Source organism: Pempheris klunzingeri, chromosome 4 (assembly GCF_042242105.1).
Source record: "Pempheris klunzingeri isolate RE-2024b chromosome 4, fPemKlu1.hap1, whole genome shotgun sequence".
Classification (NCBI taxonomy): Eukaryota; Metazoa; Chordata; class Actinopteri; order Acropomatiformes; family Pempheridae; genus Pempheris; species Pempheris klunzingeri.
The window spans coordinates 27,636,647-27,780,825 of record NC_092015.1 but is presented as its reverse complement, the minus strand read 5'-3'; the positions used below and the strand labels follow the sequence as shown (position 1 = coordinate 27,780,825).

The 144,179-nt window shown below is 44.2% G+C and overlaps 7 protein-coding genes across 8 annotated transcripts in view; 1 reads left to right on the top strand and 6 right to left on the bottom strand.

Annotated features, from left to right (window-relative positions):
* The window catches only part of ubash3bb (ubiquitin associated and SH3 domain containing Bb), a 40,265-nt gene extending 35,820 nt beyond the window's left edge, over positions 1-4,445 (bottom strand). The window contains exon 1 of the mRNA XM_070829384.1: positions 4,317-4,445. Within this exon, the coding sequence (XP_070685485.1) occupies positions 4,317-4,444 (128 nt within the window). The 5' untranslated portion in view covers position 4,445. The remainder of the gene's footprint in view (positions 1-4,316) is intronic.
* A 518-nt stretch (positions 4,446-4,963) lies between these two features.
* On the bottom strand, positions 4,964-14,258 carry gkup (glucuronokinase with putative uridyl pyrophosphorylase). The gene is made up of 22 exons (XM_070829509.1): positions 14,170-14,258; positions 14,013-14,057; positions 13,748-13,901; positions 13,567-13,638; positions 13,161-13,249; positions 12,914-13,070; positions 12,531-12,608; positions 10,506-10,597; positions 10,251-10,356; positions 10,050-10,129; positions 9,645-9,713; positions 9,012-9,072; positions 8,885-8,901; positions 8,735-8,792; positions 8,358-8,450; positions 8,178-8,238; positions 7,255-7,368; positions 6,729-6,786; positions 6,360-6,428; positions 6,217-6,280; positions 6,032-6,103; positions 4,964-5,537 (listed from the first exon to the last, which is right to left on the bottom strand). Coding segments are annotated over exons 1-22 (1,707 nt in total). The 5' UTR covers positions 14,172-14,258; the 3' UTR covers positions 4,964-5,441.
* Positions 14,259-15,538: 1,280 nt separating this feature from the next.
* On the bottom strand, positions 15,539-23,397 carry usf1 (upstream transcription factor 1). 2 transcript variants are annotated; one of them, XM_070828934.1, is made up of 12 exons: positions 23,198-23,263; positions 22,842-22,939; positions 22,662-22,724; positions 22,453-22,502; positions 21,191-21,303; positions 20,216-20,329; positions 18,729-18,882; positions 18,345-18,432; positions 18,165-18,223; positions 17,965-18,059; positions 17,666-17,794; positions 15,539-16,353 (listed from the first exon to the last, which is right to left on the bottom strand). In XM_070828934.1, exons 3-12 carry the CDS (start codon positions 22,667-22,669, stop codon positions 16,264-16,266), a joined length of 900 nt encoding a protein of 299 aa, XP_070685035.1. In that variant the 5' UTR covers positions 22,670-22,724; positions 22,842-22,939; positions 23,198-23,263; the 3' UTR covers positions 15,539-16,263. The 2 variants fall into 2 exon arrangements, with proteins under 2 accessions (XP_070685035.1, XP_070685036.1); XM_070828935.1 differs by lacking the exons at positions 22,842-22,939; positions 23,198-23,263 and adding an exon at positions 23,378-23,397.
* A 14,249-nt stretch (positions 23,398-37,646) lies between these two features.
* Positions 37,647-40,147, bottom strand: LOC139200450 (endonuclease domain-containing 1 protein). The gene is made up of 5 exons (XM_070829750.1): positions 40,041-40,147; positions 39,840-39,940; positions 39,516-39,630; positions 39,157-39,313; positions 37,647-38,048 (listed from the first exon to the last, which is right to left on the bottom strand). The coding sequence occupies exons 1-5, from the start codon at positions 40,116-40,118 to the stop codon at positions 37,657-37,659; spliced, it is 843 nt and encodes a 280-aa protein (XP_070685851.1). The 5' UTR covers positions 40,119-40,147; the 3' UTR covers positions 37,647-37,656.
* Positions 40,148-52,189: 12,042 nt separating this feature from the next.
* On the bottom strand, positions 52,190-89,253 carry dpf1 (double PHD fingers 1). The gene is given in 13 exon segments (XM_070829234.1): positions 52,190-52,260; positions 53,365-53,446; positions 54,080-54,192; positions 56,688-56,807; positions 71,946-72,077; positions 72,188-72,266; positions 73,425-73,514; positions 74,869-74,996; positions 75,737-75,844; positions 77,146-77,306; positions 77,959-77,988; positions 89,047-89,237; positions 89,239-89,253. Coding segments are annotated over 13 exon segments (1,320 nt in total).
* A 1,546-nt stretch (positions 89,254-90,799) lies between these two features.
* On the top strand, positions 90,800-99,712 carry LOC139200222 (zinc finger FYVE domain-containing protein 1). Its single transcript, XM_070829470.1, has 12 exons — positions 90,800-90,976; positions 91,687-91,968; positions 92,544-92,766; positions 93,529-93,746; positions 93,905-94,011; positions 94,720-94,828; positions 95,028-95,125; positions 95,229-95,346; positions 95,722-95,892; positions 96,141-96,333; positions 96,903-97,001; positions 97,636-99,712. The coding sequence occupies exons 1-12, from the start codon at positions 90,860-90,862 to the stop codon at positions 97,866-97,868; spliced, it is 1,968 nt and encodes a 655-aa protein (XP_070685571.1). The 5' UTR covers positions 90,800-90,859; the 3' UTR covers positions 97,869-99,712.
* Positions 99,713-108,155: 8,443 nt separating this feature from the next.
* On the bottom strand, positions 108,156-122,289 carry numbl (NUMB like endocytic adaptor protein). Its single transcript, XM_070829447.1, has 9 exons — positions 122,183-122,289; positions 120,984-121,134; positions 118,761-118,835; positions 117,095-117,169; positions 114,354-114,494; positions 112,913-113,120; positions 112,509-112,778; positions 109,478-109,657; positions 108,156-109,348 (listed from the first exon to the last, which is right to left on the bottom strand). Exons 1-9 carry the CDS (start codon positions 122,266-122,268, stop codon positions 108,192-108,194), a joined length of 2,343 nt encoding a protein of 780 aa, XP_070685548.1. The 5' UTR covers positions 122,269-122,289; the 3' UTR covers positions 108,156-108,191.
* Between the last annotated feature and the right edge of the window lie 21,890 nt (positions 122,290-144,179).

The following is a 144,179-nucleotide window of genomic DNA, read 5'->3' as shown; positions in this document are numbered from 1 at the left end:
GACCAGACCACATCAGACCAGACCAGACCAGACCAGACCAGATCAGGCCAGGCCAGACTAGACCAGACCACATCAGACCAGACCACATCAGACCAGACCAGACCAGACCAGACCAGACCAGATCAGATCAGGCCAGGCCAGGCCAGGCCAGGCCAGACTAGACCAGACCAGACCAGATCAGATCAGACCAGACCAGATCAGATCAGATCAGATCAGATCAGATCAGATCAGACCAGATCAGATCAGATCAGATCAGATCAGACCAGATCAGATCAGATCAGATCAGATCAGATCAGACCAGATCAGATCAGATCAGATCAGATCAGACCAGACCAGATCAGATCAGATCAGATCAGACCAGATCAGATCAGATCAGACCAGACCAGATCAGACCAGATCAGATCAGATCAGATCAGACCAGATCAGATCAGATCAGATCAGATCAGATCAGTAATGCCACTAGGTAAAAGGCGGCTGAGCCACTCGTGGGTGGAACATAATGAAAGCCAGTGAGTGAGAGTGTAGCAACACCAGAATCAGGACAACTAAACAACCATTTAACCTTAACCTTGTAAAGTTTAATGTCAAACTGAAAAACTGATGCTGAATGTTAAAAGGAACCAAGCAGATTAGCAGCCAAACCAGCTAATCTTTGTTTTTAGCCTCGGGGGCTAGCAGGGCTAGCACTAGCATCTGTCTACCTACACAACGTCCAAAGAGGATTTTACTGCATGAAACCACACTCAGAGCTCCGTCTCTCTAATTGTCTGCTTGTTTGTTAGTTTTTGAGTTTCATCTGGTAAAATCCTCCATTGTTACCGGACTGGACACCAGACACTGTGTACACACAAGCATCAGATCAGTGCTCAGGACACTTTGGGCTGCGTTTCTAGCCCAAACCAACATAATGCTGAGTTAATCACGTTGTCATATAGTTTATTACTGATGCAATACAAGCTGGATTGAGCTTCGTTAGCACGGGTTGCTAACTTTGCCACAACGTCTCATAATGACACATGCCGGCTGAGTCGGTCCACATGAACTCGAACTGGGATAAGCCGGTACACTGGACCAGGCTGGCAAAATCAGAAACCAATCCTATTTGAAAATGTTTGATATCGGTGCAAATATGTATCACACAGCAGTGTTTCCTCTAGGAGGTGTGTGTGTGTGTGAGTGCTGGTGGTGTGGTACACAGTGAATATCACTAAGTTCATTTAAAAAACATGTTAGAAAATGACACTTGACTGCAATACAAACTGTAGAGAGTGTTTACTGAAATCTATTAGTTCATACTTGATCGCAGGCATTTCTTCCCCTTAAAAACTAACAGCTAACAACCGTAGGCTACATTGGTTGTGTTGGAGTTAGTTCAAACCAATCACATGTTTGTTCAAACTTATTTAAATTGGACTTTTTTTGAGAAGGTGATATAGGTATGTCAGGCTCCCTGCTTGGTTGTCTGAACAACGTGTATTTGACAAACAAGCCCGATGAAGCAGTGGTGAAGAGTAATGTTGATATCAAGTTGTTGCATTGGTGTTAAATGAAGAACTTAACCTGGATGAAATACAACTCGACAAGTTCCCTCATTTGATCTGATTGAAAGCAAGTTAAAAAAGGCCAAGCTCCTGACAGCTGGTGGTTCTTGACGCTAGTTAGAAAGTATTCAGGTTACAAACTAGCTCAATCAATGTTTTTCCAACAGCCCGAGCTCTAAATTTGTCACTGCTTTCCATATTTCTGCCACCGTTGTATTAATAACCATATCCTCCAGTACTGATATGACTAAACTCTATTGTGTGAACACTGGTAGCAACACGGGGATGCCTCCAAACCACAACAATGGTGTGACCAGAATAGCAGATACATTTAATCTTTCCACACCGAAATAATCCTTTTACAGCAGAACCAGGACACCTGAAGTTGGTCAGGAAATTTAGTGGGTCAACCTCTTTAGAAAGAAAAAAGAGGGAGAGAGACAGACAGATAGAGAAAAGGAGATAATAAGTGGCCGTGTCGAGGCCAAGCAGTCATGGGCTGATATAAAAGAGGTTGTGGCTTCCCTGAGGGAGTGTGTTCTAGGCCAACGCTGGCCCGCCTGGGGGCCTATCATCATCTGCTGCGTCCATTCAGCAAACCACAGCACACTTCCTCCGACACACACACACACACACACACACACTCGTAAACACTAACGCATGCACACAAACACTCTTGATGTGTGACATCTGTCTGGGTGAAAGGGGCGGAAAATCTCCCAAGGTTAAGTGTATGAGCTGCAAAAAAAAGAGAAGTGCTGTGAGATTTCTCCCAGACTTCACATCATTTGTAAAAACAGAGTTGTATCACTGATGAATAAGACACCGATACTGGTTCTACCATAGACGGATTCTGAAAGCTTTTCCATCTGCTGCTCTGTCCGGCTTGTGTCACAGAGGCCGCTCCTTGGAAAATCCTCTGGTGCACACAGGAAGTGATGCTTTTTAACATTTGTTTAGAGTCAGAAGTAGAGGTTTCGATGACCGCCGCCGTACATGGAACACTATGTCACAGTGATAGCCATCCGTGGACAGGATATTTACAAGAGCCACACCTCAACGAAAGAATCCTGTGGATATTAGCTTCTCGCAGACGCATCAATATCATTACATATGTGCTGAGATTCGGTTTTTCTATTTCTGCTGCTAAAACAACTCAACTCAGCTTTAAAACAGCCGCTGTGCAGGCTTGGTTAACAAATGATCTGCCAGCAGACATCCTCTAAACACAAAACGCTGTATGTCTTTATGTAACAAACACTGGGTCCTACTCGACTGGCTCGGCGGCCATTCGAACAGAAGCCCATAATCAATACCAGGAATCCATTTCACTGTGCGTCCTGACTCACTGGGGACACGTCTGACACCATGTCGACCTATTTCTCCCTCCTCCCACCACTTGATAAGCAGTCAAGACGTTGCTGCAGTAAAAGTACGGACGTGTTGTCAGCAGATTGTACTAAATGGCTTCTTTCCCAAAGTTATGTTGTTAAAGAACATTCTATTATTCTGCTTTTATTATTACTCTTACAAATAAGAGGATTTTAATGTTGTCATTTCCATCACATACTGCGAACAACTGGATAGATTAGTAGTATTACTGCATCATATCATGGAAGCATAGGATGTGGGGTTTTTTTATGTAAGAGGAAAGTAGAAAGTACCATATTTCCCTCTGGGCTGCAGCGGATAAGAAGCATAAAGCAGCATAAAATGCATACTATGAGAGCAGTACTTGAGCAGAAGCTGCCGGCTGGTGATATACAGCCATGCAGCGGTGTTGTGTTTACAGTGAGAGCCTGTAGCCGACAGCACGGATGTGAACTCACTGATCTGGCCAAGTCAAAGACAGTCCCTCCATTCAGCAACAGCAGAGGACACAGGGTGAAGCGTATGACACACACACACACACACACACACACACACACACACACACACACACACACACACACACACACACACACAGAGGGCCATGACTTCATGACTCCTGACTCCAGTTTTCTGAATAGTTTATGTGGGACAGCTCCTCAACAACAGGACTGAAACACAAACTTTCCTACTGGTGGTGAGTGTGACTCAGTGGTGGAGGAAGTACTCAGATCTTTCCTTATGTCAGATTACTAACTCCACACTTACAAGCAGGAAAATGGTAAAGGAAAAGTACCTGGTGCAGGAAAATCCTCACATCTGAGAGGCCGGGAACAAACCAAACAAGCCAGTTAATGTTCTGTCAGCCAGCTGATTGATTCATCGGCTGTACTTGAACACATTGTTGGGTCCTTTCACCTGTGACAAGCCATAATAACCTGCAGCTGTCAGATCAAGGGATGGTGGTGATGTTTCCCTCTGAGGTGAGAGGAGATGAGCAGCAGCAGAAAGTGGCTTTGGAAGAAAAAACCCCAGAACATGCAGCTTAAATATTAAGTTCATTAAACTAATCCTAGTACTGATGAATAAAGAGTGGAGATGGATGGTTGTATCTGATGCTAGCTCTCCTCCTCTCCTCCTAACTTTCCCTCCTCTCCTCTGAGCTCAGCTGTCTCTTTCTCCATCACTGTACTTGATCCCTGTGGTTATTGGTGCCTGAAACACACCAGCTAGCTGGACCCGTCCGCTAACCCCCGCTAACTAACCCGGGAACCAGCTCCCAGACCCCCGCCAGGTCCCAGGACGACCTCTGCCATGCATGTGGTGCTCCAGCCCCCCCTACACACACACACACACACACACACACACACACACACACACACACGGTGTTTGGGTCCCACTACTCACGCCCTTGGTCTGGGGAAGCCCATGGAAAGCAGCACGTCCAGGTTGGAGCCACATTTCATCGAGCCCGGTCGGTTCTGCCGGAGCCTCCGCGGGAGGATTTTACTGTAGAGGTCCTCCTTGGCAGCCATGGTCCGCTGGGTCTCCCAGTCCGCTTCAAGCCCGGTACGGTCCACCAGCTCACCTCCGGCTAGTCCGTGAGCTGCGGCTGGGTCCGCATGAGTGGAGAGGCAACGGCGACTACGCGGAGCGGAGCCGAGAGCAGCGCTGTGCGGCCAGGCAGAGCCCCGGTACTCCGCCCACCGGAGGAAGCAGCGAATTAGATGAGCTCAGTGGACACTCAGCACAGGGGCAGGGGCACAGCTCCAGGTCCAGGTCCAGCTCCAAGTCCAGGTCCAGGTCCAGGCATGTGAATAATAATAATAATAATAATAATAATAATAGTACATTTTATTTCTAATGCACTTTATATTTGACGGTACAGATCTCAAAGTGCTTCAGACAGCTGAGCAGACCGCACTGTGCTTCACATGGTTTATTATGGTCTATTATGATGTGTGTGTGTGTGTGTGTGTGTGTGATATATGAGCCTATCAAGCTTTACAAACTGTATACATGACAAAACACAGAGATACAAAAATGTAGTTTAATTTGTGTACAAAAATTACATCCATTATACAAAGATAATAAGATTAAGTCTATGGAGTCACATACAGAAAAATAATTACATCATTTTTACATTGTTCTGGGTGATGAAAACAGGGGCCGTAGGTCATAAGACCTTGGGGAACCACAAATGTCCTGAATCTCATATTATTTCAGAACATTTGGAAACGTGCACATTCACTAGTTTTCTAAGGATTAAGGTAAAACAAAAGCTGATGTTTGATTCAGTATCTGGTAAATGATTCACCAAAGAGTAAATATCCTAATGCCAACCCTGATTCTTTTTTTATTTATGGCTTAACACATAATTTCATGTAACTGATCATGATCTTTGCTTTCCATTGCTGTAAAAAAAAAGTCCTATGAAATGACATTGGGACTCCACGCCACGCTGTGTCACACCCCACCGATGGCCACGAGATGGCCTGCAGTAGCCTGGCTGGGTCGTGGGGAGATGTGAGGTTAGTGTTGGCCACCCACAGTGCTGGCAGATGGGTTGTATGGTGTGATGACACAGAAGACACAGCCTGCCTCCTGGAAGGCTTGTCTCATCTCCACCTAGTGGGTCAAACACAGACTGCATCAGACAGCAGGGCACTGATGGCAGATGATGGAAAATGAAACTTTACAGCTGTTTTGTTTCCTCGTGGTTTAGTTGAAAAGAGAACTCACTTGTAAAAGGTGTGGATTTAGGAATGAGGCCAAAAAGGTAAGGTACGTAAAGATTTGCAATAACCAAAGTATCTGGTAGAGAATCTTTGAAACAAACAATACATACATGTTTTGGATAACCAGCACAATGTTTCACAGAATAATCAATGTGACAGAGTTGATCTGAGAAAGTGAAGATGACCTCTTACGATCACATTAGAAACTAGACAGACTAAACTAGATGTTGGTGTAGAATTGTGCTTCTTACGTCTGCTTGATTACTACACAAATACAAATTACATACCACTTGTACGTTTCTAAATGTTACTTGAAGTCAGTTTTGCGACAGGCACAGGTGCGGACTATCAGCTAAGGACAACTTCCATGCAGTGCAGTCTCACCAGCCTCACGTTATCCAGACACAGGCCCACCACGGCCCCCCCACTGCCCGGTAACTTCACCGCCGAGCCAAACTGCAAGACGGAGTGAAAACTTTTTGAAGGCATAAACAGAAAAACACTCCTGCTGGAGAAAATACTTTTCAATAAAACATGTTGTGCTCTTTGCGGGCAGTGGCAGCACTCACCTGCCTCGCCAGCTGAACCATCTTTAGGTTCCCAGGACCCAGACAGTCATCAGTGTAGACAGTCCTGTGGGATACGTTGCTGCTTTAGCCGTGACTGTGACTCTGATATGAATGACGCCTCAGCGGCAAAGTGTTCTGTTTACCTCCGCAGCTCAAAGTTCTGGTCCATCAGCTGTGCCAGACGGCTCCAGTCTCCGGCCTGTAGAGCCGTCCTGAGGGGAGAACTTTTTCAATCAGTGCTGAGGTTTAAAACTTCAACTCTAATGTTCGGAACTTCTCAAATACCACAACAAAGACAACACAGTCAGCAAAGTTGCAGCATTACTTTCCCTGTGGCATTCGTGTCGCACATTTCTGAGAGCCCAAAGCCACTCTGACTCTGCCAGACATAATTAATCCGATGGTTATGTATGTCAAGACTTTGCCCCGATTTAGTTGACAAAACCTCCACTGCCATTTACTGCACACATTTTATATCAACAATCCACTTGGAAAAAAGTACTCAACCCAACCTGGCCTGATCAGTGAGCTCAGCAAAAGTCTTCATGGCCTCGACAACCAGAGGCTCCCCTGTGGAGAGACAGAGCGTCATGAAAGTAGTTCAACAAACAAACCAGTGTGTTTCCATTTCTCCTCCTCAAAAAGATGTGAATGTGCACATGGGATAGTATGACTGAAAAATGTTTGTCTCTGTTTATAGAAAGTTTATACCAGCTTCTTTTCTGCCCGGTGAGGAGGAAGTTGTTGCCATGAAAATGACATTCAATACAGAACACGACTGAGAGTCGTACTAACGGCTCTGTGGGGCTCTGAGCACCACTGAGGGATTATCCTGGTGAAGTAAAGTCAAGTATTTCATCATCACAGTCAGTAAGATTTATCCTCGGGGGAACCGTGAACATCTCTGCCAAATGTTGTACTGATCCAGCTGGTAAATATTGAGATATCTCACTGGGTAAGTGGCAGTTTTGATGGGGCATCGCCAAAGTCTCTGCGGTTCATCCTCTGGGGATGTAATGTTTGATATCAAAGACGCACCACTGAGCCAGCGCTGTCGGATGTTGCTGTGGATGCGTCCAGAGTCACTGGGGTCGCTCAGGTAAGCCAGCCAGAACGGTGGGAGCCCACTCATGTCCATGGAAACATAGTTCCCTGAGAAAGAGAAACACACATCAGGAAAAACATGCATTTGTATCATTCCCCTAAAGGGCAGTTCATGTATTTTAAACCTGGGCCCTACTTTTATACATTTTAGTGAATAAATGACTGGTAGGTGCTATAAGTGTTGGAATTGATCCAGTAGATCACCTCAGCCAGTAGCCATTAAACAGGCTCGGATGACTGTATGTGATCCTTTGGGCAACTGTGCCCAACCAAAGTTTGTCCACTAAAAGAGCTTGTTTGATCCACAGACAGGCTCAGAGTGTTATTCTAAGTGTGTGACAGCATAATGGAAAGGATCCCTACAGAGAGAGACCTGGAAGATCCTTTTGGTTTAACCACAAACAGCCGTTAGATCGCTCTCACCAAAGTCACCAAACTCCATTGACAAAACAGTGATTTTACCTCACAGAACACAGGAGTTTCTGGTCTATCTGGTCTATCGCTACCATGATGGGTTTGTTGTGTTATTGTGTGACTTTGAGGTAAAATGACTGTTTTTGTCAATGGAGTCTGGTGCCTTTGAAGACAGTGAAATAACAGCTGCTTAAACAGAAAGGATGTTACTCTTTAAAACAAACATCTACCCCTAAACAAACATTCATAAAGGATGTACTCTGATGGGCCCAGTTGCACTCAAAGATTACTGGTACATTATAGCCATTGCCGGCTGAGGTGCTCTAATGGATCAGTTCCAGAACCGTTCGGACCTCCCAGTCATTTAGACACCAAAACATGTAAAAATAGGGCTCAGGTTTAAAATACCAGATTTACTCAGTGACATCTAGAGACTTAAATACCATAGTCCTGCTCTTCCATGAGCTCCTTGCTGAAATCCATGTAGACTAAGCCTTCATAGACCTGTATGGACAAAGGGGGCAAACAATGGATGCTGCTGTAGGTAATTTAACATAAATTGGCATGTTGTGCAGCAGTGACTGAGCCCAGTACATCTGTGTACTGCTGATTCTGTTACTGACCTGCACAACCCTGTCCTGCAGGCCGGCGGTAATGAACAGTTCATCAGTCTCCACGTTGAGGATGAAGTTGGCTCGGACCGGCTTCGGGAGATCCTGGAGCGTGAAATGGATGAATAGGTAAAGAAGTTAGTCTTAGTTTAATCTGTTTTTACCATGTTAGACACGTGATTTTAAAAAAAAACAGAGTAAAAGAGTAAAGTGGAGAATCAGTTTCCAGGCTCTGCTCTGCTGTGCTGCTTTCACTGTGTGTGACTTCACCGTGTCAGGAGGGAGGTCTTCAGAGGTTTAGATAATAACAAACAGTGGAAGGGGTGACTGGTTGATCAAAAGATACTCTGGTAAGAGCATGAGATGGGACACACGTCTACCATCCTTACACTGCCTGTGATGTTGTAGAACTTCATTAGACACTTCAGGGTGGCGGAGACGATGGCACTGTGAAAAGTAACGAGGAAGTTATTACAGTGTGCAAAATGACACTTAAACTGGGCAAAACAGATTAGAAATCACCAAACAGGACCACTTACCTGCTTCCAGCAAGGCCCTTCAACAAAACAAAGACAAAGACTTGTGTCAGTATATAATACCTTCACACCGTGCACACACACGATTGGGGTTTATTTCGCGGACGCATCTGTTTAAACGGATCCTCACCACTTGCCGAGGAATGTTGGTGTCATACTTCAGTGTGAAATTCTGCTTTGTCAAAGCAATACTGCAGTAAAAAGAAGAGCACGCAACAGACACTGAATGAGCATTAGCAGTGAAAGTGAGTCCTTCACAGTCAGTGTCCTACAGAGATAGACCCCACAGAACATGGGAGTCACTGGTTTACCACCACTGCCTCATCTGATCCGAACTAACCCTTTAAATACCAAAGTCTCACAATAACACTAACTAACTGACTGACTGAGAAAGCAATAGACCTGCAACTCCCCTGTGAAAGAACCGTGTGATATAGCATCTATTTCTGGTTAAATAAAAAGGTCTGTCTCTGTAGGGATCCTGTCAATAACACTGTCTGGCATTTAGAATAACAATCTGAGCCTGTCTGTGGCTAAAACAAGCACTTTTAGTGGACCTGCTTTGATCAGATGCAGTTGCCTGAAAGGACTACAGCCATTTGTTAGTCCATTTGGTGGCTGTTGGCTGAGGAGCAATTCAAACACCTTTGGCACCTTCCGGTCATTTTGAACTCAAACTACGTAAAAATAGGGCCCTGGTATAAAAACACCAGAGTTGCCCTTTAATATCTTGGTGGTGTGTTATGTCAGATACTACTCTCACCCTTGTTTGGAGCAGAACTGGTAAAACTTCTTACAGGTAGCCTGCAGCAGCCGCAGACCACCCAGGTACCTGCAGTGGATGATGAACAGAACATGTAGAAAAAGCCTGAACAGAACCAACTCTGTCTCTGTCTGATTGAACTCATTAACCCTAGAGCACTAACGTCAGGTGACTTTCACCCACATGACTGTGGTTCCCAGCTCCATTATTTGTTATATCATTCACACAGTTGTCAGTGATGCAGGGAGACTGTGTCTTCACCGGACAAGGCTCACGTGTCCCGAAGAACAACAGTTCTGACAACTGACAACTGAGTGAATGATAAAACATAACGGAGCTGGGAACCACAGTCGTGTGGGTGAAAATCACCCGATGTTAGTGTTCTAGGGTTAAACTCATACACACCCTTCCTTCCTGCTGATGCAGAACAGATCTTGCAAGCTTCCAAACTCTGTGGGGTCATTGAGTGGATGCGGGACTAAAACCTACAAAGTCACAGAAACCCACATTACTTTGCACAATATGTCCCTAAGGAAGGTGCTCCAGCTTATGAGTGTGCACAGAGGTGTGTGTGTGTGTGTGTGTGTGTGTGTGTGTGTTACTCACCAAAGTCTGGCTCTCCACTAGAGTGACCTCGGCCCAGAAGTTAGAGATAGACATGGCGATGGTTTTCCCGTTGAAGCCGTCTGAGGGATTCCCCATTAATCCCACCCTGTGAGTCACCACATGTTTGGAAATCAGTGTTACAGTGGGGGTCAGGTTGTGCTCTGACGTTGTGAGTCAGGAAGGAGAGCAGGGATTTTATGTGCAGGCTGGAATGACCATGTGAAGTGAGAATACTTAGCGCTGCCGTTTTCTTACCTGGCGTATGATCTGCATGTGATCGGTTTAGCGGGACTGTCTTGTTGCTTGGTGGAGTAGTGGGTGAGCCACTTGGTGTAGTCCGACAGGCCCTGAGGTGTCAGGAGGAAGCATTTTATTAGAGGGAATGTAAAAGACCTGCTTATTAAATGCAACAGAAAAACAAAATATCGCACCAAACCACTTTTCAAACAAACATTTTTCATAGTTCTTTAGTTCAGGTTATCACACGCATTGTGAAATGCAGTGTACTGGGGATTTCTGAGGTGGATTTTGTAAAGAAAGTATCACAAAAACAGACAGACAGGAGCTGTCAGATGTCTAATGAGAGGTTGAGGATTTACATTTTACATTTCTAATCTCAATGAATGTCTGTATAGATATTTTACTGTTTACTGTTGTTTTACATTATTGTTACATATGTTAACAATTATTTGACTTTATTCATGTTTGGGTCACTGTGTGAGTGTTTCAGTGACAAATGACATCAAGCACTCATGTTATTTTGTTTAGGTTCTGTGTTTTGAGAACTGAATCAGTGTTTCAGAAATCCTCTTTAAGCAGTGGAGAAAACTTCAATGGGAAACGTACTCTCTGTGTCAATGCTTCTAATCTAATTCCCCAAAAACAAGAGGTCAGATTCACGTGATGTAGACTTTACTGTGAACTGACAGCAGATACATGAAGGACAGAGCGCCCAGTTTGCAGCTGATGTCACATTACATGATTTCTGGGTAATGGCAGCTTTGAAATGTTAAAATATTTAAGCATCCTCTCTTCCTGCCGTTTGCAAAGTTGCTTAGTGCAGCTGTAACACGCTGCATTACATTTAGCTTTGCCACTCATCAGTGTGTGCACAGGGGAGCACGGCTGTGTGTGTGAAGAGCGATGTGTAAATCCCTCTGTAGCTTCAGACGGAGCCGTGTGAAGCTTCTCTTCTCTCTGCTTGAGGCTCCAGGCTACATTAGCCACAACCAGAATAACAGACTTGAATCCAGCGACTGAAGGAGAATGAGTGGAATAAAAAAGATAATATCTCTGGTTCTGCTGCATTGATTTGTGTCCTTTTAAGTGTGTAAGCACAGCAAACTAAATGCAGAATTATGGTCTTCAGACCTGCATCCCCGGCTTTGTCCCCTTTTACATGGCCTTTTCTAGGTGGGAATAGTGTGCTGTCATTCCACCTCGCTGTCTCTGTAAAACATACGTGGACGAAACGGGAGACGGAGCGGCAGCCATTTTCATTTTGTTCCGCCTCTGAGGCGGCAGTGGGGGTAGTAACTGTGTAAAAAGGCTGAGCCAGCAGGATGGGACACCACTAGTCACTGATGCGCCTCGTGAAAGCCGGTATGATCACACACTGGGGAACAATTTTGACGTCATTGTTTGGTTCAGTGTAAAAAAAAAAAATCAAAACCAGCTCAAAGGCTGTTATGTATGTGTGTGTGTGTGTGTGTGTGTGTGTGTGTGTGTGCTGGTGTCTTGGTTCTCTCTCTCTCTCTCTCTCCCCACAGGATCCTCCTCTGCAGGAGAGGTGCTACAGGTGTCCCTAATCAGTGATTAGCAGGAGTGTATATGAAGCAGGGGAGTGCTGCATCCACTCTCTCCCCCTCCTTCAGCCAGCCAGCCAACACTGGTGTGAACGGACGTGTGCTCAGTGTCTGATCAGTGTGGTCTTAGTGACGCAGTAGCTCCCCAGTGGCAGTGGAGCCTGCAGTTCGTGTTAAGTTTTCCACAGTTGATTAGTGGCATTCAGCTTTTGAGCTCACGTTAAGTTGTGTAATTCTTTGGTTTACTTTTTGAAGAAATACTTGCTTCCTACCCATCAATTTGTTTTTCCCGCCGTTATTCCTTCCTCATACCTCCCCTCATCCCCTAAACGTCTTTTGGGTCGTAACAAAGGTGAACTGTCTTTACATGATCTCTGAAAAAGGCTGATGAATTTGCAGAAGACAGTGCTACATGGGGAAACACTAAACATAGTGGTGGTGATGATGAGGATGATGATGGATGATGGATACGAACCACTTGTCCAATGAGCTGGAAGCCAGTAGGAAGCTTCATCCCAAACACATCCAGATGCTTCTCATTAATGAGCCACTCCTGAGAAGACAGGAGCCACACAACTAGGTGTTTATTACTTTATCGATTCACGATAGGGCCCTGCTATCGTTTGTGTTTGGTAAAGTAGGATTAAATAGAGCCAAAGTCAGTCACATTTTGATTTTACCATCATGACAAAAAGCAAAGCCAAAGCACACTCTGCCACAAACCGATCTGGCAATCATGTAGATTAAAATCAAATCACATCACAGCAGAAACTTTATGGTTTAGTGACTTTGAGGATAAAAGTCATAATCTAAATCATTTCTGCTGAAGTAGCACTTCTCGATTCAGCACTTACGAACCCAGAATTGTCCGAATGTCCTGTCTGTGGCTCGAGGCTGCAGGCTGAGGAAGTCAGACAGGTAGGACAGCGTGTCTCTCCGGATGCAGTAAAACACCACGCTGGCCAGCCGCGACTCTGTCAGCCCTTCCTGAGGTTTCTCCAAGAAGCGAGTCATCCTGATTCAGAAAAGATTAACAAGGCAACATAGTGATATGTTCAAAATGTATGTCAGCGATGCACAAAAGTAAAAAAAAACCTCTCCCCACCTATGAGTGTCAGGGCACACCTCCACTATGCCCCTGGAGCTGCTCTTCTCACTCTCCTCCAGCTCGTAGTATATGATCAGCTCTCCAGGCTGCAGCACAGACACAGAGAGGATGGACTACTGCAAGCTGACCATGACCTCTCCTCCACAGAACAACGGCCCACAGACATATTTGCCCTTTTGTGTGCAACAAGTACTTTTCATTTTGAATACTTGGCCAGGACTGCTCTTCATTACACATCTGTTCAGGGGATTTTCACATGTTTGACAGAAGAAGACAGCCTGTAGCTCATTTATTCACAGAGAAGCACAGGTCTACACTGTTCTGATAAACATCCTCTGCACGCATTATATTAAACGATTTTATGTCCACTAAAATAAATAAATTGCATCGTGGTAAATCTCACCTCTGACCTGAAGAAGCGGATAACCTGAGCAATGTCAAAGTTGTGGTCTGCACACAGCATGTCTCCTGCGATCTGCTCACACACAAAGAAAACCCTCGCTGTATGACACACAGTAAAGTGTAACTGAGCAGGCGTGTGGATGGACATCCTCCAGCATCGACAACACACGGATTCGTCGTACCACCATGATGTCGTCCTGCAGCTTGCGGCTGCGGATGGCCAACTGCAGGTCGGCCACGGCCCCCAGGCGGTCCTCCAGCGTAGTGCTGCCATCGTTTATCACGTTTTCCACTGGGAAGTCATTAGCTGTGGCCCAGCGCTCGTAGTGCTTATACCTGGTCAGTTTAGCAGAGAGAGGACAGAGCAGGAGCAGAACGGAGGGAAAAAACACTGTAAGAAGACTGTTGAATGAACACCAACCAGGCCATGCAACTCTTACAACTCACTTGTCTGCATTTGTGACCAGATAGACTTCTGTGAACAACTGTCGCCTGCAAATCAGAGGTGTAATTAGAAAAAGGTCATGAGTGAGAGGCTTAGACAGAGTGCATAATGAAGAATCAGGCCTGTTCCTGTTGGGGGCCACCTGCCACTCTTACGCACATGTTGACCGTTTCCCACCAAAAGTCAAGGATCTTCTTTCCTCCAATGCCAGGAAGTAAAGCCTTCGGTACCCCAGTCAGGTGGCTGTATAAGCCTGTGTCATCATTCTGGGGAGGAGAGGAGGAACATAAACAGCTGGAGTCTAAGACACACTAACACACCACACCTGTCAGAATACATGGAACATCAGTTTGGCCTGTTGGTGCTGTGATGAAAATAATGGGAGTCACTTACTTGGCTGTTACCATTAAATACCATATATACCATATGTATGTATGTTCCTCTGTGGTCCTCTAATGTTTAATGCCTCTGTCCATTAATACTGTATTACATATTCATGTGAGGTCTACATGTAGAATACTCACAGGCTTAAATGTTACACACATTATACACACATTCAGCCCAGACTCAGGATCCTACGTGGACTCTTCCTGGTCTTCCTGGACACAACACGCCTCCTTGTGCCTTAGGAGCGACAACCCCAAGCCAAACTTAATGAAAAAACCTTACTCCGATATGTTTTGGTTCTTATTTAGTAAAACACTCGCTTGTTAAAGATGTTCACGGCTCTCATGTCAACCATTAGATTCACTTCATTTATTCGGCAGATATGATTAAACCAGTTGAGGGCTCTGCACTTCGCAAAACCATACAATTTCAAGAAATATCCCCCCTGGAATTCCTACGATTTAACACCACCACGGTGCTCGGTAGAGGGCGGAAGACCAATATGAGCCGCTGATAAAAATAGTTTTGTAGAAAATAACGTTTTGTTTGTCAGGTCAGATGTAAGCCGAATGCACCACTGCATCCTAACGATTCCGGAAATGTTGGAGCTGGTGGTCTGACAGCTCTACACGCTGGCTGACAGGTTACCCAAACGTTAAGTGCCAGATTCTTCAACGCAGTTCGGTGTGAAGTGTAACGTAACCATTCCACAACTAATGCGAACTTTGCACCGCGTCAACTGATCTCTTTTCTGCTGCAACATTCAAGCTACTCACCTTAATTTGTGTCTCTAGGAGGGTGCCGTGGCCTGCTACCAGCAGTATGCAGATCATTGGTGAAAAGTCAGTCAGGCCGGTGGGCTTTTAAATCAGTAAAAACAGTGCAGGGGTTTGGGAAATATCTTCGGTATCTGCCAGAGCTTAATTCTCCCAGCGTCAGTGAAGTCACGTACTTCCGCAAAGAACCTTCAAAATAAGATACCCTCACGACCACGTAATTGAGTTCACCCTTATGCTACAGACATGCAGATAAAGACAGTGTATGTATAATCTATATTTACTGTGAATGCTGATTCATCATAACTAAGATGCATTAAAATTTTAACCAACTTATCAACTTTAATAAACATGACTGAAAGTGGTTCATGACATACAGTATATTATTTGATTTTTTTTATTATAAAGACATACACAGCCTACCTACAATGCAATGCTTACCACCCCTGTTTATTTAGTTAGTTACATTGTTGCAATGTAATTACTGTCCCCAGTGAGGCTTCATGAAACATACAAAAATACAAAGCAAAGGAGCTGAACTATGAGCTGGATGATAAACTGGTCAAGGTGATGCTGGCAGCAGATGAAAACAAGTCAAAGCATGAGTACAATGTTTTTCTGACACATTAACATGAGAGCGTTTGATACAGAGAAGCACAGTGCTGCACAGGTTAGGAGAAAGAAGCTGACATGAGTAGATGGTCGTGTTCTCGAGCTTACTGCACTGGAGGTTAATGAACAATCATAATGTTTGTGGAGGAAGGCATTTAATGAGGGCTTTGATGAACTGGTTTGACTTCTGAAACTCAAGCTGATGTTGAGGTTTTTCCACCCTTTTCAGATGCATCATGTTTTTATGTTGTTGTGACTTATTCACCTGGAAAAGAGTTTCAATTTTGTAAAAAGCTCCAGAGATAATACTCAAGGGTGTCAATTAGCAAAGAAGCTGGATTTGAATATTAGTGACAATATTCAATTGTTTCCCCCTATTTCATGCATACTTGATCACAAATAAAGTATCTCAAAGCATTTCAAGTACTCTTTTGGCCCACACATGGTTTTCTTCAAATATCAGTTGGCCACAGGCTGCTCACTGGGAGTCTGTGCTGGATGATCCCACAATGCCGTGCTGTCGCAGCAGGTTCCTCAGGATCTGATTCTTGGACTTCCAGTCTTCCACCTGAGCAACAGCGGCACAGACAGCACATACAACACAGTATTACTGTAGTGACAAAGTCCGATGCAGCGACCACGACTAGGTTCATCGTGTTAACCTGAAAACTGGAGGTTTCGACGGGGCTTGTGGTCTTTAATTAGAAAGTAGCTCAGCAGCAAGTCATATCCTGGTTTTCAATGGACAAATCTGCACCGGCATCTTGCTGCACAATAAGACTAATGTATGTAAAGAACTTCACGCTTTATCTGGTTTTGCGGAGAAATGTGTGCAGACTTTGTTTGTTATACACACCCAGAAATATCCATACGCATCAAATGCCACTGAAATAGGTTTATGATCTAAGAACTACAGCTTGTTAAACACTTCACCTGCACCTCATTGGCAGCTGGAGAGAAACAGAGAGCAAAATCCACAAGGCTCTGCTCCATGAAATCAATTACAGAGGCAGCGATTAGTCAATTATTCGACTGGTCAGTCCAAAAAAAAATTGTTGGCAACTATTTTGATAATCGCTTCAGATCATTTTCAAGCAAAAATGTCCAACAGTGGAGTGAGTGAGTCCAGCTACTAAAAACTGTCTGCCTTGTGTTACATGATAGTAAACTAAATATCTTTGGACTTTAGACTGCTCATTAGACAGAGCAACATATTTGATCCAATGATTGACTCTCAGAGAATGTGACCAAACAATTAGACCAGCATAAGAGGTTAATCAGTGGATTGACTTATTTGCAGCCCTAAAATCATTTGAAGTGATCTCACTTAAGTCCTCATGCTGTGGCAGACCTGTTGATAGCTGGACTGGGTCTCTGGGTCTCTGCACATGTTTCCTGGCTGACTTTGAACTTCAACAATATCATGTGTTTGATTATAACGCAAAACGTGGATTTAATGTTTGCTGATTTATAATGATAAGAAAACACACCTATTCCCCCTATAACACCTGGCTCATAATCATAAAGTAATAAAGGGACCAGTCACGTCCACATTCACACAGACAATGTGTCTGTCATCGGGGTCGATTACCAACTGTGACAAACCCAAACATCCTCGTTTCCACTGTCAGGGAACCCATGCACTGGTCAACTCGAGGACGTTTTACATACTACCATTACTGTATCTTCCTTTAAAAATGTATTATCGGTTAAGCTTGAGTCTGCCGGTAGTGTTACATGCTGTCAGACTTTTGCCACACCAACAAGAACAAAATTGAGGGGAAAACACAATATCGATGCTATTTCTTTCTACTCGGATGAGAATGATCTAAATCGAGAGCTTCAACCCCAGAATACTGGCAAGACGCCTGCTAACCAACCTCCTGTCTGAGCAGCTGGTTGTCAATCCTGAGACGATCAAGCGTGCTGATGTCTTCCCCCAGCTTCAGGTTGCTCTGTCGGAGTTCCTTGATGTACTCACAGGCTTTGGACAAGATTCCCCCTTTACTCTGAAACAAAGCACGAGAGGACGTTCAGAAATCCTTCTCAGTCCTGTCTGATGTAACTATGTGAAGCTTGTCCCTGTGGGAGTACAGACTGCTTGAGAACAGGACACCTGCAAACACACCGGATGTATCATCAGAGTGAAAGCCAGAGAGGAGTGTGAGTCTGAACCCACCTGTCCTGTCTTGGTATAGTCGATGTTGCAGTCGGGGATGGCCTTTGACAGCTGCACAATCCAGTTGTTGATCTTGTCCCTGCGCCGGCGCTCAACTGTCGGAACAACGCCTGAACTTTACACTTTCCTCCATCATTTAAACCTGCTCAGATAATTGGAGTAAGATGCAGGTATAACCGTCACTGGATGTGAGCACTGACCTTCGTTGTGCTGCGCTCGCCGTTTCTCGTCCCTGGAACCTCGAGGACTCTCTTGCTTTCTGGAAAACAGATTTGAACAAAGACATTAAGTTTGTTTGACTCTTCTACATTTACATGAAATTGGTGGTTTTAAATTACATGCAACAGCACTTTAAGTCTGTTCAGTTACGATGTAATTACGCTATGTACGGCTGAGTGCGAGGTGCGATTGTCCTTTGATTGGAGCCCGTCAAAACTTCCTGGGGTGACATCATCACATAAAGCTGCCCTGTAAAACAACAGCCTCCCATCAGCTGCTGAGAATAAGTGTAGTTACACATACAGCATCTTATAAGGAACACCTTAAAGGATTCACACACTGTAAAGCCTTTAAATTACAGGCAATTTAAAAGGAAGCTGGTTGAAAAATAGTTTTAAAAGTGGTATTTCATTCTTTTAAGTGTATTAATTGTGTATCTGATGAAGTTTGTGATCACTATTGTTAGTTGGATGTTCCAAAGCCAGTGTCAAATGAAAAGGCACCGTGGTGTAACATAGGCACCTTTATATGAGGGCAGTAAGTACCTGTGGGTGTGGTCTGGCCCAGCAGTGTGTCAGACGCCTGCACTGTGGTCACCATGGTGCCGGTGGTGGCGTCTGCGATGGTGGCGGGGTAATAGGTGTACTGCGTCTCTGTGCTGCCGTCTCCCTCCAAACCCTCAGACTGGGAGAACACCGCCTGACACCAAAGAGACAGCAAATCCACCGTTAGTCTTGTGTTGCACTGTGCAGCTGATACAAAACAGATGAGACCAAATCTATCAGGGATTTTGAAATCCACAAGCTTCTGCTAGGGACGTTACAGCTGTGGGTGGATAGAAACTCTATCATTAAACACATCATTAAACACAACAATGAAACTAGTTAAACTACTTGCTTATTTTGAACTGCAAGGTGTTTTACTGGAAACATGTTCTTTCATCTTGGGTGGATTTAATAGCCTCTAAAACAGCATTTACACTGCAGGTACACTAAATAATGAATGAACCACCAACATAAAGGAAAGTCACACTCTCCAATTCTCCTAAACTCACATGTATCATCTATGAGTAAACGTTTGACAGTGATAGAGGGGTGTAGCTGAACCTGCTCAGTCTGTCCCTTTGACTGCATCTATAGCAAGGAGGTTCTTTTTTCCAAGTTGGGTTTATATTGTCATAAGAGAAGTTACAGTTAGTGTTACATTACATAGGTTAGATTACCCATCAAGAAACAAAGTGGTCAGGGTGTCCCAATCAAATTGTTTATTGGCCCTGATCGAGATCGGAAACCTTTCGTATTGAGTACCTGATCGGATACGTTTGTTTTCCTAACTGCTGATTAAATATGTATCTGACACTGTCTGCATACTGCATGGAGAGCATGTACTTTGTGACAGCAGCTGCAGTATGTGCAGTAAAAAGAACAAGTGTGCAATTTGGAACAGAGCTGGAGTTTGGCGCTTTGGCCGTCGCCATCTTGGTTTCACAACCAGAAGTGACGTTCATTCTGCAAACACAGCTGTGTCTGCTTGGTTGTGTTTACACATGACCCAAATCTTGGTTCTTGGTTAGTCACAAGATATCCTGCTTGACGGTCTGTTTTCATCTAAATGGGACCATAGTTTACTAAGTGAACACCGTGCTGTTTTGAAAACGACTTGAAACTAGTGGCCATGAACTCTTTTGCACTGGCTTCACTTTGCAGACTAAGACAAAACATCCACTTCTCCGTGCGCTCCTGAAATGGACGTGGCGCCATCAGCTACAGAGTCGACGTGTCACTCTGTTGGTGAGTCCTACCAAAACCCTCGGTCCACTTGTGGTTGTACAGTGGTGTTACAGAGTGGAGTTTCTTCTCTCATCTTTGGCAGAGAACAGACACCCGCTGCAGAGAGCACTTTCACTAGACAGGTTCAATTTTTGGTCAGAATTCATTAGAAACAGTGAATACAATTGCCCAAATTTCCTACAGTGATGCACCACTTCAATGTATGAAACACTTCCGGTTTGACAGACTGTTGTTGCTCTCACCTGTGTGACGGTCTGAGTGGTTGCAGGAAAACCAGTGACCAGGCTGACAGCTGCAGCTCCATCTGTCTGACCCTCCAACTGGCCATCTGACACCTGGATTACTCTGTACGTAACCTGGGACACATGACGCATTTGCGCTAAGTGGTCAATATTTCATTATCACTGAGGTGACATGTAGACAACTGTAGAGTGTACTGATACAGAATCTAAACCTAAGTTCTGCTTGTGGAGGTGAAGTGGGTCATGAGCACTGAGACCAGGAGGTAATGTGACTGTCACACTGGCACAATTATCAAGAAACGTCACAGACAAGATGTGAAAGTGATAAAATCAGGTCAAACATGTATGCAATCATGGTAAGAACTAGCACTAATGTTACATTACTATCCATCTAATAATCTCACAAATGACTAATTGTGCTGCTGTGACTGTAGCCTGGGGGGGGACTTGTGATGTCTGTCTGAACAGTCAAAAGAGCTTCTTTAGTCCCTTGTGTTGGAGCCAGGAGGGGGTCTCCTTTGGCTACACCCCTCAATAACAGGTCATGTTATTGTGATAAACATGACCCCAGGGTACTGTGAACACCCTGTGGATTCAGGAGTGGGTGTCTATAGTGACATTTGCTTCAGTCCAACTCGTGGAACAAACTAAATCATGCTTCATTAATGTTAACAAGTTTGGAAAATTCACTTCAATGTGCTTTGTCCTCATTTTTCGCTTCTGTAGCTACAATATTAATCCAAATCTATTTCCACTTTGTTGTCATGAAGTCTGTGTGAGTGTAGTATCTCCAGTAAGATCCCCCCTGCAGACTTTCATAAGTGCATTTGAGGTTATGTGTAATACATCACAGGGAAAATGTCAGCTCAAGTGGCTGATGGTGGAAATAACCGTACGAATGCCTCGCCAGATTAGAAATAACACCTCACAGGCCGACTGAAACAAGCACACATTTTTCGCAATGCTCCTTCCTACCTGGCCGCCAGCTCCCTCTGTCTTGAAGAGATATTTGATGGGTTGGTCAGAGAAGGTGGCAGCAGACTGGATGGTGGCAATAGCTGCCGGGTCCTCTGCTGTGGCTACAGACCCTGAAGGAGCACAAAGCCACATAAGATGTTGTTGTCAAAATGTGTCACGGAAGGAGCAGCTTTAAGACAATCTAAAAGGACAGTAGGGGAGAGCAAGGTTGGTTGTCAGAGTGGTTATCACAGCCTGACTAGAGGGCGCTGTTTCATCATGTCGATATCAAACATTTGGCTCGACATCATGCTCATTTCTATTTGGTCATTTTGTGGAAGACTCACAAAACACTGAGGTGAGGGGAGATTTTGTGTTTTTTATGGCTTTATGGCTTTTCATTTTGCTGTTGTTTTTGTCAGAAAAGTTTGCAGGCCTTTAGACATTACACAATCAAACGTTTCTTAAAAAAGCAGAAGGTTACAGCTTTAACTTTGGTCTGTTTTTTCAGTAGCCAGCTATAGACATGTGGTAGCAGTATAAACCCTTTGTGAGATGGTCGGCCAGGACCGCTCGTCTCACCTGTGACATCAATTAGACGTCATCATTTCATATGTCACCATGGCTCTGATAAAACACTGTAAATCCCTTCATTTTTCTTATCACACAGATAATAAATGAAACAAATAATCATGATTCACATCCATGATTTAAACACTTGGACAAATATTACAGGGATGGTGAATCTGTTCATTCTAAAACTGATTTGTTGTCTCTAGCTTAAAAAATAGAGAGTTTCAGGTTTCTTTTTATCTTGTTCGTAACTGTGGAGACTACCAATCCCATTTCCTACACTGTGTGACCCTGTACGTTGTCACAACGTGTCCGTTTTGGTTAATAACTTGATGATAAAATAGAATTATTAGAATTATTATACCTTGATTATTCTAATAATCAAAGGTAACCAAAGACCTTTGGCCTCCCTCTGGGGTAGGAGAGACTGCTGTAAGAGGTGTTAATGATGGGCAGTTTAGAAATGAGAACTAGCCCCCATCAGTGGTCCAGGTAGGGTCCCAGACCCCTGGGTGCTCCTACAGAGCTGGATCAGCTCAGTGAGCACCTCCACACCGAGCTGTCAGTTTAAATGGAGGCACTCAGAGGAGCTTCACAGTTTGTACTGGAGTGAAACTGCTGTGTGTGGCTCAGGAAAGCACGTCCACACATCAGGGCATCCCCGTGGCACGTTTTTAAACAAGTACCCGTCCAGGTTTTTATTTTACCTTCCTCGTTGACGGTAACGCTCCCATCTGGTTCAGGGCTTTTCTGTTGGCTGCACACAGGAGGGCACAAGAGAGGAGTCAAGCTGAGGTTAAAATAGGCAGCTTGTTAATTGACTAACCAGCAGCCAGTCAGAGGAGTCGGAGCCAAATCTACCGACGTATTTTTGTTGATATTAGTTGACAATGGCGCTTGTTACCGTCCCACTCACCTCTTCATTTCTGCCGAGAGTCTTGGACGAGGAGACCGCCTTCACTCGCTCCCCACTGCCAGACTGTGAAACAAGTTCATAAGTTTCACAAAAACACCGACGAAACTTTGCTCTGAACAACAGAGTTGTGACTATCGACGTGCCTCGAAAGGACAATGCCCACAGTGCAGAAGATTAAACCTGTAAAGGTGTTGGAGGAGGATTGTTGGTGGATAGCTGTGTGAGCTGAGTCAGAGCGAACGTTACCATGGGTGATACCGGAAACCGGCCGTCTTTACCTTCAAAATTAAAGCATAAGAAAAGCGTGTCTCACAAAAAAAATGCGCAGCCGTTCATGTGCGCAATGAAAAAATGTAGCATGGGAGCGCGTTGCCTTTATCTCTTACACGGGGCCTGCATTTCAGCTTTTTTACGCTCTCTCGCTCAGATAATTTAGTAGATACGTAAACACGTATTTTGCTTTGGAGGTTCACACCGGAAGTCAAGTGTTTGATTGCGGCTAACTCGACACGGATCCAACCTTTCTGCTACATTACCTCTCGCCCCAGCGGTTTTTACAGATGTGAAGCAAAACACGTTCCTTTCGGCTGGCTTTGTGGGGACGGTGTCCGCAGTTGCGCATAAATACAGTTCAAACTGCTATTAAAACGGTGTGATAATGCAAACGGTGGTAAATTATGTTGAATATAATCCAGTCTGAACAAAGATCTACTTACGCCGCAGTGGTCCCTCCCCCGATATTTGTCAACAGACCAGCGTCGGCGTCTGCTGTACGCATGCGCGACAGGAAATTAATTCACCGCTTCCAGATCAGTTAATAACTCCTAAATATGAATGTCACTCTTCAAAGAAACACGCCTAACTGACCCGGGGTCTGTGGTTGATACTGCCACATTTTCGGTGGAGATGGGGGAGCATTGGGGAATTATGTGAATGTTTCTGAAATACTGAGTAACAGCAGAGGGTCGACAGGATAAATTCATCCATGGCGAAATCAATAAAAATTGTACAATAGAATATTGTTAGCAGGGCTGTTGGCTAACGTTAGCTAAAATGCTATGCCACATATTCCGTTGTGGGGTATGTTATGTAAACAGCACAGACTTTATTTTACAATATTTTAAAACGCAATTTAAACTTTCATAGATATATTGCTCACTTCGTGTATATTTAATACAACATAAAAATGTGGAAATACGTTATTTTGATAGAAGAGTTACGACCGGAAGTCGTAAATCTTGCTGATTTGACGCAGTAAAAGTAAGACATGCTACATTTTGACCAGGAGGGAACACTGTTGAGGCGACTGTCAGCTCGGTGTGTGGACGTCTTATTGTCGTAAATTCCTCAAAACAGTCACTGTAACACTTGATGATGATGATGATGAAGATGACTTTAATACACCGTGAGAGATAATGCGGTGCAGGCAGCAGCGTGAGGAGCCGCTGATGATGGACCGGAGACACAACGCGCTCCTCCGGCCGGTGGAAACTAACTCTCCTGCTGTTCGAGCAGGAGCGGCTGTACTGACTTCTCTTTAGGTCACTGAGGTGGTTAAAGGAGGGTTCAGCCGTGTCAGAGGCGGCAGGTCAGGGCACAGGGGAGGGAAAACACTGGACAGCGCCCGTGGTTTGATCCCGGGGAGGGATGGAGCGAAGCGAATTCTTCAGAGAGAGAATTGATTTGCGAAGTAACCACTGAGCTAGACCAGTGCGGTGGGTTTGGTGAGAAAATGGGCTTATAAAGAGGCAAATCTACATTTATTTATAGCTGCATGTCTATATTTCTACTTTTAACACTGATGTACAGTGGTGGACACAGGACTCTTTCACTGAAGTAAACTCAGCAGTGCTGCAATGTAGAAACAAGCAAATCTCATTCACAAAGTTGTTTAGTGAAAGAACAGAAAGGTGTTATCTTCAAAATGTACTTTAAATATCAAAAGTGAAAGTGCTCATCTCACTCAGCAGAGTGGGCCAGGAGTGGATATTTATTGTGGGATCATAATGATTGATCTGTGTGGTTAAAAGACACTGGACAGCGCCCGTGGTTTGATCCCGGGGAGGGATGGAGCGAAGCGAATTCTGCAGAGAGAGAATTGATTTGCGAAGTAACCACTGAGCTAGACCAGTGCGGTGGGTTTGGTGAGAAAATGGGCTTATAAAGAGGAGCCTGTGAGTGCTGCACTGTGGAGAGGCAGTGGGTCACAAGCTGTGTGATTCAACTGATGTGAAATATTTCATTAACAAATGAAACATCTAACAGCCTCTACCTGCACAGAACCTGGCTCCTGTAAGACAGTAGCATAGTCTAGGATGTCCAATGTAAATGCACAGTGTCCTAAACTTTAAACTAAAACTAAACATGATCCTGGGTGAGTTTTTCTGTGACTTCCAGAGGATACTATCTTTTATCACCTAACTGTCACGCTGCATCCACTACTTTTTCCAGGTGAGGGGAGGACTGACGCAGCCGCCACCTTCGGGGCCCACATCCAGCCTTTGCTGTTGCTTATTGTCCCGGGCAGAAGAGGTTCACTGTGTTGTAATAGCGATCCAGAATACCCTCTTCACCAGTGCTGGCAGAGAGGGGAGCAGTGAGTGACACACTAGGAGAGGATGTTGGATGACGGCCACAGAAGTGTTTTTGCAGAACACTATGACGTAGCAGTGACGTCGACCTTTGACCTTTTGGGTATGAAATGTCATCAACATGTATTTATTTATTTAACATGCATTTGTTTGACTACTTATTTTATTGATCTAGCATTTATTTAGTGGTGATCAAGATAATCTTTGTCCTTAATAATTGGAACCTTTGCTGAATTAGAGAACTGTGATGTGTGGTCAGTCCACACACCCCAATATCACCTCTCTCTCTTAGAGCCCCCAGTGTGATCCTCCCCCTGGTGTTTATCTCCCTCTGCTGGTCATCTGACCAGCACTCACTTGATACTCCTGCCCTGTCATATGATAGTCTGTAACAGAGTGAGAGAAAACACTGGACAGCTCCCGTGGTAGGACCCCTGGGGGGATTGAACCAAGGACTCCAGAAGACTAGAGGGGTGAAGTAACCACTGAGCTACACCAGTGCAGCTGTAGCAGCTGTAGCAGCAGGAAACAGCCCTTATGAAGGCTGCTGCTGTCGGCTCTGTGAGCAAAGATATTTGATTTATTTGTCAAATCTACATTTATTTGTAGCTGCATGTCTATATTTCTACTTTTAGCACTGATGTACAGTGGCGGACACAGGACTCTTTCACTGAAGTAAACTCAGCAGTGCTGCAATGTAGAAACAAGCAAATCTCATTCACAAAGTTGTTTAGTGAAAGAACAAAAAGGTGTTTTCTTCAAAATGTACTTTAAATATCAAAAGTAAAAGTAGTCATCTCACTCAGCAGAGTGGGCCAAGAGTGGATATTTATAGTTGGATCATAATATTGATGCGTGTGGTTAAAAGACACTGGACAGCACCCGTGGTTTGATCCCGGGGAGGGATGGAGCGAAGCGAATTCTTCAGAGAGAGAATTGATTTGCGAAGTAACCACTGAGCTAGACCAGTGCGACAGGGCTGGTGAGAAAATGGGCTTATAAAGAGGAGCCTGTGAGTGCTGCACTGTGGAGAGGCAGTGGGTCACAAGCTGTGTGATTCAACTGATGTGAAATATTGGTGGGGGGTGGGGGGGTGGCACATCCAGCCTTTGCTGTTGCTTAATGTCCCGGGCAGAAGAGGTTCACTGTGTCGTAATAGCGATCCAGAATACCCTCTTCACCAGTGCTGGCGGAGAGGGGAGCAGTGAGTGACACACGAGGAGAGGCCTGCATGTCAGCCACACCTGGCTCTGTTTGACAGGGAGCAGGAACAAATGTGTGCTTTTCCAGTGTGCCACTACATGACAAGAAACCCCCCCTGCTTTGAAACACATTACAAGCTCTGTTCATATACTCAGACCTGAACAGAAAAAAGGCATGCTCATAAGGGTGTGCCTTCGGGACAGAAACGTTTCACTGCAGAAAGGGACCTGTGCTCATGATATTGCCACCAAGACTTATTTTTCCCAAAGTACAGTATTCAGTGTTATACAGTCTTTTTTTTTTTAAAGGAATATTCTGGTTCATCCAGGTCAAAAGATCTCTGCACGTCCCAGACATGGGGCGGGATGGAGAGCATCAATAACAGCAGGGAACAGGCCTTATCAGGGCTGGGGAGTCTGCTCTGTAGCTCCTAAAGGGACACTTCTGAGGAGAGACAACTTCACACCCTGCAACAATGATTTTAGCCTCTTAAAGAAGAGTAAAAGTGAGCTACTGTGGCACAGCTTGGAATCAGAGGGAGAGAAAACACTTGTATTATCTTTGCTATAACTGAAGATGTGCACTCAACAAACCAGGGCTGTAAGGCTGACTGTCCTTTACTGTGTGCACGATTGACCAAACGCAGTTAGGACTGTCCAGCATCCAATAGGTTACCATCTCTTGGTTGCTGTTATGTGAATAGCACACTTGGTACAGTCCAGGAGAGGGATCAGATTAAATTAAAATCAATTTTATTAATACAACACTTTACATACAACACAGTTCATCCAACATGCTTTACAGCACACACAGAGGAAAACAAAAGAAGGAAACATACACATGAGAAGATCAGAATGATGATGAATATCTATAATAATAATAGTGACAGTAAAGGCACATGGTCACACAGAGCCCATAGACACAGACCTGGTTAAGGACAGGAGGGAGGAAGAGAACTAAATAATGGGGCAGTGATAGAGAGGGTCTGATCCCCATAAGACTTAGATAAGGCATGTCAGGACAGACAGAAGTCAGACAGAAGTCTGAAGCATCTTAATGTGCAAAGTGACCACTAAGCTACACCGGTGCACTGGATGGGCCCATGGACACTCATAAGAGTTTTTATTTTCCTCCCTGGATGTGTTGCTTGCAGCGTTGTCAAGAATCACTCATCCAGTTGGCTTCACACCGCACACTGCTCTCCCTTGGTTCTTCAGCAACAATCCCACCAGGTGTGAAGTTGATCCGATGAACAGTTGTTGAGAAAAATCGAAATGCAGACAGACAGAGAGACAGACAGACAGACAGACAGACAGACTTCTTCCCTTTCAGTCAGATGACTCTTTTGCTCCTGCCTGTGATTAGAGAAGGGAACATCTTTACGAGGCTATTCTGAATGGTTCACAAGAACAATACTGCAGGGTGGATAGTGGATATGAAAAACTACAAATTGATGGATGGATTGATGCATATAAAAAACATATTAGTCACATAAGTCACATATTTGAATGGATAAAAGAGCACATAAACAAAAAGTAAATCTGATAAAACTTGTGTGCCTTCACCAGTCAGTCAAGTTTCAGTTTACATCAGTGTCTGTCCAGAGTAATGTATGTAGAGAAGACCACGAAGGACTTTGATTAAAGGTAGTAAGTGTATTTTTTGGCAAAATGGAAGTTATCATGTATATATTGACATGAATAATTCCATGCTGTCTAAACGAGGTTGTTTTTTTGCAGAGGACAGATAGATAATCAGATAATCAGCTGAAGGTCAACATCAGCAAAGCCAGCAAGCTTGTGGCGAACGACCAGAGGAACCCCGTCCTGGTCCTTCAGCCGAGTCGAGGGTCTAAGGACAGAGGATGCCGTTTGCTGTACAGATTGTGACACCCATATTTATATGGGAATCTATGATTAAAGTTTTGTTCATCTTGCTTTTGAGTCAAATTCCTCATAACTGTTTACGTTTGACCAATAAAGCTGATTCAGATTGATTCAGATTAAGTAAAAGTAGTCATCTCACTCAGCAGAGTGGGCCAAGAGTGGATATTATATTGTGGGGTCATAATGATTGATGTGTGTGGTTAAAAGACACTGGACAGCGCCCGTGGTTTGATCCCGGGGAGGGATGGAGAGCAGCGAATTCTTCAGAGAGAGAATTGTTGTTCGAAGTAACCACTGAGCTAGACCAGTGTGTCAGCATCATCAGCAAAGAGACCTTCTAAAGGCTGCTGTTCTCTACTCTGTAGCTCCTGCTGTGGGGAAACAAGTTCACACCCTCCAACGGTGCGTTGATCCTCTTAAAGAAGACATTACTGTTAAATTAGCTATTGTGGTGCAGTTTGGAATCAGGGACAGAAAACACAAGGCAGCACCCGTGGTTTAATCCCCTGGATTCAGTGGGAAAGGGCCTTTATAAACGTGAGTCTATTTGCTCCTCTCTGTGATAATGGGAATGAGGGGGAACACAATATACTGCATCCTGAATTAAATGAATGAATCAATGAATAAACAAACAAAGAAACAAATACATAGATAGATAAATAAATGAATAAATATGTATGGGTTCCTCAAATCTATGGTTACGTATATATACATTTGTTTCTACATCTATTCAGTTCAGTACTCTGTTCTGTAAGTCAAAGTAGGAATGCTACAGTCGTGTGGTTGTTAAATGCTGTATCTTTGTCCTTTCCTCTATTTTCTAATCTCCACTTATTTTCACTCTGCCTGTCTGCCTGCCTGCTTTCCTGTAGCTGCCTGTTTTATACTGTATATATATACTGGTCTGCCTGCTTTGTCTGCATCTGGGTGCTTCCCCTGCTCTCTGAATCTACTGGAAAAACCCCTCTAGTTGTGAGCACAGGGAGGCAGCCTTGACACTGGCAAACCGGGCAGTGTCATCTTGGTTGAAAAACTTCCACCTGGGTGGGCAAAGAGCTTCATAAACACCACTGATTCTCAGCCTGCACTCCAGTCGATTAGCCTCTGGTTTGTAAACCTGTGGCCTGCCTGTCCTAATCCTGGACCCCCTTGTAGTATATGAGTGCTCTACGGTAGTGTAGCAACGCACCATGTAATCCTTAAGTGCTGTACCCACTACCTGAACCCTAGCTGGGGGCCCAGGTGGAGCCGCTGCAGATCTGGGTGGATGCCTTCATCCTGAGACGTGTTAGACCGCCTGTCTAAAGGAGGGGGCGATTGCGTATGGCGTCCTGTGTGACTCCTTATAAGCAACTGTAGCATTTGTTTGTAGCTTAAATTAGGCCAATATGCAATAAGTCATTTAACTCATTGAACAAGTTATGGGTGGTAATCAGATGGTTTTAGGGTCTGTCACACTCCAAACTTTCAAAAAATGTATAGTTCATAAACTCCTGAAGAGTTTTAACGAGCATTGCAACAGGGCACTGTGAATCTGATTATATGTTATGGACGCTTGCAGCATTCACACCAAGAAAGAGCTTCGCGTGCATAGCAACCGTAACCAAGGCGACAGGGCTGAAAAACAGGATTCAAATGATGCCCTCTAAATGTTTGTGTGTTGACAGGCAACGCAGCCATGTGACAGGAACATGGAATGCATGATGTCATCAGCAGCACAAACAAAAACATCGAGGTGAACCCAGCTAGCTCACATTAGATTAACGTCAACCAACGGCTGTGTTCTCGCTCACAAACCAAGATGTCACAGGAGAACACCAGCCTGCATGACTTGTTAAACGTATCTATCGGGTTACGTCAGGGGCCAATTGTTAATGTCACAGCTCTGCACACCCTGCTCCATGCCATACTGGGGCAGCTGGATAACCTGGAGAGCAAGACCCAGTGGAGAGAGGCACCTCCCCCTGACAGGCATCCTGTGCTCACCACTCCCCAACAGGACCAACACACAAAGGAGGAAGACCAGATTCACAGTGATGTCTACACGGTGGAGCAGGAGGTTCAGCCCTGCTCTGAGTTGCAGGAGCAGACAGCCCCCGCTTCATCTCAGACCTCTTCCTCCCGCCCTGCAACAGACAGCCAGTGGAGGCTCCAGTCCCGCATCCAGATCTGCGAGGATGGTGTGTCCAAAGCCATGAAGCTCATACAGGAGCTCCGTCACCAACAGGAGATGGTCGGTGCTCAAGCAGAGGTGGTCACTGCTGTGGAGGAGTGCTGCCACCGTGTGGACGGAGTGGAGGAAACTGTGAGATCTCTGAGGGACACATTTCACAAATATCCAGACCCAGAGGAGCTGAGTCAGTGTGTGACCCGGGACAACATGCAGTCAGCTCTGCTCACTGAGACAGAAAGCCTTCAGAAGAAACTAATACATTCAGGAGTAGCTGATCCAGCCACAGTGGTCCAACCCACAAACACACCTTTCAACTGCAACTTTACAGCTGTTAACAGTGCACCTTGTGATGCCAGCACCACCTCCTCCCCCCACCCTGTGGAAGATACTGGTGGGCCAGTAGGACAGATTTCCACTCTCCAGGAAGCAACAACGGACTCCCAGCTAGCCACGGAGACTCCTTCATTTCTGTCTTCTCAAACTGGTCAGATAGCTGCTGGTATGCCCCTGTCTCGAAAGGCTGTTGGCCACCCTGACAGAGAGGAGGCCCAGAATAATCTGGACAAACTGGAGGAGAGGTTCAACAAGCTGGAGGCTCATGTTGCTGCACTGGATGAAGCAAAGCTGGACAAGTCACAGCTGGCACATCTCAGAGAGCTCATTGCTAACGAGGGCTCAGAGGATTCATCAAATAACTTGATGGATCAATTGAACCAACAGGAAGCTTTGATAGACGGCCCAATGAGTGACCAGGAAAAGCTGGACAGTTTGGAGGGCCAACACAGAGAAACCACCTCAGAGGCAGCTTCATGGAGTGTGGATTTGGACAGCAAAGCATCTCATGTGCTCAGACAGCAAATATCTAAACTCAGCAGCTCTGTGCAGAAGCTGGAGGAGGACATGAAGCAGCTAAAAGCTAAACAGGCTTTATCTGAGGAGAGAACAATAAACCGACACCTACAAGATCAGCTGGACGCGCTGCGGGGCAGTCTGGAGGACATGATGCTGTCCTTGACCTCTCAGCTGTCCTTCAGCTTTCAGGATGAGGCTGGGCAGGATGAGAGTGATAGACAAGGCCTCCCTCAGAGTGAAGACAGATCAGCTTTCACCAGCATTGGCAGGATGCTCAGCTCTCTGTTCCAACACTATGAGCAGCTGCAGGACAAAGTGAACAGCCTTCTCCAACAGCAGACTGGAGGCACAGCAGGGGCACTGAAGGACACAGAGAACGTGGACCTGGTGAACGATGTGCAGAAGGCAATACTGCAGCTTCAAGCAGAATGTGAAAAACTGCATGGAACCACCAGGTGTTTGTACGAGGACAACAAACAGAAACAGAGCCAAATAGAAAAACTGTACAAGACAATGGAGGTTTTGCAGGAGATGAAGGCTGACAAGCAGATTACTGAGAGTGACATCAAATCCGCCCTGGACAGCAAAGTGAGCCATCTGCAGTTTGACTCTGTGACAGAGCAGCTCAACACCATGTTCCTCGAGCTGCTGAACAAGGTGACTAGCCACGAACAGGACTGGCACAAAGTCATCGACAAACTCTCAACCGAAATGGAGAGCAAATTGAACAGGATTGAGCTCGACTCTGTGAAGAAGCAGCTAGAAGAGCTCTGGAGGAATATCCACGACAAGCTGCAGGCTCAGGGAGCTCCAGAGCACGGTGATGCTGCTGGATTAAAAAAACACCTGGTGGATAGATTTCACTGCCTCTCCTGTGACCGACCCGTGTCCATCACAGGAGTGGTGAAGCCAGCCTCCAATCCTGGGTTCCCCTCACGCAAGTCCATCAGGCCCTTCACTGTGTACGCCATTGAGCAGGTCCGACAGCACTACAGGAGCCTGAAACCAGGGACTAACCGCTACAACTTTGAAGTAGCCAACGCTGGCAGGAGGAGGGAGCAGCGTCAGAACAGTCCCACTGTGGCAGGCAGGCAGAGGGCTCTCAGAGGCAACTGAGACAGTGGGACAGGGCCGGCGGCGGTGAGCGACATGAGTGACAACCTTGTCCAAATGCATGAACGAATCCCCGAGATGACAGACAACAGTCACTTGGCCATGTCGCAAAGTAAAAACTAAAAAAAACAGGGTTTGGTTTTTGGTTTGCCCACACTCTAAAAACATCTGAGTTAGGTCAACTGGTTACTGACTTACTTTTAATAGTGTATAATATATATATAGGCTATGTGGTGAGATTTTTCTCATTAGATTTATGCCCTCATAGGTACAATTTATGATTAAGTAAATTTCAATTCATAACATCAATGTCACAGTGTAGCTATTAGTTTACATCATTATTTATTAACAGTTATTTATTTATTTAACAGTCATTCTGTTCCATCTTGTATTTATCAAATCTTCTCCTTACATTGATTCAGTCCTGCAGCCTTAAGTCAGCTGTCAGCAGTCCTCAGCTGGACCGCAGCACATTTTCTGTTACAGCAGCACATCTGGTTTATAATCTAATAATAAACAAAGGTCGACAAACACAGTGACCGTCAACTCTACTGGTCAACTGTTATGGTTAGCAGCCCTTTTAATTTGTTAACTTTATTGGCTCATATGGAAGTATCACAACAAAGAAACATGAGCTGGGGTGCCTGGGTCACCTTAAAATGTTTACTACACGATTAAGGTTTTCTCCTTATCTTGGTCTTATACTTAAGGAGTCTTTTAAACATCTGCACAAAAGACTACAGCAACCAAAGTAAGGAAAACTGCAACACATCCAAGTCTCTGGTAATAAATGAAATAAACACGCGGTTGCGGTTCCTCTGCAACCTGGAAAACCTGACGGATACACAAGTCGATGATTTAACATCTGACTGGCAGTCAGTTCATGATGTGTATGACTGCCACTCTACTTTGTGCAGCTGTGCAAGCTAGTGTAGCAAGCTGTAAGCTAGTTTACACTATATGAATGGTGTCTCATCAAAACGTGTGTGTGTGTGTGTGTGTGTGTTCATTAAGTGAAACGTTTGATGAGCAGGGGCAGTCCAGTTTGGATCCTCTTATTCTTGCTCTCACTTTTATTTCTCTTGCTTGTTTGTGATCTAATGTAAAGTGTTTTCTCTCCCTCTCTGACCTGCTGCCTTTCACTCTGTTAAACACTGAGTACATCGGCCTCAGCTGGCTCTTCAATGTGCTACACCCACCTCTCACCTACTGCAGAACCAGACAGGCCTACAGAGCACCTCATCGGCTCAAACACCGTGGTATCACTGTGACAGGGCAGGAAGATCTTCAACTGAAGGTTATAAGATGACCAGCAGAGGGAGACAATCACCAGGAGGAGAATTAAACCGGGGGGGCCTGAAGAGAAAGAGGTGATGGCTCTTCTGTCAGTCACACATTTTGGTTCTCTTATTCAGAAAAGCTTGCAATTATGGAGTACAAAAAGAACAATCATCACTTAATAAATACAGAAGTGAATGCAAGAATAAATAGTGAAATAGATATTAGACCAAAAATAAAACCTACCAAACTAGCATGCTTATTGGATCCACTGCCACAGTTCATGGTTGATTAACAGGTAGTTAGCTGTTCTCAGGCCTCCTTTTCTTCTCCGTCTTCTTCTTCTTTGTGTTTATTTGCAGATTGCGAACTATCTCTGAGGATCGAAGTGTGTAGATTCATACTGATTAATCTATAAAAAAACGACACCCTGTTTCCTAATCCTGCCTGTATTAAGGGGGAATAGGGTCTGTGTCTGTGGGTTTAGCCACCACAACACTTTTGAAGCTGTCCATTCTACTGTCCCTGTGCAGGGAGGCCTGTGGAATAAGTGGTGAGCACATTGTTGCTGTTTAGTGTTTTTTATGTCATGATTCTTGTGTCTGAACAATTACAGACATAAAGTCGCAGCATGAGGCTATACTGAACTATACAGCAACACTTTTGTATAATAAAATCTGATATTTGACCAAAAGGCCTGGGGGAAGTAGAGCTAGTAGCTCGACTCCCCAATACTATAATTGAAGTACTATTTTAATGTATTTCTACACTGAAGCAGCATCGAGCTGGTTAGCTTAGCATAGCACAATGTCTGGATAACCATTTGAAATAGCTAGCTAAAATGATTTTACAGCATGTTGCCCAGATACAAGGGAGAAATTTTGGGCAAAACTGATGAGATACTGTTACTGTGTATTCAGTTAATTCTTGGCTGAAATGTGGCTGTGCAATGGCCTGCTTGTAGACCAGATCTGCCACCATCCCATGCAGGGCAGGGGCCATGTGAGCATGAAGAATGTGGACCAGTCCAGGGTATTTGGGCACATGAGGATGGGGAATGTGGGCCAGTTCTGGTTTATTTGGTTTGTTCTTGGCTGAAATATGGCCATGCTGTGACCTGCTTGTGTCTCAGATCTGGCAAACAGAAGCAGACCACCGAAGTGTGTGGGCCAGATTTAGGGGGAGGGTGGGGGGGAACAAATGTGCCATAGTTGGTGCAGGAGGTAAATATAGTTGGGCTTTCCTCTACTAATAACTCTACTAATAACTACCGGACCAGGGCTGGACTCTCTTTTCTGACGGAAGGCCACTGTGTTGCTGTTTTGCTCAGAGAATAAGAGGGCTGCCTCGATGTGACTAAACGTTGCTGACAGGCTGGCTCTGACTGTGGTCCGTGCTTATACAGTACACTGAGCAGCAGTTTGGGGTAGAGTAGCAGCCTTCTTTGAGTCTCTTGGTAGGGTCCTGGAGCAGGCAATGCCAAGGCATTATATATATTTTATTAAAAGACCTCACCACTCACATGGGCACCAGTGGAGAAAGCTGAGTGGTGTTTTGCTATTGCCTGGACTGGCCCAGGACACCGCTGAAGCAGCAGACAGGTTCGGGGAGCCCAAACGGACCACAGCTTATGTGATGACAGAAGCAAAAACTTGGGTTCAGGAAGGCAGCAGAGAAGGACTGTCAGGTAACCCCAAAGAGGTTCTAGCAGATCAAAAGGTAACTTAGAAAGGGCAGGCAGGGCATAGTTGAGCTGAGGCATCTGGACGTGGTGGGGTAGCCCTGGTCGACATGCCTCTTCAGTGTCACATTGTGTTAAGGGACAGAGGCAGATCTGAGGCTCCCAAAGGTGACTACTTGTTGGACATTTAGGCAAAATTCTTTCAAGGAAAAAACTGGGGTGAGTTAACTTGTAATTTTCATCATTAAAACCAATTTAGATGTGCTAAGTTTTTGTAAAATGGTAAAATGAGTTTGTTTTGTCTGCTGTCCTCCGCCTGGGCTCTGGACCTGCCCCCCAGGCTCCTGGTGTCCTCCGGACAGCCTGGCTCTCTCTCACAGCCCCCCAGGCAGCCTCTTGTAGCATCAGGCTACTCTGACACATTCTGTAAGTGCAAATCATAGTTTGAACAGAAGGCACTGCAAGATCCCACCTGAACTATATGTTTGCTGCACATTTCTACTCAATAAGTCCAGTCAGCAGCAGTAAACACCATTTCTCTCCTAGAAGATGATATATTGTAGATGCTTTACAGGTGAAAAACACACTGTGATAATACAGATATAGTCCAGATAGGAGGGTAATTGGAATAGTAGGCAGCATTTTGGGCAATATTTGACCATATAAGCCATTAATTGTATTATATTAATTTCACTGTATAAATATTGGGTGAGAAAGAATATATTTTTTCATACTTTCCACAGTTGCGCGTTGTTGCCATGTGGCAGCAATTTACCATCTACCCCCCTCCTAAATGTTCTCTTCAAAGTTTTAAATATTTATGTTATTTAGGCAATTTCGAGTAAAACAAACCATTGCAAACAAAAAACTTTTTTTTTTATCATGCTAATATAATAATTCATGCAGTAGATGGTCAATTAACGGACTTTCTTTTTTGTTATTGTGTTTGACATGTTAGGTCATGATCAGTAATACACTTGTATAACTGGGCTGCGTATTGTCGTGATTTAAATTTTTTTTTTTTTAATTATAATGTGAAAGCTAATCAAGATAATGTATTTATTTCATACAATTCAAATATTTCATGTTGAGCATAACATTTGATGAAGAAAAAGCTCTGTGCTGGAGGGGAGCTGGAGGAAACCACCAAATCACCTAAGCAGACACAAATGACCAGAGAAAACAGGAAGTCATGTGTTAAGAGAAACAGCTGATTTAGTTCATGGGCAAGTTGGCTGGAAAATATTAAAAAAAGGCTCGAGGAAGCGTAAATCATTCATTTTACAACCTGAAGAAGAAGAAGTAAAAGATTATAAGTATAATAACTTTCAGCATTATCCATAAATTCTAGTCACGTACATCCTCACATCTTTCACTCTGGTGGCTCTTAAGTTATTTTTGCCGTTTGCTTTTTAATACAGCCAATTAGTTTTCTTTATTACAAACTAAAAGGATTTAGATTACAACCCTCTCCTCAGGCGTGTAAAAAGTACTATCGGTCCGGTCTAATCATGAAGTTGCCCTTCTCCTTCAAATAAATTTGCAGTTTGAAGCAGGATAGCACTGCTGTTTGGGCTTTAAAGGGCAGTCAAATCAAAACTCTGAGCTGACACAAACACTCTGTACAGCTGAGGGAGAGCTGTGGAGTCATTCTCTCCAGGCTCATTGCTGCAAGCAACCACTTTCACACTTCAATTGTGATTATAGCTGCTTTACGTAACGTTGCCGCTCACTTCAGTGGGCTTACAGTGTTACTTATCTCGGGCCACTAAAGGTGCAGGTGAGCAGCGGGGTCACCCTGAAGGGCAAAATAGGGTCGTTGTTCACAATGCTGGTTGAGTCAACAAGAGAAAGTGGGAAGATTTTTGCAGGTTAATGCAGCATATTTGCCAAATCACACAAACTAATCACATACAGTCCCATAATTTGTAATTGCTCTTGTTAAATTGTTTTTATTTGTTTAAGCGCCAGTATACAAGCCAGTTATAAGTGAAAAGTGTAAACCAATTAAAACATATATCGAGGGTATTTCTTCAGGGTCATGTTAACTCTAAAACTCATATACATTTGGATTACATATACATATGTATATTTGTGGATCAGTAAGCTTTGCATTTTTACGTATTGATCATTTGCTCCTCAGAACTTACTCCATACACTCCTACATTTAGGCATTTAGGATCCTAAAATTCTTTGTCTGTTGTTCCTGTGTTATCATCTATGCCCTGCAGTTGTTGTAAAACAGCTCCCCTACTGGTTGGTTGGAGAACTGCTGCAGGAATTCTCCCAGTTCATCCAGGGAGAGCCTCTCCACCCAGTTGTCCTCTGTGTTCCTCGCTGTAGCAGCACCACTCTGAACGGGTCTACCGTTGTTATCCACACAGCAGTAGGCGTTCCACAGGTAGTCAGGGATGTTGACACGCTTCACATTGTTTTTGACAATCCAGTTGTCTGCAGAGGGAACTGCACCAACCAGCACAAAGGCCTTGGAGCACTTGTCCCTGAAAAGGTCGGTGAGCTGGGACTCGTGGATCCTCCAGGCGTCCTGGTTCAGTTTGGGGTTCTGAGGAACCACATTGGTCAGAGTGAAAGTGGCATTGCGGCTAGGAACTGTAAGAGAGAGGAATAGAGTTAAGTTATTCGAGAAATAAGGTTACTGATTGAAGGCCTTGAGAAGTTAAATTGTTAAGTGGACTTTATAGGATGCAGAGGGTGGTAGAGAAGGGAGACATCCAGTTGTAGCTGGTTCACTCTCGTTCTACTCTCATTTTACCAAAAGTGATTCCTTAAAATTGCCGAGTTGTTAGCTGGAAGCACAGTTACTGGAGAAGTCAAAGGGCAGCATCCAAGGCTACAAGCAGCTGATAATGGTGGCTACATAGGTGCCTAGCCTTAACACGAACCAGAGATCTGCTGACCCACATTCGTCATATCTGAACCAACGTTTGCAAAGGTCTATAACTGTGGAAGGCCAGAGAGGCGTGCATAAAAGTTCTTTATTTTTATGATACTGATAATGACTTATTATATCCTGTGATAACAAGCTAGAGATCATACAACATTTAGTGGATGCAGATTAAGGAATGATTTTAGGGCAAAAGTATTCATTTCATTATCACGAGTAAATAAAACATGGATAACAGTTATATGAAATTCCCCTTTTGTCTATGTAAAACATAGAAAATTAAATGTAAAACAGGCTTGGCAATCTTGTAATAAAGCATCTGCACATGTCCTCTGCATGCTTATGATTTAAGACTGTGATAAGACTGGATATTTTTCTGGCTGTAGCCTCCCATAGCTGCCCTAAGGTTACTATGACAACAGACGCCCAAATGATAAAGCCAAAGGAAATCAGCCAGTTTCTGGGTAGCGATGCAAAGTTTAACTGAGAGTATTAAGTTAAGATGAAGAGTAAAACAAGATTAGAGGGGCACCAGATGCACAGGGGGCCATGCTGCCACGAGGGTCCTCAGTGAGAAAACCTTTTACAGTTTATTGTTGACTGGGCTGGAATATAGTTGTGTGGTTATCATTCATTTGCTCTGTATGTGAATGTGTTTAAATTATGCATAAGCAGTGATTTAAAGCAATAATCCACTTTTTATCAGAGGTCTCCAACACTGTCCATCACCCCTGTTGAATTCAAATGACACCTTTAGCTGGTGGCCACCTGGTGACCTCACTCAGACAACCGCCCATGTCCAACCTCCTCTACCTGCATGGTGTCCGTTGGGGTTGAGGTGGCCGCGGTCAAAGCCAGAGTGTGTGTAGTCTTCATTCAGAGCCTGTCTCTCTCCCAGGTACACCCCAGGGTGGTCTTTCCCCAGCCAGTAGCCATCCTTCATCTCTGCTTGCCAGGACATGTTTACCAGCTATAAGGCACATCAGAAGCTTTAAGGTTTAAACAGAGTAGGGGTCACCGCACCACATGCTAAAATATATCAGTTCATCGTGCACATGGTAGATTCTTTACAACTAGAACAATACAAAAAGACCAGAAACAGAACAATCACTGCATTAATGCCCTTCATATTTGATATTTTGAGGTTCAGTATGCACAACTGTGGCACCGACCTGAGGCTCTACAAACCACCTTTTCTCCCTGCCGCCTCCATTGCTGGGCTGAAATTGATAGGCTGAGTAGACAGCAATGCGATGGCTGGTGTCGTACAGTGTGGCAAAGTGGTACCTGGCGGCACAAAGATGAAGTATAGTGATTTAGAAATTAGAGGTGTTGCAATGGAAAATTGAGGCCTGAGCAACATTTAGAAACATGTTAAGATTATAGTTATAGTCAGGTGAAAACGAATGGGAAGATGCATTAAGCATAGAACCAAGCTGCGTCTGGATGGGAACTGTTGTATGTACATACTGTACTGTTCCTGTACCGAGGCCTACCTGTTGACAAAGCGATGACAGAGACGGGCTGCGTCGAGTGTGGAGGCCCCCCACTCTGGCACCTTGGCTTTATAGAAGTACTTCATGCATTCTGGGTGATCCTGGGATTAAACATAACCAGACAACACAGCCTCCCAGGTGAACCACTAACGCAGCACACAGATTTAATGTTCCTTTTGGTTTTTTCAACAGGACACAAACCTCAAAACGTTCCACGACATCGGCGTGAGCACAAAAGAGGAGCGAGAGAAGAGCGCACAACGTGACTAAAGTCTGCATCCTGGACGAAACCTCAGGCCTCAGGGATTCTTGACTGCCTTTAGAGTCACATAGAATAGAGCAGAAAATAAATACATGTATATGCTATAAAAACTACTAGTAAGTTTCTGATGTGTGTTCGTACTATCTGTGTTTCCACTCCACACATCCAGACTCAGAAACCCCTTCTTTCCCTCCGCCATCAGGCTCCCTAACAGCCGACAGGAGTCAACAACACCCAACTACCTCTAATCTGCACATTCACTTTGCTTTATGTTAATAAAATTGCACATTTTGTAAATATATTTATGTAGCAATAGTAGTTTATATTTTATCCTCTCCTTTTTTACTCTTTTAAACTCTTTGGCATTCAGTGTGGATGGCAAAGTAAGACTTTCATTGTACAGGGACACCCGTTTCTGCACTGTACACATGATAATAAACACTTTGAATCTTTGAATCTCACCTGCTCGTGCACCTGTCTGCTGCCACGGTCCGCCCTGAGCAGAAACTGGCTTTATATATCACTTTGCACTTTTCACTTTGTTTGTCCTCTCTTTTTATCTGAAGCCCTGTTAAACACGTGATGTTTGTGTGGAATGAGCCAGTGTGACTAGGACATAAGGTGTGGATGTGGATGAGCAACTGCGAGCGTGTAAAAATGGAACAATGATATAAAACATGTAAAAATAGCACCACCAATAAGTGTGACTCCCAGTGGAATTTGTGAAAGATTTGATAACATCCTGTATATGAAGACTGCATTTTTATGTATGATTGCTTTCATGTCATCAAAGTCCTGCACATAACTACTACTAGTATTATTCTATTTAATTCCCAGCCGTATATATAAAGTAATTAAATTTAGCTCCAGCTGCAACACTGAAGTGACGAACACGTTCACGCATCAATGATTAGAATCGAATAACATACATGATGCTGAAATGGGCCGATCTGAATAATGAGAACTTCTACTTTTGGTTCTTCTAATATATTTTAATACTAATGTGTTTGTTCTTTTACCAAGTGATGCTATGATTTAGTATTGCCACTTTCACAGGTCTGAGTACTTCTTCCACCACTGGTTTTAAAGCACACTAGCACGGACTACTTTTAGCTAGTGTACAGTGATTGTAACTCAAAGAGAGGCTCACAGGATTGTTGTGATGAGACATTTTAGCTGAACTCCACATGTTCATTGCTATGATTTGATATCAAGATCGCCTCCTGGAATGTTTACAACATGAGAATTTGGCAGATTGACTTCAGTCAGCTTTTGATTAGGTAACACCCACATATCTCGTTCATGTGTTGCTTTTCCCACGACCCTTACACTCCTCCCAGCTCTCTCACTCACACCCATTTAACACAAAACTGCTCTAACTGACACAACTCCTGAAAGAATTTTTGTCTTAGCTCTAAGTGCATGTCTCCACAGAGGTCAGCAGGTGGGTTTCAGTGTGGAGCTCATGGAGGCTTCAGGTCACACCGTGCTTTTTCAATGTTTCACCATCACTATCAGGAGGCTGTTCATTATTTCCTTACACACAGGCCATGGTATTATCTGTCTTTGACAGAGACACCATCTCACTGTCTATATATTTAAGGGAAGACTGGAAAACTGGATGATTAATTTTGTGCTGCAACTGCATAGATGTCATTTTTACACAGAACAATACTTGTTCTATGTTCTGCTGTTCGATGTTTGAGTTCAGTGTTGAAAACAAACTACATCTATCTACAGTTCAATGCTGTGTTCAACTTTTCCCTCTTGTTTCAGAATAATTTTGAGTGCAACTGTATGTAGTGTGAATACTTTATACTTGTACTCCATACATACACTACGCCATTGCATACAAATCATATTGAAGTTTAGCTTTCAGAATGGACCTGATGAATATTTTCAATCTTTATTCATCCGCTGATTATTTTCTCAGTGAGCCCATTGATAGTTTCCATCCAATCCCAGCTGACTTTGGGCGAGAGGTGCACCCTGGACGGGTCATTCAGGGCTGACACACAGAGACAGACAATCACTCACACTCACACCTGCAGGCAATTTAGCGTCACCAGTTAACCTGCATGTCTTCGGACTGTGGGAGAACCTGGAGGAAAACCACACGAGCACGTGGAGAACATACAAACTCCACACAGAAATGTTCATCAAAATAGATTAAAAATATTAAAAGAAAAAGTAAATGGTCACATTTTAGAACCCTGAAATGTTTTTATATGAAAAATGATCATAAAAGTAGTTGCCAGTTAATTTCTGGCCACCTGACTAATTGTTTCAGCTTTAACTATCTGTACTGTTGGAGAGTAATTTACAACAAAATTACATTTGATAATTTAATAATTTGACAATTAACTTATAATGGAGTATTACATTTACAGTGTGGTAATAGTACTTTACTTAAGTAAAGGATCTTAATAGTGCTTCACTTTTTAACCTTTTGTGTTTCATGAAAACATTCTTGGACAGCTGGATGTTGTGTTGGTACTCTGAGTCCCACATTTAGAATTACACATTTATGCAATGAGATGCTGACTGCTTTTGAATGGTTCTGTTTTGGTGGGACATGTTCAAAGTCTACCATCTTGTTCCTGACAGCAGTCTTCCTTTCTCTTTGCACAGGTTTATTTGAATCTTTCTGTAAAATATATTTGCTTCTTTCAACAATACACACAGACTGGTCACGAGGAGTAAACATCCGACTGTGTGCAGCACACGACACACTCAAACAGACGTCATAGATATGTTGTGCAAGTATAAATGATGTGTGAAATGTAAAGGAATCCGACCACAAATGACAGTGATTCAACAAATAAACATCTCTAAAAAAGGCAAAGATAAAAATAACTGAAAATGATTAATGTTGTTGTCATACAACTAAATTATCCAGGGCTTAAATCCTTCTATCTAAATTCTCCTTGGAGCATCTAAAGCAGCCACTTTTAGAGCGATGAATGCTGCTCTGCCCCTAAACAGTTAAAATGGTTGAAAATCTGAAAACGGGTTTCTCTCCGAGCATCAATGAATTGAAACATAATTTAGAAAGTTATTGCCACTCAATCCTTAAAATCCTTTTGGATAAAAAGTGGCCTACCGAAGGTTGGATAATATTGAACTGGAGTAAAGCCACGGAGGCTGGTGGATGCCAGAGAAACATAGAGAACATTAGGGATAAGATAAAGAGAGAGGGAGGCTTTATTTAATCAGCCTTGTGTTTTCCCATTACTCTCCTGACGTTCATTTCTCACATTAACCAATCAGTGTACATCTCACAGAATATGAAAGCAAGCCGCTACATGACAGCACGCGACGTCGTAACTGTGTTTGCTCGGGGTAATTGCTGCATTATTAAGGGAAATAAACTAGCATGGTAAATAATGATCCATACTATTTAGCTGTCTGTCTAATTCCAGATGTAAATAGTGTAACCATCAGGGGAGGGAAGGAAAGGCAGTCAACCCACAGACTCAGATAATAATCCAATAAACTGGGATGGAGCCCAAAGCATTTTTTGACTCATAAGACTTTATTAGCTGTTGTTTAAAGTATGCAAATTCAAACCGCAGCAATCAAATAAATGTAACGTATTTTTATACATTTATTCATTCTTTTTTCTGTCTCTTGTCAGTTAGATTTGATAATGAAACAGTGAATCGCTGCTCTCTCTCTCTGCATGTGTTTGATTGACTGCACAGGTAAAGCAGGTGTCACTGTCTGTGTTTGCAGTGTAAAATACACATGCTGTTGCTGAAGTCTGCCTCTAGGTTGCAGTGTTGAATTATGATTTCAAGTTCACCTTTAAAGTCTGTTTCTTCTTTTGAACACTATTGCATTGCAGATTATTCAAGTGTTCACCCAGCTGGAAAATGCTCATTCTGCAAGCTGATGATCCAATCATTGATAGGCTGTGTTATCAACACTCAAAACAAGTAAATTACAGTTTTGTCTCAATAAGATGGCTTCAAAGCCAAAAAACCACCTTCAAAGTGAGGATTGTGGCAGATAATCATTAAAGGTGACACTCTGAATGACAAGAGAACGTATTGAACCGCCACTATGATGGATTTCAGTCACATCTTTTATGTTTTTGATTTCGCCCTGAAGTTAATTTGAGTGGACTGCATCTTTAATTGACTTGAACAGTGCTTTGTCACTTAAAAAGATCACAGGGAGCTGGGTTCCCCAGACACAGATTTAGTCTAATCCTGGACTCGAAAGCATCCTCCGCTGCTGCCTGTCTGTCAATGAGACGAAACTGGTTCAACGGTGAAGCTGCACGTGTGAGAGACGAAGGACCAGGGAGCAAAAAACACCGTCCTAACCCTTTAAAACGCACTTTCAATGGCAATTTTCTTAACTTACTTTTCAAGACAAGCCTTTCAACCAGGAAGCCACATGCTTTGATTCATATTGATCCTGGTCACCGATTGATTAGCTAGTTAGAGTGCTTATCGACCGGTTTGATTGTTAATTGTCTCTGAGCTCTCTGGTTATAGATCCAACGTGGATAATGAAGATTATTGTTATTGGGTGATTATGTAGAGTGGTCAGCATTTTAATCTGGCACTGATTGTGGACAAAAGCATTCAAGATTCATTTGTTATTGACATGAAACTGAATGTTTTGTTTGGGGTCCCAGAGCTTCTTTAAAAGCTCAGAAACATGCTTAAGATTGTTTTATTAGCTGGGTGTTTCATGACGTTTCCTAATTCCCTGAGAATTGCTGATTCACATGATGAGGCACATGTTTCAGAGGTCTGCTGTGGAAGATTATATGTTACTCCTGTTTGGGGTTTCAGAGACTCCAGCTGTAAAACCTGGATAACAATGGATTGCATTTTTGTTTTGGGAGCACAGAACAGTTGTTGTTGGACCTCCATAACTTAAATGTCAGGTAACATCAAACTGTGCATTTGGTTGACTCTGAACAATTTCTTTTGCAGAACAAAAGAATATAATATAACATATACAAAACGAGTTAAACAATAAACAATACTAAATGATCATTTCTGGATTTTGTCACCTAAATCAAATGTGCATGCCTGGTTTGTTTCAAAAAGTCATCACTTCATTTTCTACAGGTGAAAAAAAAAAGTTATTATTATTATCATTGTTATTATTATTATTATTATTATTATTATTATTATTATTATTATTATTATTATTATTATTATTATTATTATTATTATTATTATTATCATTACATATAGTGCAGTGGAACAGGAGCAAAGGCATCTGTAATCATCAAGATTTTTACTAACACACAAAATGCCTCAGGCGGCCTTTTTCCAAAACAATTTTAAGATGCCACGTGACTTATTGAAGTGCATTATCTTATCGTATTATCTTGGTGTTGTAGTTTCAGTTGGAGTGTGTTTTAGAGGTGGGTGGAAACACTGAAGAGGTTCTTGTGCGTACAGTCTGACTGCAGTGCTGCTGAGGAGGCAAAAAGGTGAGACTGCATCTTTCCACACACTTACCTCTCTGTCTGCTCCAAGGACAGATGGCCAGACACACATCTCAGCCCAGACAGAGGAGGGAAAGAGAGGAATTCAATCACACACTCACTACAGAGCCCCCCTCCATCCATCCAACCCCATTTCCCAATATCTTCTCCCCCTCAACTCCTCCCCCACTCTCCCTTTATCATTTTCTCTCATTCTTTTTTTTTTCATCTTTTTAAGTCGCTTCATTTCAGATGCATTCATACATTTCCAATATCTTTATGTATGAGTCTGTCTCCCCTCCTCCTCCTCCTCACCTCCCCTTGTCCCTCCCTCCCCTCCCTCCTCCCCCTATTTTCTCTCTCTCTCCCTCTTTCTTTCTCTTCCTCCCATCCTCACCTCTTCCTGTGCCCCCCTCTGTCTTTCTTCCTTCCTCCTTCCCTATCTTCCTCCCTCCTTCCCTCCCTCCATCCCATTACTGTAATCCATCACTCTTCCATCAGCCACCATGCAAACAGGCCTCCTGGTTACCATAGCAACCACCTCCGGCCCGGCAGTGCGCAGCCCCACTCTGATTGGCTGGCAGGGCCTAGGCAGTCTCAGTCTGTCTGGGAGATGTGGTAATTGGCTGGGAAGTCATACACACACATGCACACGCGCACAGACACACACACACACACACACACACACACACACACACACACACACACACACACACACACACACACACACACACACACATGCATTTACACACACACATACACACACACACACAGACACGTACACTACATACACACCAAATACACAAAGTACAGTATTCACACATTGATATACAGTATACACACACACACACACACACACACACACACACACACACATAAACACACTTATTACTTACTCTGGGCCTAAATAAATATACATACTTGTATTCTATTAGGTATTTAATGGAGATCATACACACACACACACACACACACACACACACACACACACACACACACACTACATAAACATCCTCTGAGATATGAAAAGGAGACTGGGGTCAGAGTAATGAAGCTCATAGGAAGACGGGGGCTTCAGGCTGTGTGTGTGTGTGTGTGTGTGCATACTATACAATAAGAGTGTGAAAGTGCATGTTTGTGTGCACGCATGTCTGGGTGTGTGGCACACAGTGTTTGTGTGTGGGTTTTTGTCTATGCACAGGATGGCGGGGGTTGGGGGTGCTGTGCAGGATTTTGGATAAGGTTGGAGCTCTGCCAAAGGATGGATGGAGGAGTTTTTTTTTTTCAGAGCATATTGTTAAAAATACCTATATTCCCCCAAGGAACCAAGTGTGCACTGGATTTTGGTTTTCTGGCTTCTGGAAGGAAGCAGGTAAAGGAAAAAATGGAATTGTTGATCAGCTTGACTTCACCCTGCTGCTGTTGCTCAGCCAGGTCTGGCCAACACAACAGCTATGATGAATGTCTCATCTCCAGGAATACATCACAAATAGCAAAACTGTACCTGCCCTGAATAGCAAAGTGTATTCTCTTCTGCAGTGTTGTTGGAGAACAATAGTGAACAGTGGGGCTCTTTCGTCCCTTATTCCCAGTTTTTAGGCCAGCTATAGCAAAAATAAATAAATAAAAAACGTCCTTTAATCTTTTGTCAGTTCATAGCCAATTTCTTCCTTTCTCAAACACATGAAACGTTAGAGGATTTCAGTGCTCTAGTGAATGTGTTTTAGCTGCAACATGTATTTAAATTGGAGATGATAATTAGTTATTCCACTTTGAACTCACTGCTCTGATAGATTGTTATCTGCCCAGTGAGAAGAGGAAGAAAGAGGCCTCAGCGCCCAGCCACTGTAACTGCACGTGAAGGAAGAGTTGTGTTGGCTACAAGGTCTTCCCCACCTGAGAAGGAAGATTGTTAAACTGACTGGTGGCTGCCCTCGATTGCAACAATACAGACAACCAGACTAGCAGACAGACAGACAGACAGACAGACAGACAGGCTGACTACTGTCCAAAAACACACACATATTCAGTGATTTATGCTGCAGAAACTAGAGCAAATAAATGCACACACACACACACGCATGCGCGCGCACACACACACACACACACAATGTCAACACAAAAGTAGAGGTCATTTTTCAATCTCATCTTTTTAATGGAAAAAAATGAGTCAAGGGAAGAGAGAAAAAACTGGGTAAATTGAGAAAGTCGGATGAATTCACAGAGAATGACTGACAGCAGTGATGACAGCAATGCGGTCACAGTCCACATTTCAAAGCATTCCCAGGTATCAGACAGAGAGAGAGAGAGAGAGAGAGAGAGACAGAGAGAGAGACAGAAAGAGAGCCAGAGAGGGAGGGAGAGGGAGGAACGGGGGAGGAAACTGGGGGTTAAAAAATGTCCAAGAAGATTTCATCTTCCTCTCAAGATAAAAAATAGAAATTAAAAACTCATCTTTATCCAGTGTTGTTTACAACAGACAATCACGTTGAAAAAATGTATAGATTAAAAATAAAAAGTGCACCCGCACTCACACACACATACTTACAATTAGTTTCTTATTTTTGGGAAATGAAAAAAAAGTGCAAGCAAGATCACAGAATGACAATTTACAAGAAAGGCCCAGAGTGGCCCAAAGTCTCAACCCTCTGACTGAGCCACCCCAGCAGCCTACAATGGGGGGAGATGAGGGTAAAGGTGTCAACTTGAGGCCTGGAGGTTCCTGGTGCGGTTTTGTTTGAGCCCCCAACCCCGCCCCCGTTAACACCACCGCCTTGGTTTGTCCATTTGTACAAAGGGAAGGCTCATGTTTCATTAAATAATCACACTGACACCCTTCCAAAAGCCCAACATGGCTTCCCCACCCTCCCCAGATAGTACAATCAAAAGTAGCAAGACTCCGCCATGCTTCTCCTATTTAGTAACCAGGAAAGCTTCCAATATAAAGGCTTTTCAGTCACCATCGACATCGACGCCATCGTCCATCCAGCACACAAACTTCTCTATTATAGTCAATCTAACAATAATCATCCATTTCATCATCACACTGTTTCCACTCCAGCACACGTCAGATCTAGATGTTGGCTCTGATTGGTTAATGGAAAGACTAAATAGAACACTGACTTGACACACTGCAGGATGACACAGCCTTCATAAGTGCCTTGTGTGACGCGTGTACTTTTGTTGTAGTACTCAATATTATGATCCTCCAGCAGTGCTGTGCCACGCAAGAAGAAAGAAAATGTCTAATAAGTCCCTATTTTGGTTTGGTTCACTTTTCTTCTGACCGTCCAGTTATCATAAGTGGTTATAAAGACACACACACACACACACACACACACACACACACAGAGGCATAAACACACTTGGAGAGCAAATGCAGCCGCACTGTGCAAAATGTGAAAAGACAGAGATTACAAAACCCAACAAGGAAACAAACCGGAAATGAACATAAGTTAAAGGTTATTTCTCATCATTATTTAAAAAAGCAATACTGACAATATCAAAATATGAAATCAGAAACATGAAGTCAGGTTGGGGGGGTAGCACAGTATTTGCACCTAATGTCCTCCTGTATCAGATGGCAAACACAGTTACAGCTCAGGTACATTCTCAGGAAGCCATCTGATCTCGCGAGTTTCCTTTTAGAGACATGATGCAGCATTAAAATGAGATGGCCATTCTAACCAAAACCAACTGCACTTGACCTGTTTCATACTTTGATATGTACACAACAATATGAAATACTGTTTGTTTCCCTCAATTCCGTCCTGTATTTACAGCTATTGTCTCCAAGCTTAAAGCTCACAGATCACTGGATGGAGGCCTTCTCTTCACTGACAAACTATTCAGAGATGTCCGTCCTCCTAATCAGCATACGCAGGTCAGATATCTGGTTATGTGCCCATTAAAGTTGCCTTGAGAGGTTCAGCTACACTGGCGGAGGGTAACACCAGGGGCCTTTGGGTCAAGAGAAAAAAAACATTTTTCTCAGTGCAAGCTAGTAAAAGTACACGGCTGGCTTGATTAATCCCATTATGACAAACTCAGCCTTAAAATTTCAGCTTGGCCTTCGAGTGCTGATTTATTACACTGGCTTCCAGTGTGCAGAGCAGACTCGCAGACAGCAGACGCTTTATAACAGCTGGCCTCATGTTTTGCGCGACGCGAGGGCGACAAAAACAACTTGTTTCACTTGGTGAGAAAGAGCTTGTGAGCTAATTCACTCACTTGACTCTGACTTCGACACAGATGACTTGTGACTTCACCAGTACGTCAGCCTTTTGGCACCCTCACCAAGCCCAAAGATGAAAAGCGTTTATCAAAACTAATGCTTTAATACGTTGCGTGAGTGTGCACGTGTTAAGTGCCAAACAGAAGCAGTGAACTTATTCTGGGGATGCTACTATGATGTTTAGCTCTCAATATAAAGTGGATGAATGGATTATGTTACAGGAGTGGTTTTGTATACTTTGATCCGAAAAGGACATCTTTGGGTAGAGTGTCACTTTAAGCTAGTAGCAAAGAGCTTAGCGTCTCTGCAAACATAAAATCAATGACCCCTCGACACTGAGTCAGAGTGTTGTGGTGATGTTTACCAAGAGTAGAAAAAAACAGATCCTCCCTCATCATGTTTAGGGACAAATGAAACGCATGTGTTACTTATGTTACTTTGTGGTCAACGGTTTAAACTGTATCAAACTTTAGGCAACTCAAACCTCCAGGTTTAGTAAATGAACGTGACGCTGGGGAAGAATTCGACATTTTGGGAAAAGCACTCATTCGCTGCATTGCGGGGAATCAGTACAGAGGACTGATACCACTATCGGGAGATGGTCAGCTTAGCTTCGCATGAAGACCGAAAAAAGGAAGAAACTGAGCCTGGCTCTGCCCAAAAGCAACAAAATCCACCTACCAGTACTTCTGAAGCTCACTGATTATCACATTATATCTTTTTTCTTTGTCTGTACAAAATACAAAGGGTAAAGTGACCACCGGTTTTGCGGTGGATTGTGTGCCAAGCAATTTCTTGGCTGGGCTCAGTTAGTGGAGTTACTGCCAAGAAACCCCCACAGAACTTAGATTTTTATGTTTATTTCCCAAAACGTCAATCTATCTTTAAAAAGTATTGGTCTTGACTTGACTTGACTTCAGTACCAAAACTTGAAACTTGCAAAATAATGACTTTGTCCCTCCTCGGTCGGAGCGCCTGAACAGGAAAATGCTGACTTACATTCACATCACCCTCGTGCTACTCAAATCCTCCCGCAGATAGCACAGATAGACCTAGCATGGAGCTGGCTACAGTTACTGTAGAGCTCGTGGTGTACTCACACAAACAGACACACAGGCACGCACAGAGTTTAAAACACACCCAGTTTGGCCAAAATAGTTCATATCACAAACACGTTATTGCGAATTAAGTGTGCTTTCTTTTCAATTTCAATCAAAAGTCTTCAAAAATAATTGAAATAACAACATGCAAATGAAAAAAATAAAAAAGGACTCATAAAAAAGACGTTTTTAGGCCTCAGCATGGGCCACACAAAGATCTGCATTGTCCACACATCGATCCTACATTCTTAACAAACAGATAATTCACACCGAGCACCAAGAGCGTTTCAGTCTCGCATTGGCTTCACAGTCATTGTTTCATAGAGGGGAAGGGCGGATAAAGGTCAGGTAAAGGATTTGTGAGAGATGCTAAGCCTAAATTGTCATTTTTAAATACAGTGTTTGATCAGAGATAGCTGATTAGAGAAAAATCCATCTCTCTCTCATCCGAGGATCACATCCGAGCACTAAAACCTTCAGTTTCAATCCCAAAATGCACCATTCATTTGTGGAAACCACATGCAGGGAGAGAGGACGCGGTGAGGTCAAAGATGGTCTGAGTTCCTGACCGGTTGCTCATTGTTCGCCAGTGAAGAGGAGTTTTCAACAGTGTGTAGAAAGAGTCCGTCTTAATTCTGTACAACTTAATCCCCCTTTGACACTGCACAGGGCAGCGAGCCCTGCACACAAGCAGCGGAGCAGGGGTGAGCGTCTCAGGTCAGGACAGAGACAGGAGGAGCAAACGAAGTTTTGGTTAGGTGTATATTTCACAGTTGGCAAACACTGAAACATACTTGCCCCATGGTTCTCCAGGGTCCTCGGCCTTACACCTATCCATCTTATTAATTCTCACTCACTACTTGACTGAGTTGAAGCTGATGATCATTAGGGCTCTTCCGAGGGGCCCTGAAGAGGGTTCCTGTGGAGTAGCATACCTCTGAAGTGCCCTTGGCGGGCTGGAGTGTGTGTCTCGCTAGCAAACTTATTGCCAGCTGATGAATTCCTCTGTTGAGACAGAGCAGGAAAAGGCGGGAGGGGGGTCAGGTCAAGCACAGCGGGGAATGTGAGTGACATAAAAGGACAGAGGTTGGCTCGCCGCTGGACGGATGCTCAAGAATGGGTCCGGCACAGTGGGTGCTGTGTGCTCAGTCGTGTCAAAGGTCACTGGGGCAGATTGTAGAGGAGGTGGCGGCGGGTGGATCAGAGGAGGGTGGGGGCAGCTGAGGCACAGAGAGGGGTGACAGAGAGGTGGTTTGGGAGACGATGAAGGGCCGAGAGGATGAGGCGCAGCTCCGCAGATTAAGTGAGGGTGATGTAGGCTGAGGCCTTCTCCTTCAGTTGTCTGAGACACAGATGACAGCTCCAGCTCCCTGTACACCACACACACACACACACACACACACACACACACACACACACACACACAGACACACACACACACACACACACACACACACACACACACACACACACACACACACACACACACACACACACCGTGCACATCACAGATCGGAAGTTCAATCACTGCTATTGTAAAGCCTTGTGGATTAATCCCTCAGTTTAGACAGAGCGTTAAGTAATACTGTAAATTAAAGCTCTGTGTTAAAACGCCACATGCTGCGCCTGTGGTTTGTGGATGCAGAGGATTTGACAGCAGTTTGGGTTGGATTTGAACAGGGGATTTGTGACATTAATTAAACATCAACTTGAGATGGATGTTAAAATGCAAGTCTCAACCTCTGTACTTCAAAGTGAACGTAGACCCTGCTGTATTATGCCTAAAGGTGCTCTGTGAGCACGAAGCACAGCACGGTATCTAAAGAAATAGATGTTCATCATCAGCCAGGTCTCTTCTTGAGAGTTAACCTAAAATAACTGACGACTGCTGAATTTTAAAAACGTGGCTGATAAAAGCAAAGGTATTACATGCGTGGGCAGAGCATGACACTGTTAGTGAGTGTTGAACACAAGTGGCACTGCTACTGTGTGTTCAGACAAGTGACACTTTTGCCATGGAAACAGATTATCTCTTCTACTATTCATTTCCATGACAACGCCATCAAACATCCTGAGGCAGCCATCTTACGTGTAGTAGGCGAGCGATGAAATGTTTGATTTGAATAGATGTACTAGCTCCGTCTCTGGGATGCTAAGCTACAGTACCAGGACCAGGGTCCCCTGCACAGTGATGTGTGACTACCCAAAAGTCAGCACAGGGGTAGTTGGACTGTTTTTACCGCAGGTTTCACTCGCCTCATTGTCAGTGTTTCTCCACCTACAGTACAGACACTTACATAATTCTGTAGCAACAACAAAAACGGTCTCAGCTCTGTTTTCTTGGGCTGTGTAGTCTGGCCAAATACAGGTCAGTGGATTCACAAGGCCTTCATATGAACACTGCTGAGACGTTTTCCCTCTCTTTTTGGTAATAATAATAATAATACTTGTGTTCTTCTTATTGTTATACATACCCTCTGGTGGTTCAGACATGGGAGGGCTCAGACAGTACATGTGGTAGCCTCTGTCACAATCATCACAGAACAACAGCTGGTCCTGGAACACAGGAGAAGATACATGTGAACAGATGTCAGAGCCGAGGACACGATTCAACGTCATTCATTAAATGTGTGTAGGGCGTGAAGATATTCATCAGTAAAATATAACACTAGGGGTTTAACACTGTTAACCCGGTGGACTTTCATTTTCATTTTGGTGGTAAAAAGAAAAAATGAGAACCAAAAACTTCCTTTCATAGAAATACTTCTTAATCTCTAAAGCCAATAAAGAACACTAACCTGCTGTGTGTCCTCATTATCTGCACTACAGTCTGTGTGAATAAAAATACCTGCACTTTCTTCAGGAAAAACACGGCATTTACTCCACATTGATATCTTTATCTTTGACAGTCTCTCATGGGTTTAAGTATATTTCATCCCAGTGAGACTATATTGTATGAAATGAGAGTTTGAACCTTCACACACAAGTCTGAAAACAAGCCAGTGAATCTAAACCAGCTACGGGATCAGAGTTCAGAAAGTGAATTACTTCAAGGACAAATATCAGAATTCTCTAAACTATCTTTACCGATAAAAGACGTGTGCATGTGTGTGTGTGTGTGTGTGTGTGTGTGTGTGTGCAGCCACGTGTGTTTAGAGTTAACATGTAGAATAAAGTAAGTGATCCTACGTCGTTCTCAGAGGTGCCACACAGACTGCAGGACTTGCACTCGATGCACTGCCAGCGATAAGTCCTCACCGCAGCCGTCATGTTCACTGTGAACTGCAGACAGGACGGGTGGCCTGAGTGCACACACACACACACACACACACACACGCACACACACACACGCGCACACACACACACACACACACACACACACACAAGCACACACCCACACAACATGTTTCACCATCGCTTCCTGTAGTTTGAGGACAGTTATCCATCATCTACTGTTCTGTCTATCCATCACTGTGTTTGCTTCCTACAGGTGATTTATTTGTATTTGAAGGGGAATTCAACAGCGATGTTTAGCAGATGTGAACATTAGGCCTTCTTTATCTCTGGACAGTATTTTCCTCACATTTACAATACGAATGTCGAATTTTGGTTAAATTCTAATATTTAGTCAAATTAAAGTCACATGAATTGAGTGTCAGTCATCTCAGAAGAATTCTGTGATAAACTTGCTTTTGATTTGATCTTGAAAGCTACAAAGAAATAAAAATACTCACGACTTCCAAAATAACAATTTTGCATGTGTAACAGAAAAATAAGATTTGCTTTCCCTCTGCTTCTCTGACATTTAAATGATAGTTTTCCTCTCTTCTCACGCTATTAATTCAGTTTTTCCTGGTACTTTCAGTTACATGATCACGACAATAGCAATATTATGTCATCCTCATTTTCTGACCTTCATTTGTTGTCTTTGTGAGTGGCTATAAAGAAGAGGACCATACCAATGTTTTGCATGCTGCAGCCCATTCACTAAGAATCACGTACATCTCTTTAGTTCTGTCTTTTATTTTTCAGGTGAAAAGAAATGAAAAATATATACACAGTACATGCAATCAAGTAATAAGTACACAAATTCTGCACCATATACACTGAAATCTCTGCATGTATACATATAACCAGAATATACAAACACATCCCATACCAAAACAAAGGGAATTATAATGGGGAAAAAAATACAACCATATTTAAAAATCATATTCTTTATAGAATTTACTGTCAGCCATTCACAACCAAAATACATACTGAAGGAAACCAGTCGCTCACACACTCATCTACGAGCCTTGAAGCACATTGGGCATGGTCTCAGAAGAAGAAATAGACAATGGTTTATAATATCACAATTGAAAAGTAGGTTGTTGTACAAGAAGCCAGGAGTGAACGGCGTGCAGCAGACAGGATTCGTTTTGGCCAGAAAAGAAGGTCACACCAAGATCACATTTTATTGTATCCATTTATATTTTAATGCCAAAGGAATGTCTTTGTTTGACAGTAGTGTGATCAATGGACATGACCACAGTAAACGAAAATAAGTGCCGGATTGAGCGTGAAACCATGGAAACAGCAGTTTGACAAGACATGCCAGAGTGCTTTTGCACTTCAGAGACACTGCAGAGCATGTATCACCATATTTATTGCATATACCAGGAGCTACATGCAATGTGTTAAATGCCTTGAAATTTATCTCATGTGATTTATGTAATCTATTTGATATTCTTGGTATTATATAAAACTTTATAAAATACAAAATCCTGTTCCCAATTATGTTTTAAAGTGTTATCACATCATGATAAATTAATCATATTAAAGTAGCGCTTTCATATTGGGTGTATATGCTTCCAAAATAAGGTTTAACAGTGGATTTTAATTCCTGCCACTCTTACACCTCTCCTGCAGCAACAGAAGTGTGTTTTCGGAATGAGAAATTCTTCCTGCAAAGAAGATTTTAGTACATTTTAAATTAGAGCCCCTTTTTTTTTTTTTTTTTACAAAGCATTTTAGATTGTTAATATAAGATTTAATGGCTTTCAGGAAGCCAAGGGGATATTTTTCTTTCTGCATAGACGGAAAATCAACCTGCAGAGAATAAGGCAATACATCGTGGTGAAGTACATACACCTTTTTCTTTTGGTCATGCTACGGCTGAATGGTGACACAGTGCAGACGTTTCCAATTAACCCGCACTTACAACTACTGCAAAAACATCACTAAATTAAATTTTGAAGTATGGTGGCCTTTAAGGACAAGAACTCACCAAAGTAACACCTCTAATTACAAATTCAGACTGTACATGTACATAATGCTGAGTTAACGGTTATAAGTCAGAGACAGTGTGAGGAGGGTCATTATTATTATTATTGTTACTTTTGTATGAATACGTTTTGCCATTTGTAGTTTTATTGGGAGAACGTCCAACAGCATTTATATTTAACTGCATGTATTTTTGTCCTTCAGGGCCACCACAGTGAACAGAAATTGCTATCTGTGGTAAGTTTCAAGTCTCTGCAAATTGGTTTACAAACTGCAGCAAAAATTTAAACCAATGAGAAAGGAGGGAATTTGACCTAAAAAATATCAAACACATTACATCAAATGGCTATCGATAAGGTGAAGTATACTGTACATCATTTGTAGCAGATGGGCTACAACAAAAACCACTGGTATGGTCCATCCATTTTAGGTGTAACTTGCATTTATTCATGTGGTGAACACAAAATCAAAAGTGTGCATCAGCAGAGGACCGCCTTCCTCCTGCCAATCATCCCCTCCAGCGGTGCCCTACCTGAGCGTCCACAGTCCGCACAGGAGATGAGGTCTTCAGGACAGCCGGTCTTCTTTGAGCCTCCGAGGCAGAAGTCGCAGTAGCCGTTGGCAATCACTGAGCCGTCTGGAGCTTTCTTGGCTGGAGGAAGAAAAAGAAATGAGAAGCAGGCGAGGAAAGGTGGGGAAAGGGTTGCTCCTGTCTGGAGCTCTTGGTGAGGGGGGTGAAGAGCAGAGTGTAAACTTTTTGAGTCAGTGTTATGAAATGCTGCCCCGAGACGATGGAGTCTTTTAAATTTCCAGACAGTGGAGAGGGAGAGGCCGTGAATGCCAGATCAACAGAGCGGCCATCACCAAAGTGTGCTGAGAAAGAGAAAACATGTCGGCACAGTGTCGTACTGACAGAGAGTGATTAGAGGTAAAATGTTGAGGTGTAAAACAAAGAAGAAGAAAACTAAGAGATCTGTAACAAAGTCCCCATTGTGAGACTGAACACCATCCCGGCTGGGCACAACGCAGTCTCTCTCTTCCTCTCGCTCTCTCTCTCCTTTTTCATCTGTTTGTTTTGGTAAAAACAAGCACCGGTGCAGGCCTGCCCTGGAGCCCCGGACTCAGCAAACCCCGGCTCACCCAGGAAGTGGGAGGGGGGAGATGGGGAGGCACGGGGAGGGGCGTCCGCTGGGAGCCCCTGGGGTCTGGTAAATATTGTCAGGAATGGAGGAGGTATAAGAAAAGGAGGAACTGAAGAAGGACAGGAAAAGTGTGAGTGCATAGGGAGGCTGCCGGGACAGACCTGCTGTCATGCTGAGCGTGGAGAGGCAAGCGCTCCACGTGAAGCCATTTCATAATGATTATTAACAAGAGAGAAATTCCCCCTGCCTGCCAGAGTGCTGCGTATATATATGTGTGTGTGTGTGTGTGTGTGTGTGCATGTGTGTGCGTTGTACGTCTACCCCCCATCCACGGTCTCCTGTCTGTCTGTCTGTCTGTCTGTCTGCCTGCCTGCCTGACTTACTGCTGCTGATTGCATAATCACTTTAATGGAAGCAATCACATAACCACTGCAGACTATTTTGTATGTGCGCTTTCTCCTCCAAGATGTAATGTACTGGACAGTCGTTCACTATGACTCACCATGCAGGACACAGCAACAGTGACTACAATAGAGGGGATTACACAGGTAGACACTCACACACATGAGAATACATACATACCGACAGAAAGGCGTTCGCTGTGCACAAAGACAAAAGGTAAGAACACACAGGCACGCAGACAGACAGAGCTGTAGGTGATGCTGTGCTCACATGAGAGACAGAGAGGTCATTAATCCATCCATTTCGGGGTGGAGTCTTGTTTGGCTGGAAGGGGAGGGCGTAAGCGGAGGGGTGAATTTGATGGAAAAGAGGGTGAAGAGAGAAGGTGGAGCAGGAGAGATTGGGTTTCTGCTCCACAGTGTCTGGTTTTAATCCTCAGAGAAATAAAATAAATAAATAAATAAAAAGTCTCTGATCAGGATGACAGACAGACAGACAGACTGAGACCAGGGGGGGGGGGGGGCGGGGATGATAAAAGCTGTACCTGCTACTGCAAAATTCAACAGGAGTGCGCTGAGCAAAAAACCATAAGCAAGAGGCTGACAGCTATACTGTGAGAATGTAACTGCACAGGACTTTACTGCTGGGCTGTGCACTTCTGTGTGCGGTGCAATAGTGAATAACAAGGTGGAGAGACGGCCGTATCAGTGACAGCTCAGGATCGACCATCAGCAGACAAAGGAATGGAGTTAAAGTACTCTCGTTACCAGGGTGTGGACGGTACAAGGACTATCAGCACCGCAGGTTTACTGTACAGGAGTTAAAAAAAAGGTGACGCACGGAGCTGTCGTGAATTTGGCAACAGACAAACTGAAATGAGCTGTGTAGTATTTCAACACACACATCTTCATCCTTATGATTCTCACTTGCCGGCAACAATACTGAGATCTTGCTGGTGTTAGCTTTCTCAAAAGATGTGAGTTCACTATAGAAAAAGAATTCCCTGAGTGCTGACGAGGGTTTGGCAGACATGTTCTGACCTATATTTTTCCATTTATTAAAAATAATCAGAAAGTCAGCGTGGTCTTTCATATCATATCGCTGAAATTATCCAACAATACTAATTTCTATAGAATCACGTCCGAGGATGACTTTCATTATAAAAGCACTGAAGCTTATGTGACAGTGTGTGAAGGAGTCCTGCTCCGTAGCACTGGGGGACAGGCTACAGTAGGATGAGCATACAGTACATACAGTAAGCCTATTTACTTTCTTAAGAACAGCGCAGCCAGATGTTTACTTGCAGAAGGACGTATAAAAGCTGTGGAGACATATGTGGCGTGCAGGCCTGGAGCCAATTCAAACATGATTTTGTCTTCTTGTTCTGGTCAAATAAATTGCTTTTATCTTCACTGCTTTTATTTGGGCTCACTGCTGCTGCTGGTCGGGCCTCACAATCCCTGGTGGGATAAACTAGACAAGCACACATGTGGATAGGCACACACACATCCAGGCTGCATTTCATCTGTGTGTGTGTGCATCTGTGCTTGCCTCTGTATTCATGTCTGCGTTCATGTGTGTGCCTGCATCTGTGTGTGTGTGTGTGTGTGTGTGTGTGGAGGCCCCATAGTGAATCAGCAGGTCCTGACGCATGCGAGTGAGTCGGGGCTGCCCGCTGGCCTGCCTGCATGGAGGAAAAAAACTCCATCAATGATTAAATGCCTGCGGCCATGTTTCAAAAGCCGCCTGCAACCACAGACACGCCATCGCCGGCTGAGGGAGGGATGGAGGGAGGGATGAGGATAGCGATGGAGAGAGAGAGAATGAAGAGGAGCGAGCTAATGAACAAAAATAAAAGAGACAAACCAGGATGGAAAAAAGAGAACGAAGAAAGAAAGATTGCACAATTCAGGTAGTTCTTTTTTCCTCTTCCTGCCCCTCGTTGCTTTCACCTCTCCCTCATTCCTCCATTTCCTCTCTGTTTCCAATTCTTCACCTGTGTCAGCCACCCTCCTCTCCCCTCCTTTCCTCTGCTCTCCTGTCCTTCTCTTACCTCCCTATCTCCCTCCTTTACCTGACCCCCCCCCCCACCCACCCACCCAACCCCATCCTCCCACCACCCCCACCCAACCCCCCCCTCCTCTTCCAATTACCAGGAGGAGTGTGAGCAGAACCGCACACTTCACAGCTTTCAAGTGTTGGAGAGAGATCCTCCTGGGAATTATCCAGCAAGAGATGAATCCTCAAATGCTTCTTACCCCTACTCCCCCTGCCTACCCCCCATCCTTCCTCCCTCTCCGCTTATAATTTCCCTCTCCCCCGTCTCATTTCCTCTTCTTTCCTCCTCCGTGCTGCTCCTTCGTTACCTTGTGTTGTGATTTCACTCTGCCCTGCTTTTTCTCAATTTCAGTCTGTCTCTTCTCTTTTAGCAAAATAATTGTATATTTTTACATTTCTCACTTTATTCATTATATAAATTTTTGTGCATTATTTATTGTTTAAGGAATTCGATAAAGTAGTTCTTAAAAAACACGACTAAGAAGCTAAGTTTTGCTGGTCAAAATGAAACAACTGACTAATTATATTTTTGGTGTGTAAGAAAAAACAAGAGAGGGAAAAGAGGGGAGGGAAGAGGAGAACAGAGAAACAATGACACAAAATCCTTACACCGGAATCATTTTGTCGTCTTGTTTTGCATTTCAGATTTCCTCATCATAGATTAATGAAATAATGAACTGGTAAATTCTAACATGTTTGCACTGTTGCTGCACTGCTTTGTAATCATTCCACAGACACTTGGCGTCTGGTGAAAACCATTCGTATCTAAAATGCAACTTTTAAAGAGTTTAGAAATTCATCCCGGTTGCCCGAGTGGCAAAATGCTTTTTCAGATAATTCAGTGGGTATTTATTATAAATCAGAGAATGTTCTAAACCAATGGGGGCAGCTGTGGTATAGTAGTAGAGCAGGCTGTCCACTAGATCAGTGATTAGATTACTCCTTGTTTAAGATACTGGACCCCAAATTGGCATGTGAATGTGAAGTTTGGTTTTCACTGGACAATTGAACCACAAAAACAAATCTGTTGGAATTAGATTTCTCATGATAAGTCCAAAGTTGCTGTGTGGTTTTTAAAAAATGAGAAAATATTTAGTTGTATTGTAAATATGTGAAACTATCTGAACCCAGAATATGTTTATTTGAGGATTATGTGACTGGATGGCCACTTGTTAGGAGGAACCGTTCCTCCAGCGTGTAATTAAGAAAAAGACTGAAAAGTAGTGGACCTGGAAAAGTCACAACCTGATGTGTGTATCCTCATCCTGGCATTATCCCTCGTTTTCCTCCCCAAGTATCTCCCTTTCTGTCTTCCTCCCAAACCCTCCTCTTCCTCTCTCCCCTTCATCTCCCCCCCAGACTCTGGCCTGGAATCAATACAACAACCCGACTCTGGCTGGTCGATAATATCGTCCTCTGGCCGGTTGTGGTGGAAGCCTCATCAACTTAGTGCTTCCATCTGAAGGGAATTACCTCCACACACACACTGACACACACACACACACACACACACACACACACACAAACACACACTCACACACATGCAGGTTTACCTGTTGACTTTTCTTGCTCTCTCACCACTCTTTAATTAAACTTGTTTTTCTGTCTCTCTGCCTGCTCCCTGATTTCATATTTCACTTTAAAGCATCTTAAACATGTGCTTTACATTTGCTTGGACTGATTGAGGTGATTCAATGTGCTTCTTTAAACTTCTGTTCTGTCGTGTAGACACACATAAAGGAAAGCTCAGCTCTTAACAGAGAAATACAAGTTGCCGTGGCGACCATCACCACAAAAATACAAAACTTGATTAATCAAGGCAGACGGGAATTAACAAGCGACAGTTGAGTGTGAATGTTTACACATTCGGAGTTTATCTGTTCTTCACAATTACCAAAGGCGAGAAACACTCAGGTGGAGACGGGAGGAAGGGGTGAGGATGAGGAGGAGGTACAAACGTGGAGGAGGAGGAAGAGAAAAAGGAGGAGGCAGGGAAGGATTTTAAGAACGGATGAGGCAAAAGGGGGAAAAGAGAGAGATGGAAAAGGAGAAAGATGAGGAAGCACAAAGGGGAGAGAAGGAAAGGAGGCGAAAAAAAGTGGCTCCCGTTGTATCGGAGCAGCCGTGTGTGAAAACACACACTCTGCACTCCTGTCGCCTCGCTGCTTAATGAGGAGAGCCTCTCAGGAGTAGGGCACACACACAAACACAATGAGAGCACACACACAGATGAAAACACACACAACCACACACTTACAGTAGAGCGTGCGCGCACACACACACACACACACACACACACACACGCTCAAAGATTTACAACCAAGCCTTTGCATAATAACTTTTGCTGTCCAGTTTCAGTCCCATCCCCCACTTGCTCTCTTTAATGTGATGGATGAGAGTCCCTGTAACCCTCGGCCAGCCACACACACACACACACACACACACACACACACACACACATAATCACAGTCTCGTATTTTACATATTTCAACAAGAAACAGAGAGATAAATAAATGGACATATAAGAAGCACATACGTGTTCTTTCACACAGACAAAAAAGTCCAAATGCTCAAGGAGACATCTTCAGGGTTTTTTATGCAGACAAGGAGGCAGAGATGCAGTCAGATGGAAAGCGACAGTCACAGATGAAAAGTCACTGGCTTCCTTTCCCCCTCTCTCTCTACCTTCCTCCTCTCGCTCTCTCTCTCCCATCCTCTTCCTCCCTCTTCCTCTTTGCACTTTCATGCGTTCTCATTATTGCTGCTGCTCTCTCTGCCTCTGATTCGATCTTTCTCTGCGCTTCATTGTGCTTCATTTTTTCGCTTCCCTTTCCTTATTTGGTTGCTCTATCTATTTTTTTCTTCCCCTCTGCTTTACTCTCAAAGAGGAAATTGGAACTCTTTCCTGCAATCCATCTGTTGTCACACTAATGCCTGCACCAGTACCGCGCTCTGTTCTTCCCCTGCTTTCCCCCATTTCGGCTCCTCTTCCATCCCTGCACCCTCCAAACCTACCCCACCCTTCACCCATACACACACACACACACACACACACACACACACACACAAGTACTACTTTCGCTCATGTCCAGTCAGCAGGTTGCGTAACTCCCAGTGCATTGTGGGTCTGGACACATGCATTTGTGTGTGTGTGTGCAATGTGAGCTCGTGTGCAGAGATGACATTGCAAAGTAAAGAGGACAGAGGCAGTTTTGGTGCATAATAAAACTTGATCTATGGATGCTTTGTAATCACACTGACCCGCAGAAACACACACACATAAACCCACACACACACACACACACACAGTCCGTCAGGCTCTGCAGTGTGCAGATATGTGCACATTTGGCGAATAGACACACATGCCGATAAATCACACACACACACACACTGTAACCGCCCCATAAATCATGCATGTAAAGAAATCACACAGACACACGTACACACACACACACACACACACACACACACGCCTCTGTACTTGTGCTTTGTGCACATGTACTTACATTTGCAAATACCACTTAGCCAGTACAGGCTTGTGTCCCTGTCGATGAAGAGTTAAAATGCAAATTATTAATCCTATTTTTGTTCCAGGGAGAGAGCCGGCTGGGAATGTGACTGTGAAATCCTGTTTGAATTGTGCCCAAACTCACATGGTCCACTGTAATGTGTCAGTCGTGTGCTGTCATGTGGGAATGTCAAAAAATGACCAGTCGTACTGGAACAAAACATGAACACGAAAGGGGGAGGTTTGGCATTTTAGGTGGAAACCGGCATCCCATCTTTTGTGGCATGTTTGCACTGAATTGGGGAATTTGAGTTTCTGAAGGAGGTGCAGTTTTCTTTGTGTGTTCAGCCACGGTGGCTACTGCTGCTTGTGCTAACCACCAATTACTACCAACTACCAGTTTAGCCCAAACAAGCCAGAGGTGTAAAAGGCATTTCCCCCGGTAATGGCACCATCATGTGACAGTTTAGACTAGACGGTGGAAACGTTCTCATGCATTAGTTCACATATGGTCATTCATAGTATTGTGAAGATGAGTGCAGCACGTACGAAACTGTTGCATTGTTGACTGCTATTTCCCCCTCTCCCCGCTGTGTTTTACAGTTACAGTTAGATTCAGTCACAGACAGTACAACAGACAACAAGCAGACAGATAGAGATGGATAGTAGAGGAGGGTGGGGAGGGGGGGGGTGTTATTGGTGGTTTGGGGGCTTATCCAAACATGGCCAAGACAACTGAGGAACCACAAAACAACCAGCCGGCAAGCCACAGCACCACATGTTAAGACAGAATACCAAATGAAGCAGACTCCAATATTACCCTGCCTTCACCGCTCCAACTGTCTGGGGGAATCTATATGATGAATCATGAAGAGATCTTTTTTCTTTTTTTTGTAAAACTCTGCTTCTCGCTCTGCTTCCGTCTTTGTCTGTTTTCTCTCTCTCCTCCTATTCTTTATGTTATCCTTAATGAACTCCTCTGAGCCTCCTCCGCTTCATTTCTCCACTCCTATACTTCAACTTCCTCCATTCTTCTTCTCTTTCTCCGTCTCCTCTCGTCCTTCCATCCCTCCCTTTTTCTATTCTCTCCATACCTCTCCTTCCTCCTTTTCCAACCATCTCTCTCTCCCTCTCTCTCTTTCTTTTCAATGTACATAACAGTGTACTCTTTAGGAGGGAGCCCTGGCGGTATCTATGGCAACCGGATTGCTAGGCAACAGCCGATTCTCCCTTCCTTTCCTACGCCGTGCAGCAGCGGCAACAATCAACCAATCAAAAGCTGAGGAGGATTGCCGCTGTACGTGAAAAGTTCAGAAGACATCCAGAAAGCTCTGCATGCTCTCTGTTTCACTTGTGCTGTCTTAACATGGAGAAATATTCCACAAATTAACATAAAATCAATTTGTCTTTGTGTTGGAGGACAGGAAATTAAAATAGAAAATGTGTTTTTATAAAGAATAGGCCGGAAAAACACAATTTACAATCCCTCCTTTCAACAATACCTCCACATTCCTCTGAATGTGAAACACACGCCAGTTTCCTGTTTCCATGCACACACAGACAATTGCTGCAGACACACATATGCTCATTAACACACAATTATACCTCTGTGCACACACCGCTGGAACAAGTGTACAAGATGACTCGTTAAACATGGACATTTGGGGCACGCTCTGGCACGCTCTATATGTCAAAATGTATCTCTGATAGTTCCTTCGAGAGCAAAGAGAAGCAACGTTTCATCAGAAATCTATATTTTGAGAGACATTGCTTCACTTTTTTCTCAGATGTGGAAACTTTTGATGGAAAATAGCATTAAATGCAGAGACTTACAGGAGCTGAACTGCAAGAGTGAACTGACAAAGACTGCTCCCAACAGAGAAACACATCTGTATCTGCCCAGTGATACTGCTATAAATGTCAGAGAAATAGCTAAAGCAATAAACACAAGAGGTGGAATCTCACCACACTTCAAATCATTGTTGCTGTTATTCAGAAGAGACAGACAGATAGATGTCAAGAGAGAGAGAGGGAGCGAGACTGAAAAAACAGAGGCAGTGGAGCACATATAAAGTGACAATAGACACGGAGTAGGGAGTGGCCATTTTAGGTTCCTAGCGTTGTTTTGTATTGATGTTGGTTGATCAAAATTCGTCCTTCACTCCGGTCTGCAGTAAGCGGGAGGAGGACAGGGAGGCCATTTTGAGACACAAGGCGAAAAACTGGAGAGGGGAAAAAAACACAACAACTACCAGTGGTGAGTAGGAACAGAGGGACGCTGACCTTCAAAGGGCTCAATTACATGTCACACACACACACACACACACACTTAGAGTTGGGCATGATTGTCCTTACGGCACATTCACATGGCTCGGTGGCGCACAGAAGCAAAAATCAGGCACACACACCAAAGGAAATGCACATGTGTGTATGTGTGTGTGTGCATTTTTAAACACACACACACAAAGTCACACACAGTCGCAGCGTCCCTGCTGCTCCACACCGTAGGACCGTCTGTCCGTCCAGATAAAGTGGCCTCTGAATCTCAGCTCTGATTTGAGAGGGGGGATTTAATGACAACTATCCTCCCCCCTTCTCCCCCTCCTCTCTCTCTCTCCCTGGCTTTCTCTTATTTCGCTCATTCATTCACAGTTGCTGCTCCTCTCAGTTTGTGTCCTTCGTGCAATCTATTTATCTTATTCCTGCTATTTCACTATTTCGCTCTATTTTACCCTCTCTTTCTCATTTACCTTTCTCTCTCTCTCTCTCTCTATAACCACAAAACCAATTTTCAGGTGGACACTGCAGGGCCGACCTCTAAAGTAAACATACCCCTTATTCACTCCTCCGCCTCCTCCTTCTCTTCTTCTTCTTCCTCTTCTTCTTCTTCTTCCCCCACCCCTCCCGCCATCACATCAACGCCAAAACAGCCCCCTCCCCACCCCATATCGAACTCTCCCTTCCTCCCTCCCTCTTTCCCTCTCCACCTCCAACCTTCTGTTTGGAGAAGAAGTAGAAGAAGAGTAAAAAAAACACATACTATGTGGTGCAGTCATGAATTTTAATGGCACTGCTCATTTTGAGTAAATAGTATATCAGCTGGGATCCAGATATATGGGGAGGTTTAGTGGTGGTTGGTTCTGGTGGTGATGATCAGGGGGGGGTGTAGACACAAAACAAAGAAATAAATTAAAAGGAAACTCAAAGCTGGGTGATGGATGAAGCAAAACAAGAGAGAAGAGAATGGAAAATGAGAGGCAGAAAGGGATGGGAGACATGGTTGGAGGAGTGAGGATGCAGAGCAAAAGGAGAGGAGGAGAGTGGTGGAAAGATGGACAAAAAGAAAGAGAGGAAAGGAAAATCTCATCTCCTGCTGGAATAATCTCTCCTTTATCACACTGATGGAAACACAGAGAGAGAATGGAGCTGGTTAAGGTTAAAAAAGGACAGTTTCATAGTTTTTGTGATAAGTTTTAGCTCACTCTTGTGTAGTAGATGCAGCATACATACTATGGCGTCTAGACAGCTTTTTGTATAGCATGAATTATGCATGCAGGGTTGCTCTCATTCAGGGGAGCCATATTAATATTATTACATATGTGGTAATATACCGATGGGTGGAGGGTCTCTTCCATGACGCTCCGCAAATTGGGGAAAGCTATAATGGCGCACACAAGCATTAATGCATGCACACTCACATGTATCAACACACTCACAGAGCCTTGCAAATGCATGCGCACTTGTGCATGTGGACACACACACACACACACACACACACACACACACACCAACCCAAAAGGCTAAGCTTCCTTTTTCATTTCAGCAGAGAAGATTGCATTTTCTGAGGCTGTGTGTGTGCGTTTGTGTGTGCGTGTGTGTCTGTTTGTGTGTTTGTGTTTTTGTGTGTGTGTGTGTGTGTGTGTGTGTGTGTGTGTGATTACTGACTGTTTGGGAGGGAGTGATGGGGGATATTAAACGATTCAAATGCTGTCTCTCTAGCTCTCCTCCACTAGAGAGACCTAAGACTGCAGCATGGCCATACACACACACACAGACACACACACACACACACACACACACACACACACACACATACTGGGCCAGTCTGTTCTGTCAGACAGGCCAATTTAAAAACACACACTGCCAATTAAGTGAGAGGCAGCATAGTTTCAGTGTGGACATTGTTGTAGTGCAGCAAACACAGATAATGTGGATACGTGTGTTTTTGTGTGTTTATCTGCGTTCTATTCTGAGCAAATTGCTTGTTTTAAGACTGGGAGGAACAAAGACAGTGGATGAATCGTCTGCTCTCCCTTTTCAAATGTCTACAGCTATTACTCTTGATTTTTTTGAGTGTGAACAACTGTAGCCATTTTACTGGCGATTAGTGACCAAAACGCAGTCCCCTGCAGGATAAATGCATACTATTGTCCTTATAAGAAGTGTTCAAAAACAAACAACACACGCAGACAAAAGACAACACTGAACAATAACCAATACACTGATAGAAAACCTGGGGGAGAAAATAAATAGCTGCAAAGAAACAAAGACGGCAAGCAATTTGGATGGTGTGGATGCAGCAGCAGGCAGGGGGCGAAGTTTGAGGTCTGATTCATGACCTGCTCATAGAAACCTAAATATTTGCTTTACTTGTTGTTCACTGACATTTATTGCTCTTTTCTGGTTCCCATGATAGCAGGACCATTGTAGCCCTGCGATAAGTGCAGTCTTACAATCCTCAGTACGGTTATGGATGCTGTACGCTACCATTCAGTTTTTACTGCACAAGTGATCTTTGGACAGTTGGGCTGTGCTGTTTAAATGCCTGTACAAACCTGGAACCCCCCAGGTTTTTCACTAGGTCCCTTTACAGCTTCAGGACGTCTGCCAAAACTCAATAACGCTCATACTTACTTTCTGCAGTTCATCTTATTAAATGTAAGCCAAAGGTCCCATAGGGAATGACGCTGTGTGAGGTAAAGTCCACAGTGATATTCAGTGTGAGTAAATGTCCCTGAGCCAGATGTACGTGACACATTTTTCATAATGGGCATCGTAACGCCTCAAACAGGTGTAAGTAACAGCATTTATAGTGGCTACATTTCATTATGTTGCACGTAGCACCAACAAATGGTTAGTATATGCTGGTTTATTGGAGCACCTGAATGGAGCAGCCATCATTCATGGAAGAAGGAAACCTTTGTGTGTTTAACTTGTGTAAAATGATAACGCTGCAGAATGTAGATGCACTCTTCATGCACCTTGTGGGACCCTCAAACCTTGCAGCTAGAGAATGTTCATATAGACTGATTCTGCTAAACCCCGGATTACATTTAATCTTACCTACATTTAGAGTGTAAAGCCATACTAGCAGCTCTGTGGGACTGTGCTTAGGTATGAGCACGCTCACAATGACACTGACAATACTGATGCTAAGCAGGTGTCTTGTTTACCATCTTAATTAAGTACAGATGTGGCTGATTGAAATTAGTTTTGTGGATATTTGGTAAAACACTGAACAAATTGCAATTTCGACTTGATGGTGCTGGAGGAAAAGTCAAGGGATCACCAAAGTGATTACAATTTAGCCTGATAGGAACATGAATGTTTGCATAAAACTTGCCAACCTCCACACATCAGTGCCTAAATTAGTCGCCAACATGTGGAGTCAGGAGGACAGGGGGTGAAGGGAACACTAAAAAATGGGAATCTCAGGAGAAAGTTGAACTCCATCTTCAAACAGTAACACTGAATGACAAGTACATAAGGAGACAAATGATAGTTCAAAGACAGTGGATCCCATAGAAAACAAAGACACTAGATTGCATTAACCATCATAGAAGTAGAGGAGGGAAAGAATTCTTGCTGAACTGTTTGGATTTGTCATATTTTTCTAAGTAACTATAACAAAGGTAATTTATCTTCTGACACCTTTGCAGCTAAATTACGTTATTAACCAATGAGTTCGGATAAATACCAAAGTATGATGCACAATTGCAGCATAATGCATTAATCAGACGATGGCCTGTCTGCTGGACTTCCACTAAATGGAGTGTCCTTAGATTTTGAGAGTTGTATATGCAGACACTATGAACACACTGAGTTTGTCTTTCCCTCCAGACATCGGACAATCTAACTTTTACATTAACATGCAAACATGAAATCAATGGATTGTTGAATGAGTTTTCTTTCCAGTGCAGATGAATGGCCCAAAACAATCAAATTCAGAACCTTTGAGTTTATGTACATTGTGGAACTGCATGAGCTGTGAATCCCATTTGTGCTACACGGTTTCTCTCCTTAATGAGAGGCTTTGCTTTAACTCACTCTCTTGTAACGAGGAGCAAAGACTGACAGTCTACTGACAGACAACTTGTCTGTTTTTTGTCACAGCGTGAGGACATGTGTGGCGTGAGAATGTGTGTATCAGTTAAATGTGTCACGTGGTCAATGCATGAGAGGCGGCAGATCTTTATCCAATAGTTGTCATGACATTTCACTTGAAGCCATAAATGTGAATTCCATTGTGGCGCTAGATGAGAAAACCAGGTCCATAAACGTCCCTGGGGACCACAAATGCCTGCACAAGTTTTCCAACAGTTGCTGTGATATTTCTGTCTGGATCAGAGTGATGGACAGACCAGCAAACCAACATGGCCATCCACTGAGCCAAACTATTTGCCTTTTGATTGTAAGATTCTATGATATGCCTCTTCATAACTAAAACATCTCTGCCCCTGCCTTTCTACAGCAGCATGCATATCCACACTGTCTGGCAAGAAGTGCTGGAGGCATTAGCGAGCAATACCATGGGTCTTCATTACCACCTCATGATACTCTGGACCAGCACATTAATGGATACTCATTAAGCCATTCATAGCTGCAGCCATACTGTGTGCCATAAAGTGAAAGGTACACAAAGTAGAAGTTGAGCTATAAATGTCGAGTGCGGGTGTGTGACTGCTGTTTGTTCACTGACAGATATTTAGAGCTGATGAGTGTTGAGTGAAAGGCTGCTTGTTCCCTCATTGAGTTGATGTGTCTTTGCAGCAGCTGTTGAAACTGTCTGAAGTGCTACATTAACTAAAATGGGTGATGGATGATAAATACACTGTCCTGGTGTTCTGCTTCAATCTTTCAGAGTAGGATCAATACTGATTATTTTGCTTGGCTGTGAGTCAGTATTCTATCATACAGTAAGCACCATCACTTGTCCTTCTACTGCATGTAGCTATGTATTACTATCAAGACAAACACATACTTGTATATGATCCCCCGCGCTTGTTGGCAGCTGATGCTGTATTCCACCTGAATGCCTGACCTTTAATACAGGAGCTCTGACAGTGACTTCAGGTCTGGGCTCCAGCAGCCCAGACAGTAAAAGGTTAAATGATATGTAGGTTAAATGTAAGTTAACCTCAGGGCAACAATGCCAATACTTGGATGTTATGTGCAGCCTTTAATAGGCACATATTCTGGCAACAAGCAAAAGTGTGCCGACCAGCGCTCATCTGAGTAAAGACACTTTTAATGTATGAAATTAACATGATTCAGGTCTAGTCAATGTTCAACGCTGAAGCCAAAGACTGTATAAAAGAAGTGGACGTAGCTCCTGAGTCTACGGTCTGGGTCTGCAGAGTGAAGCCAACGCTGAAGACCCTTAAAACTACATTCTTTCCAATGTGCAGCAGGGGGCGACTCCACTGGCTCCAAAAATAACTGTGATTGGATGGAAGTCTATGAGAAAATGAGCCGACTTCTCACTTGACTTATTACCCCCAGTAAGCATTTTGCTAACGCGTTCATCATCTCAGTCGCTGCTTCACAGTCTTCTTCAATAGAGCAAAATGTTCATTTAGTAAATTATGGTAGAGGATGGTAGAGGAAAAGAGACCAGCTTTAGGGCGGGACTACCTTGTCTCTAACCAATCAGAGGCGGGTCATGCCTAAACCTAACCAGTCAGACACCGAGGTCTTCGCGGAAAGAAAGTAACTTCTGGCTCCAAAACCAAGATGACGAGGGGTTAATGCCAAACTCGAGGCTTCAAAGCCCAGTGGCTATGTGCACTTCTTTTATACAGTCTGTGGTTTCACCCCTGTTTGTTGTCAGTGTCTCCACAGATCCAGAAATGCAGCTACATGAACACATTTCTGCAAAACAATAGGATTACACATGGAGGCGCATTACACCACTATCTCCCACTCTTTTTCAAACTTTTACCCTGTTCACCAAACATCTGATCTCAGCTTAGCCCAAGTCAAGAGTTGAGTTATCAAGAGTTTGATTCAACTATTTTGGTCGACTGCAATCACTGTTTTAACCTGCGTCACTGCGTCAGGCTGAGAAGGGAATCAGTGAGAGCCAGAGAAATCAGCTAAACCCAGCACTCCACTGGGAGAAATCTTATCCTTCATCCACACAAGTGCACACTTTGGATTTGGCTCAGTCAGCACTGTAACTATCTGTAACGCTGCAGGAGGATCTCCAGGACAATCAATAGTTCTTGCAAATGTTCTGATTAAATGGGATTGTTGGTGTGACCCTGAAACTGCTAAAGCTCAGCTATAAGGTTGTTCTGTGTCAGCCTGTCCAGCCAACATACTCCACATGAGGTAAATTATGGATGATGACGAACAGCTGGGCTGCTATATGTGTTTAATATTCAGATATCAGACTCACGCTTGTGGTTGTTCTTGCGCTGGAAGGGTAGCGTGTGTCGCTCAGAGTCTTCTTCCCCCTCCTCATCTGCGAGGTGTGTGTGAGTATAATGGTAACTCAGCCCTGGGCGGTTCTTATAGCGCTTTCCGCAGACTGTAGCACACACACACACACACACACACACACACAGTGTAGAAAATTATATTTCTGTATGTGTAAGTACAGGATAAAAAAGTAAGAAGAAATAAAGTTGCATCACTCACTGTCACAGACGTAAGGCTTGTCTCTGTCTTCAATGGCAGGCAGCTCTTGTCTCTTCCTCATGCCCCCAACACCATAGGCCTGCAGAGACCACACACACACACACACACACGCACACACACGCACACACACACACACGCACACACACACGCACACACGCGCACACACGCACACACACTTGTGAGAACTCAGACAGCCACATGCAAAATCACCCATGTACAAAATGCACACAAAAGTTTGAACTTGTGTGTTCAAGTGTCTACACACACACGCACAGGCGAATGCGTGCTAGCACACACACACACACACACACACACACACACACACACACATATATATGCACAACGTTTGCATTCTAATCATCTGCTCTCAGTGTAAACTCCACTTCCAGCAGGAGGGGGCTGATGACACCTAGCAGGGGAGCAACAGCTCCAATTAGCAACCCTGGTGTCTGCGCGAGAGCATGTGTATATGTGTGTATGTGTGTGTGAGATGATTTAATGATTTTCAGAATACACTTGATTTTCTTCCCATAGGATCCTAACCAACCTTAAAAGAGTTGGGGGGAAAAAAACCTGTCTGATCTAATCAAAGTTGTAAAAAAAAAAAAAAAAGGTCACCCCAGCGTGATTTAAATCTCTGCATCCAGTTTCATTTCTTCTCCATAAAAACTGGTGGTTTGTCAGATAACATTTCACTTCAGCCTGAGAAATAGAGAGAATACAGAGAAAGCACGAAACGATTCCAGATATAACAGTCGAAGTCACTATATGAAATGCAATAAATCATATCTATCATGACCTCAGACCAGGGACTAGAAAAAAGTGACGCTTCTGTAAATGCAATTAGTGCAGTCTCCCGTGTACATTTTGGAATGTAACCTGTCACTTAATCCATGTAATATCTATTTGGCACCAGCAGCACAGTACTCCTACATTGCGCTTACATGGGTTGCACAAATGTAGCAGATTCCCTCTAAATCTTGTACGCCTTGTACATTTATGGGCTGTCGTCTTACAGTGTAATCAGGAGTCCTCATGCTGCGTGTCTGATGGGCAGGACACTGAACTTCCACATCGCAGTCTGACTCTGAGCTTGATCTGGGTCATTTTTAAAGACTTCTGCAGCTTCACTTCTTTATGCTGACAGCCAAACAATTTCTTTCATGGCTTGTTAGTTCAGAACGAAATGACCAGAGGAAAAAAAGACATGAATTATGAAATGCTCTTGATGTCTTACCCGTGCTTTGGTACGGTTCTTGCGCTTCGGGACGTCTTCCTCCATCTCGTCCACCTCTAGCTCATGAGGGAAATCCCCGACCAGCAACTTCTACGGATAAGATTCAGTGAGAGGGAGAGACAGATGGACTGTCAGACAGGTTAGTTTCCTTTCTTCCCGTCCTTTCCTTTTTATTTTTTACCTTCACTTTTCTTCTCTTTATTTTCCATTTCTCTCAACCTCTTGTCTCTGTCTCTGTCTCTAACTGCTTTGGCTCTGTTCTGCATGCACCCATGGGTGGCCACGAAACTGCACATCTTTCTTCTGGGTTTGAGAGTGTTTGCTTAATCCCAAGACAGAAAACAACCTTAAGAGCATAGCCGTTAATACTAAATGTGTCCAAATGTGTCACCATTTCATTGCAATGAACAATGTAATTTACAATTTAATTAAAGGGGTACACCGCACGGTTAAGTATTACACTTCTATAAGTTCTGGGACTCACAAGAGGTGCATTTAAAAAAAACAATCAAGCAACGAAGGCAAAGACATCCTGATTTTTAGTTCCTCGTATGAATCAACCTCCAAAAACACTGGATCCTACTTTTCCCACAATGCAACTTAGCAGTATTTTATAAGACCGTGGAATGTGCAGTACTCCTCATGAGGCATAAACTGAACTTTATGTGTAAAATCAGCGGACTGCCCCTTTAGGACATGAGGCTTGCCTCTTTTTTATCTTTAGTGTAGGAAAACACCAGCTCCGTGTTAAAACACATTAATGTGCTTGTGCTCATTACAAAAAAAACCACATTTAACACTCTGATCTCGGAGACTGAGTCCAACAACATCTGGGCACGCACGCTGGGCTGGAGTCAGGGGAAGTCTTGGATTAGAGGCCCTAAACACTTCTGTAGCTCTCAAAGGGCCACTGCGAGGGCCATTCACTCAACTGCTGATTGATTAGCTGTCCATCTGAATTGGAGAGAAACTGCCTCTAGCTAGTGGAATACTCCAGCCAGATGGGCATTAAGTTTTTGCTCAGAAGTTATTGAGTGCAACTTGCTGTATAAAAGACGACAAAGAGGCAAAGAGGTGGATCGACTTCCCTCAAACGTCCTTCAAATAGTCATTAACAAGGTTGGTCCTTAAAACACATGAGTGGAATCCCTGTAAAACACCGAGACTGGCTGAAGTGCAACCACACACAGCCATAAGCACGCACACACTCGGTGCCAGGAGGGAGTTGTCAAAGCCGCGGGAGCCTGTGTCACAGCCAAAACACACTCTCCAAGAGAGACAAAGGCAGAGACAGACAAAGAAACACAAACACAGACGGTAATACAGACAGATAAAAAGAGAGAGACAGCCTGACACAGGAAGAAAACAACAAGAACAAGACACAAGATGGGACGTGCTGAAGAGAGAAAATGAGAGAGGGAAGAAAGAGAAACTAGAGTCTCACCTGACACTCGCTCATTGGCTCTTCTTCCTTGGTTTCTACCTTCTTGTCCAGGGTTTCCCCGGCAAGCAGCGACTCCAACACAGGACCGTCTGGGATGCCCCCCTCCTTCTTTAACGAAGCCTCGTAGTCTGGAGAATGAGACAATCACAATCAGAAAACAGCAGATTCATCACATGCATGATGCACGCTCAGTTAAGGTGACGAACAAAACTTGGCTGGTTCCTGACGGCACAAGGACTTTAACTTCTACAGTGTAGAGACGATGAAGTGATCACATGTTCGTCTCAAACATCACATGACTTTGTCCTGCTTGCAGGAAGTTTCCTGCTTGTGGGAAGTTTCAATATTTTCTTTATAGACCTTTTTTCCTCATGTAACTGATCGGCTGCAGAATGTCGGTAGATGAGCACAATATGCAAATTATAGTGACAAATAACTATTATTACACATAAAACTGTCTCAGACGCAAAGCTTAGTGATGACACGACGCCATTAAGCTGTAAACTTATTTGATTCGCTGGTTTTGTAAAGTCATGGTGTTGCAGCCAGACATTACTCACGCTTTAGCTAAACATCCCCGGTGCTTTCAAAAACATAAAGATATGTTGGGCTGCATTTCGGGGACATGGTTCTAATATATCAAAGCCTCCATGATGGTTTTACAAGCTGATACACAATATACAGCGTATGTGTCAATGAGAAATAAAGATTTTTTAATCCTTAAGGCAACATAAGGAGAATGAAAAGAGCTAAATAGCTTGCTGAGGGTTTCAAAGTCAATGCCCACTATTAATCTATTAATAGCAATGTGCACCCAGTGGTTGCGAACTCTAGTGGTAAGAGTTGTTCAGATTGATTGCTTATTTACCGATCTTGAACTCGATCGGTACAAGCCGTGGGTCCTCCAGGATGTTTAGCCGTCTCTTCTTGCGCCAGCAGCGAGCGGGATATGTGTACAACTGACCTGGAGCGTGACCTGAAACACAGACGAACACACAGCTCGGTCACAGGACAGTCCGAAGTGAGAGAATATCAGCATCACGTGTGTTTACACTGTCCTAACTTTGTTTTACTGACTTGGATGTTTCACATCGTCAAACTAAGAGCCTCCAGTCCCATTAGCCGCTCTGTGAGGCTGTACTTTAATGCTAATGCTAACACATCTTAGCTTATTGTGTTAGGAGGCCTGTTAGCCAGTTAGAGCTAAAAAACAAAGTACAGCCATGGATGATGGGAATAAGTAAGTTTTATAGGTATTTTCCGATAGTTGATCACCAAAGTTGTTGCAATTTATCCTCTGGGGGCCAAATTTCAGCACTTCATCCAATGGTTGTCAAGACGTTTTACTCCCAAACGTTCTACAGACAAAGTCAGAGTTCATCCCCTGGGGAGCGTGAATGTCTATACAACGTTTTATCATAATCCATCAGATACTTGTTGAGATATTCAGTCAAGACACCCAATATAAATGGGTGTGGTGTAAATGTTTGTCTGTTATGTTACTGTGAATGTTTCCAAACCAAAAACACGTCATTATAAAACAGTTTTTAAATATAAACTGCTATTTGTTAGTTTTAGAACATTTCAAATGTTGTGGCTTTTAAACATCTATTAAAAGAATTCACAGAAAGTAACCAAACAGAAATTAACCTTGACTCTAACATGTGCAAAACAGTCATTAATTCAATACCATTCAGGTTCTAACTAAAACTAACAAACAGAAGAGTTGTACTGGCAGACTCCAGACAAAGCCTACAGACGCACACACACACACACTCACACACACACACACACACACACACAGTTCATTCTCTCTGGAATAGTTGGTGCCAGCGGCGAATCATCGCCTACAGGGCTGTCTGATTCACTGCCAAAATACACTGATGTTACAGAGAAAGAGAAAGCAATAAGGAAACAGCCTTTGGGGAAAGTTTTTAAAAAAAAGTTGAGGTGTGAAAGGTAGGAGGGCTGGAAAAGAGGGGGAGGAAATGAGGAAGAGGAGAGAGGAAGAGAAACAAGCAGAGCAGAGGAAGGAAGGAAGCCGCGGGACTAATGTCTGGAGAGAATAATTTGTGTAGCACAACAGCTGGCAAACACAACACACACACCTACAGAGAATAGTGCTCTGGAGTGCTACTCAAGCTTCAGTCAGACACTTTGCTTTGCCCAGGTATGGAACACACAAACACACACACACACACACACACACACACACACACACACACACACACACACACACACACACGCACACACACACACACACACACACACACACACCTGGTCCACGGTGGTTCTTCTCCATCCAGATGTAACAGTTGCTCTGGGCCACGCCGGTCTGGGAGTCCAGGAAGGGGAGGCGCATGGAGCGCTCGGCGCACAGACGGGCATTGTAGCTCCGACAGTGTTCAATGGCCTCCTTATAGAACTCCTCACCAAGACTGAGAGAGAGGAGGAGGAGGAGGAAGAGGAGGAGGAAGAAAACAGACAGAGGGAGGGGGGGTGTGGGGGTCAAAAGTGAAGGATACAGAGGGAATACAGTCCAACATTAGCAGGGAAAAAGATGCCAGAAGCACAGTATGCTTGTGTGTGTGAGTGTGTGTGTGTGTGTGTGTGTGTGTGAGTCAAATGAGGAAGTGCTTCAAGTGGGCTTTCACGGACAGGTGTAGGGCAAGTTTTTGTGTGTGTGTGTGTGTGTGTGTGTGTCTGCAAGCTTCAAGCTGAGGGTCTGTGCATGTGTGTAAGTCAAAAGGGGCAGTGAGTGGACAGTCATGGGCAGTTACTGTGTGTGTGTGTGTGTGTGTGTGTAGGCGAGCCGTGGAGATGCACAGTCCTATTAACCTGGGTCACAGCAGATGAGCTGGCACCTACAGACTGTTAAAACCACACACACACACACACACTCATTCAGTACAGTAACACATTTTCCACTGTGAGGACAATGTATGCACTGTATCTTCTCACCTGTACAAGTGTGAGTTTGATTACCATTCGGTGTAACATTCCTCTTTGTTCTTCCCTCCCTCCCTCCCTCCCTCTCTCCTTCCTTCCTTTCACTCCCCTCCTTCTCCCATCCCTCATCTTCCCTCTTACCTGTTCTTGATGACTGCACCTCCAGATTGCCTGTGGGGAGAAGAAGGAGAAAAAAAAACAATAGATGAGTCATTCCTCCACTCCACCCTACTTCTCTCTCCACGTCTCGTTCTTTCTTTCACTCTTTTTTCTCTTATTTTTGTTTTTGTTGCATATTTAACTTTCACACTCTCGCACTACGCTTCTCTTTTTTTGTTAGTTTTCTTCTTTCTTTTACACTTCTGTCTTCTCTTTGTCTCTCTCCTGTTAATCACTCCTCCCTAGTGTCTTCCCACAGAGTGGAGACATCAAGGTCACTCTGCTATACAGACGGTAGATACAGGACACACAAAACGGCACACACACACACACACACAAAGCTGGGCCAACAGCAACCTCAAAAAGAAAACAGCGTGGTGCAGCCGCTGATAAAGATTTGTTGTATTTGTTAAGTACAGCCACTAAAAGGTGTTACTGATTAACTGATTGATCAATTTTGCAGAAATGCAAAAAGCTCAGTGGGTTTCTATGCTGAGGTACTTCTGTTGAAAGCGCTGCACTCCTATAACATTCAGAGCCACAGTTTATAATGAGGTTAAAAATAAATGCAGCAGGACCAGAGACATCATCTTCTTCCCTACATTAGGGATGCCAACTATTCAGTGGCAGGGCTGGGCGTGTTATACTAGCAGCAGCTAATGTAGCCTCCAACGGCTAGCATTAAAGCAGAGATGAAGAGCGAGCTGCAGAGGTCTGGTAAGCTCAGATCTTTCTAACTCCACACCACAGATTTAGCTGAGGGCAGATTTAGATTTAGTTGTAGTCTTAGTGATGTGAGGCGTCACGTGACATCACACATCTTGCTCTGGAGCCCCCATACTACAAGCGATGTAGTAATAAACACTAATCCTACATCTAAAACAATCTGACAAAAACAATCACAGAATAATGCTGCATGGTCCGTTGTCCTTGTCCGTTATGTGCTGAATTTTCTCCGAGAGTGGATCAAATTTGTTGTTGTAAAAAGGAGTTTTGCAAAAGGTTCAGAATTGCAAACTTGCTGATGCATACAAAGAATTTACAAAAGAAATCATTAGTAAAAGAAGAATATTGCATATTAGCGCTATCTGCAGCGAAATCTAATTACCTCCTTTTTGGCCAAAGGCCTAAATTTGTGCCAAATTTTACTGAAATCTGTTCAATGATTTTTGTGATTGCTGCTAATTAACTGACAAAAAGCAAACAAACTTCACAGCACTAAAAGCCTGATTAGGCTGAGTTAATTATTGAAATCTGCCAAAACAACACTAAAGGTACAAACACAGTAGATAATCATCTTTGAGCAGAATTAGGTATGAAAAGATGTGACTTTTTAACAAGACAACAAAAAGAAGATTATTTACAGTTTAATGTCATTAAACTGGATTAAAGCAGATTTAACAAATTTGGAAAGATGGGGGGGGACCCTCTTGTGAAAATGTCAATTACAATCAAAACTGTCCCGCTTGAAAATAAAGACAAACTCTTCTCTACCATCAGATGCTGGTGAAGTCTGACAGCTCATGTGTGGCATCTTCAAAACCTCCTAAACTGGCTCTGCAACCTCGCGGGCCGCCGCTGGATGTGTGACATTTAAAGGATGTGATTGGGGCATCAATATGTGGGGCATGCTGTGCTTATGTCCGTTAATGTGTCGCTGGGAGTGAGCTGCTAGCCTGCTGCTGAAGAGAATGTTTCTGTACAGCTCAGCGTCCGCAATCTGCTGTGAGTGTGAGCATTAGAGTATCTTATGGCCACACTGGAGGTGCGTCACCAGAACTTCTGCTCACCTCATTTCACTTTGCTTCAATGCTGCGCCAATGATCCTCCTTGTAGTTTATAATAAACAAATGACGAATGGAGCAGGATAGAGGCCTCTCCAAAAAATTGCAAGTTGCATCCACACAGCCAGTCACCTATTACAAGGCACTGCGGATAAAAGAGGCACCTAAACTCTTGAATTTTAAAGCAGACTTTGTACCAGCAGACGCCTAGCCAAAATAGAAAGGCCACCATTTCCTCACATACAAATATACCTGCTGTTTACACATGAATAGTCATGAAGAGGGAGAGTAAACACACACACGCTCTGAGAGGTGCTCAGACTCTCACATACACTCAAAAAACACAGGTCCAGAAAGCCTTACATGCTGCTTTTTTAAAATATTAAGAGGAACATGGTGAATAAAAGACTTGGACTTCAAGGCTGCACTGGCGACCAAACTGCAATACCAGAGAGAAAAGAGACTGAGTGGGGAAAAAAGAAAACATTCAAAATGTAAAACAGCTCACCCCTGAGCTCCCCATCCATCTCCTCGCTCAGCCTCCCCCCCAAACTTCAAACCCACTCCCTTCCATCCCTCCATCACCTCCATCCCTCTCTTCTCCGCTGCCTTTAGAGGAACTGGAATAAGTTGGCACCCTTCGATAATAAGTTGACAGCTGTAGAAAATGGCTTCTTTCAATTTGGGTGCTCCCAATCTCATTATATTGTGATAGGAAAGCTGCATGACTGTTTGCCTGTTTGGAGGCTCGTATGAGAGAGGAGCTGGGGCACTCGAAGTGAAGGCTGAGAGGGAGATACGCAACGAGAAAGTTAGGAGAAGACACTTGACGAAAGAAAAAACGAGAGAATAAGATGGGCAGAGGAGAGAAAATGACCAAAAAAAAAAAAAGAAGAAGAAAGGGACTTCCACAGAGGGAGAGGCAGAAATACAGGAAGACAGGAAGGGAAGAGGTGAGAAAGGGACAAAACATAAGTCAGGGATGATGGACAAATAGAGAAGCTAGTATAGAACTAGAGAGCAGGATGACCTGTGAAAAGACAAGGCTCACTGATAACACTTCTTTTAGCGCTCTGTCGTTTAAAAGACGGCTACAGACACTTTTTTTTTTTTGGGCCATGAAACCCCTAATTCAGCTGCAAATACCCATCAGAGAACATCAGACTCTCAATATCAATTTGATCACACCGAGGGGGTGGCAACAGCGCAGAACAGCGTGATCAGCAAACATCCTCTCAAATGCTATCTCTCATTGTGTTGGCTACCTGAAGAGCAAAAAGACAAACCCGCTCTGCATTCAGCTCCCTGTTACTCCCTCACTCACAATAACATTAAAAATGTTGTATGGGGGCAATTTGTCCTCCGGTAGGTGACAGGGTGCTGCTGAGTTCATCAATAGCCATGTGTGTATCCACGTGTGACAATAGTCATGGCACACTGCAAAACAAGCATAGCAGAGACTTAAAGGAGTAGTTCAATCTCATGTCTGTGTATTAAACATGACATCACAGCCGGGAGAGTGATAGCTTTTTCAGTCTTAGTGCTAAGACTGAAAAGTGTAGAGTCTTGAACCTGCATTTTGGCCAGCAGGGGGCGACTCCACTGCTCTGATTGTATGGAAGTCTATGGGAATGTGACCCGACTTCTCACTTGCTTTATTACCTCAGCAAACATTTTCCTAATGAGTTTAAGGTCTCAGTCACTACTCTCAAGTCATCTTCAATACAGCAGGATGTTATTTTTGTAAATGAGGCTCCAATTTAGAGGAAAATAGACCATAAAGCTGAGTATGCTTTAAGACGAGATGACCTCGTGACCACTACTCTAACCAATTAGAGGTTGGTTGTGCCAAAACCTAACCGCTCTGACAATGAAGGCCACTTCTGGTTCTGTCCAAAATGCCACACTCAAGGCTTCGTAACTGCAGTCCACGGACCAATGGGCAAGCTGTTTGCTATCTTTGCACTAAGCTAAGTCCTCTGGATGTAGCTTCATGTTTACCACACAGATATCAGAGAGGCTTGGACCCTCTTATCTAACTCAGCAAGAAGGCAAATTTGTGTATTTCAAAATATTTTGTTAACAAACACGACAAAGACTCAGCTGCCATCAGACTGGCTACTATATGCAAAGAAGGGGGGACTCTCATGGCTGCACCACTCCTCTCAACCAGGCACAGACCGCAGGAAGCTCAGAAGCCAAAACTGCCGATCATCTAACCACACAGCCGCTGAAAGAACCTGAAGAAACCTGATTCTGCACCAACACACTCACAAACTGAGGGTGTATGCCTCATTCAGCACAGTTACAATCCCAATCATTTTCATTTTTGTAATGTTTTCAACATTTATTTCTATTTCGGGTTTCCTTCAGCTATATTTTTCACTAATGAATGCACACAGACTCACAAGCACAGAGAGAAATACTGGCAGCTTTTGGATTTAACTGGCGTAGTGCCAACTCTCCAACAAGCTGGAGCTGACTACCAAAAATGTCTGGGCAGACATGACGGAAATGACAATCACACAGGCCTGCAGTGTGCAAGGGCACAAAAACAATACAAAGGACACCCGTACACATGCATGCATGTGCACATGCACACTTCATACACACAGCAACATAATAACCAAACGCATGCACAGTGTTCGTGTATGTAAAAGAAATACACTAATACCAAAATAAAAACACAATATAGACAATATTATGAAGCACAAACCACAAATCAAGATTAGATGAAGCCATGGAACAAGGATGCCTGGAGCATGTAGTGTATGTGTGTGTGTGTGTGTGTGTGAGTTGTGTGTGTGTGTGTGTGTGTGTGTGTGTGTGTGTGTGTGTGTGTATGAATCCTAAGCCCACATTGAGCTGTCTGCCTCAGCCTGCACTAAGCAAACAGCAGGGAGGGAGAAGCCTCCATGAAAACACTGAAGAGACTGGTAAAACTGGGAGCACACAACACCCCCCACCCGCACCCCTGATACACACACACACACACACACACACACACACACTTACAAATGTGCCTTTGACAGGCAGGAGACATAGAGTCTTCCTAAAAAGCACAGCCATAGCACCCCACTGGCCCACCCCAGGAAAGCTATTGTCTGAATCTCTGGGTGATCCTTCAAGTCTCATCCAGCAGAAGCTGTCCACTTCAGCATATAGACTCAGGTCTCAGTCCAGTGTTGCATCCACACTCTGCTAAAACACACACACACACACACACACACTGCCGGGAGCTTTTTCTGGTTACAGTGCAATTAACCACACCAATTAGCTGTTTCCCCAACCAATAGAGAAACAGAGGGCTCCCCCTAGAGGTGAAATCACATCATTGGAAAAGTCAATTAGAAATATGAGGAAATTATAAAAATGAATCCACAATTATAAAAAAAAAAAGTCAACTGCAACAAAGGATTTCATTTCACTAGTGGCTTCCAACTGTGTGAAATAAGGTAATTAAACTAGAAGGAAATGAAGTAGTCTACATGTAAACGGCTTCATGAGGGCTGAGGGCAGATTGTGTGGCAGCGATTTGCACTTAAGTTTTGTTAGCTGCCGAGACCACGGCTGTTAGCTGTGTGTGTGTGTGTGTGTGTGTGTGTCTATGGGTTAGTCTTAAGCCTGTAAAAACACTTGTGCCTACATACTCAAGTCTGTACACCTGGTCCACACACCTGTCTCATCCACCATTGTCCATCTGTGCAGTTACTCACACAGACAGACACACAAATCAAGCTCTGTAGGCCAGACAACACACACACGCACACACACACACACACACACTGTGTGTTTGCTCAGTGGAAAACTAATATCAGGCGGCCTACTACTGTACAGTTCCTCCCCTCCCCCCAGCCCGGCTCCTCCATGGCTGAACTCAACAGATTAAACTATGCAATATCACCCTTACCAATTCACCCCTCCTCCTCATCCTCCCTCCACCTCCCCCATCCTCACCACCCTCAATTCAATTTCTTCTCTCTTTCTCTCTCTCTCTCTCTCTCTCTCTCTCTCTCTCTCCCTCAGTGAAATGATTTGTCTTTTTTCTCTCTTCTCCCAATCTGTGTGTGTGAGTGTGTGTGTGTGTGTGTGTGTGAGTGTGTGTGTGTGTGTGTGTGTGCGTGTGTGTGCGAACACATTTTTCTGTTCTTTTGAAGATTACTAGGCTGCAGTGGCAAGGAGATGTATATAGTTATATATTTATATATATGGAGAGAGAGGTTAGAGTACTAAAATATATGGGGAAGGCTGCACATGCACACACACACACACACTTCACACCGATGCAGTGGCAAGAATGAATGGACATACACACATTGGAGCACACACACACTAACACAGTCCAGCTCCTACAGTAGGGGAGTTAAGTAAAACAGGTACAGACATACCTTTGTGTTTTTGTGTGTGTGTAGTGACAGAGTGCATGCCAATCACAAAGACAAAGAGGCCACACACTCGCTGTGACAGTGACAGACAGACAGATGGACAGACAAGAATGTGTGTGTGTGTGTGTGTGTGTGTGTGTGCGCAGGAGTGGATGTCTGCCACACTACCAGCTGGAAAACGTCAGTTACCTCGAGTTGCTGTCACAGCACCGCATCCGTGCGGGCGTATATGTGTGTGTGCGTATCTGCAACTGACTGTTTGCATATTTGAACGTGACGAGAGACGTGACAGAGAGAGACAGAGTGAGGAAGGTAGATGGAGGCAGAGCCACGTTACACATCATGTCATTCCTGACAGAACTTTGTGTTAGCTGCTATGTGTGATTTTAATGAAGAGTTGCGCTTCATCTCCCTCGCTGTCCACTGGGTGTGGTTTTCTTGGAGTCACTATAAACCTGTGAATCATGGGCATCTCTGTGAATGTGTGTGTGCATGTTTTATGGTTGTGGCTGTGTATGCTTGTGTGTTTTTGTCTTTAGAACGTATGCATGCACATTCCCATTAGTGCATACCTATTTATGCATGCTGACTATTTGTATTTGTGCGTGCATGCATTCCTGGTCTGTGTATGTGGGTGTATATAGCCCAAAGCTAGCTGCAGTGTGTATTGAGGGCAGTACATCAGAGTAAGGCAATCTGCCTCTGAACAGCTCCTTCAGGTGAGATTTATCACCACTGCACTTGGCCTCTTATTATGGCGATGGATTCCCTACCCCTGTATCTGGGTGTGCATGTGTGTGTACGTGTGTGTGTGTGTGTGTGTGTGTTTTCTTAGCCCCCCACCCCAGTCTGCATCCTTATTAAAGTGCTGCAGAAGGAGGCAGCCATTGGTTTGTCTTGACTCCACCCTTGACAACTCCTGATAGGGATCCACTGGACACGCACAAACACTGGGAATAATATAAATGGGGAATGACAAGAGAGAAGAAATAATGCTGAGGAGAGGAGAGGAGAGGAGAGGAGAGGAGAGGGTTGCTTAATTCTCTCCCTCTCTCTCACCACACCTTTTGCATTTGGACTACAAGTTGCAACCAAACAAAACTACAAATTCCAAATTTCCTGGCTGGAAGTCACACAAGGTCCCAAAGCAGTGGAGCTGACTGACAGTCAGTTAGGTAGCACTGGAGAAATAGGTCATAGAGCTAAAAATACTTATCTATGTCTCTCTCTTTCTCTCGGTCTCTCTCCATCCTGTCTTCTCAAAAAAAAGACAAAGTAAAACAGATAGAACGTCTAAATAAGGGGATGATGAAAGGAATAAGTGGAAAAAAGAAATACCCTTAAAAACATCAGACCCCGGGCTCACTCCCATATGAATAAAGAGAAAACTGAGAGCAAGAAAAGGAATGAGAGAGTGCGACTGAGTGTGTTTCCCATTGTGTGTGTGTGTGTGTGTGTGTGTGTGTGTGTTTGTCTGTCTCCCTCCACACGGGTGATACCACAAATGAGCGAGTGAGGGAATGAAAGGGAGAGATTGAAAGAGAAAGAAAGATCTAGAAATGGATGCTCAGGCTGTGGTTTCAACCATCACGTGGGGCTGTTTGCACACAGAGCCGGTTATTACATGGAACTCATTTAGCTCGGCTCAGTCAGGCAGGGCAGAAATAATATCATATAGGCCCTGCCACAACCTCTGCCAATACCACAGCACACTATTATCTACATCTCCCCCTCTAACCAGCACAAAGAAGTAATATCGCTGAGATACACACCACATCAAACTGCCATTTTGACAAATTTGTAAAGTCAAATTCCTACTTGCAATTTAATTTCATTGCGCTAAAATATTCGTAAGGATTTTCTCGACTACTTCATACGCTGGCAACGTCAGAATTTAATGCAACCATTTGGATGATCCTTCATATCTTCTTTGTAACCAGCATAACACTCTGCGAGGCCACAAATGGGTGATAGTATAATTTGGTGTGAACAGTGAACTAGTAGATTGTCCAAATCTACAGTAAATCCCTCTGAAGGAACTCTTAGGAAAAAGCCATCCAACAAGATTTAAAGGGATCTGACAAAATGCATAGAGAATTTCCTTTGGTGCTTTTTTCTTTTGCTGAATATTAAAATAGTGGCATGCCTTGATTCACAATGTAAAGAACCATGGTGGGGTTTGGATGGTGGGGGGGGGGGCTCAGATGGTTTGAGGCTGAAAAAGAAGGGAAATGGGAAAGAGGGAGCGAGCGAGACAGAGAGGAAATGGCTGAACAAAAGGGAGATGGCGAAAAAGAGTGATGGATGGAGAAAGTGATGAAGAAGGAGGGAGGGAGTGAGCGAGTGGGGAAGACGGGGCAGCAGGGGTGATGGCAGGACAGTGAGGAAATAAGACGGAGAGAGAGTTGGAGAGGGAAGCAGAGGAGAAGGCAAGAAAGAGAGATTAAAGGAGTCTCTAATCCAGAGATAGACGGAGAGAGGCTGGTAGGGAAATGCCCAGTAGATTGGAGCTAACTGCTCTCCTCCACTGATTTGCTTTCACACAAATAAACCACCCCTGTACTCACACACACTCACACACACACACACACACACACACACACACAGCAAGGCCCACTCACACTTGGCTGGGCAATGGACAACAATTGTAAATGCTGAATTAATGATAATTTATTGCTGAGATTCAACTAAGTTTAAGGACATTTAGGGACACAACAGGCATTGTCTCCGGCGCACAGCCAGCCGTCCTATTAGAGCCGACACTAAACCAAATTTTGCAAGTTGTTTGGCCCATTTTACAGGATAGGCCTCTAATTTGTAAGCCTCTAATAGCAAGTTTGTTTGTAGACATGCTAATTACCAGGGCTTGTTTAAAAGCCGATCTCAGTGTGGTAACTGGAACATAGTTAAAGCCATACTGCGTAACGGTGGCATTTATACAGTGGGTGAGATGTTAAAGGCAGCGTTGATGGCTGCGGCCTTGTGTAATAAATACATACGGCTTTAGTGTAGCACGTAGAGTCAGATGCTGTAGAGACACAGTGTGCCAGCATCCCCGCAGGTCTCATTCTGGCTGACAACTTTGCTGCTTTGTTCTTCTTTTCCCCCTTTTGTCTAACTTTAAGCACTTAAAATCAATGTGAGACCACCATAGAAAATTGGGTGCTAGTTCATTAGTTACTGGCCCCGAGCCCCTTTTCTTTTAACCATTTACTCTCTTCTCCTTTTACTCTTTTCCTGGTTTCTTCCTGCTGCCACAGCCACGTCTCCCTCTCTGTCCTGGTACCACATAAATTCCATGCAAATCAGTCAATTTAATCCCCCTGACATGGTGTCAGTTAGGGCCTGTGGGAGCAATCTGGCCACACTTTGGCTCCGCTTGGATGAGCATCCCATATAGGAGAGGAGGAACAGGAGGAAGACAAGGAAAGGAGAGGAGAGGAAGCTCTGAGCTCAAAGGTCCCACATTGGAGCCTCCGTCTTGTCCACCTGTCCATTCCTGTCCCATCATCACACGACACCTCTGGATACTAGATTATTAGACTAAGTCTCTGAATTATTAATCTTGCATTTTGTTATTGTGGTGTGTGCGCCTTGGTATGAGTAAAAAGAATTTGGCCAAAACACTAAAATAGCATCACAGTCAATCAGGGCAGCACACAGTTGCCCAATCAGTACCATTCCAGTTTCCTCTCTCCTGTGAAGTGCTCTTCAAAGCAGGCACGTACAGGGCAGCCGTTCATGGATTTGCACGAAATGTCGCCTGTGTCTGCATCTCAGAGAGGCTGACAGACAGACAGACAGACAGACAGGCAGGCAGACAATCAGACAGGCAGGCAGGCAGTCTACATCCCATATCCCTGCTCAGGTGAAACCTGTGCAGCATCCGATGTGCGCCCCTGCTTTTGCACACAGGTCCCTGACTTTTCTTTGTTTCAAACTGCCTAAGCTGCATCTTTTGTGTGCTCCAACACTCCTCGGTTGTGTGTTTATATCGGTGCTACTGTGGGATTTTTTTCGGCTACATCTCAGTAAGTACCCGCTGACAGACGCACATCAGCCACCTTTTTGGCCGGGAGCCCAGGCGGGCAGCAGGCGTCTGCATTCCGCTGAAACCAGTCTCAGAAAAACAAACAAAAAAAAAAAAGACCCCCCAAAAAACCTGCACAAAGGGAATCATTACTGGAGAAACTTCACGGGAAATCCGCCTGTTCAAAGAACCGCTGGCGGAAATAAATGTCCGTGAAGATGCACGGACAAGTGTACAACGCCAGGTTGCGATGAGGTTTTATTCTAGGCTTTATTATAGGCGCGGAAGATGAAAGCAAGTGCCGGAGTTACACCAGCGTATTTACCTCTGCTTCTATAGGCTACATCTGAGAGGTCCGGCAGTAAAGGTAGCGCTGCGGTGAGCTTCATTCTGCCTACCTGTTTACCCCCCTCTCTGTCCAAAAATGTGCACACAGGTTCTGTAAAGCCATCTAAGCTCCCTGCGCCCCCGGCCAGCCCGCCACTACAGCCCGGCTTTGACCGTGATCTTGGCTGGCCACTCCGACAAGGGACATACCGGGTCACCCAAATCTACCTCCAGCATTCCTCCATATCCCTGCACACACGCTGCTGTTGGCTCAGGGAAATGATTGTCTGAATTGCATCGGAGCGCACAATAATCCCCTCGTGCCAAAAAACAGAGCCCCCATCCCGTCAGATTCAAATATAACTTTTCTTTAGGGCTTATCCGCATCCGCTGACATTATCTCCATCTCTGCTGTATGCATTGCATGTATAGACGTGTTGGTAATCATGCTGATAAATATCTGGGAATTTAAGGCTCCCAAATTGCACTGACAGCATGCACAAATAGAACGAGCGCACAGGCTGAGGAAATGTGTTGTACTTACGATTTGAGGGGGTTCTGTACCGCTGTGGCCATTTTGATATAGTATGATAGAATGCAACACTGCAGAGCCCGGTGTTGTACATGTAATGTAGCAGCTATTTCAATTTCATTCATTCTCTGGGGCTGCGGCTGGAGCGGGCAGCCAATGGGAGGCGGGAGCGCTCCGTGACAGCTTTGGGGAAGTGTAGTCTTTTACGCATGTCAACATGAGACGTGCCGAGGAGCAGCGCACTACAAGTACCAGCGGGGATAGCGGTTTAAGTGGACCACAGTCCCGCCTCGGACTTGTAAGGGCAAAGCCATCCCTCAGCTCCGAATTTGTGTTATTAAAAAAAAAAAAAAAAAAAAAAAAAGCGTCCACAGTTATGTCAAGGATGGGTTGGGACTGTCAGTCAGTCTGAGGAGGCCACTTTTCCTCTTCTGTCCTTCTTGTCTTGCAGGTTTGAATCCGCACTGGCTGCTTCATCACATCATAGAAGTGACAACTTGATGGGCGCATTTCACACTTATGGCTGGTGATGAATGAAAATCAAGAAATCATGCAGAACAATGTTTCCTTGCATACATGTGGTGGGACAGCGGTGAAGGTGGTCAGCTTGATTCTGCTGAGGAAAAGCTGTATAGTGTGTTATGGTAGATTGTAGGTGATAAGCCCTCAGTAACAACTGTTTACTATCTATTTTAGAGCTTATATTCAGATTTCATCTGCAGCAGTGGTGGCATGTTGATAGATGGTTAATCTTATGTTATCCATGCTAGGTAGTGTGCACTGAGCAGCTTTAATTATTCATTAATCAGGGGCAATGGGTTGGGAGTAGGCCTATAATTGATTCTTTCAGACATTTGTCTCTCATGGTTGAGCCCAGAGAAAGGCTGGGACCCTCTCCAATCTCCTCACGCCTCCATACTTCCCTCCTTATTTCCTAATTCCTTCTTTAATTCCTTCCCATCTGCTGTCTCTCCCTGGATGCATTCTTTCTTGAATGCATCTAGTATTGTTGTTTTACACACAAACAAATGCTTTACACTAGACTAAGACTTGTTTCAACAACTAGTGTCAATTTAAACTATCTACAACATTAAATTAATCTGTGAAGGAAGGAAGGCAGGCAGGCAGGAAAGAAGGAAGTAAGGCAGGAAGGAAGGAAGGAAGGAAGGAGCTAAGCAACGACTGTTAGAGCAGCAATGCTGGAATTTCTTTCTCCATGTCATGTTAGCAGCAGTGGCGCCTCTCTGAAGCCATTCAGTGACATGTGATATTTATAGATCTGTGCTAACAAATATTTAATGAACATTAGCAAGCAGCTCTAACATGGCAGCACTGCTCCAGTAAAACACTCTCTGCCAGCTGAATGGAAACTTTGATTCCCTGTGCATTGCTGTGATTATGCATTAGTTGCCGTTTAAAAAATAACCATCATAGTCAGCTTTAAGTAAAACACATTTCTGGAATGTGTGGATTTTCTGCGGTTTGCATAGTAATGTCAAAGAATGTAGCACAGGATATACAGAGAATGCACGAGCCTGTGAAGGCATCATCTCATGTAATCTTATGCTTCCTCTCATTTTCCAAGTTTCCTGAATGGCAGGTAACGTGTGTCGTGCTGCCCTTTGACCGCGGGGTGGCGCTGATGCTCCAGACAAGCTCAAAGACCAGGACGCCGACCCGACGTTCACGCTGTGCGTCTGACGTCACTGCCTGCGTGCCTCCTGGCCCCTCCCACAGCGTCACCATTGCACGCGCTGTTGTTGTGATTGACAGACAAACAGTCATGTCGAGCTTTCGGAAATGTGGGATAAGAAATTAAACAACGATGTCGGAAATACTGATGAAAGAAATGGAGAGCATATCCATCGGTCCAGTGAAGGCGGAGGAGCGAGCAGAAGGGGTCCGGAGCTTCCTGCTGGTGGACGAACAGGAAAACCTGCAGGTAAAGTTACCTAACGGCAGCTAAGTGCTAGCGCTAGCTGCTAGCACTTAGCTGCTAGGCTAATAAGACTTTCTGATGAAGGCCACTAACTGTCTGCTGTTGAGGTGCCAACAGCCACAGTGGTCATATATGAACCCGAAAACACCTGGTTATTCTATTTTAAGTTAACACAGTTAGCTACTGACAGACTTATCTCCCTCAAGTCCCGTTGATGTACAAAAATGAAAGTCCTTTAGCCGTTTAGCCTGCACATACACACGGGCTCATGATCCCTGATAGAAATTGAAACTACTAACGGGTTTGTCTTTTGGAAAGTCCCTGTGAGTCATCCGGTCCAGCTGACCCGCAGGGAGCCTCCCTTCTCTGTGTGTTGTTGTCTCAGCAGTACAAAGTGCATGCGATAATGATCATTTTTATACTGCACTACTGGGGGAGCTGAAGACACAGCAGCACATTATTAGGAAGTGCAGCGGTTATTATACAGATTTTATTCAGGATTCAGGACTAACTGTAAATAGACTCAGTGGCTCGGCAGAACGTAGATAATCCAGTTTTTCATTTTATCGTGTTAAGGATCTTTGTCATTCAATGCTGAATGCTCAAATTCTCCTTGATTGAATGAAGTTAGCGGGATAGATAATGATATCTTGTTAAGGCAGCCACCTCTTCGTGAACCCCTCTTCACTTGGTGTTCTCCCTCCTCCCCGCAGGTCCGAGATGAGTCAGAGTTTGTGGACAGACTCGGCTGTGGGGATGTGGCAGGAGTCAAGGTCCTCTCCATCTTTGGCAACACTGGTGATGGCAAGTCTCACACCCTCAACCACATCCTGTTCGGGGGAGAGAGTGTCTTCTACACCTCCAAGTCCCCCAGCTCCTGCACGGTGGGAGTGTGGGCTGCATACGACCCCAACCTCAGCCTGGTCACCCTGGATACTGAGGGCCTGTTGGGAGCTGCGGCCAATCAGAACCAGAGGATGCGGCTGCTGCTAAAGGTAACTCTAGTGGTTGCTGGTTGGTTTTGCTGGAATTGACTGATAGCTGGATGTGTTGACATAAATTAGTGACTCACAAAAGCAAGGTTTGCCTCACGTCACACACCGCACAGTTCACTGCAGTGCCGTTGTACTTTTTGTGCACAGACAACTTGATAGGTAGCTGTCAATCATGTACAGGCCCCATACATATCTTAATAGATCCCAGACAGGGCCCCCAGTGCCCCAGCTCCAGCTCAGGGTGGCTTTAGTGCCCTGTAGTGCTGCAGCACTCAGGTGCGAGAGGGTTGCTTGTTTGGGGTTAAGGGTAAGCAAAACATTAATATCTTCTTTAAATTATTTTCCTCATACAAGTGACAGTATTTTTATATCTGCTCCTAGTTACATGCTGCACTCTTGTAGGATAGTGTGTGTTCAAAAGTCTTCCATGTCAATCTCTCCTTGTGCTCGTACTGCAATTTATCAGCAAATCCTTGCACACTATCGGCTGTACTACACTTCTCCATATGTCCTGACTTTGCAGTGAATTCTGTTGTTCTAGCGATATACAGAAATGCATCTACCCCCTTTTCCAGGTGTTGGCCGTGTCTGATATAGTAGTCTATCGCACACGGGCAGAACGGCTCCACAACGACATGTTCCTGTTCCTGAGTAGTGCCTCGGGGGCCTACCTGAAACACTTCACCCCAGAGCTCAGGGCCCTCTCCAGCCGCTGTGGTCTGGATGTGCCCCTCTCTTCCCTTGGGCCAGCAGTTATCATCTTCCAGGAGACAACACACACCCAGTTGCTCTGCCATGGTAGGGGACGGATGTACAGTATACTAAATGGCATGCATACACTGTATGTGATTACGAAAAACACACCCCAGTTCTACCAGCATAATTCTTTCACAGGATGTCTGTGTAACGCATATAGGCTAGGCAGGTGGTGACTACAGTCACAATAGCTGCAACAGAAGACTGTTCTTTCAAAGAAGCCTGGGATGTAAATGAATAGGTTGAACAGCACTGCAAAGTGTGTGTATTAGTGAGAATATTTACATGGAAAAGGAACAATCAATACAAACAATGTTCCCAGTCAAGGATGGGTTACCCAAAAAAAAAAAAAAAAAATCAATACTCAATTACAATTAATTGCAAAGTGCAATAGTTTTCAAATATTCACAAATAAGTTCTCCAAAAATATAGGAGGAAAATTCAATTCATGTCCTTGGAAACCAAAAAAAATGTAATCCTGAGAGGTTCCTTCACGAACCAGTTTGAGTCAGTTTTTTCCTACCAGTTCTAGCTCGCCGAGTTGAGTTGAGATGTGTTCATTCCCCGAGACGAGGTCCAGTAGTTGATCCAAAGAAAAAACCTGACCTAAAAAAAGTCAAAAATACACAAATATTCCATTCAAAATATAAAATAAATAAAGTTAATGTATGCATAAACATACAAGCTAAATAATAAATCAAGGTTACTATAGTAACAAAAATCCATCTGTTATGGATTTTAATCTCTTCTTTTGTAGTTCCTGCTGTCCAAAAAAAATGTCTTTGCCCTTCCTTTCCCATGTAGACTCTAAGGTGACCGGCCATGCCGACACGCTGCTCCAGAAGCGTTTCCATGACCTGGGCTTGGGGACAGAGGCCTTCAGCTCGGTGCAGTATGTAGGCACCCAGACCATCACGCCTCCCACTGACTACAGCAAGCTGCTGGAGGCCGTCAGGCAGCAAGTGAAGAACACTCACACACGCTCCCCCCGCCAGCCTGGAATAGTGTTTCACGCTCTGGAGGTAAGTGATGGACCATTACCTTCTGTGTTGTACAGGCACCAAGTAGAATTTTACTTTTACTTTTTTTGTTGTTTAAGTTAGTCCAAGCTCTTACCTTGTTTTTTGTCCACTTTTGCCTTTGTCCCCTTTTCTCCTCCTTCCATTTCACCTTTCCTCAGGCCCTAAGTGAGCGTTTCTGTGGGGAACTGTCAGATGACAAGATGGCCCTGTACTCCTTCTTCCCAGACGAGTACTTCACCTGCTCCGCTGTCTGCCTCAGCTGCAAGTAAGTCATCACAAACATTTTTGAGTAGGTACTCAGTCCCAGCTTTTCTCTATTCTAGAGAATTGAATTGGACCTGAAATTTATACTTCAATTAAGTCAACTTTTAGTATAGATAATTAAGAATGTAAGGGATGGGTATATCACACCTCTACTTTTATTACTGGGCTGCAAATCTTGGAGCTCTCCTCTGCTGGATGCTTAATGAAGGGTTCCTCCTTCGCTCAGTTGCGAGTAGACTCCGATTGTTATTTAAAGCAGAGTATTGTTAAATCATGTTTGCTAAGAATGTTTAATTTCCAAACGTTTGTCTGAATTAGAACTAAACTCTTTTTACTGTAAATACTTGAGTTGGGGAACGTCCCTTGTTTCAGCAGTTACAGGCTTTTATTGCCAGCTGGAAACATAAAAACACACACACAAGTCTTTTAGTTGTCTCTGGCTGAATCACAGAGTTGGAATTTATTCTGTTAAAGCAGAAATCTGTTGTTGTGGATGTTAACTGTTTCCCCAGTGGGACACATAAAATCGTATGCGTTTTCCATATTTTTGGAAAGGAGAAAAGTCCTCCGCTCTTTCTGCCTATTATTTATGGACAAACCACAACAGTGAGGATTCAGTCCTGGACTGATAGACTGTTCACATCGTTCAGACTGCCCCCATCACTGACTCTGTGGGTCTGAAATGTTTGGCTTTGTGTCTCCACCCCAGCATTCGCTGTAAAAATGGGATGAACCATCTGAAAGACAGGGTCCCCCACATGGCAGATGGACTGTGCCAATATGCACACCAGTTCAACAACAAGGTCCTTATCTGTAAGGTAAGACTGACTCTTGATGCCAGGCCCAGTTCAAAATGGGTTTTTTGTGTGCTCTCAGCTGTTTGGATCCTGTACTGGTTATATACATGCTGTGTCATCCTGTGTTGTCCTTTTTTAAATGATTCTTTACATGCTGTGTCATAATAAGATAACACAGCGTTCTATATTTTCTGTATTATTTTCTGTGTCACGTCTCCAGAGGTGCTACGAAGGAGGCAGAGAGGTGATTGTCATCCCCAAAACGTCTGCTTCTTCTGACAACCCATGGTTTGGACTGGCCAAGTACGCCTGGTCAGGGTACGTTATCAAACACACACACACACACACACACACACACACACACACCTTTTAATTGCCTCTCATCCTGGCATCTCATGTTGTCTCCCCACCTCCCTCCCAGCTATGTGTTGGAGTGTGTGAGCTGCGGCGTAATCTACCGCAGCAGACAGTACTGGATGGGGAACCAGGACCCGGAGAGCAGTGTGGTGCGATCTGAGGTCAAGCATGTCTGGGAGGGGGTGAGTGCTCCGCCCGTCTTTTCCTCCTCCACTATATAGTTTCAATGCAACATTTTCGGCATCTGATGGATGAATTAATCGTTAACTTGCATAGCTTTTCCTCAGAGCCCAACCAGAACATTTAAACTATAGAGACTACATTTAGATCACATGGCATTGACATACATACCATTTGCCATTAAGACTTTATAATGACAAGATCTTGGATGTTTGGGGTGCAGGAAGCTTCACCTGGATCCTGCAAGGGATACATTTGGGCCACTTATCACTGCTTCAGTAGGGATTCACTGACCAACCTTTTCTGGTCACTCACTATGGGATGAACTCTCCTTCAGTTGTCCTCATGCATTGTTTCATTCCTCCCTCCTCTCTCAGTCGGACACCTTTCTGACCACCCACCAGAACGCTGCCCAGAGGGTCCTGGATGGGATGAACTTTGTGATCCAGTCAGTGTCGGAGTACAGCACCGGCCCCACCAAAGCTGTCGCTGCCTGGCTCACTGACCAGGTGGCGCCGCCATACTGGAGACCTAACACGGAGATCACCGTGAGTATGAAGAGCTAAAGCTGAGACAAACGACAAACACTGCAGAACAATTCAGGAGACAAGGATCAAAGTCATTATGCACAAAGCCACGTGTAATAATATATCCCCATTTTAAAATTACAACAGCTTGGGACACACTCTGAGCAACACTCAGATGCTCTACATTGTTGAACCACTGTAGCGTTCACTCGGTGCCTGCAGTCATAATGTCTGTCCTTCCATCACGGAATCCTCTTCTTCCCCGTCAGGCCTGTCATGGCTGTCAGAAGGTGTTTGTGGAGGCGGAGAGGAAGCACCACTGCCGATCATGTGGCGAAGGTTTCTGCCACCCGTGCTCCAGCCACAGGATGCCGGTGCCAGAGAGAGGCTGGGGCAGTGGCCCTGTCAGGGTGTGTAAGGCCTGCTACCGACAGGGAGGGCCCCCTGACACCAACAGCCAGGGTAAGACCAGTTAGTGAGCGTCAACCAGGCAGTTTGTTTAATCACACAAATGTCATTTTAATAAAGAAAGAGGTTCTTTTTTTCATGAGCTTGAACATGAGCAGTCTCGGGTGGTGCGGTGGTTTGTGGTTTGAGCCTTGAACCTTTCTGTGTGGAGTTTGTGTGTTCTCCCTGTGTTTGCATGGATTTTCTCTGGGTACTCCGGCTTCCTCCCACAGTCCAAAGAGTGTTAGCTTAAGTATTGACTCTAAATTGTCCGTATGTGTGAGTGTGTCTCTATATGTTGGCCCTTAAGGATAAGCGGTATAGACAATGGATGGATGGATGGATGGATGGATGGATGGACAATTGGCATTCTGTCCAAGATTTCTAGCTGTCCAGACTATAAAGTGGTGAAAGAAAAAAGGTTTCTTGTCTTTAAATGCTGATTGTATCAATGATAGCTGCTCACATCTGTGTGTCTTCCTGTCCCCCTCTCTCTCTCTCTCTCTCTCTCTCTCTCTCTCTCTCTCTCTCTCTCTCTCTCTCTCTCTCTCTCTCTCTCCCCCACACACACCTCTTGTCTTCAGTGTGTAAAGTGGAGCCTCGCGGTCTGATAGCGCGCCGGGTGACGGAGGTGGCCCAGTCCACACTGGACATGGTCAGCACAGCTGTGGACTACCCTCTCTGTGAGTGCAGCTGCATCTCGCCGTCACACGTTCTGTCAGGGCAGCTGGCTGCACATTATCTCTGGGCTTTTGACTAATGTTTGATGTTTGTTGAGCATGATGCCAATTACCAATTTTAAAGTGCAAAAATGTGATTTGGCCTGTTGTATCGCCGATGTAATGACCAGCTGAAATGTTTGTTTTTTTTCTCAAAATAGAACATTTTATTTGTTTTGTCTGTTAGATAAAGTGCTACGCTGTTGAGGGGAGACAAACCGACAGCCGCGTTGCAACAAACACCAAATTTGTGCTGATATAATAAATAATTGACTTTAAATTCTAACAAATGAGGCGGATATACCAAGTGGATATACCAAGGGGCCACTTGGATTTGATGGCTCACCTACAAGGAATGTGGCATAAATAAAGATCTAATGGTCCATCTGAGATATTTAATGGCTGTGTGGAGATTCACATTATAAACATTAATGAAGCCTGGGATCCCATTAAGTGATTTACACCAGCCTCAGTGTGAATTATGCATTTTCACAGGATCTTGTCTTCAGATTTGGATATTTATGCGCTAATAAAAATCATATAGAATCCAGACTGAAAACCTTGAATTAAACATTTATGTCTCGTCCACTCCCCTCAGGCTTCGTGAAAGATGTGGCCCGGCCAGACTACTGGGTGCCAGACCAGGACATCACACGGTGCCACCAGTGCTCCAAAGCCTTCACTCCGGTGATGTCCAAGCACCACTGCAGGGCCTGTGGTGAGGGTGTGTGCGGTTCCTGCTCCTCACACATCAGGCCTGTGCCCTCACGAGGCTGGGACCACCCGGTCCGAGTGTGTGACAGCTGCCACGCCCGCACGGATAGTCTGTGAGCTTTTTTTAACCTGGAGAACTCCTCAGAGTGCACTCAGTCTTCCTCAGATGACCCACAGAAACACTGTGAACCCTGGCACTGCTACTCCCAGAGAGCGAGGATTAAGCAGAACTGGATCAGCTTTAGTTTGCGTAAAAAGACGAGATGCTTTGATGCTTAAAATGGTCACCGCCTTGTGTTTTATCAGTGCTGACCTCGTATCGGCTCTCCATCTCACCTGCCTTCCTTGGCCAAGTGTTTGTGCAGCAGTAAGGAGGTAAAACTGTAGCCCCACTGGACCACTCAAACTGCTATAAAACCAACTGGGTAAACAGAAAGCTGGATATGAGATTTTAAGTGACTTGTGGAAATTTTGAAACTGAGGACTTCCAGCTGCTCTCACTTCTTACTACAACAAGCAGAGCTTCTACTCTTAACTGCACTCAAGTGTAGTCTTCCCTCTTCATTTGTTTGTGTTTGCACAGCCCTGCAACACCCTGCACATTCAATCTTAATTTGAACAATATGTTGGCTAAAAACGACGTGAGAACAAGCAAAAGGGAAGCACAGGGAAAAGTGTGAGGTTTTAAAGTTTGAGGGATTTTTAAACCTGTCTGTCCAAACATCTCTCTCTCTCTCTCTCTGTATTTGAAAATCATGGACAGCGAAGGGAACACAAAGCAGTTCAGACAGAAATGAGCTGTGTGTGTGCGCCTGTATTACTCTGTGCAGCAGATGGAGAAACACGAGCTACAGCAGTGTGTGCCTTCATGGGAATCTTGATTCCCTTTCCTTTAGCCCCTAAGTTTGCTTTTTGGGGATTCCTCCATATGAGTGGGACAGAGTAATGAGAACATTTGTGCCTAATTACAGAGAAGTGTAATATGCAGCCTCTCATCTAACTCTTGCAGTTGTGTGTCTACAATACGGTGAAATGGATAGGAAAAGAAAAATCTGTAGCACTTTATAGACATTCCAGTGTATGAAAATACATGTGTACGGATGTAGATTTACCTTTCCGAGGTTATACTAAAAACCTCTGGAGCCACTGATGCTACAGACAGCTCTCTGGATATAATGAAGACACCTGCACTATAGACTGGATAACAGACTTCAGAACTCAAATCATTTAACTCATGCTATATTCATGTTGATGGAAAATTACAGTTTCTCTGTGTAACATGCTGGATGCATTAATGCCAGTTTTCCATCTGTCTAGAAATAATCAATTCAATTGTAAAGATGTTTTTATTTCAGTGAAATCTAGCAACTGACAATCGCGATTTTATCTTAATAAATCAGGCTCGTCCAATAAAGAACACAAGGAAGATGTGGTGTCCCTACAGATGTTTTCAGTCACTCCCCCGCCTCTCTCTCCTCCTCTCTCTCTGATCTCTAGGAATTCATGCTTTTATTGGCACTGATGAGCATTAAACATTGTCGCAACATTAACAGAAAGACAATATGGTAATAAAAAGGAAGAACATATGTGAATCAAATAATGATCCTGCTAAATAATCCAAACAATATCTGATGCTGAGGCAGATATTTATGTCTGGGTTTCACCCAGCAGGATGCAGACGTCCTTTTCACAGCTTAATTAGTGGGTTATTCATTTTTTAGTCCATGTTGGGGAGCATATTTCTCTGATATGATCATATTTGGAGCAGGAGGGTAAAAAGATGTTCCTTGTCTTCAGACGTTGCGTCCTAATCAACAGACTTCAGACTGATTGCTGTCGGGGGGGGGGGGGGGGGGGGTATTTAGCCAATTCTATACGGCATTTGATAATAATGTACTGTAATACATTGTTTTTGTTTAATCCTGTTTTCTCAGTCCTCATAAAACAGTTAATTAACAGTAGCCATTTCTTCTGAGTCGTGTGTCTGTGGGTGGTACAGATGGTGTCTGTGCTCATTCTCTTGTTTTTATATAAAAGCCTCATATTGTCTCTCATTAACACTTGTGCTAGCAGGAAAGACATTGTTTTCAGCATCGTATAAGCAGGGATTCAGAAGTATTATCCAAATGGACTACCTGTCAGAGTAATATAGACTATGTTTGCTAAATATCTACCTTCTCCCCTGTGTGGCTTTGCTCCGTATGGCCCCGTTATGTGTCAGAATGAGCTTCCATTCAAGCAGAGGAAGTAGCCGGTGGTGTGTTTCTCTGTTATCTGTGATGGCCGCTTTCCCGAAAACTCGATTTTTCTTTTTTGAAATCTTTCTTTCACTTATTGAAAGTCCATGAAGTAATTCTCAGGCTGATTTTACCCAGAGAAGCACCAGTGGGGCTGCTGTTTGTATCAGGTGCCAGGGACATCCAGGCGTTTACGTATCGTTTCCTCTTCTTTGTCTCTCTCCCAACCTTCAAGGTTATCTGAGGTTCATGGTCCCCAGTGCCCTAATGGATCGCTGACTAATATCCATGAAGCGGTGCTCATTTCCTTCACAAACTAATTATGCAAGCCTAAATTAACTTTAGCCTCACAGACTTCATGGAGTCAGTGTGGATGCACCAGAGCAGGGCCAGGACTATCTGTATACAGACTAGTTTTTTATGATACAACACAGTGAAAAACGTCTTAGATGAAGGGTTTAACACTTCCTGTGGTTCTGACATGATAACCTCTGTTGGTTGGTTGGCGTCAGGCACGTACTCTGCTCAGGAGAGACATGGTGTGGACAGGCGGGTTTTTACTGAGTGACTCTGGTGCTGCTGCAGCTAAATTACATTATGTGTCTACACTGTTATTACTGTGTGCCGTCCTCTGAACCTATGTGGAAAAAATCCACCATGAAGCATTAGTTTGGAGAAGACATACCGTGATCAGTGATGACAAATCCAGCAGGCTCCTCGGCGTTCTCCACGGGCTGCTCTACAATGAGGGTGACTGCTGGAACAGGTGGAACGGTCCTCTGCTCACTGTCTGTTATAATCATGACCAAAGGTTTGCTGATGTCATTTTATGGTTACATCAACTCTTTCAGTCTAGAGTAGAGAGAAGCTGTCATGTGGTTACAGTTTACAGTCAGATATGTATGTTTCTATGCTTCATGTGTGTACTGAAGCTGAATTTAATAACATTATATACACACTGTAGGTTGTTGTATGCATTTTTGTACTATCTTCCCATAATTGTACTTCTGCTTTTGTACTGCCCTCTTAAGTTTATTTCATTATCATAAAATGCAGTGTTATGACGCATTAAGTAACAAGGAACGTGACATATTTTATTCCCTTTATGCATTAGTAATATTAATTCATGCAGAGATGCAGCTCAAAGAGCACAACAAACACTGAGCTGAAACCATGAAACCATAACACAAATAAGAATCTAAATTTAAGAGCTGACAAGACAGGATGCTCAAAATGAAAGAAATCGATCTTAATAAATGTAAAAAGGGAGTATGTTGTTATATGAATGATCGTGATAATACTAATAATGAGAAGGACAAGTCTGATTTCTTTTTTACTGCACCTGTAGATGGTTTAAATACACAGATGAAGTTGATAGGCCTATTTCACAGAGGACATTTTGACATGTCACAGTAGGAAAAAGCACAGGTGGCTGTCTCATTTTCGGGGTGCTGGTGGTATAACGAGTCAAAATGTCTGCTGTAAAAAAGGGGTGACAAGATCAGTATGGATGATGTTGCAATTTAGCTGGAATTATTATTAACTGAGGTTACAACAAAAGTCACCTTTAATACTGGTTATTAGTTTAATACATCGGGCTCACTGAGCCACACTCACTTATTATTGTTAGGACAGACTCCATCAGTATGAAACAGTGAATATTATTTCTTTAGTGAGCTTTGTGTAAGAGCCATTTATTTATCTATCTGTAAAGGTTACTGGTATCACTGCGAGCCGTCATGACAAATCAGGAATCTAATCTTTAGTTGTAGTTATATCAAGTGAGCTGATGGGTCCATGCTGCTACGCCCCCTTTCTACACAGGGGGGCGCTACATGAGCAGAAATACTGTAGCTGCACCATAGTAAATTTTAAATGAGACCACCCACTGCTAAATGTCCTGGCTGAGTCCCAGCAGGGGTTTTTACTATAGAGCTGTCCTATTTGGAAGTCAGAAATCTGCATCTTCTCTGCAACTAAGTTATTCATGTGTTAAGAGGCTCAAACTGGTCCTCATAACCGGCCCTGTGATTACAAAGATGGTGCAGAGGACTGCATACGTGCTGTTGTAATCCACAGCGGCTCAGCGCAGGAGTCACATGTAAAGCCAGCAGAGGTGACTGGGACTGTATATGATTACATGCATGTGTATGCTGTCACAAATCATAATGCACCATCACCGTCACATACTCAGAGGAGCTTTATGTGATTACATAAGCATACACAGTTGTATTAATCCAGTGTAATCTGAGGCCTACTGACTGCAGCGTGATAATAGAAATGTCATTTGAAAACATAAATATTAACAATCTGCCATCCATGTGATGCCAAAGAGACGGTAAGCAAGTGATTAAGCTTGTGACTAAGCACTCAAAGACTTTCAAGACTTGTCACCTCCATCTTCATGAGGCCTGTTAGGTGTGATGCAGCATTCAGGACAGCCCCCTCTGTTTTCTGTGACATTGCAAATGCACGATTTTCATCGCAGCGCGGATGATTTGAGCAAAGCAAACAATGGGAGAGTGAGAGCAGACCGGCTGTGGTCCTCTCTGGCAGCGCTGACGACTGACGGCTGCTGGCAGGGGGTGGTAGGAGCTGACATTGTGTGTGTGTGTGTGTGAGTGAGTAAGTGAGTGAGTGAGTGAGTGAGAGAGCATTGCAGCTCCTTTCAGTGATGGACTACATTCTTTCCCAATCCTTAACCAGTCATCAGTAATCTTAACTACTTCTATCTTAACATAGGAAACAGTCAACTTCACACCTACATACAACCATCTCAGATAAAAACCTGAATATCTGTCGGGACAATCACAACATTTCTGCTCACAGCTCAACATTTTGCCACAACATCATACGAGACAACAATGGTGGCAAGTTTTGCTCGATAGAAATGCCACAGATGGGCACAGATGTCAGTATTCTGTGTGTGTGTGTGTGTGTGTGTGTGTGTGTGTGTGTGCGCCCTTGCCTTGGCATTTGAGCTTGCTTCAAACCCTGAGGGCCAGTCAATATTTCTTGACGTTTGCATATTTACACACACACACACACACACACACACACACACACACACACACACACACACACACACACACACACACACACACACACACACACACACACGTGCTGCATGCAACCTCTTCAGGGCCTGTTTGCTCAGTACACACATATTAAAATGGATCACTGCTTTACTTTTTTCAAGCCTTGTCCTTAACATTTACATTACTGCCCCTGTTGGGACCAGCTGCGTACTGAGCAATAGTCAAGGCGCTGCACTAATCAATGGCAAACACATGTAATTAATCAATTTAATGACTTCCTCCTAGCTTCAAGACCTGCAAGGTCACATCGCTAACACTATATCCATTGCGATTAGCAGCAGTAGACTACTGTGTGACTGCATGTGTTTGACGGAGAAAGAGAACAGGAAGTCTAGAAACAAGTTCTGATGTGTCACTCAAAATGCATGTATGCAATGCCTTGTGTGTGTGTGTGTGTGTGTGTGTATAGCATAGATTCATTATCCAGTGCTGATCTGACAATGCTGGCACGGCCCATTACTCAAACACCATTACTGAGTCTGCTATCAGACATCGCCATCACACTGAAAGACACATATACACACACAGCCCCTCTGGTATGACTAGCTTGAACTGGTCTGCTCTGAGTTATCATCGTACACACACACTTTAAAATTGAGCCCTGGCTGCCGTATGTGCAAAAATTAGGCCACACACACACTCACACACACTCACACACACACCTACCTGCCTTGAGAATCCATTAGGATGGTACAGTATTTTCAGCCACTATCATTTCTTCTGGCACTTTAATTTTTACAAACAGGAGGCAGTTTTGCCGACGAGGGCACTTTTCAGCTGTTACAAATTAGTCTTTCATTGTGTAGCCATGGCAACCAAGCATCTCCATCGCCTACATAGGCTGTTGCAACCAACTTCACGGTGCAGCGCTGTGCACCGAGCACAGGTAGGTGGAGGCACTGCAGTGGCACAGGGTTGAACTGAACAGCAAGCAGTTGTTGTCGCAGTCAATAAAGTTGAGTTATTTTAGTAAATATACCTAAATTTAACTCTAATCTAATGTGAGTTAGTTATGTTCAGATTAGATATTGTCATATCACATTTAAAGTATAGTAAAGTGGATAATGTGAAAATGAAAACCCACTCTTAACTTGTCCGAAACAATTCAATAACTCCATCAACGAGGTCACCACTGCCACCAAAGTAACGTGTCCTTTTATCATTGCTGAAGCCAAATGTCAAAGGGACATATGTCCCCAATATGACAGGAGACACTGAACATGTTTCTTTGTGCCATTTCTCACTGAGCATAGCCTAACCCTAATCAAATGTCATCGCCAGCTAACTTTATTAACTCAAACTAACACAAGCTTCATTGTCAGTGTTTCTGCCATGTCCCCTCGTCACAGGAAGTACATCATACACAACTGAAAGAAATTCCTCAGTACAACCAATTACCACTGGCCACTGTCCCTCTAATGTCCAGTAACTGTGGTACAACATGTCATACGTTGCACAAACATTTGAGGACAAACGTGTTAGTAATTGAATTTAAGATGTAAAAATGAATCAGTTATCAGTTATATTTATGATAAGATCACAGTACTGGAACCTATGAGGCACTTCGGTTTGACAGGCCGTGATGATTGGCTGTCAGTTCTGTGGGAAAGCAACAACAACTGCACATCCTGCTGTGAGGAAATGAAGTGCACGGTAACCTGTACCAAAGGCGAAGTAAAGCACACAAGTGTCCACTGGAGTTTCACAGCAGTTACGGAGCTCAGCTGATCTTCGCTCTTTGACTCCTCAGCAGCACACTCACCGACTCTGACCTCAGATCAGAGGACAATGGCCTGGTGAGAGTTAATGCTACCACCGCTCGAGAGCTCAGTGTTCGTGCGTGTGCATCCGCCCTGTTTCTCACGGCCCTTAAGAAGAACAGAGGCCTTGTCTGGCTCCATTAGTGACCTGAGCAGCAGCAGCAGCACTCAGCCTGGCTGACTGGTAGACAGCGCTGCTTAGACAGCAGCTACATCCAGGAGCTGGGGGGGCGGGAGAGATGACTGAGAGGAGACAGACGAGCTACACATGAAAGGAATAAGGTGACATACAAGTATAACGAGGTTATGAGGTGTCAATTGTTTCTTTGGATGTTGTCTTTGAATGTGAGTGTGGCTGCTGCGATGTAGCTGACACTGTAGATCAACAGGAAGTTTCTTATTTGCTTTCACGTCTGTCTGAGGCTGTGTCTATATTTCATGTTTTAGAGGATTTCTTTAATTTCCCTCAACAGCTGAATTGAAATGTAGAAACACAACGGATCACATTAATTGCAAGAGACAACAGTTCACAGATCGTAGGAGGGAAAAATGAAAAGAACATGAGGGTGCGTGATAAACTGAAAGAACCAAAAGGTCATAAGAGGATTAAAAAGATACAACACACAAGCTGTTTGTGAGTTAAAAAGTTAAAAAGGCAACATCTATAAAACACGAGCAGCAATAATATTATATTACTTTATTTATCTTTTGTACAATGTAATTACAATACAAATATGTAGGTTTAAATACAAAAATTCTGTAAATAAAGATTAAAAATAAATTCCACTGGTTTGCTTTGTTACCATCACTAAACTATGGTTTTACAATCAAGTATATGAGGTCATTTAGTTTGCTTTAACGCGGAACACAATTAACCTACATTTATAATTTGGGGGGCGTGCAAACAAGAGTCGAGGGCTAAAATATATTGTCAATGAAATAAAAGCGTTGATTTCATGAGTGAATCAGTTTCATCTTGTACAGAGAGGAGGGCAGAGAGAGAAATCTCAGTTTGTTTGGTGAAGAAGAAATATCGATTCGTCCAAAAGCAAAGGGTAAAACGACCCGAGATGGTATAAATTAGGCTGGTGGCACATAAATTTAAGTTCTTTGAGAAGGCAGCCTGGGATTGCTGCCACAGGAAGAGACTCGATAAGCTAATTAATCTGTGGGGGGAGGGGGGCAGGAAACCTTCTCAGCGGCAGTCTGTATCCATACAATTCAATCACCAAAGAGCATAACACGAGCATCTCTGGTTGGATTACAGTTTAACATACAGATACCACCCGTCTGCTACACGTCACGTGGAAAAGCTCTTCTATAAAGAACATTTCTGCTTTGTAATGTTGCATCTGCTTGAATAGACCTGAACTTTTAGGACTCGAACCAGGAACTGCAAGCTTTGTTGACATTATTGAAGTTTTAACTACATAGAGAGTTGCACATACTTAGAAAAATATTCTTGTTTATGAGACTGCAATTCTATAATAGCAACATTTTTTTCAAAAGCATTGTTTGTGAAGTTTTAGGAGTTGAGGAACATGGCGCTGAAATGGAAGCTGCTTGATGTAAAAATGGCAGACAGTGTTCAGGTTGTCTTTTTTCTCAATATCCTCACACACTCTGTCGTTCCTTCTTATCGCTCTTTTCACATCTTATCTCATTCTCCTTTCTCGGGACATCCTCCATCTCATTATTTAAAGATATAACTCCATTCTCTCCATCTGTCTCTCACATACAGGTTATCCTTCCATCTTTCCTCTATGCCTCTGCTGCTCTATAGTTTCTCCTCCCATCAATCTGTTAATAATTCTGCATCAGAAATATATCCTTCATTTCTCCCAGTTATTTCAAGACATAGACATCTCAGTCTACGCATCATGTTCTTCTTCTCTTTTTACCTCTGAACATCAATCTCAACATTTATGATGAGTGCAGCACTACTGTAACTGATACTGTAGTACATGGTGATGAATACACAATCATACTGTATGTGATGAGACTATACCCTGTGTTTGAACGGATTAAAGGATTGATGAGTGTTGGAATGTAGTGCATCATTTTCAACCAGTTGCACAGTGTTGTTTTTCTTTGTTTCCACTGAGTTGTTATAGTTCATTGGGTTTGTCTGGAGAAGATGGAGTCCAAAGGACTGTCGTGCTGCATCGTCCAGAGTGTCTGTGTGCTGGATATCCTGAAGTGATTTTTCATGTCCCAGTAACCCTTGAAGGTAGGCTTTAGCAACACAAATGGGCCACAGAGCCAAAGTGAAGCCACACTGACTCGACTGGCCTCCCCAGCACTGGAGTGTCTATACATGAGGGCTAACTGGTTGAAGAAACATGCCGCTATATACACTTCCTGTCTCACATGTTGAACTACACACTGCTATACTGTCGGACGTTTCTATTTGGTTCCTTCTACGGGACTCCATTTCCCACAATGCTTTCCCTCTACTGCTGCCCAATTACACCTGTTACCTGTCTGCTGCCGGTAGTTTCCTTCCTCTTTATGGTTCAACACAAATAAATATAAGGGATGAAAAACAACACGGTCCTGAAAAACTGCTGTAAAATTTGATTTTTAAGTATATATATAACTTGTTAAAATAAAAACAATAAATGAAATACAATAAATAAAATAATTTTGGCCATAAATCTCTACTATTAGTCAGTAAGTCCTTTTGGGTTGGTAGGGTCGGGTCTTACATCATTGGCTAGTCCTTTCAGGTATCCAGACTTTTGCTGTGCTTGGCTAAGATCAGCATCAGTCCGATCATCAGTCAACAAATGGCTTCTCTGCACGTCTTAAGATGTAGCCATATCCGCTACATTCTCCACCAAAATCTCCACCAGTAAAAAATCATCTCATGGGTTTGGAATGCATCCAAGTGGAGTCCCCTCTTTAAGAAAGAAACCACTGAGGTGTGCCCCTCTTCGCCATGTCCTCAGGGGGGCACGTACAGTACATCCAGGGACTTGCTGCAGGTAAAGTAAAGCCAGAGTGGAGAAGTGAAAGCAAGGAAGAGAGGTGGGAAGCAGGTGGAGTGGAAGAATTCAGTCCACCAAGTCTAACGAGCTAGAGACCTGATCCTCCAGTGGCAGCCCAGCGATCTGCCAACTTCCTCCGAAGCTCTCATGTGAGTGTAAAGAAAGCAATTAAGATGATTATATCATTGACTCCTATGAGAGCTGTTAGCAAGTTGCTAGGCTGCCACAGGTCAGGTGCTAGGCTAACTTTGAGGACCTGCATCCTGTTCTAAGCAGAGCTGCTGGAATTAGTGCCTGTATTTCTCAGGCTTTAACTCCAGGGCAAGCGCTACAGCTTTGGGAGGCCAGCTCTGGCTTAAAGCTCAATCTCGAAAGTCTTTTGAAGATTGTTGGAAAATGGGTTTGCTGCCGCAGCTGGCGCCTTATTCCCAGGCTGCTGCTGAGGCGCCGGTTTGGCCTCCAGTGCTGCCCACTTGGCCTCAAAGCGGTCATCGTCTTGGGAATCACCGGCTGCCGGTGCTGTAAGCTGGCTACCCTCCGGCGGCCAGCTGCTACTGCTGCCACCATTCCCGCCACTGCTGGAGGTCCCATTCTGGAGGTCCATCATGGCACTGCTGTGTGGTGGGAGGCCATTAATGGCTGTTGATAATGGTGGAGTGGAGGAGAAAGGCGGTGTGGAAAACCCTCCAGTGTGCCCGACAGCACCAGGTGCCTCTGGGTAAGAATGGTGCTGCCCAGATGTTCCGAGTGCTCCCACTTTGGGTCCTCCCCCGGTTGAGCCCATGGCTCCACTTGCACCAGATGAGCCTGTAGCGGTGCAGAAGACGTTAGCCACCATTTGCGATGGTGTGATGCCAACCACAGGCACGCTGGCGTTGGGATAGGTCATACTGCTGGCCAGGCCTGGCATGTAGGTCTGCATGGGTACGAACGCTGGTTGGACAGGCTGGCTGGCAAACATTCCCACAGGTGCTGGGGTGGTATCGAAAGCCAAGGGGAAGGGCTGGATGGAGCTTGGAAGGGATCCTGGGGGCCCAGGGAGGGAGGGCTGGATCATGGGGGCCCCAGACATGCTCGGACCGGACATTGTAGGAATGGACATGGAAGGTAGAGACATAGGAGGGCCTGACACCGGAGGACCTGGTATTAGAGGAATTGATGATATCGACATGGGTGGGAGGGGCATTGGGGCCTGACTTGAGAGAGCAGAGGAGCCCGAGATGAGGGGGTTGGACATGGTGCAGAGGGACATAGGGACAGTGGATACTGGGGCACCTGAGGGGGCTGCCTGACTGGACATCTGCTGACTGGACATGGAGGGTGGTCCAGGGATGGTGGGGATGGTAGGGCCAGGGGGAGGGGTCTGTTGAGCCTTGACAGCTTTGGAGACCTCCTCCAGCCATCTCTCAGCCTCGGAGGGTGTGCGCCTGTGTCCAGTCTGCATCTGCATCGCCACGGAAACTGGAGGAGGAGAGTGGAGTGGAGGCTCCGACTGCACCCAGGGAGGAGTGGCTGAAGGGATAAAGTTAAAGATTTAGAATATGTGTAATCATTTCAAAGTGATTCTTACAGTGTGCACTACTTAAAACTTAAAACTACTTATTGATATAATAACTATTGATCTGACGCAGAGTTTCTTACCCTGCATTGGAGCAGGTGGTGGAGGCAGCGCAGGGGGCACAGTGCAGGTTGGAGGGCCGTTTGCAGACAAGGAGGGGTTGGAGAAGAGCTCCTCCGATGGCTTGGTGAAGGAGCTGTTGATCTGGCAACACAGCGCGTTGATGCTACTGTCTCCCTCACCTGGCAACCCCATGTCCATCTCTGGTACTAGCAAGAAAGGGACACACAGAGGGGAGGCGAGGAAGGGAGGTCGGAAAAGACAGGAAGACAATGGAGTTAAGGAATGTAATGAAGAGAAGAGGTGGAATAGGAAAATAAGGAGGGTTGATCGGGACAAACAAAAAGAGGGAGAAAAAAGATTTACTCATTTGTGTAACAGAATCAAAAGCATAGAAACTGGAGTGGATGAGGACTTTGATGCTATTGACCTAAAATGCATTAGAAACACAAGATTTGCAAGACAAACATGGCATTGCGCTAATCAGGACCTTCTCACTAAAACTAAAAAGGTTCATCCTCGGTCACAAGACAGTTTACAGGCCCAGCTGAACTGTGTGAACTGGCATTATACGCTACGTACATTTCAGCCTGTTGTGTCATTACTTTGTGTATCTTGTGCATTGAGGCGACTCAGACAGAGGTGAATTTGGCTTAGCTTATCCATATTTTCAAACCAGCTGGAACTGATCCGACCAGTGAGGGATTAGGCGGCATAATGTTCCTGTCTGACTTTGGTTTGGACCACAGCTTTAAACCTCTCTTGCACAGGCCGCCGATATAAATAGATATAATATCTAATTCCTTGTCTCTTGTTCCCTGCTCCCTCCCTACACAACGACGGCCTCAGAGACAGAGGAATTTTGTTTCTTCCTCTGCTCCCTCCCTCTGTCACTCCCACTGCTTCTTCCTTCCTGTTTTTGCTGTCTCCATTCATGTTCCACATGCACAGTCGTCCAAAACAATTGACAAAGAGGAGCTTGAGGAATTAGTGTGATTACATTAAATGCAGACAGATTTACCACAGATATGGCCATTGTGGTTCACACCCCAATCCTTTGTGCTGTGACTCTTCTAATTCATGTATATCTCTCTCATCTGTGTACATTGTGTGGCTACAGGCCTTGACTGATTTTGGATGGGTGTTGAAGGCATGTGTTTTGTTCTGCGGTCCTGTGATCCCTCTTTCTCCTTATCCTTGTCAACGTCCCACAGAGTTCAGAAGCACCCTAAGCACTTCATGTGTGTCGGTTTGTTTCTCTCAGTGCAGTGGCAGGTTTTAGGGCTTGCAGAAGGCTTGCTGAAGGCTAACCAGGACAGCTGATTGAGCGAACAAATCAATAAACACATTGTTCAGAGAGTCACAAGGCAGCGGAGAGGCTGCGGAATTGGCTGTTACCTTCTAGTGTGTGTGCATCCGTGTGAGTGTGTGTGTGTGTGTGTGTGTGTGTGCGTGATAAAGAGAGAGAGCAGTGTGTAAATAGGAATAAAACTGCATTCAATTCACCACCACTGGATATATACACTAACAATCATGGCAGAACAAAAGACGAAATGAAAGGGGCGAATATGAGACTTGGGGTGAGAGTGGGAGCTCTCAATGTTGTGGTTTAGTATTCCAGTCAGAGGAGTCCCCCAGTCAGCTCTCTCATCTCTCCTAATGACTATAATCAGCCTCACTACTGAGCGCTCTGATCCTGTGGCACCACACAGAGTGGGTGTGTCCATGTGTGTCTGTGTGTGTGTGTACACATCAACCTGTGAGGGGGAGGTCAGTTATTATTAATTGTCCTTAGTAAAAAGCCAAGAGCTTTCTGAGCCACACGTGCCCGGTCATCAGCACCGGCTCTAATAGCAATAATAACAGTGCTTCCCATAACTGCTTTTTACTCTGGCCTCCATTCAATGGAAGACAAGTGTCAGGATTAAACTCAAGAATTACACCTTGTCTGCACGAAAACATGAGTATAAATGTAGAGGTCTGATGAAGGTTTATCCCATAATATGACTGCCCAGACCTCTTCAGGTGGGGGTCAATGATGTCAAACCAAACAGGAAACGTAATAATGATTCGGTCTACAAACAACCATGATGCAGTCAAACCCAGAGCCGCCATGAGTGGTTTCTGTTTGTGTGCAGTGGCAGTAACAATATTCTTTGACTTGTTTGAAATACCTAGAAACAGTTAGGGAACTTGAGTTTGCATTTACAATGGAGAGGTCTCATCTGATGCCACTGTGAGTAAGTGTAAGTTAAATACACGTAGAAACTAGAGAAAACACCTCAGTGTAAAATGGGATGATATTATTCGACAGCTGTGATGGTGTCAGTCTGACAGACTGTCTGTGAGGGCTGAGTCCTGCTGCTACGTCAGCAGTGAGCTCCTCACTCCAGTTTGTTTTAACATCCCATAACAGTCTAAATGCTGTTCAGCTGCTTTCACTTGAAATAAAGATGAAATTCAGAATTTTACCATTTTGTTGCAAATTTACTCAAAAGTAATACTGAAGCAACATCTGAACAATCCCCTCAAAGAGTCTTTAGAAGAATTACTGGAGTGGGCAGGGGGCCATATACTTCACTTTATAAAGTGTTTTTGGACACCCCCACACCCAGACTAAGAAAGAAACTTCCCAAAAACTGATTGTTCCCCTATAGATAACTAAAAGTACGTAAAGGTTTCATGTGGTGCACCTTAATATATAGGTGGAACAATAATTTTCACATGACCAACAAATCACACAGAGGTCGAATTAGTAATTACTAAAATAATGTCAAGTTGGAGTTGTCGTTATTTATTATGCTATGATTTTACTGGTCCGGCCCACTTGAGATCAAATTGGGCTGTATGTGGCCCCTGAACTGAGTTTGACCTCTGGTTTGGGACATTCTGACCTTCGTAAACAGAAGTTACTAGTAAACAGGAGTTACTAGTAAACAGGGGTTACTAGTAAACAGGGGTCACTGGTAAACAGGAGTTACTAGTAAACAGGGCCACAGGGTCAGCAGGTTCCTTCATTAACATTTGTGAAACTTCAAGAGCTTCTCAACTCACCAGGGTTCTTGGCCTGGAAGTCGGTCTTGCGTTGCAGCGTGGATGGCAGGTCGTTGAGGCGGAGCGACAGCTGCCTCTTGAAGGGAGAGTTCTTCTGGCTGAGGGCCGGGAATCCCCGGAACGAGCCTTGACGCACCAGCTGCTCAATGGGCGCGTGGCGGCGAGGGATGGCATGAGGCCCACCAGGTTCTGGCCTCTCCATGGGGGATGCCGCGCCCTCGGGTGGGGAGGCAGTGCCGGGGGGGAGGGCTGGGATGACAGAAGCTTGCTCTGCAGGAGGAAGAGGGTGTACGGTCATTTCTGTTCTGGACCTATTTCTCTGTACACAACATAGTGGCTTGTTGTCATGAACCTCTTGACATCTTTTAACTCATATTTGTGCTCACTTTGAAACGTCCTCCTACCTTTCTTCTTGTCCTGCAGCTTGTCATCTCGCTCGCTGCTGCTGCCCTGCTGGCTGCAGGAAGAGTTGCCCCGGAAGGAGCCCTCACGCACAAACGAGGTGCGACTGGCATCAAAGGAGGCGGTCACACCGCACTCCTTCTCCCTGCGCTGCTTCCTCTCCAGACAGGCGGCAAAGGCACAGCCGACTGCATGGCTCAGTCTCTCCCCCTGGAGCAACAGAAAACAGTGATTATAAGTCACAGTTCGAAGGTTATAATCTGGATTGATCATCTTCAGAATTATACATTCAAATAGAATACATTGTTGAGCACTTATCAACCTCATATTTCCTCCATTGTCAAACATCAACTCCTCTCTTTATAGACAGACATGACTGGCACAGGAGAGACAGTTCAGTTTAAGTTGGGCAGATAGAGATACGGAGAGTGTGGTGGAAATAGAGACAGGCAGAGATGGGCAGATAACTCCACAGGCTTCTGTCTAATCCCCTCTCCTAATCCTGCAGGTCTGTGCTGCGCTCTCTTCCATCCACATTAATAATCCAACTCACGGTCTAAGATATGAAACCACCATGGGGGTGAAACCCCAAAGAACCATAACGGCAATAGTTCTGCTGCAGTCACAGCAAAGTACAACCTCTGCATCCCAAAATCAGCCAAATGGAAACAGCAGAGGTTTCAAAACCATCCTGAATGAAACAGCTACAATACAGCAGCAATGCACTGAATCCATCTCATGTTTGCTCCCACGGCTGTTGTTGAGTCACTGGTGCTACAGAACGGGTTGATGTGTCTGAATGACACATGACTGAAGCCAAGGACTCTTTTCATTATTGACTTATTTATTTCCAATGACTGATTAATGCAACAAAATGTGAAAAGGCCCATCACAATTTCCCAAAGAGTCTTATTATGTTTTATCTGACCAACTTCTAAAACCTAAAAGCATACACTTCACAATCTTTCAAAATGAAACAAAATGCCATTTTAGAAACTTACACAACACAGATTTTTTAATGTTGATATGTTTGCTTGATAATTGACTTAAAAGATTAATGGATAAAACAAATCAAAGTGTTGATAGTTGTTGCACTTTTTGTCAATCGACCAATTGATTGTCTTATCAATTTATTACTTCAGCACTGATTTGACACCTTTACATGGTGAGGAAACTGGTGAGCTTTGAGAAGCAGCCGAGCTGAGAGACTGAAATGCTTAATCGACACTTGCCGTACTGCAGAAAGTGTAAGTGAAACCACAACTTTTGTTCCAAGAGCAACAAAACTTCTCTTAATCGTCACTGTCCTGTGGAGAATGAACCCCTGGAGCACACTTTTGCCAGGAAGACAGATGTTGAATGAGTTACAGAAGCTAGTAGAGCAGAGGCAGAGATGTCTGGACTTGGACTGAGGGGTGAATGGAAGGTTAGCTGTCCCCTCACCGAGTCTTTGAGAGCCATGAAGCAGTGGCACATCCACCGTCTGGTCGTACCGTCCCGGCAGATGTAGGAGAAGGCCTTGTCATAGTTACGATCAGGAGCGCAGAATGAAACCTTCTCTATGGTCTGGTCCACAATGAGGTCCTGGGAGAGAAACAGTGAGCAGTGAGAAAGAGACAGAGAATCTGATTTGATGCAACACTGTCCAGTCAGTGAAATGATTCCAGCAGGTGAACAGCATCAAATCACATCTGACATGCTTTGTCGTTGTGACAGCGGCTTAACAGACAGGAAATATGGCTTCAATACAGAGCACACCAGCTTGTAGACTGATCCAATACTTGACACACCGCTTTCAACCTCAGTTAACCCCATGAAACCCCTCTCACTCCAACCTATTTACACATCCAGCAATGATAGAAAAGAAAGTGGCTGCAGACTAATGACACTGAACCCTCTTTTCATCTCTGAGATGTTTCCACCGCTCACCCTTCCTCTTATAAAAGGGTTATTCAGCCAGTCTTGTGTGTCTATGGTCACTATGGAGGAAACTAAAAGGGGCCCCTCTCTTTTTGTCTGTGTACATTAAGGGGCCCCCGGCTCACCTCTTTGACTCACCAAAAAGAGAAAGAGAAGGAAAACAAGAGGCGAGAGGAAGAAGAAAGGGAAAAAAAGAGAAAAGAGGGTTCACACACTCATCCACACACTTCCTTCCTCTCCTCCGGTGTCGCCAAAAACAAAGTGAGGGGAGGATGAGGAGCGAGGAAGAGGGAGGACGAGGGGGGAAAGGAGGAGAAAAGAAGGAGAAGGAGGTGGAAGAATAACAGTCCATTCATTGTGGCCCACTTAGTGAATGAAGGGGGATGCTGGTACTGAGCTAAAAGGCTGAGCAGTGTGTGTGTGTGTGTGTGTGTGTGTGTGTGTGTGTGTGTGTGTGTGTGTGTGTGTGTGTGTGTGTGTGTGTGTGTGTGTGTGTGTGTGTGTGTGAGTGTGTGTGTGTGTGTGTGAGTGTGTGTGTGTGTGTGTGTGTGCCAAGTTGCTTTGTGTTACTTGAAGCAAATAATACTGTTTGTATCAGCATGTTTTTTCTTAAAATCTACGATTCTGTATGCTGTATGAGGAGTGTTTTTGATGAAGGTGTGTGTGTGTGTGGTGTGTGTGTGTGTGTGTGTGTGTGTGTGTGTGTGTGTGTGTCTACTCATGGGGAAAGGTGACTCAGATCGTGTCTCCTCATCACTGAAAGGAGGAATACCACGCAACATGTGAGTCAGAGTGTCTCATCTATGCAGAAGTCTCTCTGCCTCGAGCACGAAAAAGACTTCACTGTTTCTTTCTATTCTGCATTATGAAGGTCATGCAGTGCTCTGCCTCTAATGCACACACACACACACACACACACACACACACACACACACGGTACAGTCACTAACTACCAGAGCGTTTGAATAATGGTTGTGTGGGCGTTATTAGATGTGCTTGCTGATTCATAGACAGAGGCTGAACTGATGATAAAAGCTGATGAGGAGGCAAGACGAGGAGGAGGAGGAGGAGGAGGAGGAGGAGATTGTAAAACGTTGAGGAGATTTCTTGAATATAACAGACATTAAACTTGCATTGTGCTTCTGCTGTTGTCACAGAGGGAGCCACAATATGTGCAAACACATGCACTTTAAAATACACATACTGTATGAAGGATGGATGTTTTCATGGCAACAGTAGCAGACTTTCAAAGTCAGCTCATTTTAACCTACTCATCAATTCATGTGGCTACTTTGTACAACAGCTTTTTACTCAAACAAGAAGGAACAGTGTATTTGTTGAGGTCTATTTCCACCTGCGGATTAACACAGATTTGTTGCATTGGTGAGTATTTCAAAGTACAGTGTGTGTGTTCATGGTGATGAAGGACAACAATGGAGCTCAGGCTTTAGATACACACACAATACTTGTTAATAAGATCAAGTCATTGTTGGTTTTGGGATTTGTTGACCTTTAGAAAAATATAGAATACCGTTCTTCACTATATTCTTAACTGAGATGCATCACTGAAGAAAAAATAGAAGGGAGATCAGGGTGGAGGGAGAGAGGAGGAGTGGGACTGGGGGACTGGGAGAGGTGAGGTCTAAACATAAGACAGAAAGAGACTCCTCCAGCGGGCTCTCTCCTCTGTTCTCTGCTGCTCTGCTTTCAGTTGTGCCACAGCGAGCTGCTCTCACTCTACAGGAGGCCTCCCCAGCCACCACACTCTCCTCAGGCCTGTGTGTGTGTGTGTGTGTGTGTGTGTGTGTGTGTTTACTTGATCTTCCCTCCCCCACTGGGCACTTTCAGCAAGCCATGAGTCACATATGTCAGCTCTGAAACTACACACACACACACACACACACACACACACACACACACACACACTAGCCTGGGAGCATCAAGTCAGTAGTTGCATGGCGGGTCCTTCTGTTGCCAGCCTTAAGATAGCATAATGAGACTGAACAGAATGAGACTTGTGCTGGTGTTGGTGGAAATGTGTCTTTGCTATCTGGTTGCAGCCAGAGGCTGAGCACAAAGGCATAGATCAAACACCTGTGTGGTGTGTACTGTACATGATTGTAGGACACACGCTTCCCTTCGTTGTCCTTGTTGCCCAGTGAGTGATGAGGTAGATGGACATGGAAACCAGAGGATTAAACAAGGAGACAGGGGCAGCACACACACACACACACACACACACAAAAGAGAATGTGTTTTCTTACCTTAGTTTTGTCATCCACCACCCTGAGTCCATCAGCTGAAACCCACAACACTGCCTTGACTGTCTTTTTCCCACTCTGGAAAGTCAGAATAGAGTCAGAGTAGAGTAAATTATTTACAACTTGACCGAGTGACCGAGCTGCACAGTAAATGTATTTCAATTATTTGCACATTTCACCAGATGTTCCCTCATGCTTGCAGAGGTGCAATCAACAAGAAACTAGCAGGTAAAGGCACTACTACACATGATTGTTTACAGTGACCATTACATCCTTGCAGCAGCCGAGGGAGTGGTAGGTTAAGAGCGGAGGGGCGGGCAGAGGTAAAAGTGTGCCAGCTGGCACTAAGAATTATTCCTCCAGAGGAGGGCACCAGGCAGAGCTAATAACACACACAGCATGGGCCGCGCTAAAAATACACGGGCAAAAAAAGCAACAACTCCATGTGAGTGCGGAAGAGTGTGTGTGTGTGGGTGTGCATGTGCACACGAGTGTGCATACTATGAGTGTGAGTAAGGGAAACAGAAAGCCAGAGCACTGCAGGAAAAGGCTTTGAAACCTACAGCGAAGTGACAAGGAGCCTCAATTTTTGCATAATCCCATTGAAAAGAAGACAGAGGGAGGGAGAGTAGAGGTGAAGAAACTGAGAGTGATGGACAGAAAAGAGTGGAGGAGAGGTAGAGAGCTACATGAGGAGGTGGAGCTGGGAATCAAATGAAAAAGATAACTTTAGCAGAAAGTTTTCAGCGTGAGAAACTGCCGAGAGGAGGGAAAGAACGATGCTGATATGGAGAGAAAAAGACTTGATACGGGAGGGAGAATTAAAGAGAAAAGCAAATGAAAAGAAATAGTGGTGAGTGGAGGGGGAGCCAAGAGAGAGAAGATGAAACATTTCTCCTGTATGTATTAAACTGACTGTGATTCAGCAGATATTCTGACTAAGTGGAGCCCTTTGTGAGATACAGTTACATTCCTACTTGGGAATCAGGAGTTCAGGATGAGTGGACACTGAACACAGAAATGTGCTGCTCTGCAGTTTTGTTGGGCAACCAGATTTTTATATAAAAGTCCAGATTAATTCCATCAGTTTCATCAAAAAAGCAAACGCCGAGCTGCTTCCAGATGTGAGAACTGTGCAGACTCCTGTTGTCTTCACTGTTGTCTGACACCGGCCGGTCAGTGTCACTCTGTTCACACGCTCCCTGTCCCAGTCCAGCTTCCCAGGGGGGCAAACTGTGTGTGTGTGTGTGTCTTTGTGCGTGCGTTTATATGCATTTGTGAGCCCTGATCTCATTTTCTGCTCTCGTGGGGTGTAGTGGGATCAGACGGACAGAAAGACTAATGAGCAGACAGACAGACGTGTGGAGTAAGAGCCACCAGGGAGGCCAACGAGGGAGGTGAAAGTGGTAAAGAAGAGAAAAGAAAAAGACATGGAGAGGTAGCTGCAGAGAGTATTGAACGTGTTCGTGTTTGTGTTTGTGTGCGTGCTCCTTTATTCGATACTCGGGAGCTGGAGGTGCAGGAGCTTTGTGCAGCGGGGCCTGTAATGAGCTCCCGTGAAGTTTGTCGATGCTTGGGTAGTATGTTTAACTGCATCTATACAACAAAGTCCAGTGCTGCAGCAGGGAAGGTGTGTGTAAGTGTGTGTCTGTGTGTCTGGTATACTCACTACTTTTAGCTTCTTCACCGCCTCCTCGCACACATGCATCCCTCTTGACTCCTCCACCTCCACCAGCCCCAGGTACTGCAGAGACAAGAACGTAGAAATATTCATAACACAAGCCAAACAGATGTTGATTATTATAAAGCCTTTTTTTCTTTTACAATGTTTTAGCTTCATCTAACCCTCATGCCAACTGAGCAAAAGAGAAAGTGACATAAAAGCAAGCAAAGCCTCATTAGTCCAAATCAGTATTTGTAAAAGTGACAGGCAAGTAGCTAATAAGAACCCATACTGGAATTTACAGCCGCATGATAACAAGGGCAGGAGATAGAGAGAGAGAGAGAGAGAGAGAGAGAGAGAGACAGAGAGAGAGAGAGAGAGAGAGAGAGAGAGAGAGAGGGGAGGACTGTAATAATTTATAGCCTCACATCCCCTTTTGTTGTCTCTCCAGTGTTCTGTGGCATACGGAGAGCCCACAGGGACACAATTAAAGCTCCCCGTTGTCAGAAGCCAAGTGGTGAGGAGAGGACGACAAGTTTGTAGACTTTTAAGGGGAGCTCCAAGGTTAGGGGAGATACGTCCCTGAACTCAAATACCTGTTGTAAACAATAGGTGGACTAAGTGGCAGAGATTCTTTTTGTTTAAATGACAAATTGCACAAAGACGCACGTTTCAAATCCTACGCACGCAGCAGGGGTAAAAACCAAACACGAATGGAAGAGCTTGTGAGGAGATCAAAATGAGAAGTTGATTTTGTGTGATGAGCTGCACAGATCGCAAACGTAATAGGTGAAGAATGTTCAATATCCTGAGAGGGGAACCTCCCTTTCAGCTCTGAGTGCATGATTAGCTGTTAGCGTCGAGGTATCTAGTGGTCCGAGAGCCCCGGATTGTAGGTGGTGGTGGTGAGTGATGAAAATAAATCTATTTCATTTTAACATGAGCAACTTGGTGACAGGTGACACATACATGCTAATGTAACATAACCTGATGCAATGAAGGTGATGGTGATTTGAGACACAAAAAGTCAATCTACAAACCAAAGATCTACTCAACACTGAGCTCAAGATCATTGTTTTCTCTCCTCTGGTACTGCTTAACCGCTCTTGAGGAGGCATTAATAGTGCAATTATTGTGGACAGAAAACGGAGAGAAGGCAGAGATGGAAGAAAAGAAGAAAAAAGAACAGGGAAACATGGACAAGGAAAGAAGAGGTCTTTTTAGTGCTGCCATCCCTCGCTGTAAAGCTCCAAGCTCCACTTCACTGCCCGTCTCATCACAAACTCTGTGGAGCATTACCATCAGGGCCATTTTCCATTGGCCGTGTGTCTGTCTTTTATTTTCTTCTGGTTCCTCCATCCAGTCTGCAGCCTTCCTCTCTTTTCGCCTCTCTAATCCTGCTCTATATCTCTCTCGCTCTCTCATTTTATATCTCACAATGTCTCGGCGCACCCTGTGTGTGCCCTCATCCTTCACCCTGTCTATTCCTGTGGTCTCCTTAATCTATAACTCTACGTCATTCCTCCCTCTCCGTCCTCCGTCTCTAACCGTCACTGTCCCTCCAGCTCCTTGACAAATCACGTAGGTTCTCAGCGACAAGCACGCGGTACGCGCTCGGACTGAGGCTACTTATCAGTAAATCAGGCCATCAATAATGCCCCTTACTCGTAATATTGCAAACGAAGAGCTCGGCTGAGAGCTGAGAGTCAGTGCTTTACTCAAAGGCAATTCAATATCTACACAGTTTCTATGAGGATCAAATGATCTTCAATCCTACTTATAAAAACATTTTCTAAGTAGGTTACTAAGTATAAAAATTGCAAAAAGACAGAAATTTGCATAATTCATGTTAATTTGGGGCGTGTTCCAGTGTCCAAGGGATGAGTTGTGATAGATGTACTGGGGTCCAGTACTCAACCCAGGAAATGCTCATTTGCCATTTTGTGTGACCCTGATTTGTTTAGTTGAGGTTCCCGTTGCTACTACAACTACGCAGGGTAAAGTAATCCCTCAGCTACGATGGGAGATTACCTGAGAGATTGTCAAAATAACATTCATTCAGGATCCCTGACATTTTTGACAGTTTTGTTCATGCCTATATAAACCTTTTTTATACTGACGAATCTTAATGATGCAAAATTATAGTGTTTTACCTGATTATGATAAAATAAAATATTCAAGTAATTAAAACAGGACTCTTCTGTTATACCAGACCAGCAGGGTACTCACTCGCACAGGGAAGTTACATTTGCCTTTTCGCACAGCCTCCTCGTCAGCCTGCCACTGGTGCGGTCTGCTGGCCTCTGGCACGTAGGTGGGCTTCTTCCTCCTCAGACTCTGACGAAGCTTGTTCATCTCCGGGGTCACGTGCTCCCTGGTACTGTGGACACAGAAAGGGTTAAGGGTTAAGTCGTGTAGTACGGCTTCGAAGGCCACAGGTCAGCTCGTTGCTCAAGAGTTTTAAAAACACGGAAGATAGTTTCAGCACGGCCAACTGAATCCATTAAAAACACATAAAAGTATATAAACAGCATTCATATACTCTCAGTTTAACAGCAATGCTCATTAAAAGCTATTTAAGTGTAACAGTGCCCAACTGTATTTCAAAGAAATGACACTTGAGAGCTTTGTACAGAAACTGTGGCCCTTTGTTTCCTACAGGATTATGATTGAAGTGGATGGATTTCATTGATTAACTCAAGCACATTATGCAGTAATCATTAGTGCACGGGCGTCATAAACACTTCCTGCCACGATGCTTCATTGATTCTCCATTCAGAGACACAACGTAGAAATCACACAGGTAGAACTTTTACGCTAATGAACACGAAGCATGGGACGTGCTTTCATCTCTCCAAGAAACATCAAGAACGCTGAGCGAATGCTGATCACCACACACACACACACACACACACACACACACACACACACACACACACACACACACACACACTCCACTCCCTCTCTGAGAACACACACAATCCTCTCTGCGCTGCTTAATTAGACCATTCAGCCCGCTGGCCTGTTTAGAGTTGCCAATTTCCCAGCATAATGAAACATGACGCCATCAAAACATGACCTGCTTAAAAATGATAATTACTGTTTTCATTCCTCTGCAGTCACATCCCCCCTCAACAGAAGATCTGGAGCACAATAAAAGTCTCTCCTCGAGTGTGTGCATGTCTTTATCAAGACTGAATTAACTGCATCACCTGCTCCTCTGTTATCTGTGTCAGAAGTTTGAAATTTGACTTTCCTGTCCCTCTTTGCCTGAGTCCACTCCATCCCAGCCAGCGTCTTATTTCTCCCTCTTCATGACGTACCATCAAGCTTCAATGCCTTTTGCAAAATTCTCCATGTACAGCATAATCAAGAGTCAATCTCCCGGGTTAACCAAAGTAAAGAGTACACTGGTCTTATATTCTTACCGTGTGGTTTCCCCATTAATCACCATCCTGGCTATAGCAGGGTGTGGACACGCACAAATATTACGCTGAAGACATGCAACGTCCATTTGTGAGCAGAGATCTGTGAACTGAAGGGGAGAAATCCTCTCTTTGCTCTGACACAGGTCGGGGTTTAACCACAGATATATACAGACAGAGACACATCACTTCTCATAATCACTGCTGTGTCACTGCTAATGGCTGCCAAAGGCCGATGTGCCGGAAGCCTGTGCAATTAGACACTCTCGTTCATCACACACACATTCAGTGTGTGTGGTGATGTAGAATATTCAAAAGCAACAGCTCGAGTGGCTTTACTCATTTCTGGTATGTGAGGCATGCATCTTCTGCCAAGCACAGGCACACACACACACACACACACACACACAGAGACAAGCCCCTCACACACACACACATGTCGAGGCCTGTGCCAGTCATTTCTGGGCAATGTGCCAACTGACTGGCACCTGGCTGGCTCCAGTACTGCTGCAGCAGGTGTGAACGCGTGTGTGAAGGGGTAAAAGCTAGTGCGTAATACCCCACCAGGGATGTGGAGATGTGGCGGGGGGGGAATTATGGTGGGCAGGGCAGGGGGAAAGGAGCTGCTGGTTAGGGAATACAGGATGCCTCATGTTGTTTGAGGCATTGCTGAGAAGAGGAGGAGTGAGCAAAGAGGACTGGCATCTGATCCCAAGCCACAGCGGGAAGAGACAGGGATGAAATGATGTGAACCAGAGGGACAAGTGAAAAATGACGGGAAGAAGGAGAGGGATAAAGAAATGAGGTGAGAAGATTAGTGCTGGAACACACACACACACACACAAAATGATCCTGTCAGTCACCCAGTTATAATTCAACGGAAATGTGAGGACGTTTAGTGGTTTGACAGCAAAGTTTAACATGCAAAAAGACCAGAGGGATGAGGACAGAAAGACTGAAAGACAGACCAACAAACTGGTGATATCACAGAATAAGACCACTTCATAAGAGAAGCTCCCCGTTATGTCAACAAACGAACCATTTCCATCAAACATCTGATCCTACATCATATTTATCCTCTTTCGAGAGCAGACTTACACTTACACTGAGATTAATATTAATTTAATATAAAATGTATTGTTAAATCTACACCTGTTCATTGTACGATGTTAAAGTAAAGCGATAAAGGGTTCAGATTAAATTAAGAACTGTAAATTCTGGCTGTTCAAGGAATGTCAAAGTTATTACCTTCTTCCACTGTAAGACGACCTGTTTCCATTTAAAGTGAAGCAGTTATGCTAATAAGGTTATTAACTCTGCCACACACACCAGTGAGTCCATTGGTAACTCATATTTTTGACTCCAGAGGGAATGTCAAAGTTTCTAGAGATTCTGAAATACGTTGCATCTATAGCATGTTCATCTGAATTAGTGTAGCAGCCAGACGTAGGTTTGAATGTTTGACTCAAGCTTCAAAGATGTGTTGGAATAACTGAACACAAAAAGAAAAGAATGAGGGAACTGAGGAGGGAAAAGAAATAAGGTGAGAAAATCAGTATTGTCATGCGCCCAATTATCGTGTTCAAGGTCCAGCAGTCATCCCGTTTGAATAAAATGGAAATATAAGAAGGGAAAGTGGTTGGCACAAAGTTTAACAAGCCAGCCGACTAAGAGGAGGAGAACCAGACCAGCAACAGGAACACAACGTTTTTTTCTCTTAGTTAAAGTGAATGTAAACTTTAACAGGTAAATCCAGCTTTAAGAGGGTACGCACAGTCAAGTTCTGATTAGCAGAATTCCAAGCAAAATGTGTGAAGTGACAAACGGGTGGCATTAATGTAAAGTCTGTGTCTTAAGACAAGATTTGACATTCATTTTCTCATGCAGGCTGCAAGAACATGACCTTAACCAGTGGAAACAAGTGAAAACTGTCCTTTTTCTGAGCAGCTCAGTGTGAAATGACCAGAAACCTGGTAATAAACACTCTTTAATGGAGAGACACATTAGGGTGGAGACATTACCCAGCATGCAACATGTAAAGGCCTTGCATAGCTGTGACCTCACCCCGCACAACACGAACCATCTGCATGAGGACAAAAGGCAGACAGAGGGGGTGGGCTGGCAGGCGGGCGAGGATGGAAAACATCAAAATAAATCTATAAATCAGCCATACATGAAGTCCCGCTCTCGTCATGAACCCACGCAAAACTCTTCAGTACTTTGGTGCAGACTACATAAACAAGAGGCCTGGTGCCAAAAACACATAGTTGTTCCCCGTCCAGTGTTTGAGCTAGCAGCCATCTGGGATGTATTGTTGCGGAGGAGATGGCAGCAGACACGACTTACGACCGTATGATGTTATGTCGTAGACTTTCAAGTCTGTTCACCCGGGCTGACCTCGTTTCATGGCCGCTTCCTTCCCCTGATCCACCCTATTCTTGTCCTTCTTCTCTTTGCTCTCCACATCTCTTTGCTCCGCTCTTGTCCGAGAGACGCAACGTCGTCGGATGCAAAGAACGGGCCTGAAGCTAAAAGTCTGGTGATGTGAATGTGAGGAAATGGGCTTAAAGAAAAATGGGCCTACGCGCACAGACTGATGAACTTAGAGGGGAAAATGGAACACTTTGCTCCGGCTTGTTGAGTTGGTATTTGAACCGTTGGTAGTTGGTATGTGTGTTAATTAGCTTATATTTAAAATGTCACAAAGTTAATATTGATGTCATTTTGTATTCACGTGTGTGTCACTACATGAACTTTGTTGAGGCTGCATGAACTCATGTGTGTCCAGCTGTGTTTTGTAGTTGCCAGATGTGAGTCTGATTGATATCTTTGGCAGCCACACACACACACACTCACACACTCACACACACACACACACACACACACACACACACACACACACACACACACACACACACACACACACACACACACAGTGTTCCTCCCTGATCCAGATGTTCTGTGTTCAACAGCGGCTCAGCAATTTTGGCAAAATGGGACACACTCCTCCCTCACACTTCTCAACCAGATGCTCACAAAACACACCTCGTACAAGGAGGGAGATGGAGGAGGAGTGATTCTGCCACACACACACACACACACACACACACACACACACACACACACACACACACACACACAAAATGAGTCATTGCCGCCTCGCATTACGGTAAGCCATGTGTCCATGAAACTCTGGTGAGACAGGGAGGGGGCAGCGAGAGGTGGAGGTGGAGTGTCCAAGTGTGTGTGTGTGTGTGTGTGTGCTTGTGTAGCGGAAGGGGATTGTCTTGGCTTAGTTATCACTGAGCTGACCACTTTACATGGACACAATGTACTTCTCTCTGTTTCCTTCTCTCTGTTCAGTTGAAGTTCTTATTGGCTGTGCTGCTGAGAAGCTGCCAAAGTATCCAGTGGGACTTGGTCAGTCAATTTAAAGTGATAGTGAAAGAAAAAGCATCACAGGTCAGAGTTACTTCAGCGACATACAGTGCAAAAGTATTGTTGTAGAAAAGTGCACACAAGCCATTATGCTATAGGACTTCTTTAAACCCCCTGACAGGCAGACCAGTGCATTAATTCTCTATTTGAGAGTTTTTGCTCCAGATCTTGACATTTTCAAACACGTTACTTTGTCGTATTTTCTGTCTTTGTTACTCACACTACTGACACGTCACTAACTTTGTGGCCATGAAACTGAATTTGTGATGCCTATGTTCTCCACACAATGATCAGATCAAAGTTCTGCTTCCTGCAGTATTTACTGTTGGGGGGTAATGTCAAAAAGGACATTTGGTTTTGGATGTCCCATCAGCACCACAAATATAAAGCCTGAACATGTTGAAACCTGAGAAACATTTACACGTGACACATGACGGTGCACCTTTCTAATAAAGTACCATTTCTAAAAGGGTTTATAGGATGTAAGAAATGCTATAACTTACATATTAAGCATAAATAAATAATTTCTTAGCCATTAAACTCATGTGTGTGGAGGCATCTTTATGATTAATGTGATTTTTGTTTAGCTGGTTCAGGTGGTATCAGGGCGTCATGGATCTGTCGTGAGGGGGCAGCGGGGGCAGCACTGGTTGCTGAATTAATTTGTTTTCTATCAAAGTTTCAGCTTGATTAAACACACACACACTAAATAGTTATCTGCTCTGACATTATACTCTCTCACACACACACACACACACGGTGACCTGGATAGGGACGTTGACTCTTACTATCATCTAAAACTCTCTCTCTCTCTCTCACACACACACACACACACACACACACACACAGCATGTGACAGGTGGTGTGTGTGTGTGATTAAAAAATAAAGAAGTATGACGTGGCAGAGATAAACCAGGGCACTTGTGTTTAGGCTGTAGCCTGACCCAGGACAGGATGGCCTTATTCATGCGGTGGTTTATGCAGGAGTGTGTGTTTGGGCACGAGAGAGTGACAGACAGAGAGCGAGCTGTGCACTCTGTAAGGTCTGCACACCCGTTTTCATATAACACGCCAATATAATGAGACCAACACCCTTTCGTTCTTTTTGGCAGGTAGGAGAGAGAGAATATTCATGTCAGATTTATCAGTGATCAGCAGAGCCGCAGACCTGAGACTTGTAACTCGACTTGTTAAAGACTTGACTGATTTATGAGCAAAAACATTTGCAAACCAACCCACTGAAATCCCAGAACAATAAAAGATAAACAGGACAGCATCAAGCAGGCCTTGTAGCGCTTATTCTTTCAGTTTTGTTGTTAAATCTTTAGAATTATAGCAGAAAGGCTTGCAACTATATGATTTCAGGCATGTTTTGGACACTAAAAAACAAGCTGAGGGAAATAGCTTAGTTCTGTCCAAAAGGTGCCTTCCAACAATTCCACAGCTCTCATGCTAACACAGTGTGTTTTGTATATTAAATGGAATTAAAATAAAAAAAAGGATGTTGTTTTAATGAGCGGTTGTCTAACCATCGACTGTCCAGCGTTTTATTGACTGACAGCGTGTGGAGGGGAAAAACTGATGAGTTTCAGTGTGAGTGTATCGAGCTTCCACAGTCTTTGCAAAATGTCTTTGTTCAAACTTCCAAGGCTGCTAACGTCAGCTCATATGAAGGTAACCTGCCGACTTAAAATGTTAACTAATCATGCGTGTTTGCTGTCACAAAACGGTGAGTGGACCTTGGCTGTATTTTTATGGATTAGATGCCAGACTCGGTAGACTGCTGGATCCTGGAACAGCCTCTCTGCTGAAAACACAGAGATGAAATTCTTATCTGACTTTTAGTAAGCCAGCAAACAAGCATAATCCCCCAAATCAAATCAAACGTTTTTCAATCCTAAGAAGAACAAAGAGTTACGCCCTGCTATGACATAAAAACACAACTGATTAAAAATGTGGTCTGTAACTCTGACAGACAGCCAGACAGTCAGACAGTCAGACTGGTTACAGCACACACGGGTGACATGATGAAATTTTCCACGTCAATACCTCGGCTGGAAAACAACGCAATCCCACAAATCATTCAATCAATAAGTAATTTCCATACAAACATTAGAGGAAACATTACAGCTGAAGTAAAGAGATAAAAACAGCAACACGCAGTCTCTACTCATGCTGCCTCGTCTGAGCACATATGGAACACAAACGCCCCGGGGTGCACAGTGACTACAGTGAGCAAACATAAAGAATCAGAGCTTCTCCGCAGCAGCACATACAGACCAGTGGAGAGCTGTGTGCAGCACAGTGTGGAGGTGGCTTATGAAGCTTACTTTTCTGTAAGCAAGGAGGCAAACACAGCTGCATTACATCAGCAATGGAGTGTGTGTGTGAGCGTACGTACAGACTGATGTACTGGGACAGCTGAAGCAGACACACACACACACACACACACACACACACACACACACACATATGCGCTTGTCCATAAACCTGGTCCACTCTATTAAAAAGGGGTTTGTGGGTTCATCTCTCCGGCATTGAAAGTCAGGACAAATCCATAATCCATAGTCGTTTGTACACGGTGCACATACTGTAGTTGAATGTAACATTAAAAGAGGTGTGTCCTTGATTTTCCAGACTGTAAAGTAGATTATTTATGAAGGCTCTTCTATCTGCTGGCAATTAGATTTCCCACTGTGTTTTCTGTCCTCCGTGTAGCATTAATATTGATACATTTATTAAAGAGTAAATAGAACTGAAGCGATACACTCACTGTCAGTGAATAATTGAATATCCAACAGCTCAAGAATCTTAATCTAATTTCTTATTCATCTGTATATGAGGAGTCACTTCTCGGTACTTTTGACTCAGCAAGAAGAAGTGACTGCATGAATTGCATCATGGACTCTAATAAACACTATATGTTCTATGTACAATGTTTCTTTTCTTTCTTTTAAAACAAGACCTGCTGAAAATGTCCAACTGTACTGACCCAGTTTCTGATAACAGATCAGTAATACTTCCAGGTAGCAACTAACTCTGATGAACCGTTTCTTTTCCAGCCATGAGCTCTGTCCCACCCATCATGTCAGTCTCTATTGATTGTGCTGTTTTGTCACCGCAGTCTTTGAGCTGCCTGCCAGGATGATTAGATGTTAGAGGACTTTAAATGAAGACAAGAGAGAGTATGTGTACGTATGTGTGTGTGTGTGTGTGTGTGTGTGTGACTATGTCAACATGGTTACCTACAGATGCCAATTAGCTTGACATTGACCGGTAAACACGTCTTGTCCTTCCCTTGGACCTCTAATGCAACTTGATCTGTCAGGGGGGGTGAAGCATTACAGAAAGCTGCCCCTAATATAATTATAGTCTGTGTGTGTGTGTGTGTGTGTGTGTGTGTGTGTGTGTGGGTGTGTGTGTGTGTGTGAGCCTGGTGGTCATCTTGCATAATGAGATTGCATAGCCCTCTGTGACTCAGGCTGCAATGCAGTGTGGGAATTCAGTGCGTTATCACAGTAACAGGTGAATGGAGTGCAAGAGAGGCGATGTCATTGTGATGATGATCATATGACTGGATGAAAAGATGACTCAACCTGCTGGTCTGGGGTCAGTGCTGTCACAGATAGAAGAGGGAGTATTTTGTGATGCATGCACGTACGTGTTGTAGGGGAGGTTCAGTCAGAAGGTGGGCTTTCTACTGGAAGAATGTCTGTTTGTAGCCAGCAGGGGGTTAAGAAAACTGTAGACCAATACTGCAAACTGGGAGTGTTACATGTGAGTCATGACTGATCACAAGCCACAAAAGTCTTTAAGTGTTTCAGTCTTGAGTTTGAACACATCAAAACTTCTTTTTTATTATGTTATTTTCATGGCAACACTGGTAACACTGGAACCAGGAGAGTAATTGCTGAGTTTATTCAGACACGTGTGTGTTTCTACACACATTTAATAACAGATGGACCAGGAGAGAAGGACCTTTTCTCATAGTCTGAGGATCTCTGGACAGGGACGCATATTTATGTTGAAAAGACAATGAAAAGTGAATTTATGCCCCCTTAAAGAAAGAGAAATGATCCTTTAAGGTCATTCTGCATCAGGTTAAATAAAATCTAAAGGAAACAGAGAGAGCCAGAATCATTAGCATCTCAGGGTCACAGAGTTGGACAACCTTTAGACAAGATTGGTGCACTCTAAGGAAAGTACTTGGAGTGAAACGAGAGGCAGTGTCAGCACTGTGGAGATGGACGGATCCGGGAAGCAGCACAGGTTTCCACAGACAACTCGAGTCATGCTTTGACTTAAGCTGATGCAGGTTTATTGGCATCGATGTCTAAGACACACTTTTAAACACACGCGTAACAGCACACTTAAAGACACTACGAGCACGCTCTCCTAAATTTCAACACATACATGCAATTCATTCAGAGCACGCGTCGTGTCCTCGCTCTCCTTGTTGCACTTGGTCAAGCCACAATACGAGAGGACTGAGGAGGCTGAAGCTGGTCGTCTGACAAAACATCCCGCAATTAAAATGATCAGTTTCCCAGTCTTCTCTGCAAATGGGATTTAGTCGGGACACAGGGAGAGAGTGTGGAGACGCACGTGTGCTGCTGCACTGGACACATTCGCACATGTACGCACACAAGCACTGTCACCTCGACAGCAGGAGACATACACACACATGCACACTCAGCTCCCACACCTATCATCCTCTTCCTCCAGGCTTATCACGGTGCTTTGTCACTGCCCCTCCTGACACTGTTTCAATTCCCACCCACCCAAGTAAAGCCTGGAGAAGACTGTCCATGTGAGCGTGACTGTGTGCTGCAGCCTGTTATTTCTGCAGGCCAACTTGCTTCCTCTCTCCTACTCTGTAAGAAAGGGTACTCGTGTCCTTCGGTGTATAACTTATAACATGCATTGCATTTGCACACAAAAGTGTGTGCATGCCAGAGTGTGCTCATATCTGTGTGTACGTATGGTGTGTGTGTGTGTGTGTATGTGTGTGTATGTGTGTGTTTGTGTGCGTGCCAGTGCATCTGAATGGGCTCCAAGAAAACAAAGAGAGGCAGATTAACATAACAATATCCAAATCCCCCTCTGCCCTTGGAACAGCAGGCAAAGAGGGCACTGACCACACTCGCTTCATGTTTGTTACGATGGCGCTGTATTGAGAAGGGACAATGCGCATTAACTGACACCATGTAAACATCATGTAAATGTTTAGCCACACAGGCTCATTTACATCTGCAGTCGATGACAGATCGATGGTTTGAAAAACAGTAAAACTATGTCATGACCACGCCCCTGGCATGTTTGATTGATAGATCTGGAGGAAGAGTTGCGAGATGTGATGTTCCTAACTTTTGTTGGTTTAGTGTTTTTGCTGCTCAATAGGAAAATGCTGACTGTCCAAAGGTGCTTTTTCTACCTGGTATTTTACGGTGCCCTCTGGTAGCAGCTCTAGTAGATACAGTTTGATTTTTGTTTTATGAATTCATTTCACGTTCATGTTTTCCTGCTTTTTCAGCGTCTACTGATTGTAATGTGACCAGCTGGTAAGACAGTAGTTTGTGTGCGTGCTGGTATATGCATCTTATATGTGTCTGGCATATAAGTAATTCTGATTCTGATTCTGATCTGCATCCATGTCAATCAATCAATTTATTTCAATTTTATTTACATAGCCCCAATTCATAACAAAGGTCACTTTCCCCATGAAGCTGGTCATGACCGAACTCAAACAACCGTCATTTACGAAGATCCAATGACTTCCCTGGATCCATGCCAGCATGCCAGTATGTGTCTGTAACGGTGACGGGAAAAGTGTGTTTGTGGGTGGGTGTGTGTGTGTGTGGGTGTGTGTGTGTGTGTGTGGAAGCTAATCTAAACACAGTGCAGCCAGGCATGAAGTGGAGCAGTCTAGTCGATATGCTCCACTATCATATTGTGGTGCCGTGTTCCCACTCTGTATTCCTTCCTATCAGTCTACGCCAGTGCCACAGGCCAACTTATTATCTACACTACGTCTGTGATATGACAGCAAAGCGCTCGGCACACTTTCATCTCTGGGGTCAGAGCTGAGACTCACAAACTGGGGACATTACAGAGCAACCTGAGTTTGTTCCAGGCAGGCGGCGATTCACACCTAAGCCCCAAATCTCCACATCTGCCACTCTCTGTCACTTCTTTATGAACACTATGGATTCAAGTCACATTCAAGACTCTGAAACTGCCAAGTTTAGTGTAGTGGATTCAAAACCAACAAAACCTCACGTGACATTAAACACAATGTGACTTCACTCAAATATTCCCGACTGAAGAACCTATTGTTGCTGCTGTAATTTGTCAATGTCTTGTCAACCCCACCCTCAAGCTTGAATTGTGCGGATTTTACGTCAGACTCTTGGGTCAGAGAAGAATGCCAAGTGACCCGCTGTGGCTCTGCAGCCTGCATTCATAAACGCTGAACTCTCACAGTCAAGCGACACCGAATTTAACCTTGGTCTCTTGGTTTCTAAGAAGTTCTGTGTGCACTGAAAATTGGTGTGATGTTTGAAGATTCACACCTTTCACATCTATTCTTTCCTCATCTCGTTCCGTTTCTGTTCAGTGTGCCTGTTTTCTCATGTCTCCAGCTTCTGTCAAACTCTTTCTCTACCCATTTTGAAAGTGTTCACATAATAACTTTCGCAGCACAAACCTGTGACATACATCACTGCCAGGTGATGATGAAAATCAAGTAGCACAATCTTTGGTCTATATCTAACCTCCTGCTTCCTGTGCTGAAAATGGTAGGAAATTCATGTTTTCTCCATAATAAATCTACTTTTCCTTGACTTTTTCCTCTCGTACACTCTCATTCCATTTTACACCCTCCTCTTTCTAAACTCTGTTCTCACTTTCACACCCCTCCTCTCATCTTCTCCCTCCTGTTGAGTCTCCGTCTTGCTGTTCTTGATTTGTCCTCATTTCACTCTTACACAGGTCTCTGTCATCTGCAGCAGTCTCATTCTTTGCCTCGTCCTCTTTCTTTTTTGCAACACTCATGAGAGCTGTCCTTCTACATTGTATAATCATGAGAGCAGAGAGAGAGAAAAGAACAAGAAAAAGAAGGGAAGTGTTGAACTCGGGAGGGAATTTAAGCAATCCAGTCCTTTGCTTCAGCCTGACGAGGCATGGAACCAAATTTAATGTAGAAAGGGCGTATGACAGGTGTATATGCACAAATACACACAAATTTGAACTCATATGTGCACAAAAATATGTGAAGGCACTGATGCAATTCAAGAAAAAAATGTTGGGTGTTTGTATCAATTTAGCAGGTTTAATCTCTTCCATATGGGCATGGGGGCTAATGCATCTGCTAAGGCTATTAGCCGCTATGAGCTCTGTGGATAGAGGCTGGACTAGACCTATTATCAGTTTGGCAGTAACTGAAAATACCACTGTAGCCAATAACCCCACAAAAAAGCAACAACAACAAACCGAAGCTATCATTATCACGAAAATCCAGATCTCCCGGTGACCTCTATAGAGCTCGCAGATTTCTGCCCTGTTGAAACAGGGTCAACTTGATGGACAGGAAAAGAGGTGAGGCGGAGAAAAATAGCCCAAGGTACCGATCGCTACGGTAACAGCCGACCCAGTTTGAAACCAAAATACTCCCAGGTGCACCACTGCACACAGAAATGCGGAAAAACGGATGAATGTATGCATAAATACACATAAAGTGAATATGCGTATGCATGCTGGATGTCACCTGCCAGCTCCCAAACAAACGCAAACACACAGCTCACACCTCCTACTCTGCATTTGACTCACCTGAGTTCGATGGCCTCCCCCATCTCGCCACAAGAACTCATCTCACACAGGAATGACGGCAGACGAGAGGAGGTGCAGAGATGACAAGCTGGGAGAAAGTGCTCCCTCAGACTAGCGGCCACAACAACAACAAGAGCACAAGAACAAGATGAGAGGAGGAGAGGAGCGAGAGAGCATGTGATGATACTGCGCTGAGAGTGAGGGACAGAGAGGAGAGGGAGCGCAGAGCGAGAAAGAGAACCACACCTCTTCTTAAGGGATTAACTTGGAAAAAGGAGCCCTGACACATTTGCAAAGACACGCACAGTGATGCACCCAAACACAATCAAACTGCCCACGACCCAGCATGGATGAGCGTCTGGGATACAGACACACACAAACCAAAACTGTACACACACTCGCATACACTCACAGCTGCTCTAAAAATAAAGACGAATCAATGTTTGATGCTTCAAATCCTGGGAGGGAGGAAAGAAGGGAGTGGGAGGATAGAAAGAGAGAGAGAGAGAGAGAGAGAGAGAGAGAAAGAGAAAAGGGGAGGGGTGATTAAGCGAGTCATGGCCGGTGGTGACACAGTTTTCTTTGCTCTCCATCTGCTGTGGGCAAACTGGTCAAGAGTGCACTGGGGGAGAGGGTAAGAACTGGAGCTGGAGCGTGGGGACAGATGCAGGAGCTGGAGCTGGAACTGGGGAATAGGGCCAGAACTGGAGGATGTGTTTAACGTGAGCACTGGAACTCAGCCTGGCAGCATGTTTCCACAGGGGCGTTACTGGACATGTGGGAGAGTGCTGCTTCCCAGTACTGGATGCTGAGGGGGCGGCCACAGAACTACATCGGGCTGCTTTCCCAACAGATGATTAAGGAGCGCTTTACTTTCTCTTCATGCTGGTGAAACCTTCACACTACACCTGAATCCAATGGTTTCTGTTTCAGATTTCAGAGCTGGAAAACATTTGCATCTAGTACAATGTACTGCATCTGAAAACACTGAGGTGAGAAATGGTCGTGCAGTTGATTGACTTTAATTCATTTCAGAGCTACAGTTACAGTAAATCTACTCTAAAAGGGTTGGGAGATTCAAGAGGTTTGTGGGTCGTGCTGCAGAAGCCCAGATTTACTGTACATACTGTTTAGTTCAACTCTTCCACTGTATATCAGATGTGGAGTAGTCAGTGTGCCATAGTGCTGCGTGTACCATTACATGAATGCATCACACGACCACTTACATATGATGTGAAAAAGGAAATTGTACCCCAGGCAATAAATACGTACATACGTTCATAGTGTAGCAAGAGGGACAGAGTAGCTGATGCTTAGGTAAGAGTTGGGTCAAAGCTAAACTAGGACATAGGTGCTATGTCTTCAGGATAGGATTAGGGATGAATTTGGGGCTAGAATAAAGACTAAAGCCATGTCCTGAAGCCAGACCACCGCATGAAAAACACAGCCTCCTCATTCATTCTGCTGTATTCTGACAGAAGAGGTAGGCCCACAACACAATGCAACGTCATCCATCAGGGCGGTTGTGTAAAGGGAAAATACAGCGGTCTTGATTCAATACTAAAAAAGTCAACAGTGATTTGATGCATGAGACAAAAGAAGGGAAGTTGAGGCCATTCAGAAGTCAGAGTCAGCGGCCAGAGAACTGGTGGTGACTTTGAACAAGATCGGTGGAGTACTGTTTCCAGAGGTGAGCTGTTCAGGGCTGAGGGGCCAACACAGCTGCAGGCATGAGGGAGAAACTGACCTTGAGGGCCTAGGAGGGTTTTGCGTGGGGGATGCATTTGAGACAACCTCTGATATCGGGTGTAGCCTGCAGCCGAGTCTGGTCAGAGGAGGGCTGGGCCGCTCCAACCGAGGCTGAGCCCGGAGATGCTGTAACTCGGTGCAGTGTTGACAGTTTATGCTGTCTCTCTCTTCTCACACATTCCTAGCCCTCCATGATGCCAGTTCATCCCCTAAGCTGTTTACCCTGCACACCCAGAGCCAGAGATCAACAATGGATGAGACTAAGAGGGATCAAAACATCCTCGTTGTTGCGCTAGCTGTGTTCACGTGTTTGTTACAGACAGCATTCTGGGTGTTTATATCTAACTGGCTACGTTCAGCACCATCTCTCGTCATGCGTGCAGTCGGAGGTGACATGGAGAGCTGACAGGCCTAATCAGTCTGATTGTGATTCTGATGCAGCTAAATGTCCCAGTGGGGAAACTCATCTTAGTGCTCATCACAGGAGGCTTGCCCTCATTACAAAAATCAGTTTGAATGAATATGCACCACAAATAAATATACATAACCCTATGCAGTTAACACAAAGCTTTAAACAATCTGATCTAATCCCAAACACATAAACAAGTGATATTAAAAACAGCAACGTTACTGAAAACACGACGAGGAGGAAAAAAAAAAGGCGGCTTCCTGTCACGACACTGTCAAACACTCAGCATATTATTTTCCAACAGATTTTCTATTGTTGGAGAGTACACAGAAACAGTAACTGTGACATTTACAACAACAGATAAAACTCCACACAAATGTCCTTGTAGTATTAATATATATATATAATATTATAATGTTCTCCAGTCTCTCCTGTGGTAAATCTGATGTCTGGATCATTTCATGCTATCATTGTGAGTATCTAAATGAAATCCTTTTTTTGTTTTTGCTTTGGCAATTATTGGACCTCAAACACACACACACACACACACACCTGTGTTCGAGATACCTTCTGATGCCTCAAGTGATACAAAGTTGGCTCATTAACATTAGTAATGATGGTAAAACTTTACTTCATCATCACTTGTTCTGTATTGTATCAACCTTTAATCTGCATCATTATGAGTGTCCTCCTCCTCTTTTCTTTTGCACCCCTCCAGAAGGGAGATGCACAGAAAGAAAGAAGAGGAGGGTGAGAAAAATAAGGAATCTAAAAATAAGTGAGGAGAGGGGAAGACAGAGCCACAGCAGAATTTTTAAATAATGAGAGGAAGGTGGTACAGTATGCCTATAGTGCTGCACTGAGTTGTAGAATAGCTGAGTGTGTGTGTGTGTGTGTGTGTGTTCAAGCATCTGCTTGTGTATGCAGTCCCTCTGACTGCGTGTATCTGTCCACTGGGCAGACACTAACATAAGCCTATTATAACTGCTGTGTCGTTATGAAACACGATGAGCTCACCAACCAGGTGGTAGGACACACACTTCCTCCTCACGATAAATAAGCCCTCTGGCACGTGTTCCGAGTGAGCTTTTCCACCAGTTAGGGCCTAAACACAGAAACCTAATCATGCTGTCTGCCTGTGTGTGTGTGTGTGTGTGTGTGTGTGTGTGTGTGTGTGTCTGAGGACATGTTAAATCTGAGACTCTGTGGTTTTACAACCACCATGCCTCAGTGACTCCATAACAGTCTGTTATTCTAACCAACACAGCCTGAATGTAAATTAGGCTCCTTCTAACACACACACACACACACACACACACACACACACACACACACACACACACACACACACACACACACACACACACACACACACACACACACACACACACACACACACACACACACACACACACACAGAAACACACACAACCACAGTTAATGATCTGTTGGTTTACAAATACTCAATAATCTAACTGTAATAAGTCTTCCATGTGCCAGCAGGACCTCCAGAACAGACTTGGTTGCAGCTACAAGCAATAACCTGCGAACATAACAGCAGGGGAAGGTACAGGAAACTGGAGTGACACTAAATAAAGGATGTGCCATCACTGGACGAAGCATTCATTCTGAATAATTAATGCAGATTTGCTTTAAATTAACTGTTATTTCAATATACCGATTCTGACTTGAAATGAGGCCAATTTGAACTTTATTATATAAATGTGAGCATAATTTCAGAGTATTGCACTCGTCCTCCCCACTAGACTCCCAGTATTGTGCTTCTTTTTAAATGAAGCAGACATTTAGGCTTGCATGAACATTTACAGAACTGAGTCATGATCATTCACAACAGAATTATTTGTTTGTATTGGGACAAATTGACAGTTGTTAAAGTAATTTTTCCCAAATTGGTTCCAAAAAAGTTTTATTTAACTAAACAAATATGTGGAATACATAAATCAGGGTACAAGAGAACAAAATCATTTTCACACAATCAATAAATGAAGTTGTGTTTTCTTGTTTTCTTTACTGTGACTAAGCGAACTGAAGGAAATTAAATACCAACCACTTTCAATGACATCATTCCCTAAAACATACCACATGCTTCAGGCATGTACCCAAACCGCAATAATGTGTGTGTGTGTGTGTGTGTGTGTGTAATAATTATCCTGTAATTCAGCAGAATCCAACAGAGTGGAGAGGAATGGAGGACATGTTGATGCAAAAACCTTTTGTAAACATCCATAACAGTGTCCTTCTCTGACCCATCACCACCTCATAAGCAAACAGTTGCATATTTACACATCCGGTGACATTAGCATTCATTACAGATGTGTTTTTGGCACCCAGATGAATGGAAGTCCAATATTAAGTCTCTTTTAGGTCTTTTTTGATCTCTTCCAACTCATGAGAGGAATATCAAGCTCTTTGGCTCCACTGTGTTCACCAGCTAGCTGCTAACCTGCCTGTCCACTGACCAGGTAGAGCTGGAAACGAGGCTCATGAGAGCCGTAAATAGAGAACAGTAAAGTTTTGGGCCTTAAAAAAAAAGACACTTAATCGAACCCCACCCTTGAAAAGCTGAGGAGAGCTGTGGATTCGTCTTAACAGTCCCACTTTAAACATAACAAGAAGTCATTAAATCCATGTCATTATATAAAATAAAAGCTACCACTAGGTTGTACTGGAGCTGTGCCTGCGTCAAAAGTTAGTGAACTGAGCCCAAAGAAACGAGCAGTTCATCTGAAAGTGGACTTACTCTACATGCTTCATTGGGAGATTTAAGCTCATCATCATGTTATCTCACCGCCTCAGTGGCTTCTGCTGCACAAATTATCCAATCATCTGATAAGAACAACTGATTTTATTTCGATTAGCCAATCAGCTCTGCTAAAGAATCCACCAAAACGCTCTTTTTCATCCAGTCATGCTTTGTAAAACTGCATCCAGATACACAGGCTGTCCGATAGCGAGGCGTGACAGCCAAATCCACTGCCTTATCCTGACAGGCTGCTCATCGATTTCTGCCTCTGGTCAATAACACTCTTCTTCTGTCTTCTTCGTCTGTCTCTCCTCTCCTCAATGACTCTCCGTCATCATATTATCCTTCTTACAGACCAACCAATGCCTGTAGTTACAGACAAAGGCTCACTGACCAGCTGGAAGATGATAAAGGAGTGTGTGAGTGTGTCTTCAAGTGGCTTTGGACTCACACCCAGGCTGGGTGTATATGAACTTATCAAGCCTGGCGCTATATTAAGAATCAATAGTGTGTGTGTGTGTGTGTGTGTGTACACTCGTATATGGGTCAGAGTTTGAGGCCAATTATAATAAATAATAAAGCTCTTCTTCTTTAACCACACATCCTAATTCAGCTCCTCTCTCCCTCCTTCCAGCCAACATGGCATCCAAACTCCGTCACGCTACAGTAGACACACACACGCACACACACACACACACACACGAGGACCATGTGAAAACCTTGCTGCTGCATGGCAACCGGATCCCATGGCAACCAATGGTATGGTTTTTTGTGGGCTGGGAGAGAGAGAGAGAGAGAGAAGGGTGAGAGGAAGGCGTGAGATGAGGGGGGATGACAGAAATTTGGGAGAAAAATGGCAACTCAGGAAAAGAATAAAAATAGAAGGAGGGAGGAGGGCAGAGGGAGCAGCATGAACACACACACACATTATTTTTTTTCAGTGTGCTGAGATCAGATGAGCATGAGGGGAGAGAGGCAGACAACACTGAGGGTGTAAGGAGACCTCACTCGGGGGCAGGGAGGGGGGGAGAGATGAGGGGAGGGAAAAGTCACTCTCTCAATCATCTGGTAACCCTTGAGATTACAGCACACACATTACAGTGCATGTAAATACTGTGCAAATATAGGGAATCAATAAAATACTGAGCTGGTATCTACTGATAGTTAGGGGAAGAAGCACAGGGATAACACACATAGGAAGGGCCTGAAACTTCTCTTTCTTTTCCTGTGAGAAGCCCCCATATCTCTTTTCTCTCTCTCACAGATGAATTAGAAACTCTGTCTGCGGCGGGAGAGAAGCCATAAGACAGACAGGAGCACTTCATTATGAATGTTCACTTTTTCCTGTCATTGATCTGTCTAAAACACTTGAGTGTAACTTCATTTCTTTGGTCTTTTGCCTTAAGGCAAAGCCCCGTATGCATTCGAGAGACTGTTGGCCCAATAAACCAGTAAACCTCTGACAGAACGGCTTTGTTTAAATTCACTTCACAAAACTGACAACTAAAAATGACGTGTGATTTGTTCGATTCGTGTCGCATTATTCGGTGTACATTTTCTCCAGTGACAACGATTTTATGGCTAAAACTTTTGTTCCTGGTTTATCTTGTTGCTTTGTTCCTCGGTGACAATAATGCATGCAATTAACCAATAAGTTTAAATCAAAACATTTCAAAGGATATTGTTATTTTAGAATAACTGGTATCATAAGGGGCAGCACGGTGGTGCGGTGGTTAGCACTGTTGCCTCACAGCAGGAAGGGTCCTGGGGTCTTTCGGCGTGGAGTTTGCATGTTCTCCCCGTGTTTGTGTGGGTTCTCTCCGGTTCTCCAGCTTCCTCCCACAGTCCACAGACATGCAGGGTAATTGGTGACTCTAACTTGTCCGTAGGTGTGAGTGTGAGTGTCTGTCTGCCTCTATATGCTGGCCCTGTGATTGACTGGGTGGACCAGGGTGGACCCCATCTCTCGCCCAAAGTCAGCTGTGATTGGCTCCAGCCCCCCCACCCCACCCCCGACGCTGAAGGATAAGCAGTATAGACCATGGATGGATGGATGGTATCATAAAGGTTGTTACCCTGTTATTCCCTAACCCTCCTGTATCGTACCTTCATGTTTGTCACAGTAAAGGCACCCAGTGAATATTTTACTGATGTCCAGCGTGTGAACGATCACACAGTAATTCACTGTAACTGTAATCTAATCTAATTGTCACATACAGAACACAACCAGTGATGGATAGTGTGGTTAGAAAAATGTCTACTGTGCCATTAATGTCTGCTATAAATGGAGAGGAGAGGAGAGGAGAGGAGAGGAGAGGAGAGGTGGGGAGAGGAGAGGAGAGGAGAGGAGAGGAGAGGAGAGGAGAGGAGAGGAGAGGAGAGGAGAGGTGGGGAGAGGAGAGGAGAGGAGAGGAGAGGAGAGGAGAGGAGAGGAGAGGAGAGGAGAGGACAGGAGGGGAGAGGAGAGGAGAGGAGAGGAGAGGAGAGGAGAGGAGAGGAGAGGAGAGGTGGGGAGAGGAGAGGAGAGGAGAGGAGAGGAGAGGAGAGGAGAGGACAGGAGGGGAGAGGAGGCACAGATCTCTGTTGCCTGTGTAACAGCACCCCTGCTGGGTAGTAAAAGTATGACTCACTGTCATGGTAACAGGCCGGCTGCCTCTGCTCATGTTGTATTTGTGTGAGTGTGTCATTGTGCAGGTCACTGTCTGTGACCTCTGACCTCTGACCTCTGACCTCCTGTCAGATGTGTTCAGAGGAAGAAGTTTGTTTTGTGCTGACACACACATGAATGTGTGTGCAGCCATCTGACTGTGACCACCACGTAAAAATCATGTTTCTGCAGATTTCAACTGTTGACTGTCAACATAAAGCATTCATGCATAATGAATGTTTATGCATGTAAAGCAACTAGAGACAAGGCCAGAAGTCTAAAATCAATAAGGCTTTTAAAGCTTTTAACATCTGCCCCATCACTTTGTCTGACTCCCTGTCTGATAGGCCTTTGCTCTGTGCATTCCTAAACAGGAAAGTGATGATATAATGGATGCATTTGAAATGTAGATCAAGTTCAAAATTTGCTTCAGCGATCCACTGTTTTTAAAGTTGTTTCAAAATTCTCAGATCATATTTTTAAAATATTGCTTTTTCTTTTGAACTTGGCCTCCTCCTGCACAGTGTTAACCATCACCAGGCATGCTCTGCATACATGAATCTATTATCTATCTGTCTGTTCATCCATCTGTCTGTCAATCTCTGTATTTGTCTGTGTGACACCAACCATCTGTCTGCGTGCCCTCAAATCTACATGTCTTGTATAGTTTTTTTTGAGCCACAAGGAAGCAGTCATGAACTTTTATCTCCAATAAAAATCGACCTTTTTTCATCCATGAAAATTCTATTTATAGTGCAGCGCATGGAGAAGAAAGCTCCACTCAGTTTGTGTTACCATTGTGGCGATAAACTGTGCCAGTGGCTGGCTTTACAGTGGTTTGGGAGTTTTGGTTGTTGTGGATAGGCAAGACTGAATGACCTTCACAGAGTGGTAGTGTCTTATCGACCGGCACTAAAAGCCCCAGCTGGTCACGCAGAAACACTGGCAGGAAATGGGTTTAGAAACTCAGGCAGACACGCAGTGTGGTGGCCCAAAGGCACACGTCTGATAGCTGATCGACACATCTGATTGCTGATATTTTGAGTGAAAACCCCAAAATAATCCACATATGGATGTTCATTTTTAACTTGACTGTTTAAAGTTCTTATGTTTTAGTAAGCTTAGATCATCTTCACCAAATATTAATGCAGTTATAGATATTTTAGGAAAATATAGGGAATATTGGCGTCTTGATACAACACATACAAAATATTTCAGAATTATCAATTCTCATCTTGTGCAGTGCTGATGTGTCCTCATGAAAGGACATGCCCTGCCCTGCAGTGTAAGAAGAAAAGACATAATGGGAGAGGATTTAGAAAAACAGAGGAAGAAGGGCCAGTCATAGGAATGAAGAAAAGACAAGATGGATGGAAAAATGGAGGGAATTCAATACAGAAGGGCTGAAAGGGAATTAAAGAATGAAGGGAAGGAAAACACAATAAGACAGTAAGGAGGCGAATGAATATAGGAATTAAATATACGAGAAGCATCCACCAGGCAACAAGTTGGGACAGTTATCTCATATTTCAGCTGAAACAACCCTTGGTCCATGTCAGAGCCTGCAGTTCAGAGAACATCAGTCAACCTCCGGGAAAGGGGAAGTAGAGGGCGACTGTGAAGAAGCAGGGTAAACACTGCTGAGGTGAGGACCCTCAGGCAGACTGGGTCATCCAAGGCCAGAGAGAGAGAAAGAGATAGAGGAGAGACAAGTGGACTGGTGTTTAGGACACTCAACAATGGTCACTTTCACAGACAGAAGAGAGGATACACAACATTCCTGTGGTCACTTTCTCTCCGATAGCAGGTTCACATCAACCATATTAGTCTCTTTGACACACACTCTCCCTTTCTCTTTCCACACCCCACTTTGAGCAAAACAAAACCCCATCAAAAGCAAAGGGAAGCCACCTCAATAGGCATCGTGCCCCTAGAAAAGCGTGGCAAGACAAAAGAGAGGGATTCTTTTAGAAACTAAGAAGTGTGTGTGTGTGTGTGTGTGTGCAGTCCCCCCAGTCACTACAGATTACAGACACGCACCACAGATGGCCAGCGCGTCTCGTCTTTTCACCGCCACCACCAACGAGAATAATGGCCAGCGGTGGCCCCTCCCCCCCCCCTCCTCCGCTCCCTTTCTCTTCTGACAGCACGTGTGTCCGTCAAATGGAAGCGTGTGTCTGGGACAATGGCAGCCAGACAAAGAGCCCGCCTACCCCCCACCAGGATGCTGAATAGGGGGGCACGTGGGCCTTGTCATCGAGGGAACAATAGCACTGGGGAGAGGGAGAGAGAGGGTGTGGCACCCCAGCACCCACTGCAACTGGGGGTAGGAAGGGGCAGCCTGGGTGGCCTGAGTTCAGATTTGAACTTGTAGGGTTTAGTTCTTTTAACGAGGGCAAATAACTAGCAAAACAGACAGAAATCAATAAGTCGGCCACAGCATAAGGATAAAAAACATCACATCAAAAGGAAGATTTGGAGCCGTGTGCTCCCAGTGAGGCTGATAATTAATTATTAGCTCACCAAATTAACACTCACTCTTTCACTTTGTCTCCAGATTCAAAGATAATACTTTACATTACCCAAGAATTATGTTACACAAGTTCTGACTTTATCAAAGCGATGTTGCACTACATGTTTTAACGCTGATTTCCTTCCTTCCAGGCAGTCAGTGGATTCCATTCATTTCAAACCAGCATGATAATCAGCTTGTAGAGACATAAAATATATGTGAGATCCGATCACAGTTAAGCCCACTACAGTTATTTCTTGTTTAGTGGCAGAGCAGCTGGAGCACTTCAACACTATACTTGTTCCTGCTTTCAACGAATCGCCTGCATGTTGGATTTGAGACTCAGGACAGTTTTTGTATGTGTTACAGACAAACATGGTCCCCAGGGGTCAAACTGTACTACCTGGTTGCAACTTTTCCTGGCTGCTTCTTTACTGTCACTATCCATAAAGACAAAAAAATGCAACAAACTCAATTAGCCTGAGCTGTCCTGTGTTTACAGTTATTGTTAGATGATAGTCACAGATCAGAGCACCAGTGTGCCTCAGAAGAGCCTCAGAAGAGCCTCAGAAGAGCCTCAGAAGAGCCTCAGAAGAGCCTCGCAGAGCTGCGACCACATCCACGTGATCCGTTTCGTCGCTGACTTTTCTAATA

What these genes read in the sequence shown, in the direction of transcription:
- usf1 (XM_070828935.1), bottom strand. An exon ending in CGTTACCGTCAACGAGGAAG is followed by an intron (nt 21,304 to 22,452) that starts GTAAAATAAAAA and finishes GTGCTCCTTCAG; the next exon opens with GGTCTGTAGCCACAGCAGAG. An exon ending in CAGAGGGAGCTGGCGGCCAG is followed by an intron (nt 20,330 to 21,190) that starts GTAGGAAGGAGC and finishes CATGTGTCCCAG; the next exon opens with GTTACGTACAGAGTAATCCA.
- LOC139200222 (XM_070829470.1), top strand. Translation starts at nt 90,860, where the DNA reads ATGTCGGAAATACTGATGAAAGAAATGGAGAGCATATCCATCGGTCCA. An exon ending in ACGAACAGGAAAACCTGCAG is followed by an intron (nt 90,977 to 91,686) that starts GTAAAGTTACCT and finishes TCCTCCCCGCAG; the next exon opens with GTCCGAGATGAGTCAGAGTT. An exon ending in GGATGCGGCTGCTGCTAAAG is followed by an intron (nt 91,969 to 92,543) that starts GTAACTCTAGTG and finishes CCCCTTTTCCAG; the next exon opens with GTGTTGGCCGTGTCTGATAT.
- LOC139200450 (XM_070829750.1), bottom strand. Translation starts at nt 40,118, where the DNA reads ATGCAGACTTTAGTCACGTTGTGCGCTCTTCTCTCGCTCCTCTTTTGT. An exon ending in TGTCATCGCTTTGTCAACAG is followed by an intron (nt 39,631 to 39,839) that starts GTAGGCCTCGGT and finishes TTGTGCCGCCAG; the next exon opens with GTACCACTTTGCCACACTGT. An exon ending in GGTGGTTTGTAGAGCCTCAG is followed by an intron (nt 39,314 to 39,515) that starts GTCGGTGCCACA and finishes TGTGCCTTATAG; the next exon opens with CTGGTAAACATGTCCTGGCA.
- gkup (XM_070829509.1), bottom strand. An exon ending in TCCGCTTCTTCAGGTCAGAG is followed by an intron (nt 13,250 to 13,566) that starts GTGAGATTTACC and finishes TCTGTGCTGCAG; the next exon opens with CCTGGAGAGCTGATCATATA. An exon ending in TCTACAACATCACAGGCAGT is followed by an intron (nt 8,451 to 8,734) that starts GTAAGGATGGTA and finishes TTCACGCTCCAG; the next exon opens with GATCTCCCGAAGCCGGTCCG.
- numbl (XM_070829447.1), bottom strand. Translation starts at nt 122,268, where the DNA reads ATGGACGTTGCATGTCTTCAGCGTAATATTTGTGCGTGTCCACACCCT. An exon ending in AATGTAACTTCCCTGTGCGA is followed by an intron (nt 118,836 to 120,983) that starts GTGAGTACCCTG and finishes TTGTCTCTGCAG; the next exon opens with TACCTGGGGCTGGTGGAGGT. An exon ending in GCTGCAGGACAAGAAGAAAG is followed by an intron (nt 112,779 to 112,912) that starts GTAGGAGGACGT and finishes TTCCTCCTGCAG; the next exon opens with AGCAAGCTTCTGTCATCCCA.